This window comes from Phaenicophaeus curvirostris, chromosome 9 (genome assembly GCF_032191515.1).
Source record: "Phaenicophaeus curvirostris isolate KB17595 chromosome 9, BPBGC_Pcur_1.0, whole genome shotgun sequence".
In the NCBI taxonomy this organism is placed as follows: Eukaryota; Metazoa; Chordata; class Aves; order Cuculiformes; family Cuculidae; genus Phaenicophaeus; species Phaenicophaeus curvirostris.
The window spans coordinates 3607801-3721964 of record NC_091400.1 but is presented as its reverse complement, the minus strand read 5'-3'; the positions used below and the strand labels follow the sequence as shown (position 1 = coordinate 3721964).

Sequence of the window (114164 nt, the reverse complement as noted above, 5' to 3'; positions counted from 1 at the left end):
GTACCAGAGTACTTTCACTGTACTTTAAATGAAAAATTATTGTTCTCAACTGTAAAACAGTTACTCTCAGATACTCTGTCTCATCAGAACAACAGAAATTAAGTACATAAAAGCTTCCTTCACATAGGAGCATGATATTAATTTGTTTTTGTTTTATTAGCAATAATTCATGCAGTATAAAAAGAAGTACTCCTATGATGACTAATATTTATATAGTTCAAGCTGCATGCCCAAAAATAGGGAAAAAAAAATAAAAAGAAATTAATAGCTTGAGATGCCAATATTATACAATTATTGAATGATTTTTTAATAATTAGGAAAAATATGAATACTTTGCCAAAATGACCAGTGGTGACAGAAACTTGTTGAACAAGAGATTTTTCAGAAGTAGTGAGAGCTAAATTAAAAGAATAAATGATATTGATGTTTTGGAAACTGAATTGATGCCTGTTTATCTCTCTTTCTCAGGATGTTCAATACATAGCATACTTTATCATGCATTTTTGCTCCACTATATAAATAGCATATTAGCAGTCACTCAACATCTTACTGACTATACTTCTTAATAAGGCAAATCATTACAATTGTTAACATTTAACAGGTATCACCCCAGTACAGCGGGAGGAATATAGCACTGTATAAGAAAGAAAATCATAAGAAAGCATGAGGTGTAGTGTTTCTAGTCTCGTCAAGCTATCTTCCAGCATCTGCTCTGTGGTTACAGGCCAGGTGTGGATAACAACAAAGATGCTCCCAAAACACTCTCAGCAACCTGCACAACAGCCCCCCATCATTCAAGAGCTCAGCATCAGCCCTGTAAGTAGAAGTACACCAAAAGTTGTCTTTTTCTTTCCTTCCACTGCTTCCACCTCAAGCTGTAAGGAACAGGTTACTAGGCAAGGAGTGGAATAGCAACTTTCTACCTGAACTCCCAAGAATCTTATCAAAACTAATTCCTCACTGTTTCTTGAAAGGAATCAGGCAACATCCATCATGTCAGAAAAAGCTTCTCCAAAAGGAGCTTTTTCTAGCCTTTAGTATGTACCTGGCTTCCTACAGTACGAAACATCCTAACCCACATCATATTGTCAGGCCCAGCACGCTCAACACGCTGATGCTAAGGCTCATCTCATTCTCTGAATTACAAACAGCAAGAAGGACCTCTGGGAAAATTTGCTGAAGTCTGAGTGTGTAGCACTGCATTATAGTAATATACAATACATATAAGATGACAAAAATTTATTTAAAAATAACTCCAAGTGCCTTCTAGTCAGTCACCTACAATCTCTTTCAACGCATTTAAAGGTCTTTAGGCATTTGAAACATATTCTTTAACCAAATAAAGTTTGCAGTTTAACCTTAAGAGATAGTCAAGCTGTCCAAACTCAGCATTGCAGATAAGGTTCTGTAATCCACACATCAAGATTCGACAGTTTACATGGCAAGGTGAATGCTTCCCATTTCACCATTTAATCACCTAGCACCTGCAACGATATTCCCAGCGCCAGCACCCCTCACTAGCATATTACTATCTTCATTACTGCTCATGATAAGGAAGGGTTTGTGGCCTTGCTGTCCACTGCAACAAGCACAGATATTAGATAACAAAAAATACTGTTCCAAATTATTGAAATATGGGAAAGAAAATACATAATTTTGAAAATGAATTTCTAAAATTATCAATGTTTCTGTCATTTAAAAGAGTAAAGAAAATCCATGAAAGATTTCAACAATCCCATATTTGTGGAAAGTTTCTGTTTGGGTAGAACCTCCACACACAACTAAAAGCTTACATTTATTTTGATTGAACACTGTTTTGTCTTTTAATTGCTGTCTTTAACCACACTGAAAATTCAAAGAGAAGTTACTTTATATATGTGTTGACTGATGTCAAAGAATTTACCATTCATTTTACTGTTAACAGTAGTGACAGGTTGAGGTAATCCAAGGTGAGTTAATTCTAGTAACACTATCCTCATGCGTTGGGGAAAAAACCCCAAGCCAATGCTCCCAGCAGGAGACTTAAGAAATACAAACTATTATTAGAGGATTATTTGTTTCTGTTCTATTTTCCTTCAAAGAATTTTTAGCTGTTCTGAATGTGTAATACGTTTCTGGCTGTTCAATACATTATGCCAAATGCTCTGGGCACCCCTTGTCAACAGCATCAAATTGAAATACCAGATTAGATATTCTAAAACAAAAGAATAAGATCTTCATTGGATCTCTTGGCCAATATTCACAAACCATGAAGCTGAAAATATTATCGGAAGAGTGCTACAGCTAAATAGCAAATTGCTAAAAAACCTCTCTCAAAATCCCAATCCCCGTGATTCACCCCTGGCTGGAAAAAACGTCCCGGGATCTGCAGTTTTGGTGAGGGCCTTTCGAGAGTGGCAAAACCTTAAAACACAATAATGGAAATTATCACCGGCTTCCTGAAAGAAAACAAGCTTGTCCTTCAGGATGAGCCCTCTGCAGTGGCTGAGGACGTAACGTATATGCGTTTGTTTGGCAATACAGCACCATGCTTTGCAGAATCTTGGCATTCAAAAATATACTTACAAAGGAATAGCTTGCCAGCAATCTTAAGTTATATCGAATACCTGAAGCGTAAGGAAGCTGGGATCCTCCTGTCTTCACTCCATCAGGGAAATTAGACTGGACTAAACTTTCTGCTGTCACAGCTAGATAGTTTCCAGTACCTGAGCTGGCTCATTTAAAGCTAGCTCAGCTACCTCTCTCTAAGCGAAACTGCTGACAACAGTACAGATGTACCCTGAATGAGTGTTGCATATCAGTTACAGCTTCAATCAAAACGGGAATGAAAAAAAAACCAAAAACCCAAAACAAACCAGCAACACAGATTGTTATTTGAATTATTACACGCATTTTGTTATCAAGCTGTCAAATACTTCACCAGAAGCAGAAAATCTTGAAGCCGTCTACATAAATAGTTAAAGCAGAAACTAAAATGCATTCAATGTTCTTCTTTGTTCTAAAAAAGCCCCACTTATCCGCTCACACAATGGGAAGTTAAAATCAATAGTCGCTATTTTTAGGCATAATATTTTGTTGTCAAACAAAAAAGGAAATAAAAATAGTAACACTAATTTCAAATGCAAAAGATAAAAGTAGACAAAAGGAAAGCTTTCAGCAGGCCATTTTAAACAACAGACCCTGATAGTGTCTTTTTAATAACAAAATATGTTTCAAAAACGTCACAAGGTCCAACCATCGAGATTTATGGATGACCAAATGAATTATGACATTAAACTTCACTCATGTTTTCACAGCTGCAGACTACTTATTGGAAAAAATGTTGTTAAAAATAAAGCACTGGCAAGACTTGCTAAGCTCAGGATTCAGATATTTTAAAATGCTTTCTTCTGAAAGTAATTACAAGTCTGAACAATTATAAAAATATTCAATTTAAATCAAAAGGAATTGCCTCGAGATCTAAGAAACAATATACTAAAAATAGTGGCAGAACACAGCGTTCCCTGTAGGTTACATATAGACCATGCAAATCTAGCTTCAGCCAAAACTGGAGACTATGCAATTTAATTAAAAACCTGCACAATTCCACAGAGATTACAAGAAAAATAAATCATACAGGACAGTAGGAAATATCACACAAGTAAGTTATAGTGTGTAGGACAAAATTCAATATATAAGGAACAGAAGATACATGAAAAAATATTCACTGAATTCCTGTAAAGATTCTTTTTGAAGCAACAAAGTAAAAATGACAAAATACGCAGTGGTACATTTCAAATGGCTGTACAATATATTTCTGACAGCCTGTCGTTTCTCATACAGCACACCTTGTATCCTTTTACTATCATCTAACTGACTGCGTTGCCCCCATGTTACGCTGCTCTGCCTGCCAAAATATTACAGAGAACACTGAGAAAGAACACTGCGAAAGATGTATATATTTTTCATAAAGCATTGAGAATATGTAATAATGTATTTTATGTAGAAAGGGATTGATTTATTGAAGGAAGTCTAAATGTTAAGATGTTTTGTACTGATGGTTGCAAAGGCAGCTTTATGCCAACAGACACAACCGTTACGCTGGCTGGAATTGGTTCATCACCACCCGTCCCATACGAGGACAGGCTGAGAGAGTTGGGGTTGTTCAGTCTGGAGAAGAGAAGGCTCCAAGGAGACCTTAAAGTGACCTTCCAGTACGTGAAGGGGCTACAAGGAAAGCTGGGGAGGGGCTGTTTACAAGTGCATGGGGTGGTAGGACGAGGGGGTATGGGTATAAATTGCAGAGGGGCAGATTTAGACTAGTCACAAGGAGGAATTTCTTCACAATAAGAGTGGCACAGGTTACCCTGGGAAATCGTGGCTGCCCCATCCCTAGAGGTGTTCAAGGCCAGGTTGGATGGGCCTTGGGCAGCCTGATCTAGTGGGATGTCCCTGTCCATGGCAGGGGATTGAACTATATGACCTTTAAGGTCCCTTCCAACCCAAACTATTCTATGATTTTATGAACACTTCCACAGCAACTTCTAGGCCGTGTAAGACAACAAGGCAGTTCAACTGAAAAAAAAAGAAAATATCTCATAGTAGCTACAACTCTATAGGCAGGCTCTAGAAACGCTGAGAAACGCAACACCTCATCCATCCGTGGGAGGAATTGCGTGCATTTGTGTGTTTCTGTTGACGTGAAGCGCGAGGTGGGGTGCCGGGCTGTCAGACATCACCCCCGCCAGCCAGGCCACAAACTGCAACGTGAAAGAAAAAAAAAACCAAGAAAAAAAGGCAAGGAAAAAAGCAAATTTTAAGGAGAACGATGTGGATTGGCGAGATCCTCTATCCCTCTAGCTACCTGTCCAGGGAGGTGGTGGAGTCCCCATCCCTGGAGGTATTTAAAAGGCAGGTAGGCGAGGTGCTCAGGGACACGGTTTAGTGGCAGATGGGAATGGTCGGACTCGATGATCTAAGAGGTCTCTTCCAACCTGGCGATTGTACGATTCCATGAAGGAAGGAAAGGCTGGAGGAGCAAGGAAAGGCTGGAAGCACAGAGGTGAGGCTGCGGGAAGCAGGTGAGCGCTGGCTGCCACCCCCCCGGCGCCCCTCGATACTCCTCCCGAGGAGCCCCCCATCCCGCCAGGGCACCGCGGGACGGCCCGGGCGTCTCTCCAGACCCCCGCTTCCCCCCCTCCCTCCCTCCTTTCTGCCCCGACGCTTCGCGAGGCCGCTTCGAATAACCTCGGGGCCGTCTCGCCGTCCCGGCCCCGCCGGCGTCCGCGTCGCCCGGCAACGGGGGGGGGGGGGGGGGGGCCCTGCTCCCCGCCAGGCCTTTCCTTCGCCCTCACGGGGCGGGGGGCGCTGAGGGCGAGGGAGGCACCAGTCCCACAGCCTCCCTTCTTCAGTCCGTCAGCCTCACGGTCCCACCGACCCTCTCCATTCTCCCTCTTCCACCCAGCTTTGCGGGCGATACTAAGCTGGGTGGAAGCGTGGATCTGCTGGAGGGCAGGGAGGCTCTGCAAAGGGATCTGAACAGGCTGCACCGCTGGGCTGAGACCAACGGCGTGAGGGTTAACAAGGCCAAATGGGGGTCCTGCACTTGGGGCACAACAACCCTGTGCAGCTACAGACTGGGAGAAGTCTGTCTAGAAAGCTGTCTGGAGGAGAGGGACCTGGGGGTGTTGGTTGACAGCGACTGAACATGAGCCAGCAGTGGCCCAGATGGCCAAGAAGGCCAATGGCATCTTGGCTTGGATCAGAAACGGCGTGACCAGCAGGTCCAGGGAGGTTATCCTCCCTCTGTACTCGGCACTGGTGAGACCGCTCCTCGAATCCTGTGTTCAGTTCTGGGCCCCTCACCACAAGAAGGATGTTGAGGCTCTGGAGCGAGTCCAGAGAAGCTGGTGAGGGGATTGGAGAACAAGTCTTACAAAAAGTGGCTGAGGGAGCTGGGGGTGTTTAGCCTAGAGAAGAGGAGGCTGAGGGGAGACCTCATTGCTCTCTACAACTACCTGAAAGGAGGTTGTGGAGAGGAGGGTGCTGGCCTCTTCTCCCAAGTGACAGGGGACAGAACAAGAGGGAATGGCCTCAAGCTCCTCCAGGGGAGGTTCAGACTGGACATTAGGAAAAAATTTTTCACGGAAAGGGTCATTGGGCACTGGCAGAGGCTGCCCAGGGAGGGGGTTGAGTCACCTTCCCTGGAGGTGTTTAAGGCACGGGTGGACGAGGTGCTAAGGGACATGGGTTAGTGATTGATGGGAATGGTTGGACTCGATGATCCGGTGGGTCTTTTCCAACCTGGTCATTCTATGATTCTATGATTCATTCTTTGCAGTCCATCAGCCTCATGGTCCCACCGACCCTCTCTGTTCTTTGCAGTCCATCAGCCTGCAGTTCACACAGAAAAGAGAGAGAGGTGTTTGTAAGGCGGACACAGGGGCATCAAGTATGCCACATCCTAAAATCAATGCCATGGAGTCTGAGGAGGTCTGAGGCACTGCTGCCTCGGGGCTGATGCCCCTGGTTGCCTTCCCCATCCGGTGATTGCCACCTGAAGGCCTGTGTGGAGAAATTGTATGAGGCAATGTCTTAGGAACATCATGCACCATGAAGCAATGCTTCCATGCCCATTTTAATTTAGATCTTACCATTTTCCTGACTGAAATAGTGCCTATAACTACTGTAGGCAATATTTGAATAACAATTATAAGGATAGCATGATGTAGTTATCCCTGCAGTTACTCAAACAACATCCCAACCTTTTCAGCTTCTTGAAAACCATGTTTGAACCAAATACACAGTCCCAGAATGTCAGCACCAAGTCTTATAGCTCTGGTGTCAGCAGGCATAAATCAGCACATCTGTTGGAACTGATGGAGGCATACAGAGTTCCTCTGGCTACAGGGCTGGACTTACATGTTCATGTTATATACAATTTAGGAATAATTTGCAAACTATACTAAGTGGAAGATTGACCTGCATTTTTATTTTGGTATACATCAGTATTTCTTGTTTCTCATTTTTGTCCTATTCTTTTTTTCTCTCTTTTTTTTTTTTTTAAACTTGTTAGAATAATAAACTAAGCTATGATGGAAAGAAAGCTGGTATGACAAAACAGTTTCTTTGGAGTGCCCCACATAAAGGAAGGACCTCTAGGGATTTCTGCAGCTGTTTCAAGACCTGCTACTGTTTCTGAGCAGTCTGCCACTTTCTGAAGGTTGTCATCATCAGTTTCTTAAAATGTGCAAACCAGTAAGTACAGTACCTATGTTTTAGCTGGGTCACAAGAGACAAGAACCTGCCCATTACCCATTAAGATTCCAACTTATAGTTTGAGATACAACACATCTGTGACTCCTCTTCCTGCTCAAACACCCTGACCCTCATTCACACACACACAAACACATACATATACATTGCACTCCCAGAAGGAGTGAGAAATCTCTCTGAATGAGGTTCAGAGAGCTGGATCCTGCAGTGTTTTGTAGAATTAGTCATAGTATTTTAAAGAATGGCTTAGCTCTGTGTAGAGCCCACACTGTGATTTCCTACAATTTGTACCATGTTCTGTAGCTGACAGCAGTACAGCTGCAGTTACTCCCCCTTTTACTGCATATATAAATCTAACTAAATAAGAATATTATTCAGAGCTGCAAGCACCATACGCAGTAAGTTGTAAAAACTGGGAATTAAATGTGATATTTGGATGCAATTTAACATTGTATACATTCACTCTGATGTTATCTAGTTGGTAACAGGTAGAGTTTGGACTTAACCCTGCATCCCTCTGGTGCTGAAAATGCTCACTGACTTCCATGAATATTTTCAATGTGAAATACATGGAGGCTCAAAGCTCTTAGAAGGAGCTAATTCAATTTCTCTTGCTCATATGAAAGGCCTGTATTCTTTCTTACACAAAACCTGCACTGAGCAGGTTGATTGAAGCTAGGCATTGATTGAAGTTTAGCCCACATTTCCAGTAGTGAGCTCCTAAACTTCCTACTTTTCAATTTAAATTTTTAGACAGACAGTATCATAAAGGTTAGATATAAAACAGATACCAACATAAAAGGTTACACAGTAGCGTTCAGACATTCCTTCTAATTTCATGGGGATCCTTCATGCTTACAAACTCCACATTTGTATGCACATGAGTATCTAAGGCAGCTTTTTAATTTCCTTTAAATGCAGGACAAAGTGCAACATGGAACTAGTGATCTTAAAGATCTGCTCTAGTGCTTTCCTACTACAGGTAACCACAGTAGATTTCCTATCACTGCTAATGGTCATAGACACTCTAGATTATAGAAAAACAGCTCCTGCTACAGAGCTCCATCTTCTCCGCTGATGTGGCTGTGTTAGATGCAATGGTTCCCTGAAAATGCCAGTTCCAGCATGCATAATTTAAAAAGACTGTATTCCAAAACATGATCTTACACTGTGTTGCACAATAAGTGCTATACTACTTCTCTGAGAAGCAACCAGAGTTCAGGTTTCCGAGGTTGTTTTGCCAAGGCCAGTATCGCCCAGCACAGTATCTCAGAGGGCACACTTTCCTCCTCTTCTTCCATCTTTGATTGAAGGTCTTCAACTCATGGCACCTGGGCCACCCCCAGCCTGTTAGAGATAACCACATGGCAGCTTACACACAGCCCTAACAGGGGTGGGTCCAAAAGCTGGTCTCTCTCCTCATTTTTCATTAAGTCTTGCTTTTAATTTTGGTGATGGTGCAGGTAAGCGTCACAAATACAGCAATTCCAAGCTGCTCCCTGCACAATAAACACTATAGTGCTGTCTTTCTAGAAATACTTTCCTCTTCCACATTAGATCACATCTTTTAGTGAGGGAGCAGGCTCACCTGCATCACACAAGTCCACGTTGGAAGGAGAAAAATGGTCACAGCTGCACGTAATGTTTTACAGGGCTTTGATGGTGCAGGCCACCTGCAATTGGAACAAAAAGAGCAGCTGTAAGAGGGCTCCAAAATATTCCACTGAATCCTCCAGTTTTAATAACCAAGGTGATTCACTCTGATTTTTTTTACTCATTTGCAAAGGTTTCAGCAGTAGATAAGTTTATGAATTCAAGAAAAGGAATGAATTTTCAGAAACCTTCTTTTAAAAAGCTGTGTTTTGGTGAACTCCACATCTTCCTGTCAATACAGATACTAGGAAAATACTCAATTGCAAACATGTTTCCATTCACCTTTAATTAAGCATCACCAAGCACTGTAATTATAGGTAGACAAATTCAGGAGGAAAAGCAGATGGAAATTCCTAGTGGGGCCTTGTTCGTACAATATCAGATGGACATATAGCTCCCCCGGCTGCCAGCCCTCATGACAACAAATTGCTTATATCCTGTGGGACGAGGATCAAGAAAACACAGGCACTTATGGAGATCTTACACACAATATTTGGGTTTGACCCTCTTAGTAACAAATGGGTAATTTGTGAAAGCAACAGTACATTAATGTTGCATGGCTCTTAATCAGGAGTTGTGCATTACTGTACGTAGGTGCATTCACACAGTAATTAATCATCCTCTCCTGGCTCCATTATAACATTCATCATAGATACTCTATCCAGGGAACAGCATTCCCTCTAGGTAATGTTCTTCTGTTTTACATACCATATATCTTCAGAAAAAAAATCAGGACATGATTATGTACTAGAAAAAGAAACACATAAATCCCAGGTTGTCAGAGCAACTTGTTTTCAAAACAAAAAGATAATTCTGAAATTCTCAGGCAATATCTGATTAAAATAAGATGGAACTTCAAGAGGATAACTGCTTCAGTGTATTAGCAGCAAGATGGACAAAGTCCCAAGTTATTTAGGGAGAGATGCTTCTTTGAGCTCACCATTCTTCGATATAATCTGGCTCAGAATCTCTCCCTGTTTAACTAATAAGTAGGCAAAACTGCCACGTGAATTGATACTGATTTTGAGAGACTTGTAAAGTTAGTATTTGGCCCAGTAATGAAAAAGTACAAGTTAAATTTTTCAAATAATAAATACCCAATTTTTCAAAATACTCATACAGAGAAAGGAAAGAAGTAAAACATGTACTCTATCAATTATTCCATTATCCTCTCCCTATAAAGAGAAGTGGTCAATGGAGGATAAAAGCAAATATTAGATGGATTCTATTCTTGATCTTAGCCAAAAGACTGCTATATCTAGTGCTAAAAAAAATGAATTGAGGTTCATAGAAATCCTAAAAATTATATAGAAAAGACTTAAAAGGACATGTAGTCCATCTCCAGGGGATCTTTACTTTTTCTTGCCAACAAGACCTTCAAGAAGAAATATGAATTTATTTAACCTAATAGTTCAAACCAGTCCCTTTCTATGTATTACACTGTAGAAGGAATGTAAATGTGCATATAACATTGCAGTATGCTATCAATATGAGCTAAGAAAGCTCAGGATTTTTTCCCCTCTAAGTATCTTTCAGATCAAGAATCTAAACTATGAGACCTAGTACATCAGACAAAGCAATACAGATAATTTAGAGTGCAGCTATTTCAGACTACGCCCCCAAGGTCGCCAACTGCTAAAACAAACCCAAAATCTCTGTAGATCTAAAGGATTCCTCACAGTCAGCATTCAGACCAGAACAATCCACTAAGAATTCCCAAATTCAAGACAAAAGGCAAAAAGAATAGTGCTGACCACTGTGTGCCTCTGAGCCTCTCAGGACAAGAATTGACTTTCAAGCCTTATATACAGTCATGAGTATGCTGGCGACAATAAACACACAATTAATTTAACATAAGCCTAATATAGGTCTTTGGGTTTATTGAGAGTGCATAGAAAAGTATCGTTCCACTAACTGAGAGCGATATTCTTCAGGGGACAAGCTGTTCAGTACAGAATGTGCCAATTAACATAGTAAGGAAAATTACCAGAAGGAATAACCCAAATTAAACAACAAAATATATTACAAGGGAAAACAGAGCTAAAATTTGTTAAATACAATTTAACACATATTTCTATTTTATGTAAAATAGATATTAAACATATATATGTAAGTATTGTTTTTACATAATACATATGTATACACTCTTTCTCCAGACTATCTTTTGATCTCAGATTCCCATCTCCTCTGTGTCTTTTCTAAAGATATAAACTACCATTAATCTTGACAAGTTTCCATTTAGTGGAATATTAAACTCCAAGCAAAAGATGAGACACTTACCTTTTGGGCAAACTGTCTTAAAATTTCATTTTGATAGTAAAAACTTGACTTTTCAGTTTGAACTACTGCTTCGTTCCATTGGCAGACCAAAAAAGACAGAAAGGCACAATTGTGTAAAGTAAAAGACTGAAACTATTATTACATCTTAATAATATAGCAAAGCCTGCAAAAAAATATAAATTCACCGATTCCATTGTCCTTGCCCTTTTGCCCCCAAATGGGAACATTATTTCTTTCAGAGATTTTATATTTTACTTCTTTCATGTCTTTGTTGTGAAGCTCTATTGATTTTTTTCCACCTTCTCCATATGATGTTAACCAGCTTTTAGAATAACATATAACAATTTAGGGCAGTAAGTGAAAAAATACATCCAGCTGAAATTGCAGGGGGATTTTCAATAGAGAGACTATAACTACCCAAGACACAATTTGGCTTGTATACTGGAGCTTATGAAACCATCTTTTGGAAAAACAAAAAATGCCCTGTGACTTTTATGCCAGCCTAGATCTGTGTGCAGCTTTAAGATTGTCACTATTCCCAGTTTAAATTGCCAGTACTTTTTCTTTGTACATTTGTGAATGGTTTGCTTGTTGGCTACACAAACAATTTCCAAGGTGTCTTGATATTTTTTTGACTTATTTAACATGGACTGGCAAACCTGAATCATTGGGACACAATATAATATTTAAGTGACATCTTGAAGCAGGGTCACAACTATAGTACCAATACCTAGAGAGTCAGTATGGCAAGTGTATCCCCACTATACAGAGAGGGGTCTATTCCAGAGAGTGAAATTTGTCACTGTGTAGTCAAGCAAAAAATCCTAAGTGCCCCTGCAACCAGAATCAAGCAAAAAAAAATTTGGATAGATGGCACATGTCTTCTCTGTGTGTTCTTGGAATCACAGAGTACAAATCCCATTGAGTAGATGAGCAAGTTCAGGAAGAATGTGTCCATGTAGTCTCCGTAAGCATCTAAGTATAAAGGTTATTCTGTGATCACCAGGCAATATGGTTAAAATTACGATGAAGCTGTTTGTTATTGCCCTTCCCCTTTTCTTCCCTGACGCATTTGAGGTTATGGACTCATCTTGGCAGAGTACATTAAAATAAAAGGGTATATAACTCAGTAATCAGTCCTGGGAGCACTTTCCTTCTTGGATTCTGAATTTGAAATATCTGCTGTGTAAGCAGATGTTTATAGAGAGCTGCAAGGAGGAGCTAATGTCCATATTCACTCCAAGAAGATTATGTAGTTGCATGTAAAAAATGAATTTGCAGAGCTCTAGAGAGCTTAAGTATATTACTTCTAGTAAAAATAAAACTCATTGAGCAGAGGACCCGAGGCCAGCGCATGCATTTGTACTAAGAATATCACTATAACTGCACACCAGCTCTGCCTACAATGTCATATGGAACATTCGTGGATTTTTTTCTAGAACTGGGGTCAAGTGCTTCCATAAGATATTTATTAAAGTAATCTATTGATTTAATTGAAGCAGAATCTAAAAGTAGCCTCTTGGAAAATAAGTCTAATTAGCCCAACCTAGTCCATCTCATTCTTGAGTCCTTCTTGGAACTCAAAATTGAAAGATGACAAAGATGGGCACAGCTCGCACTGGCCAGTCTTCCCCTCAGATCTAGCACTCAGATGTAGTCTGTTGATATTATGAATGTTGAGTTACGAAAAACACAGTTATTTTTCAGTCCAGAGGGAGCAGAGGTACCTACCTACATGCTTATCCTAGGAAATTCAGAAGCAGAATGAAAACCTTAGTGCACTGTTTGACAGTGTTCCTTGAACACGAACTTACACTTTTCACATTTATTTGAAGGGAAATTTGAAAGAAGATCATAGAAGTTAATGGAGGTTCATTATTGCAAAGCAAAGTAAATGAATCATCCTTGTTTTAACATCTGTGAACAGTATTGCCCTTCCTTGCAAATGAAACATGAGATTCTGCTCAAGTTTTAATGCTGTTTGGCATCTGTGCGCATACTGCCGGGGACATTCAGAACCATTTACATTAACCATTTACATTAACAGCAAGTATTATTTTTACTCTAAAAAAGGGGACATATCCTCATTGATATTCAGCAAGTGGTGCATTGGTGCAACTAAGATATAATTTACTCACTTGTCTGACCGGATTACATTGCTCCATGCTTTTTGTAGTTTCATCTGTGAAAAATCGAACTTTAGTTCTGCTGTTGTCATTTCCCATAATTCTTTAAAACAATCTGTGGCAAAAGGAGAAAAAAATAGCTCCAATAGAAACTGCTTCTGGGGATGGTATTTGAAAGGACATTATTTAGAGTTAATGAATTAGACCAAGAAGTTTGTCATATTCCTTACATGAGCTGTGAGTCAGACTTTGTATATAAGTATTTCTTCCATTTGTGTACTTTATAAAGGCCATGACTTGCTTTGTTCCCTGGGAACCCTGCAGTGAAAGCATTTGTCTTCAGAAGCACACAGCTTTATTAGGCTGCATGAGCAATATTTCCAGTTGTTCTTCTCAACCTTTCATTTTGCTCAGCATCAGCAATGCACCCACCCATTGTCATCCCTATTTAGGGCTCCCTTAACTCAGCATTGCAGCCATCTGAGCAGGACAGGAGCTCATCAACTCACAGAAAAATCCAGAGGAGTTCAGCCTACACAAGGATGGTAGGACTGAGCCATTACATATTTTAAACATTCACAATTAGGACTTGAGTGCAGTAAAAGAGAAAAGTCCCAAAAATAGAGGTTGGGGACACTCTTTCCACTCTGATTTCTTTCGTTGATGTAAATTTTGAAACTCCCTCTAACAAAGAGATAATCAAGCTCCAAAACCACATTTACCTTCAAAAGTCAATTACAGGCTTTCCTACACAAAACTGAGTTAAAGTTTCATCTCCTGGGTCTATAAGCACTATCTAATTTTGCTTCTTACTCTTGCTATCACAATGTCACGCAGACCACGTGTCACTTTTGGTAACTAGCTTTTCCATGTTACCCAAGCCAACAAGGACATTGCTCTTGATAAATGACTATTTAAATTTTAACTGCCTCTGCCACATTTTAAATCATAAACTGTAACTGGATGTTTTATATACATATAAGAGAAATATTTTTTCTCATAGCCACAGTGAAATGTTATTTTGTTGAAAATATAGGGAAATTGAATGCAATCCAAATAAAGTATTTTTGAAGCAGACCTCAGCCATGTAGCGAGAACTAAAAATCAGAGGCTGCAAGTAGGGGATTATAATGGAAACCATTTTTCCAGTTTTACCCACACCTTTTGTTCCTATTCATGAATCCCATTATCACTCATTTAATGATTGTAAAGTAATGATAATTATTTCTGAAACGGTCCAAAAAATTTCCCTATATGATTCCATCTGATGTTAATAAAATGTAAATCATTACATTAAGTTGATAATATTTGCCTGGTTATGGAAAAAATGGACTCAATCTTCTTTCTCCCCACCCTATATAATTAAAAATAAAAAAAATAAGAAACCAATTTTTAGCCAAGCATTCATCAGAGTACGTATTGTTAACAGGTGTTATGTATTTCATTTCACATGCATACAGTGTTGGAATGTGAAACTGTAATATTGCTCCTAGGAACAAGTAGCATAATTAAAATTCTTTGAGAGTTTGATTTCCTGAGTATTTTCTTCCTTTAAAATAACTACATTGTAAACAAGAGCCAATTTCTTAGATTTGATCTATGGGCTGTACAGCTTATGCTTCAGGTTCAAAATGGTGATTTAGACAATAATGCATAACAGCTGAATAGTTATTTATAATAGCACAGCACCTGCAGCAGATTGTCAGCTGAAAAAGCAAATCTAAATGCTTTCAAATTCTCTTGTGTATTATAATAGGAGTAGTAGTGGCCACTATGGATACAATAGTTAGGCATGTAATGTAACTTTTGTTTCTGATTGCTTGCCATTTTCTCAATTTTATTCCTTTAAGAATGAAAATGTTCATACTTGGTGTCAGTCCATATGCATTTTTAAAAGTTCGCGCACAATTTAGCTTTCTCTTAATTACGGGGGTGTGTCAATGAAATTAAATATTAAATAGAATATCAAACTCTTTTCTCATAATTTCAAGATTTTGCCCATTTCCTAGACATTTGTATGTAAATAATTAACACAAGTTTGGGTTTTTTTCTTCATCTTGATTAATGCTATGGAGCTCTCTGGAAAAAAATGGATCTAAAATTTTAAAACAATTAAGACATTTTTCTCACCTCAGTATGTAGCAGGATTTTCCTATGAGCCTGCAGCTCCCATTGGCAGCAGCTCCCATTTAAAATTCTGAAATTGTGCATACGCAGTTTTCTTTTGTATTTGGCCCCCTCTTGGATTCAAAAGAGCATTGATCATTTGTATGATGATGTGATAATTCTGCAGTGATCTGAAACACATGTTAGGAAGAAATAGAACAGCTTGTTGCAGCAGACTCAGGACCATACACAAACTGTTAGTGTGCAGATACAACCTCCACCCACAACATGAAGTCTGTTTAGATGCACAATCCACCAAGCAACGTTCAGATTTCCACCAGAAGGAACAACTGGTATGTGAATGTACAAAAAGCATTCCTAACATACAAGCACTCTAAACCCATTAGAATTTTTCAAGGCAAGATAGAGTTTTAAGTCCTCTTTTAAATATCTTTAAAAGTACCTCTTTGCTTCTTGAGTGTTACAAGGCATAAGATTGGTAATGTGTTTTGAGATCTTCAGTTGCAAGGTGGCAGGCAGTATACGTACAATGGTACATTTCTATCAGAACAAAGTCATATGAGATTCTAGTAACACTAACAACATAAGCAGAAGTAGAATCTGTCTCCACATGAAAGGAAAAATAGTTTTCAAGGAGCTAATTGCTTTCAAATTGAAACAATAGAAAAAGGAAAGAAAGAAATGACTCATGTATGATAGAAATAGTTGTAATGGAGGCTAGAAGCAATCCATTTGCTCTGGGGTGATGGAATGATGTCATTGTCAATTAGCATGACTACTTAGTTTTATAACATCCATCTACTCAATGTATGACCTATTTTAGTGTACAGCTACAAAATCATCTTTGGAGTGCTTCCACTGGAGCCAAGGGAGTTACTTCAGGAATTAGCTTGGCCAGTGAAGTAGTTCATATATGACAGAAGTACTTACAGAAACTTAGTCAGAAAAGAGTAATAGCGAGAGATTCAGTCCTACCATAAATCTTTTGGCTTTGTGCTAATGTTATTTATCCACTCAAGATAAGGAGGACATTATATAATGTATGTATATTGTGTAATACGGGATAGTGACTTTGTAATGCAAAGCAACTTATTTTCATCTGCTAGATCATTACTGCAAATTTTTCTCCTGGGTTTTGACATGTTATAAATCTTTACAAAGCCAATATTTGTTCTCGTTATCCTTTACTTCTGTTTGATCCACGCTACTTAAAATGTATATTAGTATACCGTAAGACCACCAAGCTTTATGCGACTGCAGTAGGACATTTCCACTTTGAGGAAGCAGCTGATACTCCAACATCTCAGCCCACCAGTCTAGCTGGAAGAGACTCAGATGTTCCCCGGACATTTTTCACACCCCAGTTTTGTATCACTATAAGACACAAAAGTTTTAAATTGATTGAAGCACAGCTTGAGACAGCCAAGAGGAGCTGTGCCTGTGGCATGGTGGCCCTCCAGCCACCCACTAGCAAATTGCTGGGGTACGAGGTGTCACTGCCCCTCCAGCATCCCCCTCCCCAGTAGAAACCAGTGTCCCTCGAGAGCAGTACACACTTCTCAAGCACGTTGGCAGTAACAGATGATAAAGCAGCTTTTGGCTGTTTGGAGGACAGCTGACTCAGGGTCTGACTCACATCCCGTTCAGCCTCCCATCCTTCAGTTGCGCTTCTTGGCATGGCTTTTGTAAATGTTACAGTAAAACGAATACTAGCAGTATTATCAGCCCCCTGCCAGCTGATGACACCAAACCAAATGTGGCCACTTTTACCAGCTCACAGAACTGACATCTCAAACACATGGTAAGTTTGCATATACTGGTTCACCTGGATTTTTTTAATATGTTCACAATATTTATTTCACAAACTCTCCATTCGTCAATAAAGAAAAGATTAAATGAAAAAAGGGGTAGGCTGCTACTCACTCTGGAATGATTTCAGGTTTGGTGAGAATATTTGGGCTTATTATTAACTCTTTGCTTGTAATGCCTATACAGTACAGAAAGTTGTATTTATCTGGGCTTCTGCCTAGGCCAGCTACTCCTTATCAGTAAACCTGTCTCTCTTCAGTGCAGCAGCATCGATATCATTGCACTCAACTCCCTCCCTAGAAGAGCAACTTCATGCCAAGGGAGTAGCTTTGCATTCCAATGCCAGGATTATTTGTGTGCTGTATATTATTCCGACTACCTCATAAAATAACAACATTGAAAGAAATAAATGAGCTTGCAGGACACCTGTCTTGTTCCACTTGCCACTGAAGATCTGCAAACACAGCCACAGCCTCTGACAACTCCTCCAGGTTATTACACTTTCACTGTAGTTTAATGTTCTCTTTATCTAACTGTTACTGTGGCCTCTATCACCAAAAGATCAAAGCAGGTGCATGAAAGCACAAGCTTGCTGCTGCTAGTGACACTTCAGCTAACTTGGTCACATCTAATCACAGGGTCCAACAATGCCTATGCCTGATGTCTCTTTGTCATCCACAGACCTTATGGAATAATTTTACTGCCTATTCCAAGCTGAACCTCAAGCCAGTTAAACTGGCAACATTCGTGTATCCCTGGAGTCAAGAAAGCTGGAAAAAAAGCAATCCAATACACACACAGGCTGGTTAACTTTGCCTTTCATGCGTTTTTGTGGTTTTGGTCAAGCCATTAACAAAGTTTTACAAAGCTAGTTCAATATAAAAAGAGGCACTCAAAATTTCAAAAGCAACCAAGCATTAATGTACCTTAGACCTCAAAGTGTTTTTAAACATCACCGAATGTGGGTATCTGAACCTTTCATGTAACTTAAATTTTCTTTCAAGATTTGTCTCTACTTCCTTCAAATCCTTGATTTCGTTATGTAATAATTGCTTATACTTCCCTGGCACCTTCTACGTTCACAAGGATCTTCTAAAAACCGTGTCATTAAAATTTATAAACCACAAGTAAAGCTGTAAAGCTTTTTTCCTACAATAAGAATTACTCTTCTAGCATTGCATATATATTTGTATGAGGTATTTATTGGATTTAATAATCGCTACTCTGTGGGAAGCCCACAAAAATTAAGATGTAGCTGACATCCATTTATCCAGGAAATTCTGATTAGTGGAATCTCACATAAGAAATATAGAAAAGTAATGGAGTTTTGTACGCTCTTTAGGAATAAGCTCTGGAGATCTGGATTTTCCCTCTTTGGACAAGAGCCTCCAGGGAATTTCAGCTCATGAATTAGAAACTTTTGCTTTTTTCTCTCTTTTTTTTTTTCATGCCCATAAACCTCTATTCTTCAAACACTAACAAATAGCTGGCAATGGGGTGCATCCTTTATTTTTAAATAGTACTTAGCTCCTTCAACAGTTCACTGACTAATAGTTTCTGGTTAATAACATGAAAGCATTAAGCACACATTCTGCATGCATTTCACCCAGGATGAATTCTCAATCATCGTGCGTGAATACTGCTGTTCACCAGATGATCACATCTAGAGGCGCTGGTAACACAGATGACTTTTCCTTGCAGCGGGTAGCAAGGATTATAAAAGCCTGCGCCTATATTCCACTAATGTTTGTGTAATGACACATTTCTATATTAATGTCAGGGTTCAGTCTGTGATCCTATTCTGTTCACACAATCTTACAGACAGGCACAGAAGAGCTGTCTTGGGTACATAAGTATCAGTGCCTTAAACAATAATGACCCTCTCCTGCAGCAAGGACGCTGCCTTACTCCTTATTGCAAACACATGGACATGGAGCAGTCACTTTTTTATGCCTTTCTAGTTACTAGCACCACTCCTTTTTGGCAGGAATGAGCAACACACCACAGCAGAACAGCCAGCAGCCATGACCAGTTGCCAAGCCTTCCATGTAGCTAACAAGAATGTGAGTTTTTGCTTCAGGCTCCAGAAGATGTTAAACCCTTTGCATCTTCCTCCTCACTCTGGTAAGCAGGAAATGCCTTTCCTCTGCCACATGCATTAGGGAAGGTTTGATGAATGATGACCCTGTACCATCTTGTATTTACATCAAAGTGGCAGAATCATGTTGTTATCCCATACCATTTGATTGTAGTCATGGTGCAACTGAATCCTCTACCTTGGGCAAACATTTTGAGCTTGTCAATCTGCCTGACAGCAAACTGACACCAGATACTCCAAAAACCTTATTCACTTTATATAGATTAAAGCAATGTGAGCCCACAGGTCATATTCAACTACTAGAGGTAAATAGTTTGTTAGCAATAATCCATCGTATTTCAAACTATTTGGCAACAGACAGAGAAATGCTTAAAAGATGCTATAATTATAAGGCTGAGTAATTTCTTTACATTTCTTTTAATAGTATGTATTTTAAAGTGCCCTCTGGGAGCAAAAAGATGTTTGTAGAGATAAAGCTGGAGGGAGTAATACATTCATGCCAACACGTGTAGCTGAACCACCAATTTTGTTTTATTAATTTAGTTGCTGGATTTGTTCCTGATATCTACATCTGTATTATCCCCTCATGGAGGTGGATGAGTGGGCGGAATGAGGTTGATTACAATTGATTTAGTAACCAAAGAGTAATTTTTTCCATTGTTTGTTCAGCACATTACTAAACATGTGGCTTAATTACAGTTGCCTTATGTTCTTTTCAGTCTGGTATCGCTTATTTTGCTGAGACACTGATTTATGCAAAATATTAATTGAAATAGAAAACAGACTTACTATGAGAGCTGACATCCATGAAAACATTAGTTACTCACATTTTACACAGAGTCTATTGGACTTCTCAGGGGAATCGGTGGTTACAGTTTCATTTGGAACAACACGGGCTCCCTCCTTCCAGAAAGAGTGGTAGTGCATGTACTGCATCCTGGAGAACAGGTCAGAACTTTACCTTTTCCGGCAGCTGCAAAGGGAAATCCTCAAAGTTCTTCAGTCAAAGTCTCAAAAAAGTGCTGAGGAAGCTGTTCTATTTCAGTGTGATTGCAGTAATTGTATGCAAATGTCTCATTAAAAGTAATTCAACTTTATATAGCTATAAATAAGCTACTGTGCTGTCATAATGTGTTTCCAGGCCATTAAGTAGTACAATAAAGATTCATAGATTCTCTCAATAGGTTAGGCAATCAAAACACCCTGCACCCCCACCCCAAAATCAAGCAACTATACATTGAGAGATCCTGTTTTGTTTTCATAGTCATCTTAGTAATTAATCTGTTTGGAATAAATAATTCACTAAATATAAATAGAAAATAATGATCAGTCGCAGAACTCAATACATGCAGGAGGAATGCTTCTGTGTCACATGTCCTAGTCAGGATTTTAATTCAAACCATTGAATTTTGCTGTCTCTTTTTCATAAACCAAATCTAATATACAATCAACTTTATGAGCAGATAGTCAGGATACAGAATTAAATGGTTTTGCAGACAGACACATAAAATCCTTCCAAATATTTTTAGGAGAGAGTAAGAGAATTTTGTAACCTTCACTGCCCGCTAATAGGATTTAGATATCCACAGCGAAAGGATCTAAATATTTCCTGGGCAACAGCCTCTGCAGTTATATTATTAATGTTTTTAAATAATACATAGCTAATGCACATATCTCTACACTGCAGTACAGAGATAGTCAGAGAAACCAAGACCAGACACTGAGGGGAAAGGAAAAGTGAGCAGTGATATCCAAGTCAGCAGAAATGGCAGAGAGGGATGCAGATACCATCAACTGCCAAGATCGCATCCAAGACCCTGGCAAGGGTGAGACCCAAAGCAAATCCAAAAGTGAAATCTGAAGTTTGGCCTGTGAGGAGGTGGGGGTCTACATACATAGATTGTTGGTAATTGAAAGTAAGATACGGGAATCAACACGTTTCCTGAGACGAATGAGTATAACAGGCTGTGTTGTGGGGCCACGTTGGGGTGTTAAAAGAGATGTGTTGTACATCTTTGCCTTAAACTCCAATGATTTTCTGGAATTCAGAAACAGGAAGAAGTACTGCTAGACTCAAAGGAGATGGAGAGAAGGTGTCCTTTGTTGCTAATGTTAAAAAGTTCCTGAAACTTCAACTCTTCTCCCTCCTTCCTTTCCCCTTCTCTCTTTCTTGCAGTTTCAGGTGCCACAACATACCTGATCCCAGCTTTAGTGTCTGTAGATGGACACAGCGCAGGTTAAGCGGGGCAGTATACTGATTGCAGCAAAAGTAGCTGCCACCACCCCTAACTCACCCATTTCTGCTCCTGGTTGGCCTCTACACATTTCTAAGCTCTTCCCTTTCATGTCCAGCCAAGAGAAGAGCTACGTTTTCCCCACACTCCTAAGGAAGCCTGTGTTGGAGCATAGTGGTGTTTGCCTTCTCTGTGAAGGGCTGACTGCAGCTGCAGCATTTATGCAGCTCACTGCTCAGTGTTGCACCCTGGAAAGGGAAGAAAAAGAAGGGCATAGTGTTGCAGAACTACTGGAGCGTAGTCAGCTCAGAGCAGATACCAGGCACAGAGAGACAAATCACCAGGTCTCCAAACAAGGCATCTTCTCCTCCCCAAGGAAGTTCTAAACCAAGGAGCTAAGCCTGAGCAATTCCTAATCCAGGCAGCTCCTAACAAAATTCATAGGCAACAGGCAGGACCGACAAGCAGGATCTGGCTTTGTAAACCTTTGAATGTTGTTTTGAGATATTCTTCAGCCACAGAAGCCTTCCCCATGTTCACATCTTGCATCCTCCAAAGGTTTGTAGCAGCCTGTTAAACATAGTATGATACACCCCTAAACCTTTACTCCCCTTGGAATGGAATCACAGTATGAGGCAAGAGGTGATTTAGTGATACAACAAGTATAGTGATAGTTTTCCAGAATGCAATTATAGGGGAAAAAAAATGCAAACCCATCACAGTCATCCTCACACAGTAGTTTGGAAACCTGGACCAACAGAAGAAAAATAAACCAACAAAGAAAGGAGAAAAAAAAAAAAACAACAAAAACCGCCCAACTCTAAAATGAATTGTTAATTCAAGACTGCAATATAACCTGTATAAAATATTTAAGCTGTTTTTCTATTTATTCCTGTTATTCCTGAACTTATAGTGATTAAAATGCAGCCATAATACACTGTGTTGCTCTTTTTTTTAATCACAAATGCAATTTTAACCAAGTAGACAAACACTAGGAAATTAAAGTGAATATTTATATCCATATAAACTTCTTAATGGCAACATTCTCGCTGTGAGCACAGCAGCTGAAGAGGGTGGATTAAATTATTTTGGCCAGATCCTGTTACTATTGTTTTCATTGGCAAAGTTCCCGCTGACTTAATAGGAGCTGGATCAGATTCTGACTTGAATAAAGTACAATTCTCAGATGCATATATAACATAATCACTGATATTTCATGCATACACTTTAGTTTCCGTGTCTGTTTTCCCTCTGTGAGTTTAACTAATGCTCTGAAAAAACTAATCGGGTAAACTATATACCAGTGATTAAAGGTGTGCAGTCTTGTGTTTCCAGGATTTGGGAAAATTTGTGTTTCACTCATATTTGGGCTCAGAAACCACAGCCTGAATGACATCCGTCCTCTTAAGTACAGAGTTTCATGTCTTCGTATGTTTGGTTCCTCCTTTTGCAGGCTTTGCAATGCATACAAATAGCATTTATTTAAAAGGCTAGGGAATTACAACACATTTGGCAGTAAGCAGATGCTGTTGGTATTATATTTTCTCTCTCTCCCTCCCCCACATTTCCATCATTCAGGAATATTTAGAGTATCCTGAATAAGCTAGGAAGAAGCTCTTGGGTTTCATCCCTTCTGTCTTGAACGATGATCTCATACAGAAAAGAACAATAGGACAATGCTGTTCTCTGAGCCTCGAGAAATTTTAAGAGGACACATTAATGTACAAAGGACACTGCTTGATTAAAGGTCTTATATTAGAAGTATTAATTCTATCTTCCTGGACAGTGTGCTCCAATGATCTTCAGGCAGATACTGCTCAGCTTCCTCTGGAATGTGACGGTTCCCCTTCAGCAGGACTTGTTCTGGCACATGCATCTGACTTTGCTCTGCTCATCAAGCCACTTCTAAAGATCACCAAGTTTGTGCTCTGTAACAACTTGCACCTACCAGACATGAAGTTTGACACCTGATTACCTGATCTCAGATATACACATAGCTCCAAGAACAAGAGAACACCCCTGGAAGGAAGGACAGTCAGAACACCAGCGTTCAAGCTGTCCTTCAGGATACCCTGTTCCTAGAAAAACCAAAGGTGATATTGTAAGACCAAGAGGTTCCCACAACTGCCAGAGCTAATGGGAATTAGTTGTGTACTCCCCATGCTTTGAATTAGGCTCTGGTTTTGCAAACAGAGGCAAGTGGGTTTTCCAAACAAGTACTTCAGCTCTGCAGATATTTATCTGTGCTGCCTAGTGGCCCATCGTTGATTCAGTTTGGGAAGGCAATGTTACTCTAAAATGACAGTGTAATTTCCTATGCAGAGGCTGTTTCACTGTATGACTCATCTATGTATTGTATTCAAGATGTAAGCATGAATCATAGATAACTGAAGGAAGAATGCAAATGAATCCATTAAATTTTATTTTTTATTATGCTTTAAACAGAGCAACTTTTTTTTTTTTTCTCTCTTGACTGTGAAACTTACTGGAAATAAATTGGATCAAATCCAGTGGAGAAATTTTTGCATTATATAAAGCTGCAGGGTTTTTTGTTGTTTCAACAGGGCTGAGGATGTGGGGATAGTTGTTGGTGGAGCTGATTTTTATTTTTTATTGCACTAAGCATACAACTGAAGCTTTAAGGCAAATGTCATCATCAGCAATGTAGTTAACTTCTTTTGTTTGCTTTAAATATAATGAAAAAGGATAAAAAAATAGACTGTTGCTGATCGCTATTAGGTCTCAGTGTAATGGTCTGTAGGCAAAATTCTAAATACAGTAATTCCAGGGTTAATACCTAGTATCTAATGAATGAGTACCCATTTGAGACTTTCACTGCAGACCAGTTTTAAAGAAAGTAACCTGCTGTAGCAGATTAACCCTATAGAGTAAGGGAGTAATTTAGTTATAAGAATGGAGAAGCCACTTGTGGGGGGAAACTTCTGAGAGGGAAAGGTGGTGAGCACCAGCAACACTGAGTGAAAGAATGAGCCAGCCGAGAATCAGGGGTTCTCCACCTGACTCTGTTACTGACAGTGCCTGGAGTACCAGAGGAAGAGAAGCTGGGGGACCCACAGCCCTGCAACAGATCTTGGGATAATTTCTTCAGTCTCTGGTGACGCCTGCAAGGAAGAGGATGGTCAGAGCTGAAGAAGGACACGTTGCATGGCTGGGATGATGAAACTAACCCGTTGGTTTTTCTTATGGACCTTGTCACCTTTTCCACAGAACAGGGACGATGCCTAATTCCAAAACCTGCATATATCTATGACCACCGTGGCTTTTTATCTCCGACTATCTAGTCTCTGCACTGCCATTTGATTTTAAAGTGTGATGCCAGCATTAACTATTCACTTACGACTGCTTTGAACTTAAAAGGGGTACAGAACCAAACTAGTGAAATTTGCCAGAGTAACAATATTAGATACAGAATCAAAAACCTCTTAATTATCAATACTGGAATTTTACCATAGTTTTATCTTGTCTCAGAGCTTTGGTTCATTACAGAGAACCCAAATAAGAAGGCTCAGGGAGGGGGTTGATATATATTACATTGCTGCTGCTTCTTCTGTTTTAGGACTGTAACACTGATTCAGAAGAAAAGAGACTATTATGCGCCTGGCATAATGACCTAAACTCAAAATACTTTTTCCTGGAATCCCTGGGGCAACAGGACATTTATTCCTTCGACAAAATTAAACTGACAATGTCAGCTTAATATTCTCCCATAAAGAGATTAGGATAGCTTGAATTTAACTGCATTTTGGGATTCAGTAAACATCTACCTGTACAAATCTCTGCTTTCTGCAAGGACCATTGCTAAGTCTGATACCTTACGAGTAGAGGAATTTTATAAGGTAACTGCCAAAGTAATAAAACATAAAAATGCAATGCTAGCTCTAATATTTACTTTATGCTTTTTTGAGACATTATGTCCTGAAGTGAAAAATAAAATGTAAACATCATAAATCTGAAAAATCTATAATTAAGAACAACACTTGACAAGATCATATTTTTCCAGGTGACAAACAAAAGTCACTTTTAAAGGAATCTTCCACGGTGATAAAAAAACCAAGAAAAGAGGTAAAAATTGTTCTGTCTTCATTGGCAGAAAACACGGCGGGGTTTTTGTTAAGTCCTTACAACGACTGCACTGTTGACTTGGCACACACATCAAAGACTGACAGAGCTGATTCATGTTTCTGTGCAATACAAACAATAACAAGGAGGCCGGATCTGAGTGGCTCTCAGCAAGTAATTGAAGGTAGCACAAACAGATTCTAAAGAACAAGCGGCACACTGTTCCACTGTTAATAAAAAGAATTGCAAGCTAGACATGCACTTTGCTATTTCATGTTTTCCTTCAGTTATTTAATTTTATAAAGCCCTTTTTGCCTTCAGTCAGAGACTTTCAGAGGCTAACTGGTACAGTCACGCTGTAAAAATCACTGATTTCTCATAGCTGGTGGGATAGTTTTGCACTAACTGGTATCAGCTCCCACAGGTCACCTGCCTCCTCTTGCTGCAGAAGTGAAGATGCCTTGGCAAATAAGTACACGAGTACACTTAAAGGCAACAAAACCGGCATGTACCTTACTTGATTAGCTATAGCTGTGGTGGTTCTTCTTAGTCATTTCTGATTTTGGAATACTGTTCTAAATAATATAGTACAAACAGATCTGGTTTTAAATACAATACCCTTTTCTCTGCTACCAAGGAAACTGAATAGGAAATTACTAGCATCATAGCAAATTACGCTGGGTCAATACATAGTACTTTCATTTTCCAGATGTCTGAATTCAAGTCAAGTCATTTCCTCTAAAGATGTTCATATGTATTCCAAATTAATAATGCATTTTCTTGTTACATTTTACGGAAAACTATGCTAGCATATTTTCATACTGAAGTCAGAGGCAATACACATTTAAAATTGAGAAACGCAGGAGCAGTATGTGGGGGTGAGGGTGGGTCTTGATAGGCAGATAAAAATTAACTTTTTTTTAGTCAAAATACTTTGGTCACTAAAGCACGGATAGTTGTATTTATCTCCAATATACCTGATCTTAACTTGATCTCAAATATTGTCTGCAGATACTTGGACAGGATGGGGGGGAGAGGGAGTCTTACTTGAAACAGAAGACGTAATATTTATAAAGTTAAGTGCTCTGAATGCAGCACTGATGAAGGATATAAAATTCTAACTTCCTTGAAGTTCAACACATCTTAAAGTGGGCAGTAATTTCTAAAGTAAAAGAAGAAAGAAATCAAAAGCTTATAAAAATGTTCTGTTGAAGCTGTCTTCACCATAAACGTGTCATTTTTTACTAAACATACTAAGTGTCATAAAAAACTTTCTGTCAACTCGGAAACACAGCCCAGGGCTGCACTTAAGGTGCTGTTAAATATTTTGAATCTCTACTAGCTTACATCATATGGAGCCAAGATAATTTAGTTTCAAAATTTTTTATTGAAATAAAAATTTTGTCCAGGTGTTCTCAATCCCTATAGGAATTTTTACGCTCATTTTCACTGAAAATTAGTTGAAAGCAAGTCTCCGATTTGAGAGCTTCAGCATTTTAATCTGTGAAGTACTCATTCAAACAGCCCATCCAGGAAAGAAAAGCAATAATCACATCTGGAGGGAAACAAAGCGTAACTCACCATGCTGGAAACCAGCCAAGACAGGAGGGTCAAGTGTGAAAATATTACTGAAATGGCAGCACAATATTCTAAACACATGCTGTTAACAAGACAAAACAAGGTTGAACATTATTTCTGTTGTCACAGATCATTGCATAGGAGACAGAAAGAAGAGCGGGGACTTGTCAGCTGAGGGTCAAATTAGTTGTAAAATCACAGGGAGCAAGTCCTTTGAGAGACAATGGGAAAGTAGCACTTCTTTTCATCAAAATCACAGCTTAACCCAGTTGGTACTCCAGCAGGGAAGGGTTAAGTATTTGGAAGTTGTTTTTTTCCAATAAACGCTTTAATAGTATATTCCTGATTTAAAATACAACCACACAAGTTCAAAGCAAATCAGGCTGGAATGGTAGAGGGCACTTGGAATGCTACGCACACCAACGACAGTTTAATATGTCCTCAAAAAGCAAATATAACTGCATGAGATGAATGCTAAAGCACTTCATTATGTAAAGGTTTCCATGATGCATAAAATTATTTGCAACTAACATTTGAATATAAGTAAGTCACTCCAGCTCAAGGATGTGGTATTTTAGACACTGCTCAGAAATAAAGGAGTAACCTTTGCCACAAAAAAAAAATCAATTTGAAGAAATAATTTTTAAAATAATAATTAGATCATCTCACAAGTAAATTCTCCAGTTAATAATCCTGCAGTCTGCAATATGAAATGCAATCTGTCATGACATCCATCACTACCCTCCTAAAAAAAAAAAAAAAAAAAAGGTTCCTATGACTGCAGACAGACAGAAAAACACTGACTTTCTGAAAGGGACAAGATGTCCAGTACATGACATGGAAGATGAGCAAGAGGTGATAAACTGCTTTCAAACGCTGGGTGACAATGCATTATAGTTCTTGCAAGACATCTCTAGGTTTCAAGCCTGAAAAAATGAAGCAGAATTTTTGCTAAGAACCTCTTGAGAAGATTCTAAACTATTCTAGATCCAAACACTAAGCACAGCAAATGGAAGTCAGTAATTTGATGAGCTTTCCACTTACGGATGGAATTCTGAGAGAATTTCTGAGTGACACCAGCTGTAGTAAAGTGGAATCGCAACTAAATACTGAAATGATGCTTCAAGACCAGCTACCAATTCTGTAGAGTCCTATGAAGGCCAAGTGACCCATGAATGCAAGTTCATCAGAAACTTTTGCCTTTGATATATAGTTAAAGAGAAAAGGGGTTTTGCAAAAATCAGCAACATGCAATGTTAGAATACAGGGACTTGAAATATCATTGTATGACTGATATTCATTATCAAAATGGACTTTTCCCATCATAAAGCAAATGTAAGACCATGTACAGATAGATCTATGGAAACAGACAGTTCTGGCTCCACTGCAAGTCAACCCCGAATTCCTGTGAAGGTGACAACCCTTAAGATGAGAACCCCTGAGTTCAGAGAAGCAGGAAGGGGTAGACTTATAGACAGCATTGTACAACCAGACAACGCAAGTACCTCCAGATATGATTGCTATCTCCTGATATCACAAAAGAGATTTAAAATAAGTTAGCCTGAATGGATCCAAATTGGGAGGAGATTAATTTTATATCATTACCTTACCACCTAAAACCTCAGAGCTACTTTAATAACACTGGTTTCCTGAAAAGAATATTTTACTAAGGGTTTGTGCACTCTTTTGCTATTCCTCGCCAGGGCCAATAATCTGTTTGGAAATTATTCTTTCTGTAAAGCAAGAAAGCACTACTATGTGACAGCTTTCAGTTTGGTGACCCCCTTGATGTTGATAACACACTTTGAACAATAGCACACAATACAAAAAAGTGAACAGATTTTCTTTTTCTTTAGCATACAAAGCATACATTAATACCCAAGGGCCAACGGTCACTGTAAAGCAGATCCCTCTATGCTATAAATCCCTCAAAAATCTAGTTTCTGTAGAAGGAAACCACTGTACAACACACTCTTTGGAGGAGGTCTAAGAGGTAGATAGAAGACTCAAACAAATCAGAAAACCAGGGGGGGGAAAAAAAAAAAAAGAAAAAGCTTAAGAAGTTTAATGAAACAGGATGAAAGCCCGATTGATGAGACACATTACTTCTGTTCCTGTCAGCTTAAAGAAATTTGCTGAAGCACAAAGTACATATAGTGGCAAAGGAAGCATGCAGTTAACTTCCTGATGAGAGAGGGAGGCAGAGTGTTCATCCTTTCTTCTATTAGCCAATAGTTAGCGGCGGTGAGACTTATTTAATCTTGTGTTTGCTCTGACAGCAGATAAAATTCAATGGAATTATATTCTGTGCTGCTACCCTGCAGTTGTGGGGCAGCACTGAATAGGGTATTGTCCTGCTTGGGCAGCTAACTTCTCACGGTTGTGCTTGAGGGCCAGTCTCTCTAGAGTCCTTATGGTTTTCCAGCAGGCAGGAGAGAAGACATAATACGTTCCTCTGAACTGGCACATGTGTGTGTTCTCAATTCCAGTTTTATCAATGCAAGATAGCTTTATAAAGCATAGCATGCAAATTCTCCTCTAAATACCAAACTTCTCCCAACCATTTCCATCCCTGCCCTCTTTCTCTGAACTGCATCAGAATGCTGTGAACATATTTTTATTAGCGTCACATAAAAACACTGTGGTAAAACATTTTCATTACCAACAGCCTCTTCTGGAAATCCATTTTGATTTTCCAATACTTCGTCCCTTCCTGATTCCATCATATTCCCCCTTCTCTACTATAGCTTTACAAGCCTGCTCACACTCACTTCTAACTCTTTGACTCACAGCCACTGTTTGTGATGTAGACGATAAGGGATTGTTCACCACAACGCAGCAGCTCCCACCTACACTCTTTAGAGCAAATCAAGAAAGATGTTACGAAACTGTTCTGCCTTAACGCACGGCCACAGTTCACAGTGAAAAATAAAATCTGCCAATAAAACAAAAGAACTGTCCATAAGCCTGTGCACCTCCAGTCTGGAGGCATGAGCACGTTGGGCTGCACAGCCTGGAGAGCACTCCAGAGCTGAGGATCTGGTTATGTGTCAAAGCCAGGCAGATCCTGGGTTGGGAAACATCTGACCTCCATCAGAGGGAACCATTGCTGAGGAGACTTTAGCAAGATAAGGAGCACAGCAGGCTCAAGTTATCTTCCCCCACCGTACCCCGAAATATCCCTGAGAATAGGTAAGCACAGATTTTCTCTCACCAAGAGAGGAGGAATCCGTGCTTACCTTGTTCTCCACTTTGTATGTCTAGAATAGCCCTCTGGATGTTTCACCTGGGGGAATATCTGACTGTGCTGCCAATATTTGAGTATGTTCATCAATCATAAAAAATAAACCTGGTTACAAACTCAGCTACACATGACAATAATGTCAAACTAATTAGATTCTTGATAGAAATTTGCCATGTTTTATCACTTTGCGTTGCTTTCAATACCTGATTCTGGTCTTATGCCAGTTTTGCTCTGGCACAACTAGTTTGACTTCAGCAGAGCTAATGCTGATTTGTAGCAGCAGGCAATCAGAATAAGGCTCTTATTTTTCCTTGGCAATGTGTCTCTAGGGAAAGCTTGTCCGTCTCCAGCAGCTGTTGCTTTTCTACATCTGCCTAACTTTCCTTTTTAATGTCCATTTTTTCAGGTTTTTTTTCCCGTGTCAATCAGTGTGAGATAACATCATTCAGTTTTCCCTTTTGCAATCAAGTTTTAGCAATCACAGCCAGATGTTGTTTTCGTTACAACTGCAACCCCTTTTCAATAAAGTTTCAATGTTTAACTATCAAAAGCACTCTTCACTTTCCTTTCAATTGCCAGATCTTAATGCTTTCATAATCTATTTCATCCTGACATCCTGTCTGTCTACAAATATGGCATGTTTGATCACCTCTGAATGTTTGCCTTTGTGTTCTTCCACTTTCTTTTCCTGTACTTTACCCTCAAACCAGGTCAGGCCAAAATACTACAATACATTTGTCTGTCTAGAGATATTTAGAGATCATTAAATAGCAGGTGGGGGAGGGCAGATGAAAATTTATCGATTTCAGGATCTGAACTTTAAAGCACTGCTTGATCCTTTTCTTTCAAAATTCTGCAGATATCGAGGAGAGATATAGTTGATATATTCAGTATTATACTCCATGTCTATAGGGATAAGTTCCTTGACAACCCAACCTGCATTTGATTTTTGTGTTATAAAATACAGACAGTTCAGCATCTAAGGAAATGATTCTACAAGGGATGAAAAAAATAAAATACTTTAAACAAAATCACCACCTCCACATTGTGCATTGCTCAGGGGCTCTTACGTGGCTACATGGTTGTGCTAACAAGAGGATATAATCTTACTCAGGGAGGAAAGTAAGAACAGAAGGTCAAATTCCTCACTGCAGAATGAGGGTTTTCACGTGTACAGCCAAGGTGTGAGGCGTTCAAGTAAGCCTAGAGCAGACATGATGAACAAGTAAGCAGAATAAAATTTATCTCAATGATTCCATGAACTATGTAATCATTCCTGTCTTGAGTGCAGGCTACGTTTCCTCTCACCAGTTCTGAATCAGGAAAGAAGAAACCAAGGTCAAGCCTTTACTATTGTATATTTGCCCGTTCATGGCAATTGAACAATGACTACACTTTTCTGAAGGAGACGCCTGGCTCTTAGAAATGTAGGTTAGTGAAACGTGCGTCAGATACAAAAAAGGAGTTTCAGAGCTAATCCTGTATTCTATTTGATTATGGGATTAATTCCCAAATGGTGCTATGTATGAGCAGATCATCGTCATATGATATTTCCTCTCTGTAGAATACAAGGGTTCTTATTTAGGCTCCAATCTCATGTTCAGCCGTGGCAGTTCTTATGTCCAAGAAGGTAGGCACCTAGTTCCAGTGAATTAATGATACAGGCTACATCCATATAGATAAGATTGAAGGAATGGACTTATTCTGAAGGAAATTCTATTCCTTAAAAATAAACTTTAAAAGGATTAAGCATTAGGCTTTGATCAGCACTGGCTTTACTCTGCGGTGGATTGAAGAATCTAGCACATGAAAACAACAAGAAGCGAGACAACGAAGGTATTTGCCATCAGGTGCCTCGTCATTACCTGCATTGGGACAACTGCTGAAAGAAGCTGAGGGTGGCCTAGCAGCTGCTAAACAAAGGGCAAACCAGCTTAGAATTACATGGTTTATATCAAAGATTTTTCCTAATCTTTTACTGCAAAAAGAAACCCCAACTTGTTAAATTAGACCACAGCTCATGAGTACATCAGTGAACATGACTGAACAGCTAAGTAAATTACTCAGCTCTCTTTTTCAAAATCCCATTTCCATTTCAGCTTCAACAGTTTATTTGCTAAGAGCACTGACATTTAACAGAATTCTTTATGTCACTTCTGTAAGACGATGTCCTAATTACAGTAAATGCTCTCTGTACTTTACCAGCAGCTTGATAAAATTGATTTTTCTTTTCATTAGCAAAGGAAACAAAAAATTAAAGCCATGGTTACAGACAGGTTGGAAAACAGACTACGCTTAGGAATTGCTATAAAGAGGAAAGTTTAGAGAAAGACAGGTCTAAAGAAATCAAGTATTTTTTGTTAGCTGAATGGAAACAAATGTATAAACCACTTACAATGCATTTTGGATACATATTAATATATTCTAAAGCTCTCAGGAATAAAAAATTAAATGTGCTTAATTACAGATATTTGGTGCCAAGCATTTACAGTTTATAATAAAGAAAAGACATAATACAAAAACTGTGGCTGTACAGTCAAATGCTCCCAGTCTACTGGCCAGAAAGTGAAACTCTAGGTGGTGATCTCCCTCTCATAGTGGATTGTTTAAAATGGTAACGTGAAGACTGGTGGCCAGATTCGTTCATTTGGAAGATTTGAGGAACTCAGTAACAAGTTCAATAGCATGCAGAACACACTCCACTTGCACTAGTTCATTTCTGCAGACGTGTCCTTGGGTGCAACATCTACATCACCATTTTGGATAAGAGTGACTGGGACACCCGCTGGGGTTCTGCGCACTCCCACGGGGCCAGGACAGGGGTCTCACTCTCTTGTGGTGATGATGATGGTTGCTAAACCACCAGGTAAGGTTTCCAATTGGAGTCTAAGTTTTAAATTTAACGGGTAGACGAACGTGTTATAAGACAATTCCTGGCCAGCAGATGCTGCTGGGTGGGAAGAAAGACCATGAGCTACATCTTTTTTTGCCTTAGCTTCTGTTCACTACTTGATTATAACACTAAATGTGGTTAAACTGGAATGTTCCCAGTTTCATTCTCAGCCTCAAACGCCAGGTAATTCAGAGCCCCCCTGGCCCATGCTGTGACTAGGCTCAATATTCACTTTTTAAAGTAACAGTGATGAGCTGGTGGCTTTGCAATGCACATCCCCAATGGCCTGCCATAACCTCCCCGACCACATATAGAGGAAAAGAAAGATCCTCAGCTGTTTATAAGGAACACATTTATGGTCACAGAAAGACTGGCTTCTCAGCAACATGCAGCTGAGAAAAATAAGCACTCCATTTCCTCCCCCCACCTACTTAGCAGGGTTGAAAACTTCTTCAGCACAGGGTGCTTCTAATGTAAAAATAAGTAAATTTATGCTCAGTCACTACAGTGATGATGGACATATGTTAGATAAGTGCTTTCTGTGTTAAAAATATTTTTTAAACTGTGGAGCCCAAACAACTATTGAGCTAGGAATAAAGAAACAGGATAATATAATTTCTCCACTATCACATTTTTTTAGTATTACAGTAAGAAGAAAACAAAGTCACTCAACTCTAATGTATTTGACAAATATGTAGTACCCAATTATCTCTATAAATATTTTCCTTTCCACAATGTGCTCTCTCTTTTAAGGTCCAAAGTTCCAAGATTTTCTCAAGCACAGCTTGCTCCACAGGATAACAATGTTTTGTTGGGGAAAAGCTTTCAGGTCATGGGCATTATAGTTATATAAATGAGGAACAAAGTGCAGTATATGTGTGAGTTCAATGTAAGAAACAGAGCAAGTCTTATAATTCATTCCAGATTACAATTTACTCTTCACTTAAACAGCAACAAATCGATACAGGTATTTAAAGATTGTATTACTTTCTAATGCAGAAAGGTGAGAATGAAGAAAATAAACTACAAAAGTTGTTTTTTCCTTCTATTTCTGCATTATTGTGTTATTTAGATTGATGAGTGAGAACTAGCAGTTTCATTCGTGTACCCAAAGATGCCCAGAATCGTCACAAGTTTATCCGATATTTTTGTCCCTGAGTGATATACTATGTATTTTTATTTCTGATGATGTTGAAGATGCAGTTACAAAAGTCTTGTTGACCCAACATCTGAGAACAGCTGGGATAGTTTACCCTCATGATCAAATGCAGAAATAATTTATGAAATCTGCTGAAAGCTCCCTAAAGACAAAAATAAATCTCAGTGTTGGGGCAATCCACAATAGTATGTGCAGATATGGGCAACAGACATGGGCACAGAACTTGACCAAGGCAATATCTGCACCACTGGGGCAGTAAAGAGCTGTAAGAGCAATCTCCAGCATGGTGCGAGGCACTGAAATACTGTCTGTGCTCACCCTCCACGGCAGAACTTGCCTTCCCAACCCACCCTCCTGAAGCTTAAGTCCCCACTGCTAAAAATGAGAAAAGCAGGGAACTCTTGCTCCTTTTACTTGGGAAGAACACTCTTGCTGCCCCCACTGCTTCCCCCCCCCAGCAATACTGCAGCAATTAAATCTGCAAGCAGAAAGGGCATCTCCAAGGGTTTTTCCCCTCTCCATCAAAAGGCAAGGCAACAGGCATTCAGGGATACAGCTTTTTAAGATGAAAACCATTGGAAACTGTTGCTGTACTTTCTCTGGTGCTCTATTCCTCTCACTATAGCGAGAAGATAAATATGAGCTCATTTCCTATCGAAGCTCGCAAAATGTAAAATAAATATTGCCATATATGCAGAGGATTTCATTTCCTGAAACAGCATCCAAACACCCTTACTAGCGTTTACCTCACAGCACCAACTCAATTTTATTCCTGAGTAATGGAGTCAGGTCATCAGTTTTACAGGATATTCTCTCAATGATCTGTCAGATCCATGCCAGGATATTTCAGGTGGTGTTACTGAGCTATTTGCTGCAGTGCATGAAACACTAGGATAACTAGTTCAGCGTGGTGCTCCCTACCCAAATACAGACTGCCGGTGAATCAAAGCATTGGGAGTATTTGATTAAATATCACATTTCCATGAGCTGTTTTATCTCCTACTGATAATCCTGAGACAAAGATAATTACAGTAACTTTAGCCCACATTTTCAGGCTGTACACACACAGTCTCACTTTTACTCTGGGCATTTGGCAGGACTCGGTGTCTCTGCTTCACTGTCCAGAGGGCTCTGCCTGGCCTCCCACCTCAGCTCCATCCCTCCTCATCTCCCCTCCCAAGGCACGGGACTGAAAAGGCCCCACAGAATTTTGAGTGAACAGGATCTGCTGCTTGTGCAATTAAAGTAAGAGAAACTGACTGCTTGGGATCCTTACCCCTAGCTTTTCTTCCTAGTTGCTTTTAAAAGATCAACGGTGAGGGAGCAAGAAGAAGGTTTTGCTGGATCTTGAGATGAAATGCCAGGCCACAGACCTGAAATGCTGCTGCTCCTATCTTCTTTAATCGTTCAGCTACTTTGCACCTGCCCTGCCTCTCTAAAATCAAGGAATGTAAAGGAGTGCATTTGGCCCTGAGCTATTACTTTGCTTTAATTCCTTTCCTAAAGAAAAATTCACTTCAACAGTTTGAAACGAATTATTTTTAAAGAATAAACGACATTAGCTGCCTCCTGCAGATAAGACTTCCGAGTTCTAAAGCTCCCTGTTTTCAGTCCAATACTTTGATTAAAGGTTTCAAAGTGATTCATTTTGGTCATTTTAATCTTTTCTCTGGAAAGCAGTAAAGGCTAGAGTGGGAAAAAAAAAAAGCAGCAGCAAAGTCCTGAAACAGGACTTCCATTCCACTTTTCTGTGTTCTATACAGTAAAATTTCAGACTCCAGAAAACATTGGGATGGTTGCACACTAGGCAACCAACATTCATCCTGTTTGAGTCTTGAGACACAGCTTGGTCATGGGAAGCTGAAATCACTGGAATTGGTTCAAATCACCTTCCCTGGAGGGGTTTAAGGGCCGGGTGGACGAGGTGCTGAGGGACATGGTTTAGTGTTTGATAGGAATGGTTGGACTCAATGATCCAGTGGGTCTCTTCCAACCTGGTGATTCTATGATTCTGTGAAATCAGGAATGGGCAAAAAGTGTCAGAAAAGGAGCTCTCACTCTTTGTAGGGATATGCTCAGCTTCTTGTCAGGGTAGGGAGAGGAAGTATCAGTTTACTGGGTCAGGTGCTAGGATGCGCAAAGACAGCACAGTGTGTCCATTCTTGCTGTAAACCCACAGAGAGTCCGACTGACAGTTTCTTTTTTGAGCCCGTTCACAGGCTTAAGGGTTGCATGACACCTCCCCGGTTCCATCTCAATAGAGCTGCCCTGATTTCTGTGGCATTAGAGTTATTTCTGACAATAATCAAGTACATTTTGCACATATGTGAGTGAATTCATGAAAGCTTGTCCTTAGTGATGCTGGTTTTATCAAAGTATGCCTTCTCATCTCCACATAAAAACATATCTTAGCAAAAATGGCTACAGAGGAAAAAGAAGCACATTGGAATTAAATTATTTTTTAAAAGTGTGTCTTGAAAATGTTTTGTTTAAAACAATGTAAATTGATCCCTAAGTGTTATTTTACACTTTGCCAATAATAGCAAATATAATATGTTCCCCTACTAGTGTTGCATTAAGACTTAATAGTTGAAATATTTTTATATGTTTGTATTGGATTTAAAGAGTCAATAACAGCAACAACCACTTAGTTCTAATGCAAATGTGGTTTTCCTTTCCTTGATCACAATGCTTGCTCCTCACCATGTTAAGACTTATTTTTTTCCCCAGTGATTTTGTTATTTTGTATGGTTTGGTTTCTTTCTTTAGGAACTACAGAAGTCCATGAAACTTTACACTAGATACATGGTACAGAGCTTTAAGAAACACATTATGGTCTTTCAAACTCTATATCACAACAAATATAAAGCCAAAAGTCTTTAAATTTACTTATAGACCTCAAATTTTCCTTGTGGGCAATGGACCACGGGACCTTAGTTATCTTCTTTGCCGTTACCTTCAAACAAGTCTGTCTCATATTTTGCCTTGTTTACTTTTTCCCAGCTGTCTCTGGAAGTAGCTGACTGTCCCCAATATGGCATGCTGGCCTCTGGAACCAGGGCAGCAGAAGCTCGCAAGGATGGAGCTGGGAGGCTGCAGGGCTGTTCTCAGGATGCCTTACAGTTGCCTGACAGCGAGGCCGGCAACGGGGACCAGATGCTCAAGAGCCATCCAGGCAAACACAGCAAGGCACAACAAGAAGATGAAAACAACAGTCTGGCTTGAAGTCACCTTTTGCCAAGGAGACAACAACCAGAATTACCGCCCAGGTGCGTTGTAGGCTTGTGCTGGAATCGGTGTCTATCAGCACGCTCTCCCTCATTGCTCCCTTCTCAGTAACATACTGTTGGGACAGATCCCCTTGCTTTAAGTCAGATCTCACACATATCTAAAGTTGCAGATGTACTTTTCTACAGTTCTAAAAACTATTCTAAGTGAAGACCTCAAAACATGACCTGATAAAATAGTTGCACCGATACGCACAAAGATGCCCTCTCTGCACTGCTCTGTCCCTACTGCGTCTCTACAAGCCTCTCATGATTTTGTTCTTCGCTCAGAGAGAGGAAAGTTTGCTTATCAGATTGGAGTTTGCCTAGAAGTTTGCCAAAGGATGGATACTCAATCCACTTGCATTCTCCGAGAAAACTGAAAGCGTTTTTATTCCCATCAGAACTGGTCACTTAGTTGATTATGCTCCATAATGACTGAGCCACATGTTATAACTCGGAGTCCCCAGAGACTCAACATCAAGTTTTCAATCTCTTTTCAAAGCTTATAGAAAAAAATCAACGCTAAAGCTCCACTCTATCAAGGCTCGCTTTAGGTCAAAATGAAAAGCAGATTCACGTTTATCAATCCCTGAACAAGAAAACTATCAATCACTGAAAATACTTAATGCAAACCAGTGAATAGTGTTTGCTAAAGGCAAACAGTACTGAGCACAGAGCCCTCAGGAATACAGGAAAAAGTTAAATACTGATTGTCTCTGCAGATATGCACAACATATACATGACACAAAGACACACTGCCCTTTGCCTAAACAAATCAAGATCTATAAATCATGCTGACACTCACCACAGTTTAACTCTCTCACCTGAGAAATTATGGCATTCTTGCCGTTTATTGCTTGCAGGGGAACAGTGGAATGGAGTTTGTCCTTGTAAAATTTAACTGTTTCCAGGTTATTTTCAGAGGTCTGGTAATATCGGCGAGCCTCACCCTGTTGCTGGAAGTAAGGGGTGATGACATATTGTTGCATGGTATGCAGTGTAATTGTTATTGCCAGAACAGAGTACTTGCTATTTTGCCTTGCCAGCCAGCAAAGGCAGATCTAAAACTGCCTGTTTACATGCAGCAACATATTTCTCTAGAAGAGTTTGCCATATTGCCTCTCACTAGCCAATTTTAATGAGACAATTTGTACTGAAAAATGGATTAATGATACCAGGCAATTACTTAGAACTGCATGTGCGCAAGTAAAATAAGTTTTTCAGGAAGTCAGTCACCTCTGACAAGGTCTGTGCACAAAGTCTAATCTCATTTGTTCTGTGGGGTTCCCAAGTTGTCTATTATAATGATATCCAATTTTGGATTTCAGTTATTTCCTTCGTTCAAAGAAACCAGGCTTTTATTGACCACACCAATCTCCCGGAGCAGGAAACGCAATATATTACTAAAACTAAGGTTCACAGACAATTAGCATGAGCTGCATTCACTCAGTAAGTCTTGTACTTCAGTTTCCACGGTGCCACAGAAGTCTTTGAAATGTGTCCTAAGCAACTACAATAGTATTTCAAAGAGCCCCTCAAATTGTCACGAATTTAGATATAGTGACACTGAGAAACTGGCAATCTCTAAGAGACATTTTGTAAAAAATAATTTTTGACAATTAAATTGAAAAAGAAAAAGACCAGAAATATTGTGAAACCACTTTATTCAGCCCCACTAGCAGTGTGACAGACTCATCTCTAAGACTGGTGTGTTGCACTTGATTGACTTCAGTATCTGAGAGGGTATGTGCAAACTTTGGTTGTAACTGTTCCTTCTTTTCTGTGACTTTCCCTAGTATCTAACAAGTGACATGACAGCTTTTCTTCTGATAGGTAAAATGAAAAAAACTTGATGATCTCTGACTTCCATCACTTCAGTAAATTTGGTCAAAATGGGCTAACAGGTATTGAAACAGAACAATAAAACCCAGACACAGAACAATAAAACCCAGACTTGTTTGTATAAGTCTAAAACTGATCCAAATACCACTGTAATTTTGGAAGGATTCTTAAGGTTAGACTCACAAAATGTTAACACATATAGGAATGGTGACATGTACACCATTTGTTTGCAAGCTATTGCGAACAGTCTCAAGAAGTCATTGAGGTACAATAATTTTTCCTTCATATTCAGATGCTCTCAGCCTCTGATGTTTTGGATCAATCCATCTCAGCAGAATCGGTTGGAGCAGTCTAGCATCCAGATGGGGCCATTCTAACCTAAGCCAACTAGCTGTAATGTGAATGTACGGCCAGCTAGCTTAGGGTCGTTAACTACCTCCGATTTGAAATCATGGCTTGAAATAAAGGCACTGGTGTAGGACCAAGACAAGAGAGTCCTTTGCCTGCTGGAAAAATACAAGAGCTCTCTTATCACTACTTACTACAAGATCAATAGAAACAGAACTGAATAAGAAAAGTATTGGCACAGAAGGATGATTTGGGGGTATGTGTCCATCAAAACCTATGTTGATTTTTCTCCTGCATTTGAATCACACACACAAAAAAAAAAAAAGGCAAAGCACATCTCTCATTCTAGTATTGCATTTTGGGGCTAGTTCTCAGCTACAACTCCTTCATTCCAAATGAGCTATGAGCATGACTCAAATGCAGCCACATGGCACCAGAGTTTATAAGGAGAAGCCTAAAGTAGTCAGCGTGGGGAATTAGCTTGGTAAAGTGAGAGCAGCTCCATTCTTTGGTCTAAAAACTAAAGTAAAGTGAACGTGCATTACAGTTGTTGATGAAATAGTTCTTAAGATTCCTGTTCATTTTCTCTCCGATTATGGCAAAAGATCTAGTATTACAAGAATGGCTTTTGTAGCAGAACTTTCAGCCAAGTCCAAATGTGGAAACGCTGAAACTCTACTCTTGTGATGTTTCCTGCCTTGTGTTTAGAAGAGAAGGGACTGAACATGCACCTAGAATGACTAAAACTAAATATTTGATGATTTGTGTAAATATAGAGAAGCAGAGAGAGAAAAGTGCCACATGCTGGTCACTTAAATCACTATTTTTCCTCATTATTTGCTTCCAGCTAGGCCGAGAAAACTGCCAAAGGGAATGCCTACCAGAAACGTCTGAAACATCAGCTCCCTGGTGACCTATATATCCTTATTGGGTTATATACTCAACTCATGTCAATCACTGCAGCTCCTTTAAAATCAGTGCTGCTATGTTCAGCATCTGTCCCAAGGATTTCAGATTTTTTTTTTTCTTCTTTTGAGCAGAGCCAGTAGTACCCATTCCTTTCATTATGGTGTGGTAGCAGCTTCAGGTGAGTAAAAGTAACGGTGACAGTCACCCATCATGACCAAAGCTATTTATTACTTGCAGCATTGTGCAAATACAAGTGGGATCCAGGGTATATCAATGTAACCAAGGAGATTTTTCTTAGGCTGCAGTGCCATATCATACATAAAACAGCTTCATTTGCTAAAGCTGTGCAGTGAAAGAGTGAGGTCAATACAGGAAGAGAAAGGCAGAAAACAAGTTTACAGACCCTGAGGCTTCTGAAAAGGAGAGGGCAGGCACACAACCATCTTAAACTAATGGCTCATTTAAAAACACAAATTCAGTTTGACTTATGTTTGATAAGGTGTAGAAAGATAAATTTTTAATCTGTCAAAGTACCTGGCCTTTAAGCAAGGAAATAAGGAAAGATCAGCAGAAGAAACAGCAAAAATCTCCACAATTTTCAGAATGATCATCATTAGGTGCTCTGTAATTTTCATTGCTGTTTCCTGAAAGTATACTTTTGGCCAGTTCATCAATCACAGAAGAAATAATCATGGGGTATCTCTGATGAATATTGCATTTCGTGATGCCAATATTTTGTTCTCGTTGCATTTCCTGAGGGTGATGCCAGTGACCTCCCCACTACGCTTACGCACTACAAGGCTACCTCTATTCTGACGGCTGTCAGGCTTCCCCTGCAGGGCTCCAGTGTGCACCTCCGTGGTTCACACGCCTCAAGTCTTGAATTTAGATACATTTCTATAACTTTATTATGAAATAACTGAAATTTGTGCATATATATTATCAAAACATGACAAGCACTTCACATAATGGTTGGACTCGATGATCCGGTGGGTCTCTTCCAACCTGGTTATTCTATGATAAACACCGTATTTACCTTTAAATAATCACTTTATGCAATGTAGGAATTAATCACAAAGAGGAGCTTATTACAGCAGACCTGCTCTGCCAGGTACTCTCATAAAATGGATCCTGAAGATACGTGGATGTTTGAACAGAACAGTGTTAGAGAAGAGGAACATGGCTTTGGGTGACACGGCTACTTAAGGCTGACTTCAAACATTGACAGTGACTGCACAGACGTGCCTCATTCCTTTTAATTTCCTCTTTAACCCAGGTTAAAGTCTAAAAAACCTCAGAGAGAAGCAGTCTAGAATCTACTGCTTTTACCTCCTAGACAGTCCTTGCAGACATAACCTCCCTTGCCTTTCTGCCATCCTTGCCTGCAGCAGCAGAGTCTCCTGCTGAGCTTCTGTTTGGAAGCCCGATGCTCCAAATGAGGGAGCGGTTCACAGGGACACGCTGAGCTCGTCTCACCAAGGAATTTCCACAGCACCAAATCAAGCCTCTTGATTGCAACATTTAGGAAAAAGGCTGTTATTATCTCATTTATTATATTCATAACGCTTTGAGAACATGTCAGATGCTAGGTTAGTTTTAAATGGTGGCTACGTGTTTTCTGCCGCTCTCCTGTTGTCTCCAATTCATTATAATGGACAAAGCAATCTAAGCAATATTTACTAGCACTACCCGTTCATCAGTAATATAATAAAAACTATAGACTTAACAAGTACACTTTTCTCCAGGAAGCTAAAAGATTATCAGAAAGTGATTCTTGCTTACAACTGTGATGGTCTGGGAAAGTGGAGGGTGTTTCACCCATACCTTCTCCATTTACATCTCTGAGGCATTTTTACTTTGTGAAATCTTAATTTCTGGCAGTTCTCACAAGCTTCGCTCCAGAGTTATTCCCTCCATGTAGTGACTTCATCTCAGAACAGCCAAGATAAACAATTCTAGCCATTTCATAGCATTTCATGTATCACTTGATAATTTCCAGATTTTCCTATATTTCTTATGAGTCTGGTAACATAGTATCATGCATCTTAGGAATCTGCTGTTGTTTCACTCAACAGCTGCAATGACGTGTTGATCAATTTAGATTTTTTTAATTTATATCAAAACTGCAATGTCGCTGATTACACAGGACAAAAAGCACTCCAGAATTGGCAAAATTTCTACTCCAGCCCCCCCGTCAGTGTAAAGGGAAAAAAACCTGCTTCAAATAACATCGAACCATAAATTACTATTCAGAAAAGGTCAGAGAAGTAGAATGTCTGAGATCCATGGAAACAGAGGTATCTTAAAAGTGAAAGACTAAAGCATCCACTTTAGTTACATATCAGTGGCATGAAAAAGAAGCAGGACATTTCTGTTCCGTAAAGCTGGGACAAATAGATAAGTGTAGTCAAGGATGTTAACACTAAATATTTTCCATGTGTCAAAAGCTTTCAGATGATAGGCATTACCCTATACCCAATACTTGAAAGAATTAATAAAGTCATCAATTTAGTCTCCTAAGCATTAGGATTTAGGACTCCAAGTTTAAGGTCCATTTTGAAAAGAAGAGAAAAAAGAAAAACAAGGTAAAAATAATGTTCTGTTACATAGTGTGTGTTCTGAAAGTATCCAAGACTCAGATATGTTTGAGAACAGATGCTACCAGCTAAGTAGGACAAAAAAAATCCAACCAATACTGAGTACATTAGTGTAATTTATGTATTCATAAATGTGATAGACACATTTCTGAAAATCTTTAAAAGTAGAAGGAATAATGGAGCTAGTCAGCAATCTAACACAAGCAATTAATCATTCTCACAATATTCACAACATTCGGTTTTGTTCCTGTTATCCAAGGAAGTAATGATTAATTGACAAAAGTTTAGCAAGCGCACTAATAGCAGGTGCTCCTAATTGCAAACTCTCAGAGATAATTTGGTCTGAGCTACTTTATGCTAATTTGTACAGCATTAGTCATAACAGGCCCTAATTTTACTTTTAGAACAACTTTTTCCTATAGTCACTATAATCTAATTAAGAATTTTAACTAGTTATTTGTATGAAGAACACTGCTGAATTGTAAATGCGAAAGCCTGATTACCATAAAAGATTAAAGATGAGGTCCTTAAAAAATATGCCCCCACCAATTAAAAGCCCTTGCTAATTGGTTTCGGAGGTAGCTCCATTGTAAAGTACTTTTAATGATAGCATTTACCTTAATTTCATATAGTTTGAAACCCAATCCCATTGTCTGTAACCTCCCATCTTCTCTGAACTGAAGCTGCCTTTTAACAGCAAGCACTCCTCTCAGAGGCTGCAGAAAATCAGTGGAAGAAGCTGCATTCAGCTACCTGTTATCCATTTCTGCAGTTGCCGTGCACACAGCAGGCTCATCAAGGTAAATGAACTCAAGCTACTGGGCAAAAAACTTAGCAAACAACTAAACAAGCAATGCTTACTTACAACCGTCAAAGAACTGAACTATGGAATTTTCAATGCAGTTGGTCTTTGGGCACATCACCTATATCAGTTCTTCTTTAACACAACATCTTTACTCTCAAATTATTCCACAGACCATTTAATATTGTACTTTTCAAGCAAACTGTGGTGTGTGCCAGGAATTTCTACGTTTTTCATATGTGCTGTTTGAGAGGTATCTGAAACCATGCACCAATAGCACTGGGGTTCATACTCATATATAGCAAATAGGATGGGAATCCAACTAGCTCCTCCCTCTCTCTCTAAACCATCTTCCACTCCCTAGTCATCTGCCTGCCTTGGATTCCTCCTTGCTCCTAGTGCTGGGCAGAAAATGGTCTGGTTAAGTGCACAGTGCTTAAAGAAAGGAGTTAGGTTATACCAAACGCAATTTGCATGCATAAAAATCCAGTGACACCAGCAAACTGCAGAATGATGATCATAATTACTGACAGTGCCAGCCAGCACAGCAAAAGCTTCATGTGGCCAAGAGTTACAAACTATGCAGACAGGCTTCAGAGACATGTAGGAGTGGAGCAAAGCACCACCACCTCAGATCTCTTCCACGATACTGGAGGAGGTCTTACATCCTCAAAACGCAAAAGTGAATGGTCTGTTCAAACACACTTGAAAAATACTTTCTGTATATATTCATTTTTCTTAGAGAATTTCACATTGTGAATTATCTGACAGTTAAAAGCCAAACTTAGAGAGTGCTCTCTGCTTTACTGGTTGTCTCATTTGTGTGTAAGCTGATCACACAACATAATTGGAAGTAAGCCACAGCTAACTCCTCTCATCTGCAGCTCTTAGTAACAGTGGGGAGGTAGAATGCAGTACTTGATTTGAAACCAGAAGCAGCTGCCAAGCAGATGTTCTTGCCGAGCCATGCAAAACTTTGTGCTATACATCTTCAACCAAAATGACAGTCCAAATCTGCTAGTTGGTAGGTAACCCATCTTCTTTTGAAGGGCTTGGGGATGCAGTCTAGGATAGGACCTTCCCTTTGGGATGCTAAGGATGTTTCCATTTAGCCAGTTTACAATAATTAAAACTAAAGTGTAGGTATTGTCAGATTACTGTTAGGAATAGATGAAAATTACAGGCCCTAAGCTCCTTTCTGCCAAGGGTCATGCCACATGTAAATATCTAGAATTTACCACCTGAAGCCAGTGTTTAAGCCAGAAGCCCAGATTTGGCTTTTGCAGAATAGCTCAATAAATAGACTGGAGAATCAGCACTTCAGCTTAATGCTTTCTCCCCCCTGCATTATGGTTATCAAAGTAGGTACATGCACAATAGAGGTCCATTAGCATCTCTGTCAACACTGTGAGTGGTCCAGGGAAGAACATTAGAGACTCAGTAGCTCTTCAAATTTTCTCTCCCCCTTCACACACTTGCACTTCTCATACCTCACCATTAAGGGCTGATTTCAAATTTCCTTGAACATAAATCATCTATTACTAATGCACTGATCTCGGGCACAACAAGAACCTATTTTCCTGCTTGAGATCTGCCCTTCAGATGGCTTCAAAATAATTGTCAACTCGGTGACTAAAAAACTGAAAGCCAGTGATTAACTTTGAATACCAATGTAAGCTTCAGTTGCATTATTCTAAAACTTCTTATGCCATAAACATCTTCATAGCATCCAAGTGCCTTCCAGTAGTGTATGAAGCAACCATGACTAACATCTGTCATGTGTCATTAGTACTCTCATCCCTCAAGGGGAAAAGCATTTGCAGTGAAGTGTTTTGTTTTGGTAGGAAATTGAAAGAAAAAATTGCACATAGCTACGTGTTTGTCTTAGAGGAGCCAAGATCAAAGAGATGTATTTTGCACTTGGAGCAAGATATAATATCTGTGAAGGTCCCTAGCTCTTGAAGGTTTTAATATGGTCTTACACTGCCCCCTCTGGAAAGTCTGCTGTCTGGCATGGGCCTGTATCTTGATCACAACAATCTGCCATTAGGTCTGAAGAGAAAGTTGTCATCCACAGAGCTGACAGCTACCTTTAGGCCTGAGACACCATTGGACCCCAGCAGAAGGGCTGAGGATCTGAAATTGATTCAGTGCCAAAGAGTAGGTCAGCACGGTGGAGGAGATGGTCTTGATGGTCTTAGGGAGCTCACAATGGTAAAGAGACTTCTGTGCTTTTTAGAGCTTTTGAGACTTACAAGGCTTTGTGGTGACGTACCGTTGACCTGCCCTACAAAGGTATCTCATCATCAATGCTCTTTTCAGCTAACTGAAGTCACAGAATCACAGAATAACCAGGTTGGAAGAGACCCACCAGATCATCAAGTCCAACTATCATTACCAACCAAGTCCAACCAAGTCATTACCACCTTGCTCAAGTTCAGCTTCTACCATCTATTCTTTAACCATAACCTAATCATGCCACGTTGCAGTGGCATGGCGTGGTATTGGGACAGCATCTCTGGTCATCTGTAGGAAAAGATAAATAGAATATGTCACCTTCATACTATAGCCAAGTCCAGAAAAAAGCAGGACAAGGATTAGAATTGGAATGGAAAGAGTATCCTCAAGTTGGAGGTGCAGCTCCTCACCAGTATCCACCAAGAAGGCCTCAGGCTAGCTGCTTTGGATAAGGTTGGAGAGTGCTTGTCAAAGCTCAAGGTGAACCCTCCCCGGCAGAATCATCCCTGTAGTTTTAGAAAACATGTTAAGTTTTACCTCTTGGCCTAAACCCAAGTTGTTCCAGGACCGCAACATGAAGCTTGAATTACATTATCTCAAACTTGGCAGCAGTATTTCCTTTATAAGGAAATGCTGGAAAAGTGGTCTCTGGTTTAGCAACGCAGGCTCAACCTGTAATTTCATAGGAACTGATCTTTCAGTTGCATGTAATGTGGGCTTATACAGGACTGTCCTCAAAAACAGGGGTGATACAGGTAGAGCCACATGCAGAAGCTTTTTCCCTCTGCCCCAGACAGTTGCAGGGATTTCCTGGGCTGTGTCCTTAAGAGACAGAAGGGAGTTTTGATTCATCAACCTATTTTTAATCTGATGTTTAGCTTCCTTCCTTAGTGGCTTCAGACCAGCACACAACAATGCATCAAACCTTTTCCAATCCTGTAGACACATCATGACATAGCAATGGTTTATCTGCCAAAGATTTGCAGTGCATCCTACACTGGTAGCTTTGCTCATGCAGTCATCGCGCCTACAACACGTCCCTGAGCAACAGCAACCCCCCAGCTCTGCCTACCCTGCTGCAAGGACTCAAAGGTGCTTACATGCAAATCAAAAGAAATCAAAACTCTATTAAAATCTTGCCCTTGGAGGCTAATGCAAGAAGTGTAATGAACCCACTAGGAGCTACCAATTTAAGCCCCTGCATGTTTGTCAGGGGCACAGACCCTATATTTCAAAGGATGATTCTTTTTCATAAACACCTGGCAAAAGAAAGATGTGTAGGTTTTGTTGTGTTATTAGGTATTTTATATTTAAGGTCTTTTCTCACATATGAACATTTTATGGCTGCACCCATGGATGACGTGCAGTTACAGTAGTGACAGAAGTATTAAAATACCTTTAAATGCCTCCATGGAGACATCTTTTTTAACCTCTTTGGAGCTACTGTATTTATAGCAATAGCAGTTGCCAGTTTTTCAGGGCTAATTATTTTGACTTACGATGATATTTTCTACATTCCATGAAATGTCCCTTACTTAATATGCTTTACCGTGACATTTCTCCTCTTGCCAGTTTTATTAGTGTATGATACATAGGTAATAGTGACTAAGTATCTTTTCTTAAAACAAGGAAAATCCTGCTTTTGAAATGCAATATTCATGCAAATTAAAAGGTAAATGGCATCAAGAGTAAGCGTGGGCACAACCTCCTCCACCCTCACTAACTTCTGGTAGTGACAGATTGAAGAGGTCGGGTCAGGTGTGTCACTGAAGAAACACTTTTAAAAGCTGGTACTAAAAAGCTAATCATATTACGGAGAAGGAAGATGGAAACCAAACTCCAAAACCCCCCAACAAACACAAACCTTCCGCAAAATATCGAACACCAACACCACCCCCACCTCACCCCAGCTGACTTAGTAGAAGATTTCTGCTACCACTGAATCAATAATCCTATGACCTCTGTTTCCTTTGGGTAACTGCCTTGAAGTACCAAAGGAAAAGCCAGGGACTCCAGATGCTGAGGAACCATCTCTGCCTACTTTTTGGGTTTTTTCCCCTCTTTATTTTATTTGAGTCTTTTATAGTAAACATATTTATCTACTGCATAAAGCAGCTCTGGCTTCAGTTCCCAAATGCCTCATTCTTTAAATGTTCAGCTTTGTAATCTTCATATGTAGGACTTCAAAACCCCAGAGCTTGCCAATAATGGGTGGACAGTTCATCCACATTCTCCAGAGCATGTGGTTCTGTCCCTTTAGGATACTGCACAATGTACTGCATTTGTTTATAGATATATTAGCTCACACTTCACTACTGACATCATCTTAAACAATGCTGCCCTCTTTCACCCCCTGCTACATGTGTAAATCTACCTTTCAACATCTCTAATGCAGTTTAAATTCTGCCATATCTGAAATCTTAGACACGTTTGGAATAGTTTCATTAAGCAAACTGTGCAGAATAAAACGGTGTCACAGAATCACTAGATTGGAAAAGACCCACAGGATCATTGAGTCCAACCATTCCAATCAATCACTAAACCATGACCCTCAGCACCTCATCCATCCATCTTTTAAACACCTCCAGGGAAGGTGACTCAAGCACCACCCTGGGCAGCCTGTTGTCTCACAAGAAAGCTTTAGAAGACAATAACAAAACATAAGAATTATATATGTGAAGTACCAGTATAGTCCTTCTCATACTGTCCTATCAAAGTAATAAACAATTTCATAAGTAATAATTGACAATTACAAGTAGTAAAAACCTCTTCTGTCTCTCTTTTTGGGTAGAACCTGCTCCATTCTAGAAACATATTACATTTGGAGACCATGCACTTTTATTTGTGCATGACAGTTGACAGACTTCTGGTTAATTATTGCTATCAAACATGCATAAGAACATTAACAGGAAAAAAAAACCACCTATCAAGCCATAAGGATGAGTTAATCAGTTTAATTACACGTAGAAAGTTAATGCAGAAACTGGAGCGGTACAAAACTACGGTACCATCCATCTATATTGCAACATCAGTATCTCAGGATGTGAACATCATTTACATGTATTATGTTTTGCCAAGGTATGCCAGATTACACTTGATAAATCATATGCTCATGTGCCATTCACTCTGTCATACTAGTGTTTCAGTTTTGGCATACTGATTTCAATTTCCAGTTCTGGAGCACGAGTGGTTCACTCTGTTCAGTACTCCTGTCTATCTACCACAGCCGAGTAAGCTGTCAATTTAATTCAGGGTCACAGAAGGCAACATTCCTTTTTACAAAAGTCAGGAACCAGACCCTCCCCACGTACTCTGTGAATTTAAAGAATATAGGTTTTTTCTGAATATCAGAGTTGCAAAGTCCTCCGTTGCCAGAGTTAGACGTACATTAAGAAAAGCCTGAGATTTCACAACCTTCTTAAGAAAAATACTAAATATTTCCTGCCCCACCACAGTAACGAAAGAATTGGCATCGTGTCTTTAGCTCAGAGAGTGCTGTAAATCAGGATCCTGAGCTTCTGGGCATTTTTGGGCTGCGTTTCAAAATAATGCACCTTACCGTATGATTTATACTACCTCTCTGCAACAAAAGTAGTTCTGGACAGATTGATCGGGCTGCCACTGTCCTTGCTCACCTCTCTTTCTCTGGTTCCTGCTCCCATTAAAAGAAACACATATACCCCCTAAAAAATCTCCCACATACGCAAAACAAACACACAAAGCTCAAAGCACAGAGATGAGCTGTTATTAACTAAAACAAGGCTTTTCTGATATAACTTTAATTGTGGCCTGCATGTAGAACTTGTGAATATGGCAGCTGTCTCTTCGGGCTAAGACTCTGAGTGCTACATTTTAATGGGGTTATTCTAAAAGATTTACATTTTACTTGGTGCAGTCAAAATAATAAAAGCTCCTTCTGTGAAAAAGTTACCTCTCTCCTCAAATCCTCCAAAGGGGACTTACAAGTAGAGAACTGACAATTTTATGTATCCTGTTCTTGAAGAGCTCCTATTTTCTGATTTAATTACTGTAAAAAAAGAATCAATTATTAAGATTTCTAAAAATAAACTGCATTTGGATAAACTTGGATTTCTACAAAGTTAATGTTAAAACACTAAACAAGTAGAATCAATTAAAATTCTAGAATAGGGACTCCAAAGCTCTTTATCAATAGAGGTAACAAAGAATAAGCAGCCAAGATGTTTCAAAGAGCAGCAGGACTATCTTCCTTGAATCACAGAAAAATTTGGGTTGGAAGCGACCTTAAAGATCATTCAGTTAGAACCCTTCTGCATGGGCTGCGTCATCCAGCCTGGCTTTGAACACCTGTAGGGATGCAGCATCCATGACTTCTCTGAGCAACCTGTACCAGTGCCTCACCACCCACCCTCACAGTAAAAGAATTCTTCCTAATATCTAACAGCATCCTTCCTAACATCTTCCTCCATTGAAACTGTTAACAGAAAAAGGCATAACGAAATACCCCAGTGGAAGCTGTTGGATGAAATATTTAAATTTTGCTCTGAGGGGGGAAAAGAAATAAAACCCTAATGAGACTTCATTAGTGGTTTTGTCCTCCAACTATCATTTAGTATGGTAAATGCTCTAACGCACTCCTAAACCCTTATCTGTAGGAATTTGAGGGTAAGGCTGCCCTAAACACATGCCACACCTATTGCAACAGACTCTTCCTTTTGTCTTCGCATTTGAATCCTGTAGTGCTGTTGCCAATACGTACTAAACACAAAAGTCAGCAGATAGCTACAAAACTCAGTCTAAAACATTCCCTTGTTATTTCTTGTCAGATGCTGGAGAATCTCCCGTCAAGCAAGATTTTGCTATTACAAACACAGTTTTATCACACTCTGCAAATTCTTGCAAACTTGTAGCCATTCACTGAGATCATTAGTTGGTTTTTTGTTTGGAGGGTTTCTGTTGTTTTTTTTTTAAACTGCCTTTTTGCATGTGTGACTGTTCCCATCAAGCTGTACTCAGAACTGACATTTGACTTCAAGGCAGTTTAAAGACTATTAGGAATATACTCTGGCATTGCTCAGTCTGAAGTCCAGAAGAGAGTTGTACATGCTTATTACACCGTACAAGCTCTCTTTATTCAAGTCTCTCAAGTCATTATGTATACCAGGGCCAGCATAGACAGATGTCTCAAATAAAAGATGAGGGAAGTATAATCAATGGAATAAAAAAGTCCAGAGGAGGCCACGGATGACATTATTTATAAACAAGCTGGCATCGTTAACTGTATGGTGGGGGTGATCAGAAACAATGATCACACATCCTCTGTTATACTTTCAGACAACTCAACAGTATTGTTTTGCTCAATAAAAAAAAAATGGAAACCTCTACAGGCTTCAGATAGGTATTAATATCTTAGGGGTAAACATCATAGAAAAATATTCTGGTGCTCAGCTTCTCTGTTTGCCAGGAAAGAAAATGATTGAGCAGATGGTTTGTTTAGAAACTGCAGCTTTTGGGAAGAAGCTTGTTTGTAAAGCTGAATATATTTTGCAACCAACAAAGATTTGGAAATTTTTGTCCTTAGGAAGTTTTCCCTGATAGCAAGAGGACAGGGAAGTCAGTAGAGTATTCCTGTTCAAAGACTATTGATAATCATACTTTGGGTTTTTTCTGTTTTTCACTTCGCAGTTCTGTGGTAGTCAAATGCAACAGAAGAACATAATTAAGCATCTTGACAGCTTTCTGGAAGCTTTTCTTTAAAAGACCCATGTCATTTTATTTCTACTACAGTGATGATTAATGTGATTAAGTAGGTTGTGAATGAGGATTTTTTTGTGGAGGGGAGCTTCCTTTACATGCTGCCCCTCCTCTTGTCTGCATTCATGCAATAATTTCCCAAGCTGCATTCACGCAATAATTTCCTAAACTGCCAGCCTGTATTTCATGGCACAGGCCAGTCTTTCAGACCTTTCCAACAGAGACTACAAAGCCAGCTTAACCAATGAGCTTGTAGAAATATTAAGGGGTTTTGTATGTGGCTTCAGTATTATTTCCTTCATTAAATCCCGAATGCATCAGGAGACACATTGAATATATAAAGGTAAATATACATATACAAAAATGCATATAATCACTGGAACCCAATATTCCCAGGGAAGAAAGTAGCTTATTGGCACCATAGCCACGTACCATCATTTAACTCTTCTACGTGATGATGGCAAAGACCTACACACAACCTTCACATCATGGAAAATATTAAAAAAACCATCAAAGGCACTATCAAGCACAGCTGTTCAGAGAAGACAGTGTCCTTCCATGACTCCTCCAATGAGATACAGGCGGCCTTTGAGAGAGACCTGACTTCTCACATACCCAATACCAACATTATAGTTGAGAGTTTTTTTATATATTAAACATTCAGCCAAGTGATCAAACTCACTCACTCACACTTCGAGATTATCAGAGGCATATAACTGTAACCGCCAAGACACCAAACCTAAAGAAATCAAGGTGTCATGACACATTGGTTGTGTTAGCTTGGTCTCAGACCCATTAACTTCAACTCAGTGCCATAATAATTATTTCCATAGAAATTACAGTGAATTGAGATCACGAAGGAAGAATTTAATTGTAAGATACTATGCAGAGGTACCCACAGTATAAACAAAAGCAGCACCATTAGCTTTTAGCTTAAAAATTTGTCTTGACAACTGTCTTATAAAACCCAAAATATTTGCCTGCATGCCCAGTGTTCCATCTATGGAAGGAGCTGACCTTTTCACTAGAAACAGCTGCACCAGGAACCTCTGCCCAGCCACCACTTCATTTTGCCCCAGATCATAACAACGTTTTGCCTGTGGGGTCATCACACAATTCTTACACTTGAAAACAGGAGAGAGAATTACTAGAAAGACCATTCAAAGGATTCCTAGCTAAAAATGGAAAGATTTCCTCTTTGCTGAGGATGAACGCTATAGTTTTTCAGCATTTGTAACTTCAACCACGGTAGAAACAGTGCCTGCAGAACGAGGTTGATTCCATTCTTCTTTGAAATGTGCAGGGCTGCAGAACTCCTGCATGTTCTCAGAAATAAAGCCCAGACTGGAGATGGGATTACAAATCCTAATAAAATACTGAAAACTTTTCTTCTTCCTATTTTTTTTAAGAAAAAATGGTCCTCCCAGAAGGCTTTTTTTTCCTGAACTATAAAACCAACAGAAAAGATGTATAACTGTAGAGGGCTATAAACTGCTCACACACTTTCTCCCAGAAACAGAAGGGCAAGTATATCTCTCTATGCCATATTTTGGGGCTGCAGAAGTTTTTATTTCAGTAGAGCTCTGCCAGCTCACACCATTTGATGCCACGGCCAGGGCTCTAGTGCTCACTGCAGACTCATGTCTGCGTGGAGTCAAAGTTTTGTCCACGTTATAGAGGGGAAAGAAAATAAGAACAGGCTGCCCACTGGAAGCCTTCTTTGTATGATGAAGTTTCACACTTTGGATACTAGGCTTGTAGAATTATTTTTTGAGACTGGATTCTGTGTGGGTACACGGTGGGACTCAGACTGCACCTTCTCTCTCTTATAAACTTAGCAGCAAATAGAAAGGTGCCTGAAAATACTGGGGGCTGGATTTTCAGGTGGGGTGTTCTTTTCATGGCTCCCTTCCTCTGAAGGGGAGGCAGGATGGATTGATAAACAGAAGAGCGAGGAAAGGATTTTTTTTGAAAAAAGAAAGAGGGGGATGGGTAGAAGCTGGCTTATAAGAAGGAAGAGATGAGATTTGTAATGTTCATGAAGCTAAAAGCTAGGAATTCAGACAAAAGAAAACTATCAAGAGGTATATTCTTGCGATAACTGAAACTGAGACTGCAAAATTCTTTTTAAGTGAATTATGATTTACTGGATAACAGATACAGAAAGATTTTCCCACCACCACCTGTAAGACTGCATGGGTTTTTATTAAGTAGCTCCTGTTGAGCCCATCTAGTTGATGAACATTCTTATCAACTAGCAAATATAAATGACTTATGGGGATAATATTTCAATATATAATGACATTGCTATATTTCAGATTCTTTTAAGATCTGGGTTATTAAATATTAAATATCAAAGCTGTAAATTATTGTAGCAGCTTTATACAACTAAATTAAATTCAAACAAAACCTAATTTCCTTAATCATTGACTGTAATCCTTCAGGAACATATGCTATTAACTCAGCTACAAATGGCATAGAAATTGTATGACTTCAGTTAAGTTATTTTATATCAAATTCTAATCCAGGGCAGAGTTCTCAGTAAATCTCCTGCAGGGATTTTAATGCTTCCGCAATCATATTGGCTCTTTACTGGAGAGCTAATCTTTTTATACTCTGTTTTTTCCACTCCTTTATCCATTTCCTTCACACCCTCACTGAGCTATAGCTAGTACCTTCTATCACATATCATGTTTTGGAAGATTTGGCTTTCCCCTTTTGTGTTTGATCGGAAAGAGTCAGGCTTTCACTTATGCCAGAATTGGATAGATTTTTGTTTTACATGTAAAACAATCATTCCCATTTGCTTCAACATGCACGGTAATTACCATTTATTGTGATCTCTCTATAAGGCTGTCATAATTATTCACAGTTTGCAGTCAAGCATTCAGAAAACAGAACAATTTCCTCCTCTTTAAGGGCCCTATTGGAAGTAAAATTAAGCAGATTTAATTTAAGCAAGAAACTTCCTCTGAGGTTCAGGACAACGATCAAGTAATAAAGAAATAAATCTTGGAGCCCTAGGAGGTAAGTCTTGGAGAAACCTCCAGAGGTCTTCCAGTCAGCCCTCTGCCCCACACCATGATCAACTGAAGTGCTGTCATTCCTGACAGATGGATCCCTAATCTATGCTTAAAAGCCTGCAACAATGAAGATTTGACAATTCTGTGCAATCTATTTCAGTGCTTCACTGTCCTTCCTAGTAAGATACGTCTCCAGACACCTAGTTGCAATCTTTTTTGCTGTTCAATCCTTTTGCTTCCTTCCCTGTGCTCTGGGACTAGGAAACAGGCTATTCCTGGCCTCCCTGAAACCGCTTTCTGAACACTTGACCACTTCCATCTCTCCACAGTTTTCTGTGACTGTATCACACCATCCCCTTTTTCTTTTCTCAGCAGTCCTGTTCTTGACTGGACACTCTATCCCAGAAGCCTTCGCTTATAGATGCATCACTTGAATTAGGGTAGTTCAGCTAAGGTCTTTCCCAGCATCAAGGAAGGCTGAAGTAATAACTCACATCCAGCAGGATACAAATCCGTTTATGCATCCCAGCGTGCCTCCTTCATAGAATCATAGATTCACCAGGTTGGAAAAGACCCACTGAATCATCGAGTCCAACCATTCCTATCAATGACATAGTGAGCAACGTTGCTGACTCACTACATCTACGACCCATTCTCAACACCAGTATCTTTCAGTTACTGCTTAGTACACTACAATTATTTCTGTATGAATATTGTAAATCAGATGTTCAATGTCTCTTGAACTGAAGACAGCAGATAGCCACCACCCTCAAATTTCACTCCTAAAACATTCCATGTTTTTCCACTAGATTCTCCCTCATTGATCAAAAGTAGGGCAGCCCTCCAGCTAAAGGCTTCCCAAGTGAAGGAGAGCAGACACTTTGCAGGTTTCAGTTCTGGATCTACGTGCTAATGCGACGATCCATTTCACAAGAACGTGGCACTGCTGACTCACATAAAGCTGCTAATCCATCTCCAACCCTAGTTCCTTCTTGGGAACTGGTGCAGTTTCAGATTTCTGACAGTTCTGGGGTCTGTTTAGTGAGATCAGCAAAGTGACTCAGCCTAAAAGCAGAAATTAGACAATGAATACTCAAAGATTCTGTTGCACAGCGTTTTCAAATGCCAGAGTTTCTGTTCCTGCAGGAGGTCACTGGTGCTGGGGGCAAAGTAACGTTCAACATTCCCCAAAAGCATCAGACATAGTGCAATTGGCTGTTACATGGAAGAGACGTGCAGTAGGTCTTGCCAAGAGGTATTGGATAAAAATCCCACCCACGTGTTCGCAAATCCTGGACATGATGGTGTAGGAGTATAATAGCTCATCTGGAAGCATCTAAATCTCTAAAGGTTCCCAGACACAGACAATTCTCAGCATCCACATGGAAAAAGTTTCCAGACAGAAAAAAAAAAAGGGAAGGGGTATACCATTAGCAGAGTGCTCCATACAGACAAGAGCCTTGCTTTAAGCTTGGATCCAACTGACACTATCAACATACCATATACATAAACCGTCCTGCTCTCACTCCAGGTAAATTTCTTTAGTGACTACAAAGTCTCTAATCTGCTACTGTAGCCATTTCAAGTCAAAGCAAAAGTGAATCTAATCTACTGCCTGCCCACAGCAGTAGACCTAACTCTATGCTCAAGGAAAGAGTACAAGAGCAAGGTAAGCACAAAGTTTCCTCTGCTGATGATTAATTAGCATGACAACTGTAAGTTGCAAATTAATAGAAATTGAAAAGAACAAATAGTGGAACAGTAGTATGTATAACATCATAAGAAAAAAAACCCCACTATTTCTATAAGCTTTTGTGTGGGAGTCAGTGCTGTCCCATATCTGCTATGCTATATCTGTATATGCTATATCATGCTATATCTGTACTCATGCTGAAACTCCAAAGAGTTCTTCGGCACCTCTTGCACTGCCTTATCACCCCCTGAGGGTTTCTGTGCCACCTGACCTTCCACTGACCCAAAACTTCCCTGGCAGGCTTCCTCTTCACGATGTGTTTGAAGAGATAATAGGCATTCTTGTTGTTATGTTTTTTGCCAATTGTCCCTCACAATCCATCAGCCAGCCTTATCATGTTTGTACATTTAACTTGCCAGAGTTTATCAGCTTTTCAGTGTTCTTGATCTGGACACCACTTCAGCTTTTTGAAGGCTGCCTTCTTGCTCTTGCAATCTCTGCCAACACTGGCTTCTTTCACTCTTTCTCAAGTTTTCTTGATAAATAGTTATTTCCTCTGCACTTCCCATGTGATTTACTGAAGCAGTGTCCATACTCCCTGCAAAGAGTTAGGTCCTCCACCTGTCTTACTTTTCAAGAACCATTCTGATCTGTGCCTAGTTCTCCCTTTTGAAGCTGAGCACAGCAGTGTTAGACTCAAGCTGGCTTGTCTTAACTCCTGAGAAGTTGCTGAATCTAAACACATAAGATCCCTGTTTCAGGGGACCTCTTCAGTTGTTACTGTCTACATCGCATCCTGTAAACCACTTGGGACTAAAGTCAAGCATTGCCCTCATGAGCTTCTGAACGAGCTACTCCACAAAACAACCTGAGACATCTAAAAATGTACTCTGTCAAGACTGGATGCAATTTTTGCCTCTTCTAGGCTGAATAACCGAAGTCATCCACACCTGCTTACATCCTCTCTCTACTCAGCTTGTTGTGTTGCCATCACTGTCCACTGGTCAGCTAGGTAGAGTCAGTATTATATTCTTCCTACATAAGTTTGGGACTTCCACTGATGTGAAGTCTGGATTATTCATGGAAGAGATTACCTTGTTAAGCAGAACAGCCCCAAAGTGTTTTTAATATGCAGAACTATTAGCTATAAGCAAAGCTCACTGCATCCTTCCTGTACGTAATACCACGGGCACATCCTGCTGACCACCACCTTTCCAAGTTTATGACATCTGTGCTGTTCGAATCTCCATGAACAATTAGACATATCGGCTCACCCATGCCATTTCTCAGACATCAAACACTCCCACAGAGGAATATCTTGTTTAAACAATCTCTCAATTCTGTCTGTTCCCCGTTTCCTCTTCAACAAAGTTTGACCTTAAGACCAACGGAAGGGCTGCGAATCAACAGGCCTCAAGCCACGATACGGCAGGGTGGGTGCTGGCAGCAGATTATCAGTAGTGGGTCCTCAACTTGAATTAATTTTCCTCCGAGCATGACGAACTCTATTTTATTGCTGCAAAAAGGCACGCTCCACAAGCCATTTATTTACTCAGGCATTTCCTGAGTGAGTGATCTACACTGTGGAATGGCCTTTTGTTTTTCTTTTTTTCTGGGCCAGATTATTTTTAAGTCATCTTGTCCCCCCATCTCTCCCCACCCCCAAGGATATCAGCTGGACAGCACCAACTTCAGCATTTCATTGAGAAAGATTCTTGGTTTTGCAGCGAGAAAAACCTGGATCTTGGCAATTGAGGAAAAATATCCTCTTATGAAGGTCACAGCTTTTCAAATGTTGTGTTTAAAGTAGAACAGGATGTTTAAAATTAAATCAGCTAGGAAGTTAGGACCTTGGGAGCACCACAGTAGGTTACATGGGCTTGATTTTCGGTTTGCATTTGTCAATGGTAGATCTCCATTTAAGTGCTTTTACAGTAAATGAACACAAAACTGGAGCAGCACAGTGATAACTTTGATCAAGAAGGAATTTCTCTTTGGTTACCCAAGTGTAAATTCAAATAAAATTTACAATCACTATGAAAAATGTCAAAGCAATTCTTAGAACTTACTCTGTACATTTTAAACTGTTCCTACGGAAGATAGACTTTTACCTTGAGCTAACGGACCTAGCAGTCAAACTTGTGTGTATGTTTTGAATATGTCCCTATTGGGCTGTTAGTAACATTAGTGCCAGCACAGATTTCAGCCTGATTTCCGAGTTCCTCACTAGAGCTGCCTCTTAGTCCAGAAGCACAGAGTAGGTTTAGCCTGGAGAAGAGGAGGCTGAGGGGAGACCTCATTGCTTTCTATAACTACCTGAAAGGAGGTTGTAGAGAGGAGGGTGCTGGCCTCTTCTCCCAAGTGACAGGGGACAGGACAAGAGGGAATGGCCTCAAGCTCCACCAGGGGAGGTTTAGGCTGGACATTAGGAAAAAAATTTTCACTGAAAGGGTCATTGGGCACTGGAAGAGGCTGCCCAGGGAGGTGGTTGAGTCACCTTCCCTGGAGGTGTTTAAGGCACGGGTGACGAGGTGCTGAGGGACATGGTTTAGTGTTTGATAGGAACGGTTGGACTTGATGATCCGGTGGGTCTCTTCCAACCTAGTGATTCTATGATTTGATATAGCAGTTGGACTAAAGCTCAGTACCAGTTAGCATTTCTAAGTTCTCTTGCCCTGTAACCCTGTTGCACACAGGGACTGTAGTACTGAACCAAGCACACACCTTATGCTTTCTGCATTGCAATGTTAAATGAACAATTTTAAAAGCTCCCAATCACCAAATACATTTTTCGGTGGGAGGGGAAAGGAAATGCAGCCTCAGGGATGCAGTGGGGCTTTTAGAAAGAGTCAAATTAGTAACGCTTCTTACATTTTGCTTCTTTCCTAGAAAGCTGCGAGGTGAAAGCAACAAGCGGGGTCGCAGAGACACAATAACAGTGTGGGACAAACCCCCCTGCATTTCAGCCCTCGAGAAGAGAAGAGAGGGGATGGAGAGAAATCCTCTGCGCCCCAGCCCTGGCGTGCTCAGAGCTGGGCTGAAATCCACAAACCTCCCGAGCCTGGGAGCTTTCCTTTTTTTTTTTTTTTTTTTCTTCCCTTTAAAAAGTTTTCAGGAAGTCTGGGGGAGGGGCGATGCTGCTTCTTTTTTGTTATAACGGGCCCCTTTGTGGAGATGGACGAGGAGGAGAGGGCTGTGTGGCTGGGGCGCACACGCTTCCCAGGGATTCCCAGGGTCACTAACCAGAGCTCCTAAAAAAGCGAGGAAAAGGGGAGGGGAGCTGCTCGGGATGGAGCCCATGGTGCTGCTCAACGCTCTGGTTACTCGGCTGCTCTTTGCGTTGCACTCTCTCATCGGGGTCTGGAGAGTGACTGCAGTGAAGAAAGAACCCAAGTACTGGCTGCTGGCACTGCTCAATCTTCTCCTGTGCCTGGAGACAGGGCTCACCCTCAAGTTTAAGCAAGGCAGAGGCTACAAATGGTGAGCATACCCCTCTGGCTCTGAAGGAGCCTCTCTCGCTTCTTTGCATGCACTTGGCTGCAGATGGGAGGCAGGTTTCTGCGCCCCAGAGAGGGCTTGGTGCTGCCAGGCTGCGGGGGCATCACGGGTTCTCCTGCTGCACCCAGGGAACGAGGGGCAACAAGAGTGGTAAAGCCTTGGCTTGCCCATTGTCCGGCCCAGAGGGCTTTCAGGAGGGGCAGGTTTGCAGCAGGCTACGTGGTCGCCGCTCTCTGCACAGTTCTGCGTACGCACTCCTTCTGACAGCTGAAAAATGTATAGAAATGCAGCTGCAGGCAAGAGGTGCGTCCATGGGAGGGGGGCTGGAACTAGAAGATCTTTAATCATAGAATCATAGAATAACCAGGTTGGAAGAGACCCACCGGATCATTGAGTCCAACCATTCCTATCAAACACTAAACCGTGTCCCTCAGCACCTCGTCCACCCGTGCCTTAAACACCGCCAGGGAAGGTGACTCAACCACCTCCCTGGGCAGCTTCTGCCAGTGCCCAATGACCCTTTCCGTGAAAATTTTTTTCCTAATGTCCAGCCTAAACCTCCCCTGGCAGAGCTTGAGGCCATTCCCTCTCGTCCTGTCCCCTGTCACTTGGGAGAAGAGGCCAGCACCCTCCTCTCCACAACCTCCTTTCAGGTAGTTGTAGAGAGCAATGAGGTCTCCCCTCAGCCTCCTCTTCTCCAGGCTAAACACCCCCAGCTCTCTCAGCCGCTCCTCGTAAGACCTGCTCTCCAACCCCCTCACCAGCTTTGTTGCTCTTCTCTGGACTCATTCCAGAGGATCTCGTTTAAGGGCCCTTCTAACCCTAACTAGTCTATGATTCTAAGCAACAAGGAGTCAGGTACCGCAGGTGTGAGGTGCAGTGGGTGCCGGGGTTGGGGGGCACACAGGCTACTGCTTGCAGATGCTCTGCATCTCTTAGCCCATCCTGCCATGCCCTGGGTGCTCCCCCTGCCCTGGGACTGCATTCCCTGCCCTGTTACTTGTAACAGTGCCACGTTAGTGCCTGAACTAAAACTCAGCTACAAAAAAAAGGACTACTCTTGCAATACAGAAAGAATGGCTTAAATATTTAGATTTGAGAGGCTATTCCAGAAAGGAACTTTCATGCATGAAAGACTCCCTGAGAGATGAACAAAAAAGTTAGTAACAGCAGAGTCTGCCCAAGCACATAGGTTTTTACACATGTCTGAAGAATTACAACAGTTATCTACAGCTCATCAGTGTTCAGTCAGCTAAAATAAATGCTCTGTGAAAAGGAAGTGGTCATGTAATTAATTGTCAGGATTTCACTAGGACCTTTTAATTTTAAAAACTCAAACTGCAGGCAGGGCCTGGGACATATCCAGGACAAAAAAAGCCCTCGACTATTTCAAGGATCTTGAATTCCTGCCATTGCAACCTGTGAAACTCATTATAACAGAAGCACAAGTGCTCCATGCTCCAAATTTGAATATAGTAAAAGCAGTGATAAAGTCTGGGACAGAGGAATATTTTTACAACAGTGGAAGTCCAAATGCGAAGTTAGGAGACAGAAGCAGAGTGAGCAGATCTGATTTGCTGCAAAGAGGCGGTGGCAGCAGAGGCTTCATGAAGGAACCCTTGCTATGTCAGCTTTTTGGAAAATCCAACAAAAAATAAATTTAAAAAAGCATATCCATTTTAGATGAATTGATTTGCTGGAAGACTAGGCTAACTTTGGCTAGAAGGAAATTTTGAAAATGCATGTCATCCAGCAGTTTAAGCAGCACAGTAAAGTATGTTTATAGGTATGAACTGTAGACAAACAGCCAGCATCTATTTGTATCAGGATAGCTTTCTGCTCTGGTAGAAAACTCGTTCAGAATATAGAGTATCGTCTGCATTTGTAGAAACAACTGATCCAGACAATGGGCAGTTTGTGCCACAGGACTCTCCTGCCTCCAGGTACCTCATATTTTCTCCATTCCTTGTTGACAGAAGATTTACTTATTATACCAGCAAAGAAAATTAAATTGCCCATGTGGAGAAAAAGTATTATTCTGGGCCTGGCCACATTATATTTCCTCTAGATGGCTCTTTCTGAAAGAAAGGCAGAGTTAAAGCCTCTGAAGTTTCCTGGCCTGATCTGGTATCATTAGCTCAGTATTGCTAACCTGCCAGCTGGAGAGACTTTTCATATGCTCAAGTTCTTGAGGAAATACTGTAAAACATGTTAGCTTTCCCATTCAAATAAGAGGTGTGTTCTCTCCCAAAATAAGCAGGCTAAAACTCTACACAATTACTAACTTTTTTTTTTTAATGAGGAAAAAAGCAAACAAGAAAGAAAACCCACCGCCAAAACAAACAGGACCCCTCGCCCCCACAAAACAAATAAAAAACCACAAAGCAGGGCAATCTTATTTACAGGAGATTGATTGGAATATTTCATAGCAGCTCAGCAACCCAGTCATTTTCCTGAGCAGCAGGGTTTGGTTTTTTTTCTTTTCCTCAATACTGAATCTCCACTAGAAAAGTCGTAATTGCAAAAATAGAGGTACATTCAGGATAGGAACAAACAAACGCAGCAATGTTTGACCAAAATGTTGCTGCAGTTACACACTTATAAGTAATTTAAATTCACTATAGAACGTGCCAATGACAGGATAGAAGGAATTAACAAGTATCCTGCATATAACTCCACTGTCCTGTCTTGGGCCAATAAATGTGATGCAAAGGCTGCTGTGCATCTCAGCAGCTTGCAGTGATGCTCACTCTGTACTGTGGCATCAGACGTCATTCCTACTCTAAAAAGATAAGAATTGCCAAAAAAACACACCTCAAACAAAATCAGCAACCCTCACAAGAATCAGTGCACAAGAATCAGAAGGAGTAACGAAACCTCTCAAGCCCTTCTGAATAAACTCAGCTCCAGAAGCTGAATGTAATAATGCTTCACCATCATAAGTTACATAGGAGACTGACAGGGAGAGAACAACTAGAGACAGAAACCCTAAAGAATTATACAGTTCCCAGCACAAATGGGCAAACAAGGCCAAGACCCATTTTCATAAACCATTTTAGCCTGCACTGAAAGACCTCTTAGTGAAGAGGTGCTCGTTTTAGGCAAACAGATGCTATTTCTACCTTTCCTGTGTCAATGCACAGGACTCTGATCAACAGCCCTTATATCCCTGTGTCGTTCAGTGAAATGACTCAATGTGTTAATTCACCCTTCCTGGAATCAGAAAGGGCACGTTAGCTAGAAGCTTAATTTATTTATTTAACTACAGAGAACGCTGTGATTGAAATACAAACAGCAAACTGCCTTTGGGTAGTTCTTAAAAAGAAATTTTAAATAAGCTTCCAGATATGATCTTAGATTCATAATACTGACAGCGTAAGGAATTTAACACGAATAGCAATTCTTCTTTGCAGTTACTCTATTTCTTGATGTCCCAGATAGTAGGAGGGAGAAGATACCATAGCCTGTCATTATCTGCATGAAAGGTACATACGATGTGACATAATACCAAGCTACCCTTTCTCTTCCTTCACAGGTTTTCACCAGCAATATTTTTGTACTTGATTTGCACAGTACCATCACTATGGCTACTAGAAATTCATCACGGGACTCAGGTATTTATGATGAGACAAAATAGACTACTTGGAAACTAATGGATTATTTGATGAGTTGAGTTTGTTCATACACACAGAAGTCTGCCATGTCTTGTTGCAATTTTCTTTTATACTGGTGGGTCTCCCAGTCCAGCTACAGCTATACTATGACTACTGTGCAATTGCTGAATATCAAATAATGAAGCCCATTCCTAGCTAAAACTTAGACCATTTATTTGTATTTGCCTGGGAAACTGAGGACTGGAAGCCTGAAAATCAGCCCTCACCCCCAAGTTACCAGCTTGAATCTTGATCAGGATGGTAAAGAAGAGAGTTTTATTTTACAATGGCCTCTAAATCAATAAACTATGAATTTCACAGCACTTACAAGCAGATATCACAACTCCAAGCAAGCCAACATTGAGACAGGTGTCAGTGAAAGGGGTCTTAAACTCAAATTACCTCATTTGCTGCAACCTAGGAGAATACTCACAGATTGCTACCACAGATAGCTGCCACAGTAACTTGTCTGTCAGTGTTTACATCCTTTCTTTGTTCATGCTGCACAGTAATCTGGGAGGGGGGAGGCGGGGTCTGGCTTGTAGTTCAGGACTAAAACACACGGTAAAAATGTTAAAGACAATTATTCTTTTGGCAGATGGGGTCAGTCAGGGCCAGGACAGAGCCACATAGCCCAACAGCCCATGCCGAGTGAACCACCTGCCCACGCAGGCTGCTTTAAAGTCCCTGTAGCACCTGCACATCGTGAAAAAGGGATTTTGTCTGTCCCAGCATTTGCTTATATGCAGTACCTTACATCCACAGCAGAAAAGGGCCTGATAGGAATAAGAGGAAAAAGCAACAGAAGAAAATACATAAATTAGACTAAGAAGACATAGTGCCTCATTTTCTTCTTTGAAACATCGTTAGAGCCCACAGAAGCATAATCAAATATTCAAAATTGTGTTTACACTGAAAATGCCTGAGGCTTTTTCTAAATACAGCAGGAGGAATTTATTGTCTTCTTTTGCCAAATCTCCTTAAACAGTCACAGACAGGTAATGTGGATATTGAGAACATTTGTCATAGTTAAATCTGGTCCAAGAAACAGGCTAATTCTGTAGTCAAAGGCAGCAGTTTATTTCCCAAAACGATGTTAGAACATGGCATACTTTGTTCTTATTGATATACTGCTACTGTGAATTAAAGAGGGAGTATATCAAGTTAACAGCTTAGTTTATACCTGGAGAGATAGGATAGAGAGTTCTGGAAACACAGTCTCTCGGATTCAAAAACAATACTTCGGAAAGGGAGCAGCCCTCCTAATAATTAATCTCAAACACAGAACCCTGGCTAGTACTACTTCACATACTAAAGTATTGCTGGGATTTTCCTCATTAAAATACCAACAGAATGGGTAATTATGTTGTTGCTAGATCCACACATTTAATATATTCACCATGTAAACTGTTCGCAGTCTGTAAGGTAGTAGAACTTTGATCTCACATTGAATCTCTAGCAGGAAACATCAAGTGCTTGTGTCAGTGCTGTTATTTCAGGCATGTGCTAATATACAGCTTCTCCTCCTCAAGACAGAGGCAATTCTGCCTCCGAGTACTGCAGAACTGGACATGAGTAATACCATTCATATATCAACTGTGAATTACTGACTGCACAGAAAGTACTGTTTTGCAGTAAAGTATTTGGGGATGAAATATATGTTTGAGATTATAAAGTAAATTGAGCTGTATTGAGTGAAAAAAATTGCTGCTTGCAAAACAGATGGCAAGAAAATTAAAACCATTTAATCCATTAAAAACCCAAACATTCTTTCTTCATAATGCATCAGACCTCTGATAAACAAATACCTCTGTTACCTTTTTAAATGCCTGGTGCATCACTGCCACAGGAAGCGATAACTGACCACTTTTCACAGGGTTTACCCTACCACGGGTGCTGTAGTTGAGGTAGGCTTCCCAGTCAGTAACAAGATAGAATGTTGGTAAATTATTTTTAACTGTCTTAACTTGAACATTTTAAAGAAACAGTCAATATTGCTGCCCATTCCCTCAGCTTTATTCTGAAGTAGCCAGAATAAAATTTTGCCAGCTAAAAATCTACTATATCACTGATCTTATATCTTTCATCATTTCTTCCTTCCACACTTATTACCTGCCTCAATTTGGAAAACACTATAAGCAATCTTTTCTCTGTTCTACATTTCAGCTTTCCTGTATAAGCAAAGTGAAGCAGTCACGGTTGCTTTGAATTTCTGACATCCCAGGTGTTGCTATAGGGATGGCAACACTGTTCCCAGCAAGAAAGGCTGAAATGGCAGAGAGCTAGTGGGGTACCTGTTGTTGGGCAGCGTGTCTGCTCCAGGGAAGGGCCAGTTCCTTCCACAATGCCCTCAGGCTGCCAGCCTCCACACAGATTAACAGGATTGAGGGTATCCTGCCCTGGTACTCAAGTGTCAACTTGATCATCTCAGTGCTGGACCTGTCGCAAAAAGTTTTAGCTAACCTCATTTTTATTTGGGAATAATGGATTGTGAATAATATGCCAATGGAAATTTGCTGAATTAGTTCAGCATTTCAGGAGTTCCCCATGCGCTGACAGGGATCTCTCTGCAAGCCACACACTAGGACAACACTGTGTTACGCAACAGAGTTTCTGTTTTCCTTAGATCTTTTGTAAATCAGAGGAAGGTAAGGTTCATCTCAGAAGAAACACAGTAAACCAAGCTACACTCTACGCAAAATGGGTGCATTTCTTCCCATTTTTGCACAGTAAAAAGTATGTTTGTTTATCTATGCACACAATCTCAGTACCTAGGAGTAAAGAGCAGCAAAGAGGTAAACCGCATTTATCAAGTGCCTGGGAAATTTAGTATTCACTTGTTCCTCCTCACATTCCCATTAAGTCACTGTGCATACCTAATTGGCTAGGCAAATATGCCTGGCACCAACAGTCCTATTTACATGCATATATAGGATGAAAATAAAGGCTCTTCTTCAAACTTTCAAGTGAAACACCACCATAATCACCACTTAATAAATATTCAGAGAGAAACAAACCACAACAAGATACGAACGTACTTAAATTAAAAAAAAAAAAAAACAGGAATCTAGTTAAATGGCTGGCTTTGCAGATGCAGTTTCCATTTCTTGCCTGCATGAAGATGAGAAGAGCTATGAGCCTGATCCCAAGGAGTACCATTCAGTTAGAGTTTGTGGAGCCTTGCACTGAAATAGCGACCCCCATCTATCATCAACAGATAAAAAGGTTCCTCAAGAGCACCAGTTAAATTTCATTTCTGAAACATCCTCTGAACAAGCCGTTTTCTCTCCCCTTTGGCTGAAGGGCTAACCCAGGGGGTTCAGCCCCCACAAGGCTGTAGCCCCACTGTCCAATTTAGGTGACCATTCTGTTTAAGAGCCTTTAGCACCAACAATAAAAGCAACGAGCACAGACTTTTTCCCCAGATTTTTCAAACCACGTGAAGTTGCTCCATTTATCTGTAACAAGGTCAGGCAAGAGACAGCATTTACCTAGATACTGAGCAACATTATCAGAGACCAAGGAAAGTATCAAAGTGGAATCTGAAATTTACTGGAATGTGACATTTGCTGGAAAATGCTGCCTTCATATTGGCAGGCATCACGCTGAACACAGCTACTCAGTATGCACGAGAACACATTCCGATTGCTACACAAAATCACTCCCCATGAAATAAAGTGGTGGGGGGCCCAGTGGAGGAATGCAAATCATCTGGTGTTCTCAGGCACAAATAGGACAGGATAAAAGCCCTCAGTAACAGCATGGTTTGATTTTCTAATTATCCCTTTTCCATTAAAATGAAGAGAGATGTTAACAGATTGTTATGTAGACAGATTTTAGAAACATACCCCAGTTGCTTTGGGGCCAGCCCTGGAGGCAAGTGTAGTAGAAGGGCAGGGCAGTGCTGCAGACCTCAGACAGGACCCAGTCCCACCACGGTTGAAGTAACAGTAAGTTGTAGCCAACATTTTTTTTCTCAGAGCACTGGGTACTTGGAGAAAGTAAAAATACCCATTTTTCTACAGGGGTAGGCAAAAATGCACGCCCATTTTTCATAATTATTCCTGAATCCCACCTCTCGCATTATTCACTGAAACAATGGCATTTGTAGAGAACTTTTTCTGGATAGTGGAAATGAGAAGCAAGTATGTTGAGAACAAGTTTGAATGTAGAGACTGGCCATGAGCATAAAACAGCAGACTGACCAGACCATTTTTTACCCTATATTACAGTTTTAGCCAGAGAGAAGCTATGTAGAAAACCCCATAATCTGCTCAGGAGAGCTGCAGCCAGAATACATTCAACAAGCACGGTTTTAGCAGCACAAAGGTGCCACCAGCTCCTTTGAATTTACATCCTTTTCTACAATAAAATCATCTATTTTCTCAACAACCTACCAACATATCACTGCTGTCCTCGTGAGAGGAATCCCTCCCTTTTGAGCAAGAGGGGGATTACATTCAGATTGAGCATGTACCTTTGTAAACATTGCCTGACTTTCACAAATGAGCCATCTGTGGTTCAGCAAAACAGGACTCTTTGAGCCACCAAGCGGCTCTTCTGCCTCTGTGGGATGTTTATGCATGTGTAATTTTTGTGTTCACAACAGTACTGCAGTAATGAGCCTGGAGCTGTTCAGGTGAATGTCAGCAACCAAGACTTCAATCAATCCAGAGACAGCAGTCATGGAAGTGAGGGAATAGACCACCACATCATTCAGACGGTAGGACACCTTTTCTTATTCCTGGTAGCAATTAGAGCAATTAGGGAGGACTGGTGTGTGTCTATTTGGGCAAGCTCCTCACGCAGAGTAAAATTTTAAAAAATAAAAAGAAATTTTTAAAAAATAGTTTCAGAAAACCGTATTGTCAAAGTGGCCTATGTCGTGCTGCATACTAACTGTTGTTGGCAGGAAAAGTCTGCGTGAGGAGGGTAATCCCCTGCCATTCTCTTCTAAATCTCAGTAACTGAAATTAGAAAGTGTCTGGGTGATGCTTCTGCAGAGAATAATGCTCAGCTGAAAAATGAGAACAGAAGTAGTACACAGAAGACGACTTACTACTCATTACCCAAAGTACCTATCAGTGTGCCTTTTGCAAATGATGCCTGCCACATAGAAGTTATTTGCTCTAATACAACGTGAAGGAGAACAAAAGCAGGCTCAAGGTTGAATATGATCTTTGAGGGTACCTACAATGTCAGTCTCCTGAAGTTACGATATGATGTTGTTGTTGTCACCTATTAAACAGGCTAAAGTCTTTGTGAATCGGCTCTCCAGAATCTGCGAGACTGTGTGGACACTGGCCCTCCATCAGACTTTTCTGCTGCTACTAGTAGTTGGGAGATGGCTTCTCCCTATTGGAGCTGAAATCACCCGGGATCAATTGTCTCAGCTGCTGCTCATGTTTGTGGGAACAGCAGCAGATATACTTGAATTTGCTAGTGAAACTTTGGACATAGAAGATGTTAGGTAAGGACTATTTGCTGACATATATTATTTGCCTAGATATTTGTTTTGTTTGAATATCTGTGTGATCTGCAGAGTCAGAGTATTGGAAGTGTATTTCCCTCAGAAAACAGAAGGCTACATTCAAGGGCTCTGTTTTCCTGCTCTCACCTTTACCTGTGTAAAAGGCCTAACAACCCTAGGAGCTTTGCTAGGGATTACTCATCTGTTGCCAGCAGAGAAGCATGTCCCATCCATCACAATAAAAGGGTACAAGAGCCAAACAACTAGCGTAACTGCCAAGCAGTGTCAATTCTTACAGCTAGAGGAGCTGAAACTGAGTACACAGTAAGACTCTTTCAGGTTAATTAATTGGTTTAGATGGGCAAGGAAGCAACTGGAGTTTGCTTTAGTGATTCATTATCCAAGTTGCTTTGGTTATCTCATATGTACTTTAGTCATGATAGTACGACAAATTGTTCAAAGATAAGAAGAAAGGGAGTGGCATAGTCTGGTGTGAATTTTGAACATCATCTTCTCTCTCAGAGAGAGTAAGCCCATCTCCCCCTCAGCACTGAAAGATGAGCTGTGAACATCCATCATAAAGAAAAAGAATCATAAAAGAGGTTTTCTTAGAGACGTACTGCATTTTGGGAGGGTTTTAATATAAAATAAAAGGTTCTACAGCAGGAAAAGCAGTCCTTCCCACTCGGCAGAGAAGCTTCAGGCTTGCAAGGAATGTGTAATCACTGCAAGGTTAAATATATCTCTGTTTTGAGCCACAGTGTGTTGTGGCTATTTCCATGTGTTTATCATCATAACTTCAGCATCAGATATCTAGTGTAATTACGTAGCTAGAATACGTGGCCTGAACAGCAAAAATTCTATACCAAAAGCTGCCTCTGTTTTCATTAGTCTTACATCTCAAGAGTGCACATTAATCAATCAGCATTTCACTCAACCACCCTTTAAATGACATTGCAAATACTATAGGAAACATTTTTGTTATTACTTAAGGAAACGGTACCTTCACTGCTATCACTTTTTTCCCCTCCCGTAGGAAGAATTATGCTCTCATAAATGCAATTCTTGCTGTATGGACCTGGAGTATGTTACAGTTTCCACTTGATCTTGCAGGTTAGTACTTACACATAGACAAGAAAAGAGAACAAATGCTTTAAGTCTTTGCTGGCATGTCTTGTGGCTGCACGCACACTACGTGCTATACCAAGGACTTCTGGTGGAGAGTAATTCATATGACAGCGGTGGTTTTTGAAGAAAGCCTACTGTGGTTTCTTTTGAGGAAACACTTTATTCTGGCTAACCTCTGATCTCCCCAATAAAATTCTCTACTTCCAGAAAAAAAAAGGACTGTATTATATTGAGCACCTCCTCCAGCTAGCTGGTATTGCCTGAAGCTTCACTATGTGACCTATTGAGTTAGATCTGGTCATGGATTAAGGCTCCAATCTGCGTAGGTTAGACTGTATGGAAAGATAGGCTATAGTTAACCTAAGGGAGGCTCTGAAGCGAGTTCAGAGAAGGGCGACAAAGCTGGTGAAGGGGCTGGAGAACAAGTCTTACGAGGAGCGACTGAGAGAGCTGGGGTTGTTTAGCCTGGAGAAGAGGAGGCTGAGGGCAGACCTCATTGCTCTTTACAACTACCTGAAGGGAGGTTGTGGAGAGGAGGGTGCTGGCCTCTTCTCCCAGGTGACAGGGGACAGGACAAGAGGGAATGGCCTCAAGCTCCGCCAGGGGTGGTTCAGGCTCGACATAAAGAAAAAATTCTTCACTGAAAGGGTCATTAGGCAATGGAACGGTCTGCCCAGGGAGGTGGCTGACTCGCCTTCCCTGGAGGTGTTTAAGGTGCGGGTGGATGAGGTACTGAGGGGCATGGTTTAGAGATTGGTGGGAGTGGTTGGACTCGATGATGCAGTGGGTCTCTTCCAACCTGGTGATTCTATGATTACCACAGGAGAAATCACCTATTCATAGGGAACCTAAAGGACCTTATAACATTGGGATGTTACACCCTTATCTTAAGCTAAAAGGCCCAGCATTCAGCCAGCTCAAATTTGTATTTGTCCCTAGGCAGAAAGGGCTTCTGTCCAAGAAGAATAATGAAAGCTGCCTCAATCATCATCTGCTCCAACCGTTTTGGCCTCTGATCACTACAAGTCTGCAATTCAACTATATCAGTCCAAATATATGTTATCCTCACTAACATCTTACATAAAATTGATGACTAGGTTGACACACTGACTAAAATAATAAATTAATAACATAATAATAAAAAATTATTCCCGGATTTTTTCGTTGGCCTTTCCTTCATGGATAGCACTAGGCTTTTTGACGTTATGAAAATGTTTCAGCATTGCAGCTTACCTCCCGAGAAAAATTGTTGCAACCACATTTCAGATTTATCACAGCTAAAATTCTTGTTACTGGTAAAATATTTTCTGTTAAAGACGCACAACACTCAGGTTTTAAAAAAAGAAAAACATCAACACCCCCTTCCCCCTACGCATCACCACCAGCCAAATAAATTCAAACAGTGCTTAAACAATTGTAGCAACAATTCAGTGAAGTAATCTGCTGTACTGTGCAAATTTTTTTTCCTGGCTATTGCTTTTCTGCTTATTTAATTACATATACCAGTTTAAAAATTAAAGTTATTGAATGGACATTGCCCTGAAATTTACTACAGGCACACTTTATTTTAGCTCTATACAGTCACAGAGATAATACTTTTTATTCAAGCTTCAGAATGTTTACTCACACATCATAGTATAGCATAGAAAATTTTAAGGATTTATTATTGGACTACAGCAATATCGTTAAGACTATTGAACAGCAATAGCACAAAAGAATATTAAAAAAAAAAAATAGCTGCTGCTGAAGCTTTGCCTACTGGATCCAGCAAATTTCTACATTCTATAACTCATTTTCCACTCAAGTTTCTTCTTTATTTCCACCACTGTCAAACAATGCTATTCTTTTGGCAAGCTGAAATGTTTGGCAGTTGTTACTGCATCACAAGTAGCTATGTTTTGAAAACTAATGAAATCCCCCTGCGTGAGAGATAGTTTAGTTAAATTCTGTGCATTTTCATAAGGAACAGCCCTGTTTACCACACGCAAACCCTTCTGATGATCCTCCTCTAGACACCACGCAAAGCATTCTAGCCCACCGCCACTTTTATAGCCAAGGGGAACAAGTGCACGAGTTTCAACAGCTGCATGCAAGTCATACCCAAGACAGCCACGAGTAACTGTGGGTCAAGTCTTACAGGACAAGTAGCAACCAGTTTCTTCCTATCCATAGAGCTCTGTACTGTCCCATAATAATGTGACTTATTCTTACCACGACACGTGAAAAAGGCAAGGGCTACCTGGTGAATCTTTTAACAGCAAGGTCTTAGCTCAAAACAAATTGAAGGGCGACAGCTCAGGCTGTTCCTATTCAGCACCATAGTTTTTTGTAAAGATACCTATTAGCCTAGCATGTGTCCAGGGAAGTTTTTGTTACAGAAAGACTAGGTGATCGATCTACTTCTGCTTCTTGCTTTAAAATTGTATAAAGACTAATAGCTTTGTGGGTTAGATACTAGGTGGTCTGCTAAACAGATGCCAGAAATGCAATCTGCTTGATGTTGAATTGTTCGCAGTTGAGTGCGTTATAATCTAGGATACCCCGAATTGTAAATACCCTTTAGATGAATCCTGGCTCAATTTTAAAGAGTTGTTTTTAACATAACTGTGTTTTATCTCCAGTACAGCATATTGGCTGCAAACCAACTGCATCGACTAGGCGTATCCCCAGCCTACTGCTGTGCAGGTACAGCGCGGAACTGTGGAACATCGGGGTCAGCCTTTTCATACAGGATGGTCCCTTCTTCATTGTGCGTTCGATCCTGATGGGGCACTTCAGAATATTCAATCAGATGCTGGTTTTTTTTACAGCTAAGAATATCTTAGTTGTTACTCTACAATTGTATCGTTTGGCAGTGATATCATTAGACTTCCGTGCTACCATTCTGCAGAAGAGCAGGAAAGAAGTCAGCTGTTGCCCATGTGAGCCTTACGAAGCTAGCACTCATGCTACTACTGACCAAGATGCTGAACTGAAAGATTTTGTTCCTTTTTCTCCAAAAGAGGAACTCCAAGCTCCATCAGAAGATCCGTGAGCACCTACTGACTTAAGAGGTTGCATTTCTCACAGCTTCTTCAGAAGGGCTTCATCTGTTTCTATGACCAAATATACCTTGAGTGAGTGCCTAAGTCATCTCTTCCACGAAGAGATCAATAATTTTTTCTAAATTGTAGGGGAAATTTTTGAAGCAAGGTCATTGAAACAGGACATTTTTGTATCCTTTTGTATGCTGGGTTTTGACTAGTTCCCTATTATATTATCCACAGGGATTTTGTAGCCATAGTTTGTAGTAGCAAGAAAGGTTTGGCACACTAAGTTGGTTATTGTTACCAACATGTTCTCACATGTATTCAAATAGAAGGAGAAGCCTACCCATCATGGGAAATATGGATGCATTTAGCTCTACTAGAGGCTGACTTTAATGGTTGGGCTGTAACTAGAGTGCGATGAAAATATATTCACCACGTATGGGACCAGCTTCAGCAGTGACAACTGTGCAGACATGCAAGTGAAGGAGGATGACAGATTTCTGCTGTTACTGTGACATTGAAATGTTGTTCATTCAAGAAACTTCAGAAAGTAGTGTTCGAATGTTACCTCATCCTTGGCTGGATTCTGTTAAAAACTATGCAACACCATGAAATGGCATAAACAAAACTGTCTCAGGACCTGCATGGTCTGAATAATCACATCTGAAAAAGCAAAACTAAAACCTAAAATAAAAGCAACCGCACAGATCATTAGAAGACAACTCTATTTGTCACAGGCGTTTTCTACAGGCACTTGTCTTTCTATTGATACTAGCTAGAACACAAAAAAATCACCACCCAAAATATTTGTGAAGACTGTTTTTTCCCCCCTTCTTAATTTCACTGTGTTTGCAGCTGAGACAAGTTTTTCAAGTGTTACCATTTTATATGATTTTTTTATAAGTGGCCTGGCTCAGGCATACAATCTGAATAGAAAGAAAATAGCACTGCTCAAGTTTGACAAGACAACCTAGACAAGAGGATTCAGTCTACTGCTTCACATTTTATAAAGCAAAATGAATCACCACATGGTCCCTTGAAATAACTTGAGAGATTGGCTGGTCTGTTCAGTGTCAAGATCCATTTTTAAGAAATGGCTAATAATTATTAATTAATACTTTAACACTTGGTGTGAACAACATAAGGCCTGATTAACTTCTCCAAAGAACATACTTTATATCAGCATAACACCACTGACTTAGCTGGGCTTGGCTTATAGAGGCTGAAGATAAGTGATTTTTTAAAAATATCCTAAAATATATATTCTCAGAGGAAATGGCAGGTACTTTTACAGATTTCTGCATCCATTCTAAAAAAATCCAGAAAAACATATAAAAAATGTAGCAAATATAAAGTGACCTAATTAAAATAGCTTCCCATATTAAAACTTCCCAATTAAACCTCATTTTCTAAAGGCTCCGCTGCCTAAATACAGCGGCACTTTCCATTTCCCAGACCAGATTCTATCACCGCTGCAGCAGTCATATGGTTATTTATCCGTAGCCTGATAGGTGAGGACATGTTTATTCTTTGGAACATTAACCTATTTAATAACTCCAAACCCCAAACATGTGAACCTGTGTTTATATTTTTGTGAGCTGTTACTGTTCTGTGCAGGATCAGGCTCTTCCATTACAAGAGGGGAAAATGTACAGAAATAAAGAAATAAGTCTTATAGGCTTCATAGCCCTTTAACATTTATACTGTAGTAATACCATGCAACACTTCGTGCTTTTCTTTGTTTGGAGCTTTTTCAGGCAGATAAAGCCAATCATCATTCACCGTGGCATTATGAGATAGATGTATGGAGAGTAGAATGCAATTTTATTTGGGATTTTAATTCAAGTCTAGAAGTAAAAAAGGTAGAGTGCTGCTGCTGACTGGCTGCACTGTCTAAAACCTTTGAAAAGAGGGTGAACTTAGAATGAATTGGTGGAACTGCAACACACCTCTTCCTTGTTGATGCAAGCCAGGACCGCTCACATTCATTTTGAGTTTATCACTTGCTGATATAGTAATTATCCTGTTAAAAGGATCCTTGCTAATAATTTGGAGTGTACTGAGCCTGTTAGAACATAATTCTAAATTCATCAGCACAAAACCTGCAGGATGTACTTTTTTTTCATTTGCTGTCTATTTAAAGTTCAGCAACAAAGTGTCTACGAGGCTCAGCCTGCAGCAAATGCAAGATCCCCCGAGGTCAGCAATACGGAGACTAGTTACAGCACAAATATTTTACAGAGAAATATATTTCTTGATCTTCAGGCTGCTCCATTTTAAACAGCAGTAAAGCTTCTAATCAGACTTACTGCGAGAACTCACTCCAGTGCTAGGTTTTTACTGCTAGATCCCAGCTCCATACACTCACAAAGTAGGCTAGATCCTCCCTACCTCTTATCATAGAACAGATTTGGACTCTACTTTTCTTCCCCCTTATCAGGGGTGACAGAAAACAGATGCTTAAAAACAAAAGAAAACTCAGACAAAAAAAAGCACTTAAATGGTGGGAGGTCTGTCTTCCCACCTGCATGCAGAGGGGAAATCACATCTGCCAGGTAGCAGCTGAATGACACACTTCATTGAGAAGCCTGGAAATGGCAGTTAAGAAGTCTTGTATGTCTGGTCACAGCAGCAAACCCCAGTTGCAAGCCCTCCTCACCTTTCCTTTGTAAACCTTTTTGAGAGGGACACCTACAGCTCTCATTTCCCAGTGGGCTGTTTGATTCAGCTGAATCAGCAGCTGGGTGTGAGGAGCCATCGTGTCATCCTGCAACCTTCCAGATCTTTTCACTAGACAAGAGGTAGAATGCATTTTCTTGAAGATCTACTAGCATCTGTGACACATCTAAAGAACCACTGGTGTGATGGTTGCTATTCAGGAAAAACTGCAACAAGTTTTCAGAGGGGAAAATTCAAGCCTTCCAAATGGAAGGTTTTCAGAACATTTGTCTTAACCGTTATTTACTCGAGTCAGGAGAATTCCATTACTAAATCTCTTCTGCAAATAGATACTTAGCCATTTACTGTTATATATCCTGGTTGTTCCTGCCTTGTCCTTTTAGATTATTCCATATTAAACCTCACTAAAATATGTTACCACTTGTCTTTTCCTGAGCTAAAATAAGTTCCTCCTTTCCTTTGGATATTGGCTCAAATAAGATCATAGCCCTAAGCCCAAAAAGAAAACAAACAAGCCCAAACCAAAACACACCAACGACCATGATTTTATTATGTTTCTGTTGGTATTTGTACTGTACTATGTTCTCTGGGACCATGTGGAAATGGAAGAAAATGTGCAATTACTTTTAAAAAATTCCAACTGTATTTTGCAAATAAAAGGCTGTTACCTCAGGCATAGCTGCCAATTTATTATGTGAGAGCTGACTGTTATATGTTCCCATTAATTACATCTTCCACATGCTGCTTTTCCTTTCCATCCATCCTAAGTTAATTACTTAGGCCAGATTCTGACAGTAGCCATTGCTTTGAAAATCCTAATGCATACAATTTTTATTTCTGTTGTGTGAGACTGCCTATGAAAACACTCTACAAACGTCTGTAAAACACAGAAATACCTCAACTTACAAATATCTTAAAGTTTAGGCCTCTAAATACTAATCATCTCATCCTCTCCTGAGTATGATTGGTTTTAATTGTACTGATTAAAAAATAAGTTTTGTAAACTGCCTGGAATAGGTTGTTTCTGTGTAGGTTTCCTCAGTTGAATGAAAGCTACCCAACCATTGTTTCCCTCTCAAAAATAAAGTTTTTGGGAAGAATGTTAAACAGAACGTTAGCATCTAAAACTGCACAAGGCTGTTTCACTGGTTCTGGTGTCAGCAGAAAATAGGCAAGCCTTGAAATCACTAGGTTGAAGAGTCCTTGGCCCTTTGGTGTTTGGGTTTGGTCCCTCATCTTTTGCCATGCTGTTGTATGAGGAAGGAAAGCCTTTCCTTCCTTGTGAGAAGAAGGATAACAGGTTGTTCCTATTCTATAACAGTGAGGCAATAGAAAGGGGTCATGATGGCAGAAGAAGCAGAGATGTTTGCACAGGATCAGTCGTTGCATGAGCAATGAGATGGAGTGATGCAGACCCCTAATAGAATACATACTAATGACTGAGAAAACCACATGAACTGCTTTCTGAAAACCTTCACTGGCTCTTCAGAGCCAGAATGGAAAGAATTGTCAGCCATCTCCACTCCAATGATCTCCAGCAAGCTGCTAATACACAAATTAGAGTGGTCCTGAGTCTGTCTCACAAGTGGCCTGAAAAAGCTCTATGCAAACTTTTCCTAATTTGGGCTCATTTGAGGTCTGTCTTTTCCATTTAGACTGGTTTACGGGGGTGAGGGGAAAGTGATATAAAAAGGTGAAAACATTCATTTACCCACCTTAACTCTTACCTCTTGCTTTACATATTTACATTCTTTGCTTGTACACATTTCCAGGTCTTTCCTGGCCCTACATCCAGGTCTCAGTATGCAGGCAAAACCAAACACTGAACCTCCCACTGCTGCCCATGAACGTCTTCATGAAAGCACACAAAAATTCATGCCAATCAAAGATTTAAAAACGCCCAAGCCTATTTCTTCCTGATAAAGCTGGAAGGTATTTACAGCTGCCAAAGAACCTCCTCCATTTGTTAGTAGCTTACTACAGTGAAAAGAACGTTTTTCTGAGCAGTCTTTCTGTTGAGGACTAGCTTACTGAATCAACAGCATCGCTTCCTGTAGCCTTATGGATTAATCTCTCCTTCAAACATCCTTAAGGATACAGAAAGTTTGAAATGAGGCTGTCAGACCGTAGGTAAAAATAAGGAAGCTGAAGTTTGGTACAATGCAAAAGTGATGCCCTAACCCAGCATTTTAAACTTCTGGGAGGTGGGAAAGGCCTCCAAGACAAGCAAAGCAGGCCTGGGTATCATCTATAATAGCAGCTTGGAAGATCTGAACTGAAAATTACTCTAAAATTTTCAATTCCACGATACACACAAAGTAGTACTGTCCTAGAATAATCGTGCAAAATGGATATAATCATAGCTAACACCTAGGCTTCACAGAGGACTCCCAAATAGCTTTAGCATAGATTTGCAGTTGTCAAACTGGTTGAGTGTTGCTGTTCTTTCGTTTTATATTATTCTGAATAAACTGATGTTTCACATCTGAGGAATACGTTAGGCTTAACTTTATCTAGCATCCTGCTTAAGAACTTCACCATTTCAGTCCCTTAATAAAATTTGCAAAAAGCTTATCTTTCAAAACAAACTTGGTAGAAGTCTCGTCGGAGCATCTTTTAGGATTGAAAGAGACAATAGTATGTTCAGCAACAGCACTACATGAACCAAGACAGCTGTCAGACACTATAACTCACTGTAGGCTTAATCCTGCTTTCAGTAAGCATTCACAATGCCACTGCTCAAGATCATTACTATGTCTATAGTACTACTAGAGAAATATAAAAACAGGGCTCATTTTCTTATGCAAACAATTTGTTTTAAATCTCTTCTGAGGGTGCTTCTTATCACAACTGCCAAACTAGAGTACTCTTTCACTTATTAGAGGTCAGCTCTGCAAAGTGTTTAGCCTTCTCCTGAGTGAGGGCGAAGGGGAAAATTCCTTCTTTCTTTCCCCTTTCTCCTTCCATATTTCCTGTTGAGGTGAAATCTCATTGTCCTGATCCAATAACAGACCAATATGAGTTAATATTCTGCCTTGTGAGCTGCATATCAAGTGTAACTTAAAATTTAAGCTCCATTGTGACAGAAAAAGACAAAACTATTTTGTGGTCCAATCCAAGGAATACTAATTCATTTAAAACAAAACAAAACCCTCTTACATGCAGAAAAAGGAGAGAATGCATGTGAGTTGCCACAGGGGTAGCCCGAAGCCATGTGCCAGCAAGAAACTCTGCTTGTATATTATGAGAATTTTTTATCCATCTAATCAATAAGAGATGAGTAGTTACTATGGCAATTTCCACACTACAAGGTACTTGTGCTGCAGTAGCGTATGTTCTGGAAGGACAAATATACTCACTACTCTGTAATGTAAATTTTTGCATCTTTTACAGTGTTGCTGTGTAGTGTGCAAGCTTGAGAAAGCTGAGAAGAATAAACTGAGTCAAAGGATAGCAGAGGTTTTAAAGGACTGCTTCGAAATTATTAAGTGACTAATAGATGCCACATTAGAGAAACCCAAAAACATTAAAACATATTAAGAAGCCATTTTTATCCGTGACAAGTGATGTGCCATCCATGAGAATTGGTGTCCCTCAGGGGTCTGTGCTGGGACCGATGATGTTTAATATCTTCATCAATGATATTGACAGCAAGATCAAGGGCACCCTCGGCAAGTTTGCAGGTGACACCAAGCTGAGTGGTGTAGTTGCCACACCAGAAGGATGGGATGTCTTCCAGAGAGACCTGGACAGGCTGGAGAAATGGGTCTGTGAGAACCTCATCAAGTTCAACAGAGCCAAGTGCCAAGTCCTGCACCTGGGTCAGGGTAATCCCTGACTTCAGCACAGGATGGGGGATGACGTGATTGAGAGCTGCCCTGCAGAGAAGGATTTGGGGATGCTGGTTGATGAGAAGCTCGATGTGAGCTGGCAGCTCTACAGGGCTCTTTTCCATGGCATTCAAATACAACAGTAATTTTTCCTCATCAAACACTGCCTCTAAAGTAACGTTATAAAGAAACATAAATTCCCATATAGGAAGGCACTGGACATCACTGCAGTGGCAAAGACGTTACCCAAAAAACCTCACAGGCAGAAATTAATTAAGAGAAGCAATGAGTATAACCCACAATAAGCATGCATGTTCAAAAAAGATCTCTGAAGCAGGACAATTGCTTTGAAATCCAAGATGAACGAAAGAAAGAGAAATCTTACATCAAAAGGTGATACACTTAAGCAAATCTTTTGAAGGCTGGAAAGTTAAATGATAGTTGTCCAGGCAAAGGCTGAGATAATACGTAGACATGCAAACATAAATCCAAAGCTCTAACACTGCACAAAGGGAAAACTCCAAAAATAGAAAGGCTGTCTAGCAAGCCTACCCTACTTACACCATTATGAAGGAGCAGAATAAGAGATTAGGCTGCTCCTGGAGGGGAAAACCTTCGCTCTCTGCCTGTGGCCTATGTACCACGGTAGCTAACCCTTAGCTGCTTGAAATTAAGGCTGAGTCTGCCCGAATACAATTTCCCAGGATTTTTGAAAGGATTCACAATTGGACAAGAAGGAAGCTTATAGAGGCTCTTGATTTTCTCCTAAGTGTGTTACCCCAACTGTACTCCCATCAGATGATTTCGAGTCAATTTCCTTATTAAAAAAAAGACCAGCTACCTAATTTTTTCCACTGCAGAAAGAGGGGGTGAAACACAAGAAGTAGACTGGCCCAGAGACAGTCAACATCATAAAACCAGACTTGGAAAAGGCTTTACTCTCACATCTTGGAGGTTTACCGGAGTCCTTAATGCCACAGAGCAGAAAATAACCTTGTAACACAGTTAGCAATAACAGTTCAGTCTTTCCCTTTACCTCATCAGCTGGCTGTAAGAAATAATATCCTTTCAAAATTAACAAGAACAGAGAAGGGAAGATTTTTACTGCATTGTTTCCTTGACAGAACTGTCTCTACAAGAAAAGCTTCAAGGCAGTAAACTTGTGTTTTAAAGGTCTATTCCTGTAGATGGGATTGCTTACATCGGGCCTCCTAGTTTGAATCAAATGAACTGAGCTAAACCAATATTTCTTTTAGGAAACCTTCAGCTGATTGTATTTTGATTTGCACCAAATGTTTCTGCCTCTACTTCCACATAAGTCATCCTAGAGAGACCTTTCTTATAAGAAGTTGCTAGCTCTGTAGCCAAGGTTCTCTTTAAAGCACTGAAAAATCGAAGAAAACTTGGCCTGTAAGAAAACACAACAGGAACTGACCAGGCATCTAAGCTAGTTCTCAAAGTGGCTTTTCTATGGAAGTGTTTCCAATAACAAACTTCAACAAAATTCCATTTTGCAGTTTTAAGAGCCTGTCACTGTGGTCTCAACAGATGTGCAATAGCAACAACTATTCACATCACATGAAAACCAAACCAATGTACTTCCTTGTGCTGCACTAACACAACTGGTGCCTGCTAGGAACTAGAAATTGCCCTGGAAGCAGAAAAAACACAATTTGTCTCATACATTATTTAGGTCTCAAAAGAAAAGGTCTGAAGCACGTTAGCCGCTCTTGGATCTCCCAGACAAAATATCCAAGATAAAGCATAAAACCTGTCCTACAAGTTAGAAAACACCACAAGCTCTTCAGTTTCAGTAGTTTACACTCCCTAGTCTCCCATTATCTAATTTCTCTTGTGTAATATCCTGTTTATGGACTTCAGGATTGCTGCTGGTTATTTAATTGTCATCAGTAACAATTGTTTGTTGCTTGCACTGCTTCCTTCCCTCAGATTTTTACTGCCTTTGCGTTCTCAAGAACAAGAGCAGGAAAAAAAAAAAAGGACACCACAACAAAACAACAAACAAAACCACCCAACCCCCCCAACATGGAACCCACATTTTAATGTTGTGGTGGAAGGTTCAGCAGAACAGCTATTACAAGCATCTTGCAAGATCACAGGTCTAAGCAGCTTCAAAGTCAATATTAACTTTATACTCAAATTACAGCACAAAAGGATTTATTTTAGAATGAGTCACTGATTAACAGTTTAATGGGAAGTAGAATCATGCACTCTGCAAGCACTTAAAATGAAAAAAAGAAGTGGAGAATAAAAAGAAAACAAAAAAATGAAAAAAAAAAAAAAGTCCTTTACTGAGTCATAGATGTAGTAAGGGAAGTTAATTTTCTTTGTTCTACCTTCCTTCCACATCCTGAGAGGCTTCTCTCATCTCCTTGCCACTACAGAGCCTTGTTGTAGGGAGCCCCATGGACAAGGATCCCTCATTAGTTACAGTCATTTCTGAAAGATAGACCTCAAGCTACACAAAAACTGAAAATGAAAGCAAGTAAAGCCCAAGGATCACTGCCTTCCCCCTGGATCTCACTACAGCTGGAAAAAACGGCTAAGGAGAACAACAGAAAATGTTGCACAAGCACCCCTGCCCTAGTGGAAGCCAGTATTAATATGAATTGAGATATTGCTTTGTTGGGAGAAGCAAATAGTCACGTGGGATGCGAGAGAACTGACAACACCACATACAAGATCACCTAGTCAAGCCCTCTATCCACCATTTCAAGGACACTGTGATAGACCATGCCTTTTTCAAATGCTTAATAACATTTCAGATTATACTAGGTATCATTTGGAAGCACTTTGCTTACACACACGCAGCTACTAGAACAAGACCACAAGCATTGGAAGGGAAGCAGAGAGAAAAGAATGGTACTCGAACAGTTAGAAACAGGGCATGCGCTTGCCCCTGACTCTGGAGCAGGCAGAGGGCTTCGTTAACTCTGGGGTTACCATAATGAATGCTTCCTCTAACAACTTCAGCACAACTTTGCTCAACCATGGGGTAACATACACTTCTTCATACCACACACCTTCAATGCTGCAAGAGACAGGGAAATTCCATCAGCTCTACTTATCACAGCCTTGCTTTCAATTGTCCTATAACTAGGAAATCTACAGAATCGAGAAGAAAATAGTCCCATTAGCAAGGGTTACCCTCCTCTCTACTGCATTCACAACACAAAAAAATCCTCCCAAAGTAGCCAGCTTAGCAGATGGGGAACAGCTTCTTTGTCTTCCCTTTCTCCTCAGTATGAAACTACATAAGTTGTGATTAACATCTCTATCCCTTCTTTTTCTGAGTCTGCCCTGACCAAAGACATAGGAAAACTTTACAAAATGACCAGCTTCTGAAATCACGACTTCGTTACCAACACCAGAGAACGCAAAACATTCTTACCCCATCAGGCCTGTCCATTTCGCATCTGACATCTGAGACCAAAAATACAGACACAGAAGCATTTGCACTAATCAAATTTCCTATTTGCAACAGGAAGAGCTCTCACCCTCCCAACTGCCTATTCACCAAGTTCCTCCCTTCCCTTTTTGCTCCTCCTGGGGCACACCTGATTGCAGTTAGGAGCTCCTTGATTCAATTTACTAATTCAGCAGAAAACTAAGGAGCAGAGGCAGGGGAAAGAAAGGCATCGTGGGTTGTTGCATTAACTCAGCTGTGTTGCCTAAGAGCCTGATGAATGACATGTCACATAACCTAAGTGGAAAGAGCCACATCAGGAATCTTCACTGCTGAACAATTAGGCTTGCATTTAGTGGGCCATTATTGATGTGAAGCTCTCCTTTCTCTGTTGCTGACTCCCACAATATGACAGGAAGATTATCCAAGGATATCTCTGTCCAGTGCACAACATAGAACTAAACATCAGGAAGATCTTCAGATTTGCCTGCACTTGAAAAGTTTCCCAGGAAGGACAAACTGCTGCGGCCGGATTCCTTTCTGTTTCAAGTGGAACGAGTCTGTCTAAAATAGCTCCTTGCAATTGGAACAAGATACTATGAGACATTGATGAAAAACCAGACTGGAGGACTGATCTGAGGGAGATAGTCCTTTCCCTAAGTAGAAAACAGAAGAGGGAGGTGTCGCCAGTTTTCTACTGCTTTCTCTGCTTCTCTGTGTTTCCTTAATAACAAAGGGGATTGGGATCCCAGAAGGTAATGACAGTCCAGGCTTCTCTGAGTTTTGACTGCATTCAAATATAGCCAGAAAAAAAAATTATTAACTCATACTGGCAGGCTGGCTTGTGGGAAGAAGAAGAAAAAAATTCATCGAGTCGTTTTAGAGAAATGTCTGAGACTTGGAAGAATTTTTTTTAAGTGACTTAAGACCTCCATTTTCCTTTGGCAGTTTTTACAAGATACAAACCATTTATTGCTCCATAGCTTGCTTGAATACCAAGTGATTCAGCAAGTTTTCCATTTGTCTATATTAATCTTTTCAGACATTGTGAGAGGGGAACAATAGAGGCCAGATATGAAGAGCACAAACAGCTGTGCAGTCAAGCTCTTCTAGAATGACCCCAGTCTGTCAGGCCGTGATTCCAGAGTGGTCAATAGTGGCCAGTTTCCTATTCATGCCATCCTACAGATACAACAGCATATTGAGCAGTCCCTTAAATTCAGGTAAAAATCGCTCTCCCTGCATATTGATGATTGTTTCTGACAATAATGAATTATATAAAGGAAAGAGTGTTGTGCCTCTCAGCACAACTTCTCTTGTTTTGACAGAGTTGGAGAATTGTCTTTCTATTTAGCAGTGCTCTGCTGTGCTTCACACTGGATCTTCTAGGTTTCTCACAATGAACCAGGAGGCCCATGTGACCCACGTGTTTGGCTGCCAGGCTCTCCCCCAGGCTTCTTCCATTTCATCACCTGGGTCTGCAGATTAAGTTCAATACTAGGGTAAGGAGAAGATGCTCTTTTCATCGTGTGCAGCACTTCAACAAGCATGACACTGACATACTTGTAAGAGCTTGGTAGATTGCTTCCATAATGCTCATGAGCATCGTTTACACTTGTAGTTTACTTAACACTGGGGGCCTAGTCCTAGACTTGGGTTTCTGTGGTAACAGCACCAGCTGTCACACTGTAGACTAGGGGTGCTAGATCAAATGTCTCAGTGTATTGCAAGATAAAGGAATTTTGGTAGATAAAGTTCAGTAACTGAGAGATCCATTTCTTGAAAGCCACATGCATGAAGAAATTGAGCAAAGGACCTACAGCCTCCAAAGGAAGAGTGGCCTGTTCACAGAGATTAAACAACTTCAGGCCTCCAGAGGTCTGGTACAGGAGGATGACTGACCTAATACAGCTCACAGACAATCGTATTGGTTACACCTTCCTCAATTTTTTTTAAAGCAAGAAAATGGCAACCCCTCAGGTTAGCTGACAGCCATGGGGATCTCCATCTATTATTCCATGTAACATTTCTTATTTGCTAAAGCTGACTGTCAAAGATTCATGCGTTTATTGAGTCTAAGATGACTCAATAATTGTTTTCCATAGCTTTCCAGCATTAGTTGTCTGAGAAGAAGAACCTCTGCACAATCTTAAGCTCAGTGAAATAAAAAGCAATGTAGTTCTTATTAAAGGAGAAAAGTGTCATGACAGAACACTTCTCTCATTTGGAACTTAAAAACTTTAGCACCTAAAACCCACGCAACATAATGCAGCTCAGTTCATCACACACATAAATCTGAATGTGGCTAATCACATTAGTCTGTCCACACAAAATGAAATGACCTGTGACTAATACTTACATAGATGAAACTGAGGAAAATTAATTGCTGTGCAATACGTGCAACTATACGGGCTGCACGAAGCTCTAGCTGGTCAGGTAGTCAGAACCACAAGAAGAACAGGACTTTCTTATGCTCATCAAATTTTGCATGCACAGTAAGAAATTATTTTGCCAAAAGACAAAACGTTCAATATTTTTAAAATATTTTTTTACCCCCGAAGGACAGTTATTTGGTTTGATATATTGTCATGATCTCCAGGAAACTACACAGAAACAAAGGTGCAGGTAAAGACAGACAGAACAACAATGAAGTCAGATGTCCTGGGGTACTGATAATGTGCTTTCAGGTCACGATGTAACTACATCTAGTGGCACTTTACTTTGTAGAGACATATACACTATGTCGCTATATACGCTATGCAGGACCTCTTCTTTCTAAGACCAGGAACAGAAAGAAAAGTCTTAGAGCATCTGAGCTGAATAAGACATTTTCCTGTACTATTCCGAAAAAAACACAGTGAAATGGACTCGCTCTCTAGAGAAACTGAGCATGCAGATTGAGTACTAGCCAATAGTATATGTTTATAAGCAACAGCCTGATTCAGCCAAAGAATTCTTTTTGGATATTTTTGCTGTTTAAGTGAGGAAGGGAAAAACTGCTGGCAGCCTGCCATTGTAATGTGATATCTTGGCAGGAAATTGCTTTGTGTTATATCACAACCATATGGTGCTGGAAAAGATTTTTTTTCCTATTAAGCTCCTGTAATAGTCCCTTCCCATTTTTAACACAGCCTATCTGCATAAGAAGAATATGTTTGCTTCTCAGTTCTACCACAGGAGTTGTTAATATATGACTAAACTTCTATACTTAATAATGGCAAACATTAAAAATATGACCATTCCAGAGGCATAGTTACCTCTTCTATCATGAAAAGGTAAAGGAGCACACTGATGGAATATAGCTTCTTCGAAGATTTAACCCTGGTTTCCTGTAGAAAGGTATTCCTTATTTCTTTTCCCCCCAGTGAATGAAAATATGGTCCAAATCAACTATGGTCAAATGAGATCTGGCATTCTTTGGGAACACTGAGAATAGGAAGATGTGTGGGAAGTTGTTGTTTGCATTTCTGTGTTCACCAGCTCATCTCTATGCAGGAACAGCAATGATGAATAGATTCCCTCAAATATTTCCTATTGCCAGTAAACACCCAAAGCAAGTTGATGCCATAGGAAAGTGAGGTTTTCACATATTCTTAAGACAGGCTCCTACTCTGGTCCAGATGACTTTCTCCCTTTACATGTCTAGGAATTGGTAGATACCAACATCAGTGAATGCAAATCTTTTAGATTTGTAAGTCTGCAGGCTTTGACTTTCCTGTTGGGATAAGTCTGTTATCAGTGTGAGGCCACGAATGAGTTTCTGACAAACGCATATTCCCCAGAACCCAGGTCCAAGCGTGTGTTACTATGCTGCTCATATTTCCAACTTCTGCAGTCTTCTATCTTTGCAAAGCAAACCCAGAGAGAAATACACAGAATTTCTTTTTCCATTAACAGCAATCCAAACACCACCACAACCATCTCTGAAATCGCTTTTTTTTTTTTTTTTGCCAAGGAAGCTGAAATACAAGATAAGACAGGGAGGTAGTTATCTAACAAAGCTTTTTCCAGCAGAGCAAATAAATTTCCGTCACAGGTTCCTGAGTCTGATCTGTGCAGGATCCTAGCTCAGGACACATGACGCCCTTGTAAATTGCTGTTGCCCAGGTAGCACTGCCTGTACCCTCAGGAGTGCGTAAAGCAGTGGACGGGTAGATGGATTCTGCTTCACTGAGGTTCTTTGGCCCACTGTGGCTATATTGAAGTGTAATAATAAATTAAATAATGCCCCTCAACACTTCCAGACATTTAAATATCACCTTCTAAGCAGTTAAAGAGACAGGATGGTTCCTGGCATGTTTCTGACCTAGGCAAAATAGCATTCGCCCCTACAGCCCCAAGGTGTGGGTTGGAGTCCTGATGTTCCAGGAGCTGTTCCCAACCAGCACATGGGGAAGAGAGTTTCCAAGTATAAGCATGTGCTGTTTTGTGCCAGGGAACCTCAAACCTTGATACTTTCATAACTTCTAACAGGTTTAATTCAGTAGGAAATACATAAGCTGAGCAATTCCTATTGATTTCAGCTATGGACTGATGTCAGGACCTAGTTGCACTCCGTGAGTGAAACAGAGTCTGGCCTTTATTTGAATTTTCCTCAAGTCTTTCGTGATATTGTTATGATCTGGATGCCTACAAGAAAACAGATAACAACCAAAGTAGTGAATTCTGTAATGAAAACCCATAGGGAGGAGTTTGTGATAAAATTATAGAAAATTCAGCTGCTGTGACTTGTGTGATGACAGCCCTGAAGTTTCTCCACTCACTCTCTGAGCAGAAATATTACCCGTGCAGGTACAAATATGGGGCTATTTCAGCAAATGGTCCATAACTTGCCTACATGTTAGAATTCAATTTTCTCCATTTTCATATACCTTTATTGCACTTCTCGGAACATAACAACCTAAGAGGTTTCTTTTTATAGCATGGAGCATATGAATTTTATAACAGTATTTACTGCAAAATATCCTTAAGAATTATTTACATTACTGTCAGCTCTTTTGAGAAACTTAGACTAGCCCTGTCTTTAGGGATTTTCCTTTTTAAAAATGTCCCTCTCCCTTGATAAAGCCCTTCACACTTTAGCCGGAGAAACCACATTTTGCTCGTATGATGCATTTCTGACTGACAGCAAAGTTTGCAGCCTTTAGAAATATTCATATGCAGCAGTCAAAACATCGCATGCTTGCAGCCCCTTAGAATCTTAATTCCAAGTCTGTCTAACTTCCTGTCAAAACTTACAGAGTAAGCAGTAATCAGGAAGATCTACTGTGAGAAAAAGTGAACTTGGCCAGATCCAATGAGACAAAAAAAAGGGGGGTTATCTTCTTATTTTCCAGAGCAGAATTGCAAGCAAACAATGCAGCCTCAAAGCAACAAATCTGAATTGGTCACAGTTTAGCTCAATGGAGAATAAATACACTCTGAAAAGAAAATGTAAGATGAAAGAATGACTTGACTGTAATTTACATTTGTTAATATGGAAATTACGAAAATAAGTAAATGCTTATAAAAAGGCATTACTAGAATTCACATAGATTTATAGTTTGAATTTTATTCTGTCATTCCTTCTTATATATAATCCAGTGGAGCTCAAGCTGCCTAAAACCCACCATTATTACAGTAATAAAGAAGTCTGCTGTGCCTAGTCTTTAATCTTAACTCTGCCAGAGAATGGTAAACCAACAGTAAATGGGCCAAGGACAGTGAGTTCCTCTGCCTTAACTATTAACTAAACCTTCAAGCAAGCGTCCCTCGAGTAAAGCTTTGTGTTCTGCAGGCATTATTACCAGCTCTCTCTAAACCTCCGCTTGCAAGTCAGCTCTAAATGACAGTGAGAATTTGCAGCTGATCCCCTTGAGATCAGTGGTGAAATTTGCTTAAACTTTGCTGCCTCTAGGAGTGAAATGGTAGATGGGAGCCACTCCAAAATGGCTAGAACGATATAGCAGCTTCTGACTCCCAGTATAGATCTCTGAAGAGGCAAACTGAAGTCTCTGGTCAGGTCCCAGGTATAAAATGAAATCCAAACTGACTTTAATCCAGAGATCATGAAATCAAGACATGGTCACTTAAAATGTTCACGTGCACAAACAGATAGCTGGCCTCTTCTTCCAGGTGACAGGGGACAGGACAAGAGGGAATGGCCTCAAGCTCCACCAGGGGAGGTTCAGGCTGGACATTAGGAAAAAATTTTTCACAGAAAGGGTCATTGGGCACTGGAACAGGCTGCCCAGGGAGGGAGTTGAGTCACCTTCTCTGGAGGTGTTTAAGGCACAGGTGGACGAGGTGCTAAGGGACATGGTTTAGTGTTTGATAGGAATGGTTGGACTCGATGATGGAGTGGGTCTCTTCCAACCTGGTTATTCTATGATTCTATGATTCTATGATTCTAAGCCTGGAGACAGCAAAGTCACAAGTGCTCATGCCTGTCTTGACAAGAGACTAGACAGATTTATTCAAAACCAACTTTTACAATGCCTAAGAGCAACTAATTCTCTCCTCAAGTTCATTACATTTTCTCTCCTCTTTATGTGAAAATGATCACTCTGACCTGCAGAAAAATGTTTAATTATTACTCAGTTTCATGGTCACAGCATTAAGTTTTTTCAAAGCCATCTTACAAACTAAGAACAAAAAAAAAAAAGTCCTGTTACCTAAGAGCCTATTGAAATTCTTTAAGTCTCTGGGCATGCATTATGTATTCACCAAGTTTGCTGCTGGTGATGTAAGTTAGAAATTCTCCTGCTGTTTTTTATTACAGCTGCAGAGTCACAGATTTGAACAGCAGTAGACAATCATTTTTCTGAGCCTGCACATAAATATAAAACGTTTCCTTCTTCCTTATCACATAAACCTTCCACTATGATTACTTCAAAATTAATTCCTGTTTTCTTCAGATTTTCTCCACTTATCATTTTACAATTAACAAAATTTATTCCACCCAACAAAGCTCTGTTATTTGCATATTCTAAGGTCACCGTGCAGGTTAAAGTTATTTAACTATGAAAGAGATGATAATTTCACAATCTTTTTACATGCAGATAAAATACAAAATCACCTCTGGGTTTTTAATTCGCACATTTACAGACACATGATAAAGAGTTTTACGATAATGGTATAAGCAGCATAACGAACTTTCAATTAGGCTGTGACAGCTTTTCCCTCTAGTCTTTGCATTGTCATTTTATTATTTAAAACACTGTCATCTCTTTAAGGGAGCAACAAAGGATTTTATTTGCTACACCCAGACTTTGGAACCAAAATGGCAGCTTCTCCCAGAAGTGCTGCTGCAGCATCTCCACTCGCACATTTGTGCTCCTTGGCATGCAAGAGCTCCTCGCCAAGCAGGGTGGGAAAGAGAATCAAATAGAATTAAATCAACAGACCATCACATTTTATGGGTGTCTCTCTAGCACTGGACAGTCCAGATCATCAGATTAGAGCAGTGATAAATGGCAAAGAAAAGTCCTATGTACTGCTATAGCAGCCATATGGACTGTTTTACTTTATGTCTTATTGCTGTTGTACAAAACCAAAAAAAACTTCTGTATGTGAAACCTATATTATTCGTGGAAAAAGCCACGTTCACTGCACATCCTGTGAAACTGTAACAAAGCGAAATTCTGACTCCCATCTAAGAAGTTCTTGTCATACCATACAGAAAATTAGATTCCTCGTCATGGCAATTCATGCACCTCAGCCAAGCCAATACAGCTGAGCTCATTACAAGTCCAATCCTTTCCAGAGTTATTCTTTTCTCAGTTAACACCATGGCCACAAACCCATCCAACCTCTTAGAAGGAATATCTCTTAATATTATGAACTACTTCAAAGTCAGTTACTGTGACTCCTTTCTACTGCTGAAAGCCAACCATGCCAAAGTCATATTTTGCTTTTTGTCCATAATTGTCTGCACTATTAAACCAGAGCAATTTCTGTATTTTTAGATGTCTAATCAAAACCTGCTATAGCAATTTCATAAATCCTACAGATACAAGCAGTAAGAATATAAAAATTATGTGAATTTCATGAAAAATAAGATCCTACAAGTCTCCAGAAATTGACATTACTTATTGAAAATCATAGGCAATTTTACGTCTCAGTTGACTGCAATAGAATGCAGTCATTTCTGGTCAAATCTGATGTAACAATATTGCACACTTATGGTAAACCTTTTACAAGTGGAACAATTTTGAAGGCTGTAATCAGTGGGTCACACAAAACAACAGACAATTTGCTTCTCAAGTACTCTCAAGAAAAGAAAGTTCAGAGACATGTAGACAAAGGAAAGCTTCTATGAAAGTCACAATGACATATGACTACAATAAGTCAAGAATAGTTTTTGAGCTGCTCTACTGTCAAAGGTTTTGCTGCCCTTGACATGTGTCTTCCTCATCTTCATTTTCCTTGAATCCCATCTGGCCTGGAACTCGGACAGTTCAACAGGTGACAGAGTGAAAGCAAACTCCCTTTAACAAATCCTGAGATCTCTTAAAAGATCTCTGTGTCTTCTCCAATACTCTGATTTTATTTTAGTCTCAGTTCTAGATGGGGAGAAGAGAAGGAAGAAAATGCAAGTCACAATGAATAGTACCCTATAGTTCAGATTATACTCACGTGCTGGTTTTCACTATGTAGTAACTGCCCCCTCCAAAAAAAGTATTCAAATTAATAATACAATCTTAGAATTGAATTAGAATGCAATTTTTCAAGACTTCTATTACAGGAGACACAACCAAATTCTATCATGGCTGGACATGAGAACCCGAATGACAATATTAAAATAACAAACACAAATGTCATGCATTTAAAAGACTATTTAGAAAGACACGGAAAATTTAGAAGTCTGGTACACCCAAGACTGCATAAGAAGTGATTTAAGACTGACTGAAGCAGAAGTCTTAAGATGAAATGAAACTTTTTAGAAGCTGATAAAAATGAGAAACCCGATAAAGTTCATTTCTCTTCCTGAATTCATCTGAAAGTGGATGTGTAAGAAGCACTTCAAAAAGACTTCCATTTTTATTTCATGTCAAGTAAGGCTACAAATCATGTCTTGGAGAACTGGAAGTCTTGGGCAAGATGAAATTGCCATTGTAGTACAAAAGAGGACTGCATATATTTGACAGGTGAGAAGCTTACTTGGGCCCTTGACAGATCTTGATACAACACTAAAGCTGAAACTAATCCTTCTGTTAAGTAAGACAGATTTCACAGCACTCTTGTGCATGCAGTATGCAGGAACAATGGAACTACCAAGTAGTACATCCTGTAATCTTGTTTTTAGCTGGTGCTTTACTGCAGAGAGAACCTTGAAGCCAAAATCAAGGCATTGATATAGTGGAAGAACAGAGTGGTGAACAATGGTTTGCTATCATCAGCATACTTTTTGAAGCATGAGTTTTCACATAGCCTAAGGAGTTAGAAGTGTTATTGATCAGAAAAATATTCAGCTCCTTTAAACTATACAGCAACAGTTATTAATTGTGGTAGCCTTCCTTGACAATGAATTAAAGAGACTTACCAGACACTGAATAAAAGTACTATTTCCTTTTATTGGATCCACTTTTATTCTATTTAATGCCATCGAGTTCATATGTTATAAAAAACAACAAAGGAAGATCTTGTTTTCACTATGCATTTGTGATCTTGATGTAGATTTATTTTAATTGAACAAATTCTTTGTCCCATTTCCTTGCCATCCTGCCCAGCCATGCACCTCCTCAGATTAAATGAAGTAATAACAATATTATTTTTAAAATTGCAGGAGGCACAGAAGTTGACAAAAAATCTTACCCTAGGATACATGATGTCTTGGTACCGTCGCCTCCATTCTGAGATGTGAAAGGCTCTTTGAATTACAGTATAAGATGAGCTGTATGCTTGGATGTTGCAATAAAAAGGACCTACTCTTTGCCAAACTGTTTACCAGCCTACGCTAAGAAGTAACCAAGGCTACTGGATGGAACTGGAAGAAAATCTTTTAACAGTTAATTTGACAAAGAGATTGAAGTTTCAGGCCAAATTTCCTGAAATTCATGCCAAAAACAATTTGGCTTTAGAAAAAACAAAAATACACACGAAAACTTGACTTGTGTGATCATCCTGTGCAAATGTTTTCATGTTTGTCCATCGCTGCCACCACTTTCTCCCCCTAATAACTTGGACACCCAGGAGCCAACGTTAATTAAACCTGGCACAGCAACAGCAATTAAACAGAAAAATTCCGACATGTTTCATGAAAACAAATAGCAAACTAAAGAGGGAGATCCTATTAGCACACACACTGAGGGGAAAACTCTGACATAAGCTCCACCAGTGGGCACCAGCAGCTCCACGTTAGCAAGAGCAGTTGCATACGCTTCTGTTACAACCACAGCATGTTCAACACCCAAGCACCAACACCCAAAGCAATGAGGCTTATGAGTTCTGCCACTTTCAGGATGGAAATCAACACACAGAAAAAAAAAAGCCAGTTCTTCCAACAGTTCCACTACCCAATGGCTAAGCTCCATGTAGGGGAAAATGGAAAGAGTTCCAGCTCCTCACTGTTTGAAGTAGCCAGGTAGCCTGCCCATTTAGGGCATGATGAAGAAAAGGCTTTTGTCATTGCTGTAATGTAGAGCACAAGAAAAATTCTTATTTCACCCCCATTCAGGATAAGCCAGAGAAAGAGAAGGGAAATGACTCAGAGGTGTCTCATTGTCAGAATCTCCATGAAGCCTCAGATCACATATTACACTTTGCTCATGTCTCTGTTTCAAGCCACTGGACAAGCCACCTCATCAGCTGGTCCAGATCAAGTACCAATGGAACACCAAACAACAGCTCATTTTGCAGTAAAGGAAATGGACATTTTATTATTATAATATATAATGTATTTTTCTCTCTTTATCTTATAAGTAGCTCTGAATTTCAGCTATTTTCACATTTATTTTAATCCACTACCTTCAGGTAATTTTACAAATCTTAGGAAGATTTTGGAACAACTTTACAAACATATTTTTTCTCTTTTAATAAAGCCATTCTTCATTTCTATACTCTCATCTTTCTTAACCTGATTGCATATCAATGCCACAGAGCTGGATGCAGGAGGGCACGAGCCATCCAGCAGCTTAGTAGCTCAGTTAGACCCTGAGGTCTGAGGGCATGGCTATACACAGCGACTCACCCTTGGCAAGTAGCTAAAAGGCAGAAACTGCTGCCATTTGCACTCAAAGGCAAGTTTACCAGGAAAACATAATCCAGAGTGGGAAAGAAGGTAAAAGATCCTGGCAAAAGCAGAGTTCCTTCATTCTAATAGAGAGAATGCGGTTGCAACTTCCTCCCATCTCTTACTCCTCAGAACAGTGAGAGGTTTTCCATGTGCCCAAGACTTAAGTGATGGGAGTATGGAGCCACTATAAGGCTCCAGAGATTACATATGGAAGAATAAGGAAAAGAGTACAAGGCAGAGCATTTTGTTTTCAAGTTTTGCCAGCATTATTCCTTAGAGAGAGGGAGGAGTCTTTCTTTTTTGGAGTGTGGGTGGAAAAATATCAGATCTAGCCAAGATACTGCCAAGTTTTCAAGTAAGCTTTCTGAAGCCGTGACATTACAAATGGCATTTTTTTGGGGGGGGGCTCAGTTTCCCAGCTGTAAAAAGACAATTTGTTTCATGGAAGCTGTAAATGGTTATTATTTAGTGTGAGCCATTATAAATAACCATTGAGGAGTGGTGGGTTCTGAACAAGACAACAGTCTGTGAAAAGTAGATCATGTCTCAGTGCTGAGAATGTGTTTCTTCTCAAGAACGAAACCCATTAGAGCTTAAAACTTTCCCAAGTCTTAGTTCCAGCTGAACAGGAAAGTTTGACATTTCAAAGATTCCTGGGAACACAAACCATTCTTATAAGTAATTTTTAAAGTGGAAAAACATTCATTCTGAAGCTATTTTTTTAATGTGAGGGAAACGGGATGTCCATCTCCAAGGGTTCCCTATGCTGTTCTACACTAGGAGGAACTGAGGACATTTGGACATAAGGAAATTTCTAGCTCTTTTCTCATGCTGTGGTAAGAACAGCCAAGAAGTCCTCAGAGCCCTCATTTAGCTGAGGCTCTTAGAGTGTTCAGTACAAAGACAAGATCATGATCCCTAATTCTGAGGCTCCCTGGAGCAAGGATATCAGACCATCAAAAGGCCTCCAGTAGTAAAACTAAGCCATCTGGTACACAGTGTTTTGTCCAGAAACCTGGTATTTTGGTCCAGCTTTCCAGAAACCCAAATAGTTTCCATAAAACATTAATTTTGGGGTAAATTTGTACTGTCTGATGAAATCCTTTTAACTGAGAAAGGGCTAGCTATGGAGTCCCATTCATCTTTCTGCACAGGAAGGAATGGACTATATAAATGTCTGTGCTAACACTACAGCAGGAGGCTCAGATAAAGAGTAGGGATGTGGTGGGGGACACTGAAGTAACAGAAGGCTAGCAGCCCCATGCTGTCCAAGTGGAAATATTTCTAGGTGTACACTGCTTAAAAATATCTGCTCTGTCCATCTTGCATCTCATGTTATATCTGCAAAAGAAAACAGATTGGCCAAAGGAGGCAATTGTCATTTAGGACAATCAACGGTGTTACCACAGGCTTTCAGGGGAAGGTCTTTCATGAAGGCTGGCATAAATTTAACTCCCTACGCAGCTCAATAGCTACTAAAATGTGATTCTCAGCAAATAGCCTAAAGTGAATGGAGCAAATAAGTAGAATTTAGAATTGAAAGAAATCGAAAATTACAAATTGTGCACAAAATATTAACCATCAAAAAAACAAACATGCAGAATTAAATATCAGACCTCCTGAAAAATACTGAAGGTTCCGTTGCCTAAGCACAGTTATAAGCTCTAAAATGTGTGTTGAGTTCCAGGTCTTGGCAATATTTTCCAAGGCTCTTGGGACACACACATACCACGTTCTAATCCACACCCTGTTGATCGTTACTGCTGGTTTATATGGTACAGGTTAAATAAACTGATGAAGATCAAACGTAAAAGGAAAGGCTGATTTTGAATCTGCAGTAAGTCATCTTCTAAATGTAAAATCATCACATCTGACATTAATCTGTCGATACCCTTAGCACATTAAACAAGAACAGTAGAAGCTGTTCTAATTTTTATCATCTTTTATTATCTTTTCCTTCTTTTTTTTTTCCTAAGTGCCAGCAGAAATTTCAGAGGATACAAACTCTTCAAAAGTGTAAAAATGTTTTAAACACAAAAGTAACTGGGCATTATTGCATCACTTGATATCTGTGTTTACATTACCAGTTGACAGAATCTTGCTCTCAACTTCTAGACAATCTGTTGTAATAAACCAACCTTCCTGTACAATGTCTGAAAAAGCATTATTATCCATACAGCTTTCAGGAATAACACAAAGTGGAGAGTTCTACCACTTTTTTGAAATCTTGTTTATTTTCCACCATGCAATAGGTCATGCTTGGATATATACTCTAATTCTCCTTTAAGCAAAAGCATCTCTTTAAGGCGTGCCTCATGACCAAACTGTCAGAAAAGCATACTGATGATTAGCAATCATTGTGTGCTACCATTTTCCCCACAAAAATAAGCAGGAGCAAAGATTATTTCTTGAATGTGAAGTGGGTAACATCTAATGAACATCCTGAGCAACAAACACCGATAACCACAATCATTGCTACCGAATAATTCTATATCAAGAGAGCACAGGGAAAGCGTATGATTTCTATCCTCGTGAACTAGTGTGTACTAGATAAAAAAAAAATAATTTTAAAAGGCCTTTAAAACTTTGCTTTGAGATGCTGCATTTTGCCTTGACAAGTGAGCCTTCTGAAGAGAAATTTCTGGAGTGAATATGGCTGAAATTAGCCCACTGAAATGATTACTTGTAACTTAGTTGTCACTTAGGAATTTGGATGCCATCAGTACCTGCTGCAGCTACTCTGGAATGACCTCATCATTAAAGGTTAAACTTTCACTGTGACAGGTAGATCAGTTCCTAAATTCAGTTTGGTTATCCTTTGCAGCTGACGTATGTTTTCTTAGGCTGGATTAACCCTCCTACATGGGGAAATGTTGCTTTGTAATGGTAATTAAGAATAGTCTATATATACTAGGTTTTAGTCCTGGGCTAACTCCTTTCCAAGAAAACTGCATAACCAGAGGTATTGACAGAAGCTAGTGAGATTCACTGGCAGATTTCCTTCTGTGCAGGGTATAATAAAACTGTGTTTTTAAATCAGCAAGGTATTCTTATAGAAAACACGTGGATATTTATTACTTTCCTGTAGTCTAGCTTCATTATTCAGGAGAATCATAGAATCATAGAATAACCAGGTTGGAAGAGACCCACTCCATCATTGAGTCCAACCATTCCTATCAAACACTAAACCATGCCCCTTAGCACCTCGTCCACCCATGCCTTAAACACCTCCAGGGAAGGTGACTCAACCACCTCCCTGGGCAGCCTGTTCAGGTGCCCAATGACCCTTTCCGTGAATAATTTTTTCCTAATGTCCAGCCTAAATCTCCCCTGGTGGAGCTTGAGGCCATTCCCTCTCATCCTGTCCCCTGTCACTTGGGAGAAGAGCCCAGCTCCCTCCTCTCCACAACCTCCTTTCAGGTAGTTGTAGAGAGGTTTCCCCTCAGCCTCCTCTTCTCCAGGCTAAACACCCCCAGCTCTCTCAGCCGTTCCTCATAAGGCCTGTTCTCCAGCCCCCTCACCAGCTTCGTTGCTCTTCTCTGGACAACATCTTTCTTGTGGTGAGGGGTCCAGAACTGAACACAGTATTCGAGGAGCGGTCTCACGAGTGCCGAGTACAGAGGGAGGATAACCTCCCTGGCCCTGCTGGTCACGCCGTTTCTGATCCAAGCCAAGATGCCATTGGCCTTCTTGGCCACCTGGGCCACTGCTGGCTCATGTTCAGTTGGTGTCAACCAACACGCCCAGGTCCCTCTCCTCCAGGCAGCTTTCTAGACAGACTTCTCCTAGTCTGTAGCTGCACAGGGTTGTTGTGCCCCAAGTGCAGGACCCGGCATTTGGCCTTGTTAAACCTCATGCCGTTGGACTCAGCCCAGCAGTCCAGCCTGTCCAGATCCCTTTGCAGAGCCTCCCTACCCTCCAGCAGATCGACACTTCCACCCAGCTTAGTGTCATCCGCAAACTTGCTAAGGGTGCACTCGATGCCTTCATCCAGATCATTGATAAAGACATTGAACAGGGCTGGACCCAGCACTGAGCCCTGGGGAACCCCACTTGTCACTGGCCTCCAGCTGGATTTCACACCATTTCCCACCACTCTCTGGGCCCTCCAGCCAACCAGTTTTCCACCCAGGAGAGTGTGCGCCTGTCCAGGCCAGAGGTGACAGTTTCTCAAGCAGAACGCTGTGAGAAACTGTGACAAAGGCTTTACTGAAGTCCAGCAAGATACATCCACAGCCTTTCCCTCATCCAGCAGCCAAGTCACTTTGTCATAGAAGGCGATCAGGTTAGTTTGGCAAGACCTGCCTTTTGTGAACCTGTGTTGACTGGGCCTGATCACCCGGTTCTCTTGCATGTGCTGCATGATAGCACTCAAGATCACCTGCTCCATGACTTTCCCTGGCACTGAGGTCAGACTGACAGGCCTGTAGTTCCCTGGATCCTCCCTGTGACCCTTCTTGTAGATGGGAAGCAAGGTCATTCAGAGTTATGGCACTTGTCTTCCTAAGTAACCATTTTGTGTGATGAAGCCTTAATTTCTTGTAAATGGCTAAACATCTGCCTAGGGATGGCAGGTTGTGAATGAACTAATTCTTCTGCTTAGCTTGTGTGTAGCTTTTGCTTTATTTTATTATTTTATTTGCTTTATTAAACTACCTTTATCTTGACTGACAAGTTTTATCACTTTTATTCTGCTAATTCTCTCCTCCATCCCACTGGATGGGTAAGTAGAAGAAGTGTTTACTTGAATTTTTATACTACTGCATCAGTTGCCTGAGTTTGGCATTGCTGAACATTCTGCACTGGACAATTTATCATGGAAGAACAAGCTCAGAGGAGAGAGGAAGGAAGGGAGTGGGGTTATTCTTTCCATAAAACTAGACCTTTTTAAAAAAATGTAAATATCTGTAGTCACTTGTTTTGCTGAATAAAGATGAGACTCATCTGTCTAGTACTGTTGAATCAACAACAGGTTTAGAAGCCTGCAATACTGAAGGAGAACAGAAATGTATCGAATGTCAGGGCCGAGTGCACTCCATACAAAAAGAAGGTGATACATTCCTCCTTGGGAAAGATTCCAGTTCACAGAATAAGGCTAGGACTAACCCATTCTAAGCTGAAATAGCTTTGCTGCCCACTGAGAAATTGTTCCTCTTCCCTTTGTGAAAATGAACCCTTTAAAAAACCCGTGAAAATAAAAATCTGGACTAAACTCCGTTGGTTCTATGTCATGAACTGTAGCAATATCATCATAAAAGCAAGAACTGGCACTAGTAGCACAAAATACAAAGAAACGTCACTCCAGTAAAAGCTAATATAATAAGAATTTGTCTTAAAATGCATTCCCAGGGATGTTTCAACACAGTACTAACATGACCACCTCCCATAGCTTAACAAAGCCTTAGAACAGCCAAAAGAAATAAAAAATGTCTTCAAATAAAACATTAAAAAAGGAAAACAGAAGCAAAGTAAATATTAATCCTGGTTAGAACAGACTGTTACATGTTCAATTGGACACAGCTGCTTAACAACTATTGAGTAAAGTTACACAACTTGTACAGAACCACGCTGGCTCTGTCTTTTGCCAGTACGATGATGCATACTAGAGCTTACTTTGTGTGCAAATCATCATCAAATTAAAGAACATGGCAACTTCACTCTGCAGAAAATCAGGAGAGCAATAACCCACACTGCCTCTTTGATATCAACAGAAGTGCCATCCCGTTCCTCTCAGAAGAGCAACTTCCTTCTCTAAACAATACCACGTTTGATCTCTTTTTTTCCTTTCTCATGGGCCAGTTGTGAATCAAACTTCGAGCTGAAGCTCAGGGTTAGGAGTCTCTCTATTACCAAAAGGGCTGATTGCCCTCCTAGGTAACCTCAAATGCCTCATGTATCCTCTTATATACCTTAGTCTATCATAGAATAATGATTTAATATTTATTTGTTGGTGGAAAATCGTATGGAATACATCTGTAAGCAGTAAACACTTGGCTCCTGCCTTTCTCTCAGAATTGCCAAGGACAAGTGTTGTAAGGCTTCCTGCACAGCTTCTCATGAGAACAATCCAGTAAGTCAGGAAAAAAGTAACGAAAATGGGGATGTGGACTGAGTATGTTTTCCTGAACAGTGAGGGAATTCATAATCCAACAAAAGTCAAGTGTTTCTGGAGAAAATTATCTCTTTTTCTCTTATTACACCTGCAGGAATTCATCACTAAGTCTATTTTTTCCTACTGGAGAAGCAGTTCTGTGCCATCTTGGCCATGAAACAGTAAGAGATGGCTTAGAAGAGCCTGAAATCTCATTGTGAGTAAGATCTGGGAATCACTGTATTCTGGCAAGGGGATTTTATATCAGCAAAAGTACAGACTTTACTGTAGGATATGACTTCAAGTTTGGTCATATGAGAAGAGATTACTGCAGTCTCATGTGGAGACAGATTTCTTGGTGTTCTATAGCTTAGAAAACCATAGCAATTCACAGCAGAGTAATACTCCCATACTGCTTATAGCAGATGTGGCTATGTTGACACACAGTTTCAGTGTTTGTTTTCTTAACATTTTGATTATATTTTGCCAATATTTTATTTTGAAGGTAAAAATACTACTTAAATGGATCCCACACTTTTCATTGCTTGTTGCTTTAAAAAGAGACTTATCAGATGGCTTGTGTTAGAGAATTTTCATAGCCCTTTCTTGGCCTAAAATGAGAATTCACTTCAGAAAAGCAGAAAGATACTCCTGCTGGAGCTAGAACTGGTGAGGTTTCTAGGTTTAACACATTTGAGAAAAGCCCAGGTGCGGTAAACAGCACGGTGTGATTAAGACTGGACAGGTGCTACCACAAGAATAAAGGCTGTGGTACATCTAGCAATGATTGAGGGCGGTTTGTGTTTTGATTCACAAACTTATTAATATGACTCATCCGTATGTTACCAAATATCACACCCCGCAAGTGAAAATTGAAACATATGCCTGTGAGATATAAAAAGGAGCTTTTAGGAGGGGCCTTGGCAGAATGGGAGGGAGGGGTAAGAGCAGAGAAACAGGCTTTTCTTGCTGTTTGCTTTATCAGGTTAAATGAATGCATTACAAATTTCAGGTAAATAATAATAGGCAAATCCCAGGCTTTTTTTCAGCTAGCTTACCTTCCAGTCCCTAACAGAGGATGAGACAAGGATTGAAAGACAATGTATGGGGCCACCATAGCACTGTGCAGAAAATAAGCATCCCTTGAAGCATTCTGTTTCTGATTCTTCCAATTTCCCATTCCTTCGGCCTTTCCCTAATCCCAGTGCTACCTCAGGGTCCATGCAAGGGCAGAGGACCGTGCATAGGTATAAAAAGGGAGCCTGTTTGAGTCTTCCACTGAGTTTAGACCAACACTTATTACAGTTCCTTAACCATTTCACATAGGAAGAATTCACCAAACTGGTGGCAAATTATACAGGGAAATTGAATTCCTTTCTACGTCTCTTTTTTCCAGTTATTTTCAGGAAGAACACCACTAGATGGCACTGGGAACTGTAACCACCCCGGACGGAGCCCTTCCAATACAGCCTCTTGCCTGAAAGGGCTGCTGATGAACTGCCTGCCCTGGTTTGAACACAGCAGCAGAGGAGGCAGGCAGGGCAAAGAGCACAACACATTGCTCCTACCTAGTCTCGTGATAGCAGTAGTTCTTTTCTATCGGATTAAAACTGAACAATCAGCGGTTTACTGCTCTTTAAACCACATGCTCAAAATTGTATCAGCTATCAGGCACAACAAATATAAAGCAACGATAAAATAATCAGGGACTAATGTTACTATGCACATTAGCAGCAGCATTGTGTTCAGTTCTTTCAGATTCTGGGCATGGGGAGGAACACTGAATTAGTATTATATTCCTTATCCTAGCCTGACTAAAGCTGACTAAAAATATAGAGCAATTATATTTTGCATAAGGTTATAGTTCATAGAGGATGAACAAACCTTCTGTGAAATTGAATGAAAACACATTTGACCAAGGGACTCCCATGACTGTATGCACACTCTAAATATATGTCATCAATATAATTGAGGTCATCAGCGTGTATACCAAGTTTGTGATCTCAGTTGTTAAGTATACAGTACGTTTGCATCCAATCATGTAATATTTGAAATACCATACATCACATGTCTAAAATAAAATTCTGCAATGCACACAAAAGCAGGTATTTGTCATCCTAAATTCAATATGTGAAATGTATGCTACTTGTAGAGCGTATGTTAGATATCTTCCCCTCCCCTTCTCTCCATGTGAGAAACTGGCACAGTTATTGTCTCTGAGCAGATGATCTTCATGTGAACAGTCAGTCCTGCAGCCAGTTCCACATTGGTGAAGACACATTAGTTCATTCATTCCTAGGGTTCACCTCTGAAAGTTCCTTTAATGCTGCACCTTAAGTTAGTCAGGCTGAGACTCAAAAGGATGTCTGTCAGCCTAACCTCTCAAGGCACAATTTTCTGAGTAGAAGTATTTCTTGGGTTTGAGGCCCAATTCTTCAGTTATGTCTCACCACATGCACTGGCAGTCCCAGGAGGTAATTTTTTAATCATTTTGTGATACTCAAAAGCAAATTCAGACACCCAAAAGTTAAGCAACCAAAAGTTAAGAGTCTGTGAAAAGTTCCTTTGGAATTTAATCACAGACTCAGTGTAATGAAAAGAAGTCATTTCCCTATGCTGCTATTTAGAATTCTCTTATGCATCAGCCAAGATGTTACACCCATGACACAGGTCTAATAATTTGCAACAGCAAGCAATTCCTGAGCATGCAACCATGCAGCTGGGAAAAGCAGACAATGTCTCTGAGAAGAGACCAATTAAGGACTATGTTTATTGTTCTAACGATGACCAGCAATCTACCCAGCAATACATGAGAAGTCATTCCGCAGAGACATAAAGGTAAGGTCCAGTCTGGTAGGCTGGTGGGTGCAGGTCCTTGACAAGCCACAGAGAAATGTGCAAAAAATTATAGCTTGCTACACACTGTGAATTCTTATAAGCAGGGAGAGACAATTTATGTACAATAGCTACATTATTGGAAGATTGTGTGTATGAAGAAATGAACACCTCATCAATGCAGAGCAGTCTCAAGAGAAACCAATGATTACTGAGTAGCTGAAAATAAACCCAACTGACTTCAGCCTCAAAGGTTCCCCCATATGTTACTGCATTTCTACCCCCTTTCTTCTGTACCTTTAAAAACCTTCCCTGAAAGACATGTGCATGCTAGAAATGGATTTCTCATTTTTAATCCTGAAAGACTTGAGGATTTATCAAGACGAGCCATATCAGTAAGAGAAAGACTTTCCCTTTTCAGAGAAGAAAGATTTCTCACTTTTTTAACATGTTCATGTTAGAGAAGCCAGGAAGCCTCTGGTTTCCTTTTACCAGTATGAACAGCTAGAATGAAATAACTATGAGACTGAGAGCCCACTTTCAGAACCTAGTCAATGCGCTTGCTTCTATTAATATTAGTAATCCATGGATACACAGAAGAGAGGAAAAAATTTGTAGCTCTCTTAAGAGGTGGAAAACACTGCACAAATATTGATCTCCTTCTTCCTCCCCATGCCTTAGATCATTAAATATTAACACTGCCAGTACATTAATGGTCTAAACTTTCACACAAGTAGCAACTTATATAACAAATTTTAGAGAATAGAAGATAAACATCTACTGTGTTAATTGCTTAAATGAGTAGAGAAGATAGTAGGAATCAGCACAATTGCATAGAAGCCATAGGGAAGCATTATTGGATCCAGAATCATCTCCACAGTCAAAAATGAGCTCTGCTTGCTCTTTGCTCCTCTTCCCAGTTGGGTTCTTCACCCTAGCTTTCTGTTCATTGTAGACAGGCAGCAGGGAAAGGGGAATGGGGGAACATGTTTGAGGCCAGAATGTCTGCCACCAGGGGGAGGAAAAAAGAACTACTTTCTCAAGAAATCCTCTGGTTCAATAGAAGGCAGGCAATGAAGGATCAGCGAACATAGCTACGTGAAGACCTTTCAATGGAGATTTAGTAGACCTACACTGACTTGCTGTGATGGGTTAGAAACTACTGTGAAACCGTGTCTTGACAAACCTTTGACTGAATAGGCAGGTTTACATTTTGTTATTGGGGGAGAGTGCAGGGAACTTCAAGCATTTTGTAAGACTGCAGCCAAGATATTATCCTAATATTATTTTCCCTTACTTTAGGTACAGATGTTTTCAATATGTGAGCATTAACACTCTGCCTTTCTAATTATGCAGGCCTAGACCCTTACATCATCTTTAAGAGGTTATAAATTTAGTGTAATAAATCTCAGTTAAAACATTTAATGCAAAGAGTATTCAGCACTAAGCAGATATTACTTTTAAATTCCACGTTTGTAGGGGTCATATGTTTCCACAAGATTTTGAGAACAGCAAATTCTTTCTTGCATGTAAAAACCACAATGTGGGTGTTTCATGCCTAGAGAATGTTCTCAAGAAGGTTTGAACATTGAAGGATGAATGTTCAAAACGGTATTAGAAAATAATGTGAGATTCATTAGCATCTTTCTTCTTCTGCCATGAAATCAATTCTCCCTGTATCCAAGCTGTTGGAGAAACCTCAGCTGTAAGCCTTGAATTGTCGATTACCAGTGATCTCTGCAAGGTAAGGCAGGTAAACATCCCTATTTCCTTCGGTCGTTGGCTTTGTTGGCCTGAACGTGTAAGGTGCGCATTCAGGCCAACATTCAGCAATAGCCACTGCAGCATTTCCGAAAAAGGGGGAGCTCAGGGGTTCAACACTAAAGATGTGCTCCTAGCTTATGAAGGCAAATTATCTAGTTGAAAACTTAAATGGGATATTGGCTTGAAGTGGTCTGGAGAAAGTCTGGAGTGTGAAAAGACTTGTTGGTCGTATCTCAGCTGCCAACACATCTCCAAGTTGATAAAAAAAGAGGAAAAGAAACTTTTCAAAGATGCTTCTTTACTGTAAATCACCTTCCTTTTATGAGGTTTAAGAGACTGCTGAACAATTTTTAAGGCTGACTGACTCTCCATATCTTCGCTTGGTTTGTTTTGAATGAACAACAAAATGAATTGGAGTCTTCAAGTGATTAATTACTCAAGTCCTTATGATTATTTTTCTTTACACCCTCATAACAATACCCGATATTACATTTGTACAGATGTATTGTATTCTTGTATTTGATGTGTGATAGGAATTATTTTCCTATGAAAATGAAAGCTTGACAGGTCCTAAGATATCAGCAGTGCATTTTCTGAATTTACCACTAGACTGATGGATGAAAGAATATTATTTACTGATTCATTCTTCAGCATTTACAAGATAGTTTATAGATGCTTCTATAGCACTATTGGAAATTTATGTTGACACTGATAGAGTAGCAGACACAAACACAGCAAACAAGCCAGTCTCTGAATGAATTAAACCCATGAGCCTGCAGAAATAAGTACAGATTTTGTAGCATAAGCTGGAATTAAATTTTGGGTTGTTTAGTGTGCTGGTTATTTACTGCATCTTTTCCATTAGCTGTCTTTATGGCATGTCTGGAGTCTGCTCCAGGAAGGTCTAGGCTGGACATTCCCTTATAAGCACTGGAGGAACATTCCTGCAACAGCAAGAATAGGTAGATGGAGGGAATTATTTACAGACCCTTTCTTCAATTCCAATTGATACATATGTAGGAGATGCCAAAGAAGACAGCAAGTCAGTCATGGGAGCTTTCAGGAGCATTCCATGTAGGTGTTAAAATGTTCAGTTAAGCACACGTGCCCCAGTCACCTACATCTTTGCCATCCGGACAAGAGTACGTCAAGCCAGGACTGAAAGCAAGAACAAAACAGCACTGAGGCCTTGATGACCACATAGTATGTATGATGGCAAAGTTATTTCAGACAAGTTCTAGTCTGATTCTGTGGTCTAAGAGCTGATAGTCCTGTCAACCCTATCTTATCCCTGTTTCCTCTCTGCAGAATGAAGCTTGCAGCTTCCTTCCACACCCTCTTTGTTCTCAGTGTCCCGCACTTGACTTCATAATTACTTCATGAGACTAAACTTATTCCACAGCAACAAGATAGAGTTTTCTGTAGAGTTTCCCAAAGGAAAGCTTGAGGGTGTGTTTGCCTACAGTTATATAAATAACCTGACCTATTTCAAATACCATTTTTCAGTTCTTCCAGGCACAAGTGCTCACACCTTCACTTGGGGAGTTTCATCACAAGATCCTCTGTGCTTTTAGGATTTCTTTTTTTTTAAAGGCCAACATCAGCTCCCATAATAAGGCCTTTATGCTTCCATGCTGGCAATGGCAAAACCTAACAAAATGTCACTGCTTTGGGATATGATAGGCTTTTCTGGCAAAGTTATCCTGTTCTTTTGTCTTAGAATAAGTCTGATCCATAGATAATCTTCTCAGATTAAGTCAAAATGGACTTTGGAAACAATAATCGTTATGCTGGAGGCTGCTCAAGCACATAAGAACTCAGATATGTAAGGTTTTACTCACCTTTCAGAAAATGGCAGATGTAAATGTAGATTCTATCACTTAAGAATATCACTTGTATTTCTGGCATTCCTCAGAAGATTTCTGAGCCTTAAATCAATTAAAAAGTGAAATAGGGTTGTACTTTCTTGATACACATCTTCCTTGCTGCTAAATAAAGTTAAACTTTAAGTCTGCCCAAAGTAATTAATTCTCCTCAAGATTTGATTATAAAACTATTGACAATAAGTCTTTATTACTTTTCCCAGTACAGTAACAATACCCAGTTCGCTGTTCTCTATGTAATAGTAATAAACTGCTTGGAAAATTAGTATTCTTTAAGAGTATTTGAATGACGGCTGCATCTATTTCATATCACACATGTAAATGTCTTTGGACAACTCAGAATCATCTTGTCCATAAAATTTTTCTTCAACAGCATGAACAGTAAGAACCTGAAGGCTTGACTAGTGTTCTATCTCAATCTTGTTCCTTCTTTGAGATGCCTGAACTAAATAATTATTCAAAGGCTCTAATTATTACATCTGCTTTTCGAGTGTAATTATTTTTACATGTAGAGGAGTCTTGTCATTGTGTAAAGAAAGACATAACCCATAAATCAAGAATGTGCTTTTAAACAAAACTATTTCCAAGTAAAAACTACTCCAAAGTAATCACTGAATACAGTCGAAAAAATAGAAAGAAGCAAAAAAATAGTCTAACTTTACAAAGGATGTAACATCGCATTTTGGAGCAGTAAAGTCAGAGCCACTAAACAAGTTACCACCTATCAGCAGAGCTGGTGTAACTGGCATTATTGTCCAAGTAAACACTCAGGCTCAGCTTAAACTGTTCTTAAGGAGGCACCGTGTTTCAACTCGACTAATTTAGTCTGAAGAGAAGGATGAATAAATCTAACCAGAGTTTTGTGCTATTTTGACTAGATTGTTTCTGACATCTAAATGAGACTGAGAATGCTGCTCTATTTAGGTTGACAGTACAGCAAACTGAAATATGACCAGCTCCTCTCTGCCCTGATACATCATCTAGAGGGCTGACGTGCTTCACATGAGCCCGTGATTTATTCCCGTAAGTAAACAAGGCTCATTAGACCAGGATGCGGTAACAGCAAGCACTTGAAAACACGAGACCTTTGGATCTAGTCCAAGGGCTAGGAATCATTTTCATTTAGTAATGCTCTCACATGAGCAAGTTAATCATAGAATCATAGAATCACCAGGTTGGAAGAGACCCACTGGATCATCAAGTCCAACCAGAAGGCCACAGCTGAAAGATGCTCAACACTGTTCCAGATCCCCACAAGCCTGCAGTGGCATGGAAGGGCCTATTGATACCTGGGAGGGCTTTGTAGGAGGGGTTGTGCAATCACTAATAACATCCACCATCAATAATCTTTCCAGACCCGCCCAGCAAAAGTCCACAGTGGTGTTGAATCTCATATTGGAACTAATTACAGAAGTCTTGACTACTGGGGGGAAAAAATTGATTTTTGGAGGGGTATCTCTATTCATATTAAGATTTTCTAAAATATTACTAGCAATGAGAACAACAGTGCCCTCCAATTGTGAAAAAGCTCCAAAGCTGCTGATGAGAGGGAAGAACCTGGTACCTTTTTTGTTCTGATTAGAGACAAGCTATTCAAAACACAAGCCTTTGCAGTAATATTTTCTCTTTCCCAGTCTTTTGAGCCTGTTAAATTTCTTTTCCCTGCTTACACTGTTCTGAACTCTCTATAGAGATCTCCCTTCCCATGGAAAATCATTTTGTATCCAGATGAGGCAGAGGGAATATAAAACAATTCTTTGGACAGGAAGTAACAATTTCTTACAGCCACTCAGAAAAAAAAAAATATTTGTTGTGTTTTTAAAAAAAAAAAAGAAAAAGAGAAAAAAAAGGCTAAAAATCCATAGGATTTTTCTGAAATCACAGTCAGGCAGAAGGGAGTAGATTTCAAGGTAAAACTTCTACGCTAAGTTCTTTACTCATTAGTGTGTACATACCTGCCATTTCTCTATATTTGTCTCAAAAGGCATAGCTCATCATATAGGCTCCTACATATGTGCTAAGAAATAATAACATTACATGACAGGTAGAAGAATGGAATCCTATCTTTGCTGCATGTACAACACAACATGCAGCACTAATGTATACAGATAGCTAGGGTTACCCCATTCATATATGTTTAATATACTTTTCCATATTTACAGATTTTTGCTTTTTGCATTCAAAGCACTGATCTTTTTGCAAACATTATTCTTCTGCAGAGAACAGTGAAGCTTCTTTACCAGTAGGAACTGTGGGAGTTTTTACAAAGAATACTCCTTACATTGGAAAATAACTTTTGTCCAATTAGCTTAGATAATTAAATACAACTATCAGCAAAGGACATTCTTCAAAACATCCATGTTTTCATTATTTTGGACATGTGGTTACCAGTGTATTACAATATGTTCTGCATCAGGACTGGAGCAGAAAGGATTCCTAGTATTTGACGTTTAGAGCTGAATCTCACACTACGATTATGTGACTCTCACAGTATGATTCATATTATTGTTTCTCCAATGATGACATTAAAAAAGACCTTCTTTTAACCTGGGAGTCAGGAGGGAAATTAACGTTTCACTGACCAAAGTCTGAATACTTCTCCAGCCAGGCATCCTATTTAGAGATGTTTGCTCTTTACCTCAGACACACACACTGCATTCCCTGGTGTCATGTGCCCAATTCCAAAACCCATTAGAAAGTCACGAGGTAAAGGGCGCGTGAGTGTGACTGCATAAACCACCCACGAGCTAGTGGGACACCTTCATATCTCTGCAACCCTGTCTTCATAACATCACCAGCCCAGCCTCTTCTCCTGTTCATAAACATGGAAACAAGAGTGTCTTGGCCACCTACAAATTTTACCAGACAAAGCATTCAGGAGAGGGGGTTAAAGAAGTAATAGTCGTCCACTTCCACTGGGCCAGTTTTCCTTGCTGCCAGTTGGGTTAGATAGTTCTGTTCAGCTCTGCCAGGCTTTTAAAACAACGTGTGAATACAAGGATGCACTTCTAGTGCATCCCTAAAGCAGCTGCTGTAACAGGCAAATTAACTGATAGCTCTGCTAGACAGGAGTAGGAGTGAAGGGCTCAGTGTCTGTTCATGATAGGGAATTTAAAATATTTTAGCCAACAGAGTCTTGTTTTTTCAGCTCTTCCAGCTGCAGAAGGGACAAGGTAACAAAGCTGCATGGCTCCCCTAATACTCTGCAGTATATTTCCCCCAGTAACCTTTAGGCACTCATTTTACTGCAAGTAATAAAGAGGAAAGAGTCTGTTAAAAAAAAACCAAACAAACAAACAAACAAAAACTAAAAAACAAGAACGAAAGTGTTATCCATGGTCCACGGCAGGACTCAGAGTTCTGCAATGTGTAACACTGTTTCATTTCTCAAAATGATCATGAATATTTTGCTCTGTTCAAGTACGTCACTTAGTAATTAAGCTGCCATTTCAAGATCAGCAAGTACCCTATCAAGTGAAATTTTGTAACTAAAAAGTACATGACAAAAATCTGTATAACAATCTAGGTGTTCCAGCATTAAATGTCTGTGTTTCCAGATAACTTATACTTTATAAGCTTGAAGATTTTGTTCTTTAGCATTTTACATCATGTTTAACTACCTAAATTGCAAGCCACTGCTCCCAGCAGCCATAATGAAAAAGACCTCAAAACCCCAAAAGCGAATCCATTGAATTTTCATCATCATCATTCATCATGATTTGTACTGTAAATGCTTCTGAAATTTTTCCAGCCCCAGAGCAAGATAATCAAATACATAGCGAGACTTTCTGTAGCTCATTTCTCAGTTTATTGTTATTAATTTGATGGTACCCACTAGGTCAGTATTTTTGTTGTTTGCAAAACACTACAATGGTTTGCATTTCTGTTGTATGTGCCACAAGGAATCTTCAGAAATGTGCCTGCTTTTTTTCCACATTTCAATAAGCATGGGATAGAAACTGAGAGGTAAAGTCCAGTGTTTGCAGACAAATTTTCATTACAAGTTGAAAGTTTTATGATTAACAAACAGCTTTAGTAAAGTCCTCCTAACCTGAAATCTGGCTACTTTTAAAAAGAGTACTTGTTTGACTCTCTCTGAATTACTGCTCTTAGAACAAGGCCACCTGGGGATAATGAACAGCTGATTTAATTTTTAATCAGCATTTAAAAGCCTTTTAAGTGGAGCTCATTTTCATTAGTTTAAATAAAGAACACCTCAAAAAGCAAAAGGTCATTAAACCTCTGGAAGTACCTTCATGCCAAGATTGTATCTTAACATAGGTCCTTTTAAGAGGCTATTGAGGGATTTATTAAATATAATGTGAAAAATTGCTCAGTTCTGTAGTCAAACAGAGCCTCATAAAGGGATCTATTGTCTCATCAATGCCTTACACAGGAAATTGCTGTAAGAATGGACTCTGAGCCCACCTTTGAAGTCTGAAAGCATCTTTGTAGTGACCTCACTGCACAAGGTATTTGGAGCTCAGTTTCAGTGATGCCTAGGAAGACTGTGCATCTCGCAGGATGGGGTGTGAAGAGTAGCACTACTGTAATAAGGACCCAGCTGCTTGTTAAGAAGGAATATTTTGCCTCTAAGTATTTTGATATCAGACTTGACCATTTTCTAATCTGCAGTCAGATTGAGCGCTTACGAGAGGGTTGTACACACTTGGTTCTGCATCCCTTTTTACTCTGTTCAACCCAAGCTTCAGATTTACATTATAAGACTATTCTTTAAGTTTTTAATAAAACATTGTCAAGCATAAATAAATATGGATACAATCAAGGATTGGGAAATCCATTCAGTAAACAGATGGCTACCAAGTCTCAGTTCCACCGTTTCATTCTCAGTTTTGTTCTATTTCTGGAGCTGTCTGGGTTTGGTAGTTGTTTAGTTTTAGTTATTCTAATAAGCCTGTAAACATATTCTAGAACATTACTTATAACTTCAGGGTGAGAGCTTCAGCTCTAGTGATGCTCATTTTCCACCAGCAATCAGCAAATTGAATGAGATTCAAGAGACATTCAGCATTGTCTAGGATATTTAACACTGCAGCCAGCAAAGCTACCAGATTCAGGCTAGCTGCATAGTGCTGCTTCTTGTTAGGGAATTTATAGTAGTATAAAAGGATATGGACAAAAAAAAGAAGACACACTACACCATCTCTTATCAGCCAGAAGGTCTAGGTGAGAAATATCAAAGAATAGCCACAGCCTCTGGAAAAATTTTTTAAAAAAAATTAAATTAAAAGGGCAGAGTGCTCTACAGAGACTTTCCAGCATCCTCAACACTTTGTAGCAAGTCAGAACCAAGATAAATGTTCCTAGTGCCCTCACTAACTGGAAGAAAAAATACTTGCAAACTCAAAAGCTTCTACTTCAGGGAAGATTTAAAACAGCACCTCCACCACCCGCAGAGGTCAAGCTGGGATTCATCTGAATACGCTGGTTTTCTGTCCCTGGCAACTGCTCAGCTGAAGTGTTGTTTCTTATCACAGTTCTCCCTGCTGATGTGTTATGTGAGCTAGGAACTCAACAGGGAGATGGTAAGCATCCTAGAGTAAGCTCACATCAGACTAAGCTCAGGGAACTCGGTGACCCTCAGTGTTATGCTCCACTCATCCATTATCCACACGTGACTCCTGTGGGGTTCAACAATTCTTCCAGTATTAAAACACTCCATTCATAAATTCTATCCAAATCAGTCAGAATTTCTGGTTTGAGATAGTGCTTTGTACACTGTCTGTATATGTGAAATAGACTTAAGAATCTGATTGAAATTCTACATAGCATGAATGGAACAATCTCTGTGCCGAGGTTTCTTGTCAGAAACATCAACTTCACTTTCTTACACCAGTCTTTTAGATGGCTTAACTATCTATGCAGGAGACAGGTCTAATGAAAATTAATTCCCCCTAATCACTAAGGATTTGAGGTTGTAGATTTGCAAAACTAAATCTCACGTTATTACTCATGGTTTTCATTTAAAGCAGCTTTATAGTGTTCCTTCCTTAAGAACAGATAAGCCTAGTGAGCTCGGCATGTGTTTTAAGTATAGGGAAAATTCACAGCTATTCATGCCTACGTGTGTGCCTCATGCACACTTGTAGACTGATGCTTTGAGAGATGTTAGGAAAGCTACTAATTCTCCTTGAAGGATCAAGCCACCTTTAATTATTATCAGTGATAAAAAAACAATTCTTTTATAATGAAAATAGTACAAAATTCATATTTACATTTCCTTAAGCAACAATGTCTTTCCAATCCTATCAGCATCTAGGCTGAAACATGGAGAGCAGTTGGGAAGAAGGGGAAGTTTCACTGTTTGATACCAGTAGTGCTGCTCTAAAAGTCAGAGATTCTAATGCTCTGGTACCTTATGTATTTGTTGGCTTTTATCTATCTTTGGAAGAATGTACCATATATTTCCACCCAACATATCACTATAAAATGATTAAGTATATCTTACCTAGCAATTAATACAGGGCTTTGATCTTTCCCATGGCATATTCTGGAACTACCGTGGCAGAAAGGATAATACATAGTTGACTGCTTCCAAATAGAGGTGAGAAACCCCTCCCAGAAATAAAGACCTTCTGTTTTAAATTAAAACGAGGACTAGGTTTCCAAGGGCATGTGATCATTAATTTATAAAGACCATGGTTTGCTTATC

General features: G+C 39.9%; 1 protein-coding gene and 1 long non-coding RNA gene across 2 annotated transcripts; one reads left to right on the top strand and one right to left on the bottom strand.

Moving 5' to 3' along the window:
- Positions 1 to 8549: 8549 nt before the first annotated feature.
- Positions 8550 to 112710, bottom strand: LOC138724375 (uncharacterized). The gene is made up of 5 exons (XR_011338011.1): positions 112653 to 112710; positions 15444 to 15600; positions 13326 to 13428; positions 8843 to 8927; positions 8550 to 8601 (listed from the first exon to the last, which is right to left on the bottom strand). It is a non-coding gene; the product is annotated as an uncharacterized lncRNA (long non-coding RNA).
- On the top strand, positions 60110 to 77256 carry TMEM26 (transmembrane protein 26). The gene is made up of 6 exons (XM_069863992.1): positions 60110 to 60469; positions 64023 to 64101; positions 68750 to 68863; positions 69390 to 69610; positions 70647 to 70723; positions 73360 to 77256. The coding sequence occupies exons 1-6, from the start codon at positions 60279 to 60281 to the stop codon at positions 73770 to 73772; spliced, it is 1095 nt and encodes a 364-aa protein (XP_069720093.1). The 5' UTR covers positions 60110 to 60278; the 3' UTR covers positions 73773 to 77256.
- Positions 112711 to 114164: the final 1454 nt, after the last annotated feature.

Excerpts from the sequence above, each read along its gene's own strand:
- TMEM26 (XM_069863992.1), top strand. The coding sequence starts at position 60,279 with ATGGAGCCCATGGTGCTGCTCAACGCTCTGGTTACTCGGCTGCTCTTT. Across the intron at positions 60,470-64,022 it reads CAAGGCAGAGGCTACAAATG|GTTTTCACCAGCAATATTTT; the intron begins GTGAGCATACCC and ends CTTCCTTCACAG. Across the intron at positions 64,102-68,749 it reads AAATTCATCACGGGACTCAG|TACTGCAGTAATGAGCCTGG; the intron begins GTATTTATGATG and ends TGTTCACAACAG.